At 44.9% G+C, this 142,396-nt stretch overlaps 3 protein-coding genes across 13 annotated transcripts; 2 read left to right on the forward strand and 1 right to left on the reverse strand.

Moving 5' to 3' along the window:
* The first annotated feature begins 404 nt into the window (after window positions 1-404).
* Window positions 405-54,564, forward strand: CEP170B (centrosomal protein 170B). Of its 10 annotated transcripts, none has more exons than XM_086895657.1 (21): window positions 410-499; window positions 1,729-1,864; window positions 13,677-13,766; window positions 16,744-16,822; window positions 19,479-19,537; window positions 20,847-20,985; window positions 29,365-29,466; window positions 30,011-30,487; window positions 32,730-32,792; window positions 33,682-34,433; window positions 36,430-36,615; window positions 36,805-36,913; window positions 38,314-40,089; window positions 43,295-43,544; window positions 45,778-45,937; window positions 49,710-49,748; window positions 50,291-50,434; window positions 51,916-52,004; window positions 52,549-52,642; window positions 53,565-53,616; window positions 54,324-54,564. In XM_086895657.1, exons 2-21 carry the CDS (start codon window positions 1,760-1,762, stop codon window positions 54,557-54,559), a joined length of 5,001 nt encoding a protein of 1,666 aa, XP_086751783.1. In that variant the 5' UTR covers window positions 410-499; window positions 1,729-1,759; the 3' UTR covers window positions 54,560-54,564. The 10 variants fall into 10 exon arrangements, with proteins under 10 accessions (XP_086751785.1, XP_086751786.1, XP_086751783.1 ...); XM_086895661.1 differs by having other exon boundaries at window positions 43,400-43,544; XM_023927434.2 differs by lacking the exon at window positions 410-499 and adding an exon at window positions 723-839.
* Window positions 54,565-63,180: 8,616 nt separating this feature from the next.
* Window positions 63,181-76,449, forward strand: PLD4 (phospholipase D family member 4). The gene is made up of 11 exons (XM_023927433.2): window positions 63,181-63,340; window positions 66,239-66,328; window positions 68,461-68,696; window positions 68,917-69,100; window positions 69,401-69,521; window positions 69,865-69,992; window positions 70,162-70,362; window positions 70,780-70,919; window positions 73,419-73,584; window positions 74,627-74,723; window positions 75,968-76,449. Exons 1-11 carry the CDS (start codon window positions 63,338-63,340, stop codon window positions 76,183-76,185), a joined length of 1,584 nt encoding a protein of 527 aa, XP_023783201.2. The 5' UTR covers window positions 63,181-63,337; the 3' UTR covers window positions 76,186-76,449.
* A 4,144-nt stretch (window positions 76,450-80,593) lies between these two features.
* Window positions 80,594-132,901, reverse strand: AHNAK2 (AHNAK nucleoprotein 2). 2 transcript variants are annotated; one of them, XM_086891984.1, is made up of 8 exons: window positions 132,435-132,565; window positions 121,374-121,605; window positions 107,678-107,754; window positions 106,800-106,889; window positions 105,994-106,050; window positions 105,248-105,389; window positions 104,746-104,921; window positions 80,594-103,979 (listed from the first exon to the last, which is right to left on the reverse strand). In XM_086891984.1, exons 6-8 carry the CDS (start codon window positions 105,381-105,383, stop codon window positions 81,588-81,590), a joined length of 22,704 nt encoding a protein of 7,567 aa, XP_086748110.1. In that variant the 5' UTR covers window positions 105,384-105,389; window positions 105,994-106,050; window positions 106,800-106,889; window positions 107,678-107,754; window positions 121,374-121,605; window positions 132,435-132,565; the 3' UTR covers window positions 80,594-81,587. The 2 variants fall into 2 exon arrangements, with proteins under 2 accessions (XP_086748110.1, XP_023783200.2); XM_023927432.2 differs by lacking the exon at window positions 121,374-121,605 and having other exon boundaries at window positions 132,435-132,901.
* Window positions 132,902-142,396: the final 9,495 nt, after the last annotated feature.

Genomic DNA, 142,396 nt, shown 5'->3' on the forward strand with positions numbered 1-142,396 from the left:
AGCCCCTCTGAGAGCCTGAAGTGAGGGATGCTGAACCAGGGCACGGCACAGGCACAGGCTTCCTGGAGAAGCTGTGGATGCCCCATCCCTGTGGGTATTCAAGGCCAGGCTGGAAACGCCTTTGAGCAACCTGCTCTGGTGGTTGGCATCCCTGCCCATGGCGGCAGGGTAGATGACCTTTAAGGCAGATGACCTTTAAGGCCCCTTCCAACCCAACCCATCCCACGGTCGCGTCCCTGCATCGATGTCACACGACCCCAAGGCAGGCCGGCACCTGCCGCTCAGGTGTCCCGCCAGCTCCGGCGAGCAGGGTGCGGGCCGGGCCACAGCACGGCCGCCTCCCCCGGCCGGGCCCGGCAGGGCTGGAGCCGCCTCCTGACGTCGGGAACCTGCGGCGCGGGGGCGGAGCGGGGCGGGCGCCGGGAGCGGCCCGCGGGGCAGGCAGAGCCGGCTGGCGGGGCGCGGTGCCCGGCTGCCACCGCGCCGAGGGCCGCAGCAGGTAGGGCGGGCGGCGGGCGGGGGGCTGCGGGGCCGCCACACAAAGGGCTGTGCCGGCTGCTCCCGGCTCCCTTTCCCGGGCGCTTTGTCGGGGCCGCGCTGTGTCGGGGCCGCTCTCTCGCATGTCGTGACACGGGCGCGGCAGCCCGGAGCGGCGGGGAGGCGGCGGGGGCGGGCGGGCTGTCCCCGTCCCCGGCCGAGGTCACTCATGCCCACCTGCGCGCACCGGGGCCGCCGGGGCCGCTGAGGCGGCGGTCGGGCCGGGCAGCGCCGCGCAGCTCCGGGAAAATGGAGATCTCCTTCCCCCGGTGCGCTGAGGAATGCAGCTGGGAGCCCGGGAGGTGGGTGAGGGGAAGGCGAGAGCCTGGCGTGTGCCGCTGGATCTTCCTTCCTTCGTGCGGGGAGAGGCGAATGGGATGTTGTGGGAGAGGCAGGCGGCGAGGCCGCAGGAACAGGCTGCCCGCAGCCGGGCTGTAGCAGCGACAACAAACAGGTGTGGCCGGGCGAGGGGCCGGTGAGTGCCTCACGCAGGTCACAGCTGCCGCCCCTCCGCCCGCCCAGCACCGGCAGCGCCGCTGGGAGCCGCAGCCTGCCTCTCCTGCCCTGCCTTGGCAGAGCCCTGTGGCGTTTGGACCAGCCGTGTAGCCAGGGAGGAAGGAAGGATTTGTGGGCTCCCAACTTGCATCAGTGTGGAAGTGGGATGAGCAATAGGAAGGTTGGTCCCCTCCCTCCCAGCGCTGGTGTAAGCGCTCCTGGGAATGCACTGTGAAAGGTTAGAGGAGCCACGTTATGTCACCTCACTGATGTGCTGGTCCGTATCTTTGATGATGGGGGAGGCTCAAGCTGTGTAGCACAGTGGTAGTGAGGAAATGTTCTGGAAAAGAGATCTTAGTTATTTTCTCTTTTTTCCCCTCCACCATATTTCATCATTTCATTGGATTGGAGTCAGCCGGATGCTTCAATTTTTAAAACAATCCTTTCTTCAGATCTTTACTCTTACTTTGCCGTGGGAATATTTCCAGGGCTGCAGAGCTCCTACACATGGACAGCAGGTTCTGGCAGACACTTCACAACTGCTTGTTGTCACCAGAGATTTCAGATAGGAACACAAGTGCATGAGGCAGCGTTGGGTCCCATGGTAGAGGGAAATTTGGCAACGGCGGCTACACACTGTTGTACTTGCACACTTCATTAATAGCTCACTGTGTCTGTGGGTTTTTTTGTGTTTAGGATGTATAAAGGTTAAGTGCCAAGCACCAAAATGAGCGTGACTTCGTGGTTCTTGGTGAGCAGCACTGGCATTCGCCATCGGCTCCCTCGGGAGATGATATTTGTTGGCAGAGATGACTGTGAACTGATGCTCCAGGTAATGTGGCTTTTTTTGGGTTTTTTTTTGTAATTACTTTTTCTGAAGATGCAGTAGATGTGTATGTAATACTGGGGATCTGTAGAGATGTTTGAAGCTTTCTTCAAGTGACATCTTTTAAAAGGAACTTTCTCTTTTTATCCTGAGTCTCTGTGTTTACCTTGAAGATTTCATTTTCGTGACAGCGCAAGTGAGGTTTTCAAATTGCCATGTCATCAGATGGATAGAATCCGTAGTGGTGGGAGATTAATCAAATAGATTAACTGTCTTGATGCTACTAGAAGCAATAAACAAAGACACACCATTCTGTCCTGATCTGTGATTATGCTGCTGGGTTTTTTTAGCTCTTAATACATGCACTGTTTACATGTGATTTGAATGCAGGCAGGGCTTTTTGTTTACCTGTTTTTCCCTTTAAGTTTGATTAAATTATTTATGCTGGTATTTCTCAGGTGTTTTTATCATGGTAGAAAATACTGATGTTTAGCAGAGGAAATCTGTTTTGGTGGGCTGAGTAGACTGGTGACCTCAAAGTAATTGTGTTACTTGGGCAAACTTTCAGCTTCTGTTACCACTTTCCATACCAGCATGTGTCTCTGCTGGACCTAATCCAGCATGTATGAAGTGTTGACTGTGGTCTGATGTTTGACAGCATAATGTAGTAGATGTCACTCCAGACAAACGGAGCTGGAATCTTGCAAAGAGCTTTTGACAGGAGCAGTTTAGCTCAGGAATTTGTAGAAGCTCAGAATTAAATTAGTACTTCTGCTAGATCCATGCCATGAGTACTTAAGTGCACAAAAAATGTTCCATTGCACCTGCCCATCCCCCCTTTGCCTCTTTGTGAAGGTGGCAAACGTTCCTGTTGGTGACAAAATTAGGAAGCTGCCTGCACAATAGAGACTCCCTCCTCATAATTTCCACTGCTGACCTGATCACAGGTATGTCCTAAATGCTGTGCTGATGATCTACTGAGGAGGCTGTGTTTGTAGTTGCTGCAGGGAAGTTGTATGATACGTTAGTAGGAGGTCTGTTTAGAGAGGTAGAAGTTCTTGTATGAAGTGTACTTGAAGGGCCAGGTGCTGCCTAGCTGTAATAAAATATTAGTGTCCACAAGAGGAGAGCTTGCAGTGTTTGTCCTGCTCTGCCTGCTGGCAGTGAGTGGCGTGCTGTGGTGGTGGAGTTGGGAGCTCCTGTTCCACAGCACATCTTTTGTTTGGGTTCTCCCATGAATCACACTACCTCTTATTTCATGTTTCTACATGTCTGGCTGGTGAGGCGTGTAAAGGTGAGACATTAAAAATATCCTGATATTTGCTGTACGTCTGCATCTGGATGCTCAGGAACCTGATTGCCATCTTCTCTCATGATTTGGAGGGAGAAAACACACAGTGGCCCTGGTTTCCAGAAATGGTCTGAGTTTTAGGCTGCCCATCTTGATATCTTGGGAAGCAACTTGAGGGTTGGTTTTTTTTTTTACTGTCGGCTTTCAGTACTCTGACAGTCACGTCTCAAGCTGTGCACTCTAAAATAAAAGTACCCAAATACCAGTTATGCTTAAAATGGACAGCTTGTTTCTCTGGTTACTTATGGGCATAACTGGATGTCGTGGATTGTGAGCCACTCCATATCAACCAGAGTATTTCATGCTTCTTTGCAAGTCTGAGCTGGCTTGTCAGTGTTGCTTGTGGAGTACCCAAACTTGTGATGCTCTTCATTTGCCATGTACTTTTCTACAAGGCAAATGAATTGAGATTGCTGGAGGAGCCAAGAATATCTGTGAAACAGTTGTATCTGGGGACTCATAGGTGGTGGGTGGTATTAAAAGAGGTTTCCATTATTTAACCAGAGTGAAGGCTCTGGATTGTCTATAAAAGCCAGCAGCTTGTGTTCATGGGGTGAGCTACATGTGACTCTTTATAAACATACTGGTCTGCTATCTCCAGTAATAAAGCATTTTCTAGGCTCACATGTAAGGTCTTGTTTTGAACAGCACAGCACATTCTTTTCCTAGCCATTTGCTTATAAAGATGTTTTCCAGAGCTACCTGAGGCTCCAAATGAGATGTTTGTAGTAAGACAGTGCAGAAGAGAAATTGTGAACAGAGAGACTTGATATCCAAGCAGAATTGTATGTGAGCAGATGGAGGATGAGATCTAAAAATAGACTTTTTCCCTACTGTGATTGTCCATGTCACAAAATCGTTGTGCAGACTGGCACAATCATTTGTCTTGGGGGAAGCTTAAGAAGCAGGGCAGTTATCAGAGCAGATGGACAGAGCTCTTGTGGCAGTTGTTTGCACCTTGTAGTATTTCTATGGTACTGACCCTGAAACTGTATATTCACTGCATGGTTATTTTTCATGTATATTTCAAGATATTGGCATTTAATCCTTTAAAGTGCACAGCTGGGAACAGACTGGCAGTGACTGAGTGACCTAGTCAGTGTTTTTTCATCTCTAAGGCTGTTACTGCTTATTGATTTCATCGTGATATGGTTTGTGGTTCCCTGTTGAGACCATGTGTAACATGGTACTCAAGCATACAACACGGAGATAATCCTTGTCCTGGAGACCTGCAGTCTTGCCTTTCTCATTTTACTGTTTTAGAAATGTCTTGTCTTTTGATGATTTTCTTGGAATGTGCTGTCTCAAGGTGTCAGATCTCTATCAGCAAAAAAGGATGGCTTTGTCACCAAGCAATCAAGTTTTAGTTTTGTCTGGTTTTCTTATTTTATAATACAAGCAGTGGATTTGCTTTCTGATTAACAAAGAGGTGAAGAAACCCAGAGTCTTTAATCTTAAAACTGAGTAGGTCTGATAATGGGGAAACGTAATATACCTTGATATCTTCTATACCTAAGAGGATTAGAAATATTTTAAATGTTTTTGCAGCCCTGTAAAGCTTCTAATACAAGTAAATGCGAGATTTACATTGGGTTTCTATGTTAATGCATGGGTGAAAATGCCATGAGGTGTAGCTGTAGGCCTTGGCATGCAGTGTTGCTTCCAGAGCCAGGGCTCAATTCTGCCTGTTTTCTAAGAAAAGTGCTTGATTTCTTCAACAGCCTTGCTGGTTCCTTCAGGTAATAGCCAACAAACTACAGGAGTGTGGAAATCTGGACCTTCACTAACTTACACTGGTGTGGGTTTTTAATGTTAAACTTGGCAGTGGTAGGAAATAATGCTCTGAAAAGATCTACTCCTTTTTTTTAAATCAAAAATAAAAGAAGTTTGGGATCATCTTGAAGAAAATATTTTTTCCCTCTCCCCAGCATCCTTCTTGGGAAATGTAGCTGCCCTTTTCTTCAGCTTTGATCACTTGCTTGATGTGATGGGTACTCAGGGGACAAACATTTTTGCAAACTCAAAAATTTCACTTAACCATTAAAACATTCCCCTCTGCTCCTAAACAGAACTTTTTTTTTTTTTGCACTTTTGCTAAATGTAAATATTTAATGGAATGGAAAGCAGCATCATGATTTCCATGTTTTTGTTTGAGAGTGATGTTTACTGGAAAATTTGGGGAATAGAAATGTTTAACCAATGCAATGAGTATTTCCCTCCCTTCAGAGTGGTGCTCTGGGTGTGTAATTGTCCTTCTCTGGGTGAGTTTGTACACGAGCGTGAGTTACAGCAGGAGTAGGTGCACGCAGCATAGTGCTTTCTGTTTTATGCCTTTATCATCCTGTATGCCTTTTGAGACAGTATGACATTTCCTATCAGGAGACACTGTTTGCAATTGCTTATAACTCTGCTAAACTTTGTAGCTGTTTGGGATGAGAGTTTATTTTCCAGGCGTCTTTTTTAGGCAGTGTGTTCTGGATGTGATCATTTATCTCCCTTCTTTGGTCTTTGCTGTGAGCAACTCTCAGAAAAATGTTGTTTTCTTCAGGTCAATTATTTAAAAGTATATTTAGCCTGTTCTTTGAAGTTCTGTCAATGTAGTAGAGCTGGGTCAGTGAAGCTTTTCAAGAGTGAATGACTAGGTTGGAGGTGGTGGTTTGTTGTTTTGTTTTGTTTTTTCCTTAATCAATAGTCTAAATGTGTTTGACCAAGTTCCAAACCTTTGAATAAAAGCTGGAGTTTGAATGTAGTCAGCAGGGACTTATTTGATAGCATTGCCTTAAGTAATTTCATCTGGGAGTGAGGTTGGCAGGGGGATGGAGTGGAGAAGTGTCAGAGGTTGGGCAAAGAGGAACTGGGTGCAGGTATCCACAAGGCTGGGATGTAGATGTAAGAGCAGCTGTGCTAGATTAGATCAGGGTATGCCTAACCTGGCATCCGGGCTCAGTGGTCAAAGCAGCTGTCGAGGAAAGGGCAAGGACAAGCCAAGAGTGTAATGATACTTCTAAAATGCTTGTTCAGCCTCTTCACCTGTGTTACAGGAAGCCACAGGTCAGATCTTTGCATCTAGTGGTTGGATTTCTGCTCTATAAAGCTTCACCAAGAGATGAAGATTTGGCCACGTGAGGAAGTACAACCAGGGTTCTGTTTGTGCAGAGTGAGAGGAGGAGCAGCAGGACTTGGAGAAGTGGAGAGGGTGGTGCACACAGGGCAGAAGCTGCTCAGTGTGGGCAAAGCAGGCATTACAGGATGTGGCTGCTGAGCAGCATCGCCCTTGGGGCCTGAGATGGGTCAAGACTTGCTATTATTCTGGTGTCAGGAGAGAGCTGTAAAAGCTCCTAGCCAAGCATCTGTCACTGGTCCAGATGGGACTTCACATGCTGCTTATGATACTAATTAGTCAGTTCGAGTGGCAGGGCCTTGTGAGCTAACATACAAGTTCCTTCTGGTGAAGCACATAAAGGTAACAATATTGCATTTTCATCTTTTTAGCTTGCTTTGTTAAAAAGACAGGGAACTACAAGCATTCTAGGCACTGAAGGAGTATTCTTATGGCTGCTAAGTCAAGTGTTTATAACTGCAGAGCAGTTACAACACACTAATGTGAAGGCTGCTGAAGGCTGCCTGTGTAATTCTGCCTCTGCCCCTGTGTACATAGGCATGAAGATGCAATCTGTTATTGTGTCCTTCCTGGGTATTTTTCCCCGCAGGATCTGTTCTGTGTCTGGTATGCAAGGTGCACGGCGTGCTCCACAAATAATAGAGTGTAAAGATGAACTCTGCCTGTGTGTGACATCTGGTCAAATTAAGGTTTCATTGACCTGATGTATCCTGCCTTCCCTGGGCCATACTTGATAATTCCATGTCTCTCCTATGTAGTTTAGTGAGTGCATACATAAACAAGTGAGAATAGGTGTGGTGTACGTTGTCTACAGTGTTATGCTGGGAAGAAGCAGATGGTGAGAACTTGGTAGATGATCTTTTTCCTGGTCCTTCTAGGTGGATTCACTACAGTGCAGAAATTGTATCCCTCCATTGCTCATGTATTTCCAGCACTGGGAGCTCCCAGAAGAAGCCATGAGGAATCTCTGCTGGTTTTTGTGTCTGGACCTCCTTCCCCATGGAAGTGCAGGGTTGCAGTGTGTAGCTGTAGTCAGGACAGGGAGATGCCCCACCCATGCTGTTTAGCTGCAGTTTGAGGGTGTGAACAAGCACCTCAGTTAGTCCCTGGGTGTTGGGAATTGCCAAGACTAATTCCTTAGGTGTTACAATGGAAGTGCCTTACGGAAGGCAATGGATCTAGCCTTGGGAACGTGCTGCTTTTTGACAAGTAGTGTTTCCAGGTGCTGGAACAGCAGCTGTGGGAGGAAGGATGCACATCCTGTGTTTCCAGGCCTTGAGGTTTTTTTTTGGCTCTTCTTTGTCCCATTCTGTTCTGTTAATGTGCAGTTGATGGGAGGAGGTTAGAGTCCTGATGGGATTTGGGTATAGGAGGCTGGAGGCAAGACTGGCAGACCTGGGAGGGGAGTTCATTGCTGGAGGCAGGGTAGGGAGGGAGAGAGGTGATGGTGGCACTGAGGGCAGGTGGTTATTAGGGTCGAGAGGGCAAGGTGCTGGAAGCCTGGACTGCCAAGGCGGGGTTTGTTCCACTCTGGAGTGAGCAGAGAAAAAAGGGAGATGTATCTTCCTTGTATGAGATCCTGATCCAGGCAGTAGCAGCTCAGCTGCACTATAAAAATTCAGGCTTGTGTCCCACCTAAAACAATGCTTTTCCATTCCTCCTGGGTGGCCATGTAAAACAAAGGGAAAGCCAGTGCATCTGTGGGCAGCATGCTCCCTGCCTGCGGTCAGAATCTGACCCTGGGTCACTTGAACCAGTTTGCTTTGGGAATTGGGAATCAGCAAGCAAAAACCCATTTTACCCCAAAATAACGGGTTAAGTTTCTGTGGGAACCGTGCCAGCCTCCAAATCCCTTTGCCAAGCTGTGGGGATTACAGTTTCATTTTCCTGGGGGATTTCTCTCTTTTGTTCAGTGCCTTATTTTTTGCCTGAATACTCAGGCCCTGGTTCAGCCACAGATCTGCAAAGTCCATGATTTTGGCTGCAGCAAAGCTGAAGGCAGGAGCCTCTGCAGCCTGGGAGCTGTAAAGTGAGTCCAGCCCCAGGATGAGGTGGCTACACTTGCTGAAGAGATTTGTCTGCTTAGGCAGAGTCATTAGAAGCTGGCAGCACCTGCCCCTGGGAGCGATCAGACTGCCACAGGGGTGACACACTTGCAACCAGCCTGGGGCAGGATGGAGCATTCACTGATATGCTGGAAAAGTACAGAAAGGGCCAAGGAACACAATGCTGTGAAATGCTTTGTGGTGAAAGAGAATGACCCAGTGTTCACATCTGTCATTTAATGTTACCCAGCTTTGTACTTTTGAGGAGTAAAATTCACATTTCAGGCCAGAATGAAACAGATTTTTTTTTTTTATTTTTGTTTTAATTTGGTTTTGTCTGTCTCCATTCTAAAGTGGGACACCAGCTTGTATTTCCTTACTGGGACACTTGTGCAGAGCACAGTACTGGCAGCAATGTAACCTGTTCACTATGGAAAGTATTTGAGCAACTGTTTTATTGCATGCTGCCACCAGAACACTGCAGTTATTTTGTGCCAGAAGTGCACAGCAGACTGCAGTGAGGAACAGGGAAACTGCTCATGTTTGTTTATTTTATCTCCAATACCACGATGCCTCGCGGCACTGGCAGGGCTGAGGTCCAAATCTCAGCCCCAACCGGTAGGTTTTCATCCATGGTAATTCTCCTGAGAAAAAAGTAGCATCTGTATCTACACAGGCAGCTGAGCTGTGTCTGCTCCCTGGCCCTGTGGGGAAACACAGGCTGTCTGGCTGTGTTTCTCCTCCTGCCTTCCTAAGCAGGTCTTTTTGCCTTTTGGATTTTGCTTAGCATCTCTGCAGCTTATGCTTTCATCCTGAGTGCCCTGTTCTCTGGATCAGACCCTTCACCAAACACAAAGCTGTAGGGTATGTGCAGCACATAGTGTTATTTGTGCCTCTGTGGAGATTTCTGCAAGCTTTTGCACCTGATTTTGCGGATTTGATGATGTGTGCCGTTTTGAGAATCACATGTGAGCTGCCTGGTTGTGTGGCTGATTGGAGACTGCTGATCCAAGGTGTTGGTACCACAATGGGACTGGCAGGCCTGCAGGTGCCATTCCTGTGTTTTGGACTGTCTGCTTAATATGATCTTGGAAGAAGGAAGAGCTATATATAAAGTACCTCCATCCTCAGCTATATGCTGTGTGTGCATTTTGTCTACTAGGTATTTAAAACATGATGCATGGTAGATAGTATGACAGAAAAGCAGCACAGCCTTGTACTAGGAAGTGATTTGAATGTCTGGAAATTCCAGCCCTGGATGAGGGCTGAGTGTAGTAACAAATCAGTGTACATGTTTTGCCTGAAGAGAAGAGTAAATATTCTTAATCAGAAAAGCACACGTGTTTTCCTGAGAATTGTTTTCATTTGATAACAGGTCCAGCGTTAGGACATGGTGAGAATGCTATGTTCTTCCTTCATTCCAGCCTCTCAGAATGTAGCCTTGTTTTTTGCCTGAATATCAGCACTGCTAAGAGGACACCTTCCTTCCTTCTTTTCCTCTTCTCAGCTTCCTCTGAGGTGCTCCAGCTCCAGTTTGGTAGTTTGGGTCTCTTACCCATACCTCACCCCATCACAAGTGCTTTTCTGGTGAAACAGATTAACTGCAAGGATGTACTGGTTATTTTTTGCTTTTGACAGCTGGATATAGGTAATTGAGGTTTCTTGTTAACGCTTTATTGGAAATTCTGTTGTTTTTTTAAAAAATTTTGGACCCCTGTGTCTACTTGTGATGGATCAGTCTTGCCTTTGGTAGTGGATGTTATGTCTGATCATCAAGCAAGACTCAGTATTTGGTGCATGCATGCATTTAGGCTAGAAGTCCTCTTATGTTAGTGATTCAGTCAGCTTAATTGCAGTTTTTCAATTTATAGATGCCTAAAATCTTTTCAGTGAAGTTGCAGATGGCTGGGAGCTCTGCACCCATGGGCAGCTCTGTAATGTGTTGACTCAGGTTCGTTGAATCACTTCCTGTGATACAGCAGGTCACTCCTTAGAAACCACTGGTCTGCTGGGCTGAAGTGGCTGTCCTTGGGCTCTCAGCTGTTACCAGCATGGAAACTGGTTAGTCTCTCCTCATGGGAAGTGGGATTGAGGGAGCCTGCTCCTCTCTGGATGAAAGCACCGTCAGTTGCTGGCTTGCTGCTGTCACTGCATACAAGAGCAGTTTATGTTAAATGTGACTGATGTTGAAACAAACCACACCTCAGTTCTCAACTGAGAGTGACCTTTGGCAAGTCTGCATCAAAATAAATAAGGTGTGATTTTAGTTATTTTGAGTTTCCTTGGAGACAGGCCCCTAGGAACTCCTGCTGCCAGTTCCTGTGATGTTTGATAGCTTAACATAAACAAAACTAAGAAAATTCCTCTCTTCTCCACAAAAGCATGGAATTTCACAGAAGTGCAATCTGTGTAACGGTTTGTCTTGTTCCTAATGTGCTCTTAAAGAGATGCTGAGAGGGTTGTATGGAGATTGTGGGTCAGATTTTGCATGTTGTTTTGACTCCTTTTGCCATGGGCTTTCTTGAACACAGCTGAAACTTCCTTGGAAAACAAGGTGACATAAATTGGTTCCTTTGGTGACCTCTTCCTGCATTTATGGAGGGAGATATCACGTTTCTAGAATACAAGTCTGCTCCCCTGAGATGACCCTCATCTGACTGGGGACCCCTGAGTGGCTGAAGTCAGCTGTTGTAGAACACAGCAGACCAAAGGCTGTGCTCACATACATCAGGGTCAGATGCAGGGCAAATTGAATTTTTCAGAGACAGCTGGTTCCCAGAAATAAACTTCTTTTTAAGTGACCTGTAATACATTTAAAATCAGATACCAGATCTGCCCCATTTTTTTGTCTGGGTTAACTTTATGGAGTGGAAACCTTTCTGCCCTTGGAAGAGGGCTAAATGGATTGTTCTGCCTTTAGAATCTGTTAATCTTTAAATGAGCCTCCATAATGTGCTGTAAAAAGGTAAAGCAAACACTCCTACAGCAGTTAATCAGCATTCCCTTGTATCTGGTTGGGAGCAGTGACATCCACAATTTTGAGTAGCAGAGGGATCACAGGGAAGACAGACCATGTCTGTGCTGCGCAGGCATGGTCCCCTGTGCGCGGTTGTGTTTGATTCCAGTGGCACAAAGCGTGGTACATAAATGCCCATGGATAGGGAGAGGGGCTGGTCACCCTCTCTGCTTTGTAGGTGAGGTGTGGTGAGCCCTCCAGGAGCCCCAGAGCAGTGCTCAAACAGACAGAATGTAGTGGGGACGGACTCTGGGCTCGCATCTCTCCAAAGGGTGTGAGGGACCATGTGACAGATCAGGAACAACCCCAGCTTGTGTAGCATCAGCTGCTGTCATACCTGAGGCTGTGCCTGGAGACATTCCTGTCCTCAGGACCATATGCTGAGGTGCAGGGCTTGGGCAACGTCCCTCAACTATCCTTACCTGGACCATCCTTACCTCACACTGCACACAGCTGCTACAGCAACTTGGGTCATTGCAAAATGGACTGAGGAGCTGCATCTGGTGTGGATAATAAGAGAGAAAATCAGTAGCTTCACTGCAGATGCTTAAGACCTGCCCTGCCTTGAGGTCAGGGGTCAGGCACCAAGTGTGGGGATGGCACGGTGGTGAGGGGTTTGTGTGTGCCCCTCCTGGGAGGGCATTGCTGTGTTGCTTCTCATGCTTAGTGCTCAGCATAGCAGGAGGCACAGGAGGGGTGTCCCCAGCCACATTGTCTCTGCCTGTCCCACCTCTGTTTGTGTCTCTGGGGGAGGTGATTGCTGTCTGAGCAGCATCAGTTGGGCAGCAAAGCATGAAGTGCTTCCTTTTAAGTCCAGCAGCATGTGGATAACTGCATTAGTGAGGGAGCTGGAGGCAGGGGGTCACTTGCCCCTGTCCTTGCTGCCTGTGCTTGGGGTGACATGTCATGAATAGTGTGAGGGACATTGCAAGGTGGAAGGGCAATCTTCTGGCCAGGTATATGCTTATTTCATATTGGTACTTCAGGGTTATTCTGGAGGATGTGTCTCCTGGGCTGATGGATGCTCTGCAGGGGAAGGACACTTTTTCAGGTGTTGTGATACTTCTTATGTGCTTGATACTGGCAGGGCCAGAAGAAATTCCTGCAAATAGTAGCAGCTTGTGTGAAAAAAAGCCTCTTTTGTTTTCACCAAGGAATTCTCTGAAACAATCTGCTTCTGCATGCTTGCAAGAAGCCAGATAATGGCTTGCTTAGAGTGGTGCTGTGGAAACCAGTGTGTCTATACTTGGCAAAAGGGAAGGACTTTCAGCAAGAACTTGTTGGTTGGTGCTCAGGAAGATGAGGATTAACTGACTTGGAGCCTGGCTAGTCTCCCTGCTCTGGTAGCGTGCCCTCCCCTCCCCTGAGATACCAGGGTGGGTCTCAGTGCTGTGTGTAAGTGCTGATAGAGTGACTGCTTCCATGAGCCTGAGGTCAACTGCAGTAAGGATTCGAGTTACAAGAGGCAGCAGGTCTAAATACAGACAGTCTGGTGTCTTTATAGCTGTAATACACCATATTTCAAAGTTATTCATAGGTCTTGTTCTAGCACGTCTTCAGAAGTCTGACACGATGCCTGCTCAAGTGTCACACTCTGTTTTGAAGATAAGGTGCATTACTTGTGCATTGTGACAAAGCCAGTCACTGTGGCACCACAATGCAGCTTACAATTTAAATTTTCCTGGAGTTGCTTTCTTTCTCATTCCAGGTTTACTAACCTCTCTCTAACTTGGAACCCATCCTGGAATTTAAATCAATTCCAGGACATAATCCTGGGAACAGTATAAATTTTTGGGAGCAAGTTTCATTTTTAACTCAAGAAAATGGGTTTTTTTTTTTTCTTTTTTGAAAAACAGGAGGAAATGATCCCACATAGGAGCATCCCTAGTGATGAGGCCATTGGCCTCAGCAGTTAAAAATGGAGCCCTTCTAGCTCTTGCTGGCTGAGATCCTGGTCCCTAGGCTTTCACTTTGACTGGATTTGTTCAGTGTGTATTGATATAATTTATTGAAGTTATGGTATAGTCTTGACAACCTTCAGCAATTTTTAAAAAACTTTTTATTTTCCCTTCTCCATGCAAATAGCGTATTGTCTTCAAAAGCTGTGGAAGCATTTTCTGCTTATCCTTCAATTATTTATAGTAGTAAATAGTATTTAATCCTTCTTGCTTTCCTGCTCTATCCCCCTACCCCATATCAAGCCAGTTTGATGTCTCAGTGTTGCTCTGATTAACAGTGTCTCTTATGCCTGACCAGTCTCACGCTCACTGTGCTTCCATTGCCAGTCCCGCAGTGTGGATAAGCAGCACGCTGTAATCAACTACGACAAGGAGAAGGATGAGCACTGGGTGAAGGATCTCGGGAGCTTAAATGGAGTAAGTACCAAACCTCCCAGCTGGCAGGGGCAGCCTCATGCTGTGCTGAGTCTGCAAGCACTCGTGTGCTTGCTGCATCCTGCTCCCAGACCCTTTTGGGTCACTGCAGCTGTTGGCATGAGTTAAACCAAACGTGCATAATTATTTGCAAGGCCCGAGGTGGAGGTCATGTAGCATCTCATCTTGGGAGGGAAAAGCTTTGGTGAATATTGTATTGCTTTTTCTCCCTCTCTACTGGTGTTCTTGCAGAATGCTTCAGGGCTCACAAAATCATAAAACCTCTTGCAAAAGGGGAGGAAATAAATTCAGTTTCATGGTTGGGATGTTAACTTTAAACTGGTGGAGATTCTGGAGCAGATGTTCAGCATGAGCAGCATGATCTTTTGGTGGCTTGATTTTCAGTGCATGGCATGATTTATGGGATGATGGGACATTTAATTTTGTTGGGGAGAAACTACTTAAAACTACCTATTTTTTAAATTATAAAAATTGCTTTTTTGCCTGCCTTGAGCCTGGTTTGTATGAAGATCAAGGAATAATGTGAGCACAGAAGAGGGAGCTGAGCCTGACTGAATCTTAACCCTTGCTGTGGTCTGACACACAGTTCAGTGTTAGAAACATGAATTTCATTATATTTAAATACACTATTGTTGTTTAAAATGTCCTAATGTCATAGAATGCCTCTGTTTTGGCAATTCCTTCATACAAGTGGAGCTATTCCTCTGCTGGAGCAGGCTTAAGCTAGATTCACATAATTGTCTTCCCAGTGGGAATTTTACTGGGACTTAGTAAAGCCCTCCACCATCACAACCACAAAACCACAAGATGAGCCCAGAAACTTGTATAAAAACAGTGGCTAAAGCAGCCCTCAACCATTCTTCCTCTTCTGGCATCTGAACACAGCAAGAGTGAGTGCTAATCCTTCTCAGCCTAATAGCTGAAGGCACAGAGCCCTGCTGAAATGGGAATATTTCCAGTAACTGGTCTGGACTCTAGCTGGGTCCCTGGTTCAAAAGCTATGGAATTTAACTCATGGTGGCAAAATAGCAGCTGAAGATTCTACTTGCAAGGGAGGGAAGGCTTGTACCACTAATTTTTTTCTATCTTCACATGCTAAAACATATGAATTTACAACATTTTAATAGCAGACTTATGCTTAGAGAGGCAATGGAGTAAAAGGGAGTTACAGCAGTGCCTGTCTTCTGCAGCTGATCAAACACTTCTGTTGAAAAAGACCAAATTTGTGGCCAAACCAAATTTTGCATGCAAGAAACATATCTTTATTTGAAAATTGTCACAAAAACTTGTTTTCCTACCTGAAATTAAGCAAATCACTTTTGAGTGATTTTAAATCCATTTTCAGAATTTAATTTTATTTTGTATTTGAGTAGTCAACAATGCATTATATGGCTTTTCTGGATAATCTGGTTCATATTAATTATGAGTGTTTTATATTGTTTTTATTATAGTGTTCAGGTAATTCTGCAGTCTTTATTCAGAGGTTTTTGTTTTTTAGGGTAGCATTTCTAGGCAGATTAAGTATTTTACTAAAGCTACTTTATCTGAAGTAAACATGGACAAATAGGTAACTATCAAAATGGTTTCTTGCGGACTTTTTTGAAGAAAATTAAGTAAACAATTATTCCCGTTCCAGATGTGACTGTTGTGGGTTTTTTAAATATTAAAAACTTTTATGCAAATTGGAATTCTGTGCCTTTTAACTAGCTCCACTGTTTTTATTCTGAAATTACAGGCCTGTTTCTCAGCTCTTCTGTAAATTGCCAGGAAACTGGGGGCTGTTGTCTGCTGAGGTTCTAGTTTCCTGCTCTAGCATTTATTTTTCCTCTGTGGTTAATACTAGGTCTTATCATGCATGTTTGGCTTGGCTGAGGTGAGAAGGCAGAAGGAAAAGACTGTGCTGCAGTCATGAAAACATGTAAATTCATTTTATAGCATAATTTTGCTTCCTCAGCTGCATTTGCATTAATGGCACAAAGCCTCAGCAGCTGGTTCCTGATCTGAGAGGCTGGGTGAATCCCACCTTGCCAAGCAGGGTAACTCCTGGTGTCTGACTGCCCCAAATACAGCTGTGGCAGTGGCTAATCCCCGTCAGCACTCTAGGGCTTCTTCAGCCCCTTCTTATTTTTATTTGGGCCAGGTCATTGCAAAAGTACATGGGTTTATTTATGAAAGAAGTCCGTGCATGCTTGGTTTGATCCTCGGTTGGTCTGGGGGAATTGTTTCATAGTGGGTCCCCTCAGGAAGCAGAGACATCAAAGACATTTATTCACAGCTGTGAAATACATGTCTTGCACCTTTAGAAGGATGTGAGTTTCTTTCAACCTCAATTAACTGCCTGGAGCATGGGAAAAAGGAGTGTGTGAATTTTTAGCACGAGGGGTTTGGTTATCTCGGACAGTGTGGCCTCAGGTGTCATGGTGATGCTGCTGCAAATTTTTTTTTTCCCATTTCCCTGTGCATTTTCATTTCCCCTTCCTCTGTGATAGGCTTTGCTTGTTAAATTATCAGGCCTTGGGGCTGACACCAGTCTTTTTTGCCATCCAGCAGAAAGCTGATTCCTAGCTCAGTAATTAAGAGCATGAGTTGCAACCGTTTGCTGGTTGAGACGGGTGTAGCAGAGCCGAGAGCATTTGAAGTTCCTGACTTCAGGCACCTCATTTACCTGTTCGAGGACTAAAATTGCATTTGCAGTTGGTGCAAAGGTAAACCTCCCTAGAGGTCCCTTCAGAGCACCGTGCTTTGAAGCATAATTGGGGTGCTCTGACTTGCCCATGGGAGCTACTTGCTGATGTTGATTTTTCCAGGGAACTTAGCTCCTGAGTTGGTGCTGGCACACTCTGAGTACATGCAGTGCCATCAGCAGATGGACGTGGGTCCCCTCCTGAAGCACCATCCATCTGAGATCCATCACCCTGATACCCTTAGTCAAAACCCATTCCTGTGTTCTTTCCTGCAGACGTTTGTCAATGATGTGAGGATTCCTGACCAGAAGTACATCACCCTGAAACTGAATGATGTCATTCGCTTTGGCTATGATATCCTTTCTGAAGAGGATTGGGACTCAGGTTTTGTGTGGGTTTTGTGCTGTTGGCTGCATGAAGAGGTACCAGGGCTAATTGTGAGTAAGGTGTTTGTTTTGCCTCTTGGAGCCTTTGGATGGCTCATAAGCTTGTGTTTCTCCACCATGAACCTGATTCAGAGCACATTGATCATGATGCCTGCTTTTTCATTGAACTTTGGATCAGGCCCTGCACTGGCAGTAGTGACTGGAAGTGCCTCTTCAGTCTCCTCTTAAGGAAGGGTTTCGTTTTTATCTTTTCATTTGGGTGGCAACTGTAGCTGGTACCAGCTGGGAGAAAACAGTTAATATGTTTTTGTATGAATTAACATCTCCCTATTTTTTTTTCATTCAATTTGCCTTGTTTTGTCAGTTATTTAACCCAGATGCTTTCTTTCAGACAATTTTCAGGCCTTCAGCCTTCAACATTTAGCTGGCAACATTGTGGCCAGACCCTTGACTCTATTGATTAAAGTTTGCCCATGCAAATTGCTGCTGCTACAAAATGCAAGAGTAAATCTCTCTTTAGCAATAGCACATTTCACCTCTATCAAGGGAAGCTAGGTTGCGGTTACTGCTTTATTTACAGACTGCAAATCCTGCCAATGTCTGCTAAAACACCTTGGTTTTCATCCCTTTCCTTTTTTATTTTGATGTGACAGTGTGACTGGCTATAAGCATAGATGCTGACATGCCTTTCTGAATCTGAAGAGCAATAGTGGTAAGTAGAGGTTCCTATTGCTGTCTTTTCATGTAATCGAATACTTTTTTCACTTTTTTTGAGTTGCTTCTATCTGCCAAACTTTGCCCACTCAAGCTGGATTTAGAAGTAGCAAGTGTCTTCTCCAGGTTTTTTTTTTTTTTTCTTTTCTGGGGAGATGTCAGTTAAAACAGTCCAGACATTTCTGAGAATAGAGGCAGAGACTAAGTTTTACCATTTGGTGGGGGAAAATGTTTGGCTGGAAAACTCTTGTGCATCCTTGACCCCAAGGCCACATTCTTCCACCTTTTGCTGGCCTCATGATAATCCATTTGTGCTTGGCCATGCTTTAGCCCTTGAAATACTCCAAACCTTGAGCCTTGCAGGTCTTCCAGGGATCTGTTACTTCAGCTCTCAGCAGTGATAGTGCAGGAGCACTCACTGTTGCAACCAGGATTGCTAAACTTACATGTGTGTGCCATCTTGGATCTGCAGGAAAAAAGGGTTTTCTGGGCCATGGATCATAACTTGGGTCTTGGTCACTGTCATCTGGGATCTTGTCATTAAAGGTGGTGTCTTGCTGCATATGCGATGAAATCTGTTACAGTCCCACAGGCAACCTCAGCTGAAGCTTTTCTTGACTTTGCAAATACTTTTTTTTTTATGTAGCTGCTTGTGTATGTTCTGGTCTCTTGGTGTGTGAGGAAATGCACAGAAGACTTGCTGTGAACACAAATCTTGGGAAGGCAAAAATCAGTGCCTGGAGCATGGGTGGGTTTTAATGGCTGCAATACAAGTTTAAGCTTTTTACAGAAAGCAGTTCTTAGCCATGAGCAGCTAAGTTGAAGTATTTAGTCCTGCAGCCCTTTCATGGATATTCAAGTGAAATGAATGATTATACTTATGACTTGTAGAATTGATTGCCTTCAACAGGAAAATTTTAAAGAATGTAGTTTTTAGAGTAATCTTTGTACTGTATACTATACCTGTGGCAGCTATAAGGTGTTCCTCTGCTTTGCTGTTTTAGTGCTATCTGTTTAGCAGAGCTTTCTGTGTACACTGCAGTCATCTTGGTGTGGATGGCAGCTCCTGAGGTCTTGGAGTAAGCTGTGTCCCGTTGCACAAAAGCATTTCTCTTTTCCATTTACAGTTTCTCTTACAGGCTGTGCAGAGTTTCCCTGCTAGGCCAGTATCACTTGGTTTATTTTTAGTCTAACATTTTCCTTTTTCCTCCTTTTTGCTTTCTGCTGTGCTGATTGGGTTGTTCATGATGACATTCCAGATTTCCAGATGCCAGCTTTTTTTTTTTTTTTTTTTTAATACAGCGTTGCTGAGGATTACTGCCTGGGCTCAACCATGTGAATGTCTCCCTTCCTAAGAGGTCACAGCAGCTCATGACCTGATTTACTTTTCATCTAGAAAACTACAGTGACTGAAAGGCCTTGCTGAGGCAAGAGAGCACCACAGTCCCAGGCATTTGAGCAAGGAGCTGAACTCTACTGCTCCTTTGTCCAGCGTGTGAGACTGGCCCACCTCGGCCAGGATAGTGAGGGGTCTGCCTGGAGCTATCAGCCAGGTGGAGAGGATCAGGGTGTGAGCTGAGCTGGGGCTCTGGCTGCTCCCCCAGGTCCTGCACAGAGTCGCTGGTGCTCCTCCAGGCTTGTCCTGCTCAGGTGCCCATGTGTGCTGCCCCTCAGCTGTCGTGGGTCTGGCCAGCAAACGTGACTGTGCACGACAAAGACTGTGCTGGGCTGCAGCACAGGCAACCTGTACTACCCTGCATATTTTAAGACTTGCTGGTTTTATGATCCTGTTTTCATTCTGTGACTAAATGCTAGGTTTCTCTGCCCACCCAATTCCTTTTCCTTAATGAATCTTTTATTTATTTAATTTATAATCTAATTTACTTTCTTTTCCTTAATGAATTCTGTACATTCGAATATGTATGTCCTGGAACAAATTCAACACAAAGTCCCAGAAGAAGCATTAAAGGTAAGAGTTGCTGGGTGCAGTGCATTTTTTAAAAAAAAAACAACTTTAAGTACTCTAGTGATGGTCAAGCAGAGTGAAATATTAAAATACTCTTGATGGCAGTGAAATGTTTCAAAATGTGAGGCTCTCCTTGGATTTGGACTTAATAAAATCCTCCTTTGAGGAGAGATACATTTCCCAGTTATCTCAACTCTGATCTCTCCTATCCCTGTGCCAACATGTAGATCAAGTTCTTTATGTTTCATGACTGCCAAGAAAAAAAAGGTTACTTAAAGCTGTAACATGTTAAAGAACAACCAGCACATGAACTTGTGCGTGAAGCACAGCAGAACTTACTCCCTTCCAGAAGTGGAGCACAGATGTTTTTTTCTGAGCATGGTGACTTATGCCAGCTCCACCACATTTCCTCAATCAGGCTGAAGTTTGCATAATTTATTCATATGTACCATCTCATTTTTGTCTTCAAGCTCCCAATTTTTACTTACTGAGCAGTCAGTCCTCTTATGAGTGAGGTGTTTTTAAAACACTGTTCAGTAGCAGGTAAGAAATATTCAAGCATCCCCTTACCTAAGGCAGGAAAGCAACCCCCTCTATATTATTATTATATTATAATGATATATGTATTATATTATTATATTAGCAAGAAAGCCATAATGTTCAGCTGTGGGACTGGGCTATCAATGCCATGCATCCACTCTTGGCTAGCAGATACTGCCTTTTTAGCCCTGGTTCTGTGTTTAGGACTTGGCAAGGATAGGAAATCTAACAGCTACAATTGGGCAAATGATTCATTGAAATTATTTCTCAGGGATAATCTGGATGGGCTCACCCTTTTATTAATTTACTTGTAATAAACCAGCTTCTGAATAGCTCATTTACTGTGTTAATATGGAACCTGTTTTAAGGTAGAATCACTGTCCTAGCTGGGGAGATGGTTTGGAAAAAATAATTAAAATAGATTCCAGTTGCCTTTGCTGAAAAACTGAGATAATGCAGATGAGTGCCCTGAAATAATAAGAACAAAGGGGATTTCAGGATTTAAATCCTGAGTGGAAAATGGCCTGAGTTCTGATTCTTCTCAGTTTATTCTTGAAAGGATTTTTCTAATTAGTTATTTTGCAGAGCTAAGTCACAGTGACCTTCTTGTGTACTGGAGCTGTCACTTAATGGCTTCCAAATGGGCTATTTCTCCTGTTGTGTAGCTTCTGTTCAGGTGTGCATGCTTCTTTCTGAGGGACACAGCTGCAGTAGAATTTTTGGTGATCTGTTGGTGGGGAAGAGGGGTTCACTGCTGCTTGTGTCTCTGCAGCATGAGAAGTACACCAGCCAACTCCAGATGAATTACAAAGGCACGGCCATGAAGAGGGCGGAGCAGCCCATGGAGCACAGTGTCTACACAGAGTCCCCACAAGCCAAGCTGGAGAAAGGAGAGAGGAAAGCAATTACAGGTACCTGCTTGGGAACCAGTTAATCTAGATTCTGAACAAAGTGCAGCTTGTGCTGGGTTATGATTCTGACAGTAGAGTCTTGTGGGTTGCATGTGGGAGCAGTTCTAGAAGGATCAGCTTTCTGAACTCATGGAGTATTCCAGACTCTGGGTTTTTGGAGATTCAGCCTCCGAAAAAAATCAGCTGGTGTGATGGCTCCTACATGCTTTGTCGCTGTGTGTGTTCTGGAAAACCTGTGGGCAGAGCAGGTTTGGTAAGTTCTCTGGCACCTGTCTGGTCTATTTTTAATTTCCTAATCGTGAGCTGGTGTTTGAACAGAGGGGGTGACTCAGAGTAGAAAATGTATAGCTGCTGTGGCTTGGTGCTGGCAGGCAGGCAAAGAAGCAGCAAGCCATTTCTTTCACAAGACCCTGGGTGGTTTTAAATGGCTGTATTTCCTAACGTGCCAATATGTGGGATTGAAACCAGCTGCCAGACTGGGAGATGTTTGCTTCAGGTTTGCTTTTCCCCAGCTTCAGACCTTTCCTGTTTGAGAAATTCCTTCTGTTCTCCATTTTGTTAGCAACTGCTGCCTTCATTTAAAGATCCTTTGTCAAACTTGGTTCCTCCATGTTCCCCGTTATGGTTTGCCAGGACCTCCCCAGCAGTCTTGTCTCACCCATTTCACCCAAATTCCTGCCTCTTGTGTGTGCTGTCCTGACAGCTCTCTCTCCCCAGTTCTAGTCAGGTATCAGTTCACGGTTTTCTGGAGCTTGCTGGTGCATGGGAGGAAGAAATATGGTTTTAAAGCATACTGGTGACATGACTGCCAGTGGTGGTCTTGTGGCTTCAGGATGGCAGAGCAGTTGGAAAGCTTTAGGGTTTAGCAGGGAGAGTTGCCCACTCCGTTGGAGGAAGAACCAGGAAGAATGGAGGAAAGGGGATGGGCAAGTAAAAGAGTGAGGTAAACATCTTGGGTAAGTTTACCTAGAGACAGGTATGGCAGCTTTCTAGAAAAGAGTACACCTTTGGTTAAATGTGTTAAGGCTTCATGATAACTAATTTGAGCGGGTTGATTGACCATGATCTCCCATGTATTGTCCTTATGAACATCCCCCTAAGCTGACACAGTGCACTAAAAGAGTGTAATGTGCCTCCCCTGGGCTCCTCTCTGTCTCCAGCTGTGTGGGGAAGCACATGTGCCCGTGTGCCCAACTCCCATTTTTTGCACCAGAAAACCTTTCTTCGTGTTGCTTTGGCTGTGGCTGTGTTTGGGACTGAGCCTGACAAGGGTGAACATAAAGGGATGGAATCGTGAAGGATTAAGTGTGACACTGGGGAGGGTGAGAAGAGGTGAACCCCACTAGGGGAAGAGCTCTGCCTGTCAAGGGGCAGGAGGTTCCTGGAAAGCTTTGCCAGTAACTGGAACCACTTTGTGTTTGCTACTGCCTGGTTCTGTGAACACTCAGTTTTTTATTCTTGCCATCTTCCAAAATACACTCTCATTGATTTTAACCTACATAGCGTAAGCAGGGGATATTTGGAACGCCTTCAAAGCCAGGACGTTGAGTGACTCTTGAGCAAGGTGACCTGTTTCTCTAGCCTGTGATTTGCAGACCTGCATTATGTTTCTGTCATTTTCAGTGGGCACACACCAGAGGTCTAAGGCAAAACGGGCTCTGTGTTCTTACTGGGGAGCAGCATTGAAGTATGTCACATGCAGTGGGACTGATGGGCAGAGCTAAAAAAATCTGTGAAGTGCTGCTAACCCCACTGAATGATAGAGGAAATCAGGACTTTTTGTTTGAAGTATTTTGCTGGATTGGACTGAAGCCTGTGGAAGCAGAAGCCTGAGTATTAAATCAGTCTCTCACTCTCCCAAAAGCATCTCTGTCATGTGAGCAGAATGCTCAGTGGATCCTTTTCTCATGTGCCATGTGACTAATTCACCTTGTCCTCAGCTGCACACATGCACTGTTTCTCCTCGGCTGCTGGGAGGAGTGGCAGCAATTTGAAATGATTAGTGAAAAGAATGTCGTGTTCTTATGGGGAGTGGGCTTGTTTAGTGGCAGCAGAAAGAGGCTTTAGGGAAAGAGCTGTTTTGCTAAGTCTGTAGGTATTTAGGAATTTGCATTGACTAATTAAAGCAAGGTCTGGGCTGACAAAAGCCTTTAGAAGGATCGGTTCCCAGGGCCTGGGTGGAAAAGAGGCAGAGGGAATGCAGGCTTTCAGGGAAGAGGTTTAACAAAACAATGTGAACAATTAGAGCTGCTTAGAAATGGGAGGAGGTGAGGGGCTGAGGATAAAGAGATCATGGGGAATGAATGGGAAACAGTCAGTTTAGTCTTTATGCTGTTGAACTTGCAGATTTTGGGTGTATGTTGCCTGCAAGCAGAAAAATCATCAGTCTGTGAAGTGTTTGAAGCAAGGAGCTTGGTTAATCCTATGGGTTGGAGGTGGATATGAATCAAAGTGTCCACAGTTCAGCTAGTTAATGCTAAAAATAGCTATTAGCTCTCATGTCTAAAGACTTAAGTGATTAGGAAGCCAGGTAGAGCCTTCAACTGAGTAAATTTCAAGACAGTCACAATCCCTGTTCCCATCTGTTGCTACCTGAGTTGAGGTACTCGATGGGATAAGCTACTTTGTGGTTTTCTGTTCTCAACACATAGTTAAATCCTCTGGCTGATCTTAATTTTTTGTTTTTTCAAAGCTGCCACAGCCTGATGGGACTGGGAATCCTGAATCTGATGACTAACCTCTGAATAACTGCTGCAGGCCTGAGTTTCCAGGGGTGGAGGCTGCTTGCAGCGTCCACTTTAAATGGGCATCATCATTTGCCAGGTGTAGGACCAGTTGCAGGAGCTTCTCCCGGGATCTGTGAAATAGGTTCATTCATCAGGTCAGCATCCATGTCATTAGTAAGTCCTCTCAGCAGAGTGGACGACTTGAAAGTCCTGCTCATGTCCAGGGCTGAGGTCAGCAGGCAGGATGGATGGAGGCAGTGGGAGCTGTGCCCAGTTGTGAAGTGGTTTCCATGGTCTTTGGCTGCTTTCCCCATGAGATCATGGCAACAGCTATTTAGACACACAGCTCTGCCCTAGCCTTTAATTTAAGGGAGTGGTGTTATATCTGCTTTTTTTACCTGAATTAGAGTGGTGGTAACTGCAGCATGTTTAAGGTTTGGCCATGTAATTGATACAAGTACATTTGTGATCGTCAGCCTCATTTGAAAGTCTCTGGGATCCTGGTACGTTCACAGCAGGTCCAAAAGACCAGGGCTTAGATTAACCATGCACATATGAAATAAATTGTGTGGCAAAGAATCAGAGAATTGCTTTATGATTATTTCTACTAGGTCTGAATTCTCTATTTTGGTGAGGAGTTAAAAAGCAGGGAATGTAAGGAATTCTTTTTAAAATGTTGTAGCTAGATCATCTTTTTTTTTTTTTCCCCAAGGCCTCTGCTGTAAGAAAGCTACTCTGCATCTTCTGGAGATGGGCATTATTGTTATTAATAATGAATCAAAAACAGTTTGACTTAAAGCAAGCTGGATTTCTCATGCTTTTGTTATGACTTGCAGGAGAGAGTTTCAAAGCTGTGTGTGCTTCTGTGAACAAAGAAATTTGCTGTTGCTGACTGTCTCTCTCTCATGATGGTATGAAGCTTTGTGAAGGTTTGGGCAAAGCATAGTCCTCAGTCCTGTCCTGACCACAGGGGACACCTTCAAGGGAAATCAGACCCCTCTGTTTAGTGGGAGCTGTGTGCTTGTCTTGAAAGCTTTTCCTCCTGCTTGATGATGGAAAGCAGCTTTAACACGATCTTTCTCCTTTGATTTTCATCACCTGGACTGTATTTCTGGTTGTGGCCTCGTTGTTCTGCGTGATTCACTTCCCTATAAATGCACCCTTTGTATTGACATGTCTCATTCTCTCTTTTGGTGCCTCTCCTTCAGATGATCAATAGTTCTGTATTAATTTAACAGGCCACGTTTTTGTCTGACTGTTAAGCAAATGGACTACCCTTTTTCTGTGCTAAAACACAGAAATTCATTTTTCCTTTTGAATGACTGCCCCAAAGACTGAAATCCAGGAGCAGAACATGTGTATGTCCGTGGTCTTCCCTGTATTACACCGTCACTGGTGGCTCAGTATTTATCTGGCTGAATGCTTGAGCTGACCTCAATTCAGTTATCTAAAAGGATGGTTTTCAGGCTGCCTGCCTGAATTGATGAGCTAAGAAATATGTCTAAATGAATTGGCACCATCTGGGCAGCCTGGCACGGAGTGGAGAGAGGTGGTAACGAGCTGCCATCAATTGGAGGAAGTCTCATGTCATTAAAATGACTGAGCAGTTCATTTTCATTGGTGTTCCTCCCTTCACTGCTGACTGGAGTGAGCCCCTAGTTTGTCTGCTCCTACAAGAGCATCCATCTTACACTAAAACAGAACAGACAGGAGGTGGCTTCAGGGTGCTTTGCATGTCTCAGGACACAGGAAAACGTGCTGCTCTGGATGCTGCAGGTCCAGGTTGAGGTTGCTACCCAAAATGGATCCCAGCTGGTGAAGAGCAAAGCCCGCTGGCACAGCTGCATGTGTAGCTGCTCCCTGGCCCACTTCTGTCACAGCCATCTGTTTTAGCTGCCTTCCTGTCGTGTTTCCCCCCCCACCCCCTTCCCTTTTTCTACAATATTGTTGTGTTAGAGCTGGAGCTGGGAGAGGTGTCAGTTGTGCTGGCAAATTAGAAGGGACAGAAACTTCTGACATGAGCAGGGCAGCAAATTCATGTAGCTCTTTGTGCTGGTTTTGGCTGGGGCAGAGTTAATTGTCTTCACAGTGGCTGGTATGGAGCAGTGTTGTGGATTTTTGCAGAACACAGAGTGGTTAATATAGAGATGTTTTTGTTACTGCTGAGCAGGCCTTACACAGGGCCAAGGCCTTTTCTGCTTTCTGTGCTGCTGAGGAGATTGAGGCTGCATGGAAGGCTGGGAGGAGGCACAGCCAGGACAGGTGACCCAAACTGACCAAAGGAATATTCCAGACCATATCACATGCTCAGTATGTAAGGCAGGGGGAAGAAGGAGGAAATGGGAGGGGATGTTTGGAGTGAGGTTGTTTTTCTATCCATGTCACTGTTATGTGTAATGGAGTCCTGATTTCCTGGAGATGACTGAACACCTGCCTGCCCATGGGAATGGTGAATGAGTTCCTTCTTTGGCTTTGCTTCTGTGCGTGGCTTTTGCAATCCTTACTAAACTTTCTATATCTCAACCCATGACTTTTCTGCTTTTTACCCTTCTGACTTTTTCCCTGATCCTGCTGGTAGGGGAGCAAGTGAGCAGCTGTGTGGAGCTTCGCTGCTGGCTGGGGTTAAACCACAACACACTTCTGAAGTCAGAGAAATTTTATTCTGGCTCAGGGTCTGTCTGCTTTCAGCAATAGCCAAGAGTGACGGTGACTATGTCACTTGACAATGTTATTCAAAATGCAAATTAATATGAATGCTTAGTGGAAATATTAATTACTCCTTAAATATTGAAACTGTCCCTGAATAGCAAGATACTCTCTCCTCAACTTTCCATCCGTGCTTTTTGCTGTTTTAAAATGAAGTTCCAGTTCATTGTGGAGGTTGGGAGAGGAAGGGAGCGAAACACCTTACACAGAAATGTGCAGCTTTGTCACAGATGCTGTAACAGGCATTGCAGGTGGGGCCATGGGGCATGAGGAGCCTTCTGCTGCTGTGCAGTGCAGTGTCTCCCACCCGGATGGTGGACTGGCCAACCTGATGCACTCTTTTTAGGTGCTCCTAGACCTGCCCTGGGGTTTTGACTTTGTGCTAGCTTTTGTCAGAAGGGCAGTTAGGGTAATTTCCTATTAGGGCTCAGAGAAATTTGAGACAGCAGAGGAGCTGGATCATTTTTCGTCATAAATCCTTCATTTTCCCCCTTCAGCTTCAATTGCAGTCCCAAAGTTCCTCATCAACAGGAGAGGTCTGACCAAAAGTCTGACTTACTCACCTGGCTGCCTTTTCCCTGTAGTAGAAAAGCTCCTGGCTGACAAAGGCAGAAGCTCCTGTGTTTGTACTCACAAATGGGACACAGATCTTTGAGTAATTTCTGGGAAAATTTCTGTCCTGCAGGATGGGTGTGAGCTCTCTTAGCTCTCTTCTGCCCTGCTGGACACAAAATTGTCTTGGAATGGATCACTGGCATCTTCTAGACTAGGGGTCCTTTGGGATCTTTGGGGCTGGGGTGTGCTGGATAGACGAGCTGTAATGAGGCAACTCCTTGCAAGATACAAGCAGTAACAGCACCCATCCTTGGGAGAGGTGCTGCTTGTGCAACAGCTGAGTGCAGGTGGTCTTTGAATTTCATCTGTAGGGTAGTTGATCCCTTTAGGCACAAATTGCCTCAGACATCATTGGCTCTTGCTAATGGATTTGTGTTAAAGTGTTGATGTCATTCCCTGGCTTCCCTCAGATAGCTGCCTCTTGGCCATCAACCCTAAGATCTGTACTGTAAGTCAGAGGGTAATAATCCATTGTGTGCCCAAAATGCCTGATGCTGATGGAGCAGATCCTGCATGGGTGGGGTGGGGTCTAGTGGGCGAGTTACAGCATGAAAAGAGGATGGTAGGTTTCTGCTCAGCCTAGGAGAAACCAAACCCTACACTGGAGTAGGGTTCACTGACAACCTTTTGAATAGATTTTTAAATTATTTTTTCCCCCTCTCCCATGAGTGGTTTACCCATCATCAGTTATGAAACATATTGCTTGGCAATTACAATTTATCTTGGTGAGAAATGCTTCCTCCTTTGAACTTTCAAAGGCCGCCTACATAATAGGAGCATGGTTTATCTTCCACACACTCTAGGCAGGGAGGAGAGTAATACTTTTAGCCTCTTTTGATCCTCAGTGTGAAGGGAAGCTGCATGGTTAACTTTGAAACATGAACAAGATCTCTTGAAAAGGGCCTGTGGGCTGCATCTGTAAAGCAAAAGTTTTGCCTGTGAACTGTCAGTGTATGAGCTTATATATCTGGAATGATCCTAGAACAAAAATATCTGAAGTAATGGCCACTGGGTCTGTGTAGCTTTAGAAACAACAGCATAAAATCAGGCTGCTTTTTTAATTTGAGTTACTTAATTCCCCTTCCTCTCCTGACTTCCCTTATGCTAACAACTGCTTTCTGTCATGTCCCTACTAAAGCAGGGAATGCAAAATAGCAGGGCTGTTTGAGAGCTGCTTTGTATAGAGCAGTGGTGTGTGGTTTGAAAACCACAAGTTGAGCAGCAGCTGGCAGTAGAAGCCCAGCTATGGCTCTGGAGCTGGAGCCAGGATTTAAGACGTGGCTAGTTATGGCTGCTATGAGCAGAGGCAGGAGCAGCCTAAAAAAAGCTGGATCTTAACCTCAGCCCCTGACCTATGCTGGTGTTTCTATCACCTCTAGATGAAGGAACAAAAAAATTCTACTTTATTTGCTTCTCTTGAACAATGAAAAAAATGTAATATTAATTGTACCACAGGCAAATTGGGTATTCTTTTTGTTTGTTGCATAAACAGCAGCAGCCCAAGGCACTGCCAAACACAACCTTGTTTTGTGGGATACTAAACGAGGAGCAGTGGATCAGCTCCAGTGAGTGGGTGCCAGTTGTTGCAGTGAAGCCCTGCTCTTTTCAGTGTGTGCTCACTGAACAGAGAAATAATGTAAGCCTGGCTCTTCTAGAGGAAATTCTTCATGAGAAAAACCTCTGTCCTGCAATGATTATGCAACTCACTTGGTTTACTATAAGCTTTAGAGAGCAAGAGTTTACTGCTTCTTTATGAAAGTGTAAGGAGATGGCTTCACCATTTTCCCTATGTTTGTAATGCTTTGAGAATTTCCTGTTGTGGAATGTGTGTCACTTACAGTGGGAGTGGTAAATAGTGAAAAAAGTCCCTAGCCTGGACACATCCCAAGGACATGGTGGGGCAAAAAAGGGTAGAGCAAAAGCCTTCCCAATTAAGGTGAGGAAGAAAGTCAGATTTTCACCTGAATTGCAGGTGAGTTGAAGACAGATTTGTGGTTAGTGTTTTAGTGGTTAGTCTGTCCTGACAAAAATCTTCCACTTTGTGTGTATAATAAGGCTAGAAAGGGACAAAAATCAGTATCTGGGAAATACAGCTGTGAAAGACAGTGAAGGGATGTGGAGTTGGTATCTTGCAATAGAATGTAAAAAGGAGAAGAGGGCAAAACAAAGAAAAGCCTGAACATATTATTATGTATAATTTGCTGTTGTTACAACTGTGGTATAACAGGTTCATGGTCTCATCTGGCCCTGATGTTTTTCCCATTTTGGCATGTGGTTGAACCTGGTAAATTGATATTTTCTGTGTTAAAGTATTTGCTTATCCTCTTCCTAGAAACGAATACTTACCGCACTCCGCTCTATGGGCAGCCCTCCTGGTGGGGGGAAGATGATGCAAATAACAAGGAGGAGAGAAGGCAAGAGGAACATTACTCAGGTAACAGAGGTGCTGTGGGGTGGGAGAAGATAGGGGACACAAAATTTTGGCAGACTTTTGATATTTACTGTTTGAAGCCATCCTGTTTCAATACTTTCAGTTACTACTTCTTTTTTGTGCTTGTATTTGTACATTCCTCTGTATAGGTTGGAAACTGGAATAAGGGAGAATTAAAATGTTTTCCCTAAAATATTTGACCCTTAGAAACAGCAGTTGTGGAGTAAATCACTAAGTTTGTTTTAGAGCTAGCTGTATCTGCTCTCACCTGATAATTCTTGGGAGCCATTTGGTCTTAACACTCCCTTTGTTGTCAATCTGTGCATATGGAAGAGGCATCTTGTTTTCACTTGTGCAGTAAACCTGAGGTTTCTATCAAGCATGTGCTCTACTGACCAAGGGAGTGTTTTATTTCAATGCACACATAGTGTATCTGTTCTCTAGCAGAGAGGGGTTGTGATTAGTGGCCCTTCCAAGAAGTTGAAACAAGTGAATTGTGTAGTACTGAAAAAACGTGATTTTATCATTTTTTTTTCTGCCTTTGTAGAGAGATCAAAAGAGATAACCCAACATGAAGAGGAACTGAATGGGAATATTTCTACTTATAGAGATGCCCAAGAACAATCTGTGTTTGCCTTCCGGAGAGAGCCAAGTTATTTTGAGATTCCAACTAAAGAATTTCAGCAGCCATCAAAATCTCCAGAAACACAGGTCCATGAGATCCCAACAAAGGATGTTGATGCTGTGGTAGCCCCTGTGGTACAGAGTCATGCCTCTTTCACCATTGAATTTGATGATGGTACCCCTGGTAAAATAAAGATAAAAGACCATGTAACTAAATTTTCACTCAGACAGAGAAGACCCTACAGCAAGGAACCGGCTCATACAGAAGTGATGTCAGCAGAGAGCAAAGTGGCTGACTGGCTTGTCCAGAATGACCCAAGCCTGATGAGAAGGCAGTCTGCAGGAGATGATGTTTACAGTACCAAGAGTGACCTGCCAGTTCATGTAAGGACGCTTAAAGGTGAGTGAATGTCTTGTCACGTGGACTTAGCTCTCTGTTGGCCATGCAAATGCAGCCTTTCTTAATATAATATGAAAGCCCTTCTCCTGTCAAGGAGAACTGGACTTAATTATCTCTTCTTCAAATTTGCAAGATGAAGAATATTACTTTAATGACTGTTAATATTTTGAATGCAGCTAGCATGCTCTTCACCTGGCCCTGAAGTCATGTGTGATGTTGGCTTAAGGACACTAATGTGACTCCTCTACATCTATAATGCCAGCTCAGCAGTAATTGGTTAAAAAAATATTTTGATTTTTGAATGTCTAAAATAATTTCCATATGGTCAGGCAGGGTTATAAATGCAGATATTTCAGTGAATTTGGTTCTCTTGGCTTCTCCTGGCTGATGGAATGAATTTCTTTTTAACTGTAGTCCAGAGGAGTCTAAGCATGATCATCCTGTTGTCTTAAGTCTTAAGTGTGATCATCTGGTAATGACCAGAGCCAGCTGCTTGGACGACAGAAAGTGCTGACACAGAGACTACTGGTACACTTGGGATACACATGATCCCCAGTAAAGGAAATCGTTGTGCCTGTAGGAAAAGATTTCTTCTCCTAACCTAAAGCTTCTCTGGAATCCTGCTCCGTTCAAAAACATCAGATTTTGTGGACCTGTGTCTTGTTAAGTGTGTCACTGTGAGGAATTCTTTGGGGATTTTCAAAGTTCTGAAGTGAAGTTTGGAGGCCAGTTCTTAGAGCAGCTGGTGAGACTTACATGATTCTGATGCAACTTTGAATACATTCTGCAAGATTTATGGTTGCTTGAGTATCTCTCTTGGGCCATTCACTGAACTGCTCAGAGGAGACCAGTGATTCCTCCATTCTTACTGCCTTGCCCTCTGGAAAAGCTATTGGTTTGAACTGCAGTTTGAGTTGATGAAGTCATATTGAAGGTTACCAGACCTACTTGCACTTGAAGTCCTACTTAATTAGAGCTATACCTTGTTTTCTCTTAAAGAAATACTTGCTTTGAGCTTTTTGGAAAAAATCCCCAAAACTCATCATAATATGAAGAGTTTTATGTATTACACTTCCTAATTGCTGTTTTGGGTACATGTTTTTTGGAACCCTGTATGGTCATAAAGGTGTTGTACTCAGCCATAGGGTTTGGCATGGCATGGAAATTCAACTACTTTGTTGGCCATTGCTTAGTTCTAGTCCTTCCCAATAAGGGACAGTGTTTAGGTGCCTGGTTTGGTTATTTAGGGTCTTATTTTCAGTGTACTGTGACTGTGTGATGAAAGGGTTTGTGCTGGGATTTTTTATGTTGCTATCATACTGGATTTTGTTGACTTACTGGAGAACATTGTCAGGGATAGAAATGTGCTTCAGTGGTTTTGCTTTTTCCTCTTGGAGAAGACTAGAGAGTTGGGCAGCTGTTGCAGTTGTGATGCACAGGAACACTAGAGACTGGCTGCATTTGCGTCTCTACAGTCCATAAGGCATGGAAAGAAGCTGAGGTAATTCACTGTGTAATTTGCATATCAAGAAATCAACGCTGGACATTTGATTAAAACATAGAGTGTTGATGGCCTGAGGAGCTGGTCCGCCTCTGCTTTAGCAGGTGTCATTTATCTACGATAGCTGTGTAACGTGTTCTTCTGGCAGGGCTAATTTTGAAGATGACTTGGAGACTACTGCTGGCTGCTTACCAGGTTTGGGTCTCCAGGATCAGAAATGCCCACCTTTGGGGCTATCTGACATTTGTTCACTTCCAGCAACAATGTGGTGAATGTAAAGCCTGGTATCAAGACTACAGGGTGCTCAGGTCTTAGCAGCTTGAAGGGATGTGCATGGTGTTCTGCTGGGGCATCTGTGAGCATGGTGCATGTTTTCCTTGTGTCCTCACCATTTTGCATTCATCAGACCTCTTAGTCAAGACCTTTAATTTAAGAACTTTCCCTTCCAAGGGTGAAGCTTATCAGCCCTCAGGGCACAATGCAAAGTTTGCTGGCTTTCTTCATGAGTGTATTAGGAAACTCTTCATAGAATTGACTCCTGGGTTGAATGGACCTTGCATTAAATCCTAATCTTTCACAGTTAACTTGATGTAATAAATGGTCTTCACCCATGAGTCTGGAGAACTTGCTAAGTAGGTTTGAGCAGTTTTCCTTCAAACACGTGGTGTTTTAGCCAGTATATCTTGCTACATATTACAGTCTAGAGCGCAGAGACCTCTTTCCCCGTTCTCCCGATGACAGGTTCCTGGTCGTTGACTGAATCGTGTTGTGTGCCTTCACACCCGTTTCCTTCTCCAAAAAAAGGTTTGTTTTTTGTTTTATTTTTAACTTTTTGTTTTAATTTTACCTTTTTGTTTTACTTAAACTTACTTTCTGAGAGTCCTGAGCTAAGGTACTGAGGGGCTGGCAGGCACTGATACATAGGGACAGTTGTAAAGATGGTTGTTGCTAAAATAAGTGAAAATAATTATAAACTTAGTTTAAGCTTAGTGAACTCTTCAGTAATGATTTAACCTTTGCTTGGCTGGTGATAGGCTGGTGTAACTCATGGGGGTGTCATGGTGTGGTTCTTAAATCTCCTGGAAGAGTAAAGAATTCTGCAAATTAACTTTTCTGTTAGCCTCTGGTTTATTTCCCCTTGTAGAAGATGGTGAGGTGACATGGGTGCTCAGATATGCATGTACTTGTAATGCTCTGATCTGGTTTCATTGTGGGTATTTGGTTTCATAGGATGCAGTGTGAGGGTTTTATTTCCTGATCCTGCAGAGATATTTCTGCTCTCAAAACCCAGTGAGGTTGGTCTTGGACTACAGTAATTGGATAGAATGGCAAAATAATCTCATAATTTTTATTTAAATTGAAAAAAAAAAAAGAAACAAAACATTAATTGTGTAAACCAGTCACCATTACAAAATCAGGAATCCATGAGGTTGAAAGTACTTCTTGAATTCTTTTTAAATAAATAATAACCTTGGTAGCCAACCAGTGGTGAAAAGTGGGGTCAGGAGACATCTGCCTTCTCTTTTATTTCTTATGATGGGGTGCCATCCCTGTACCACACAGATGTCTTTGGAGTTTTTTAATCTTCTAGAATGCTTTTCATGTAACTGAAATGATAAATATCAACTGTGAGGTCATGACAGGCCCACGGCAACTGAGAGTAGAAGGTCAAACCTACATACCTTGTTTCCAGGAAACAGGCACGAGGACGGAACGCAGAGCGACACCGAAGACCCCAAGGCGGAGAAGGAGACGACAACGACGGGTGGGGAACGTCCAACAGAGCAGACGAGGCTGCAGCGCCAGATGAGGCGTGACCCCCACGAGATGCTGCACAACAAGCAGGCCTTTGTCATCGAGTTCTTCGAGGACACACCGCGGAAGAAGAGGTCCCAGTCCTTCACGCACAGCGCTCACTCATCCCAGAGCGACACGGATCCGGGGCTGAAGAACAAGGTTGAGAAGCGCAAGAATACGTTGCCAGCGGAGAAGCTGGGAAATTCAGTGCCACCATCCCACCTCGCCGCCCAGGCGGGCAAACCCACCACCAACTCCTGCGGGACCCAAAGAACGAGCTCCTTCAAGAGGGAGAAGACAGAGGACCGGATCAACTCTTCATCCTCCTCTGCTCCCAGAGCCAAAAGTTACGGGAGCGTTGGGAGGAAGTCAAAAATGGCTCAGGATTTTATGGCTGAGTACTTGCGTGAAACTGCTCAGCCTGGGAAGCCAAACGCTGAGAAACCAGCCCCTGCGCCGGTGCCGGCAGCTCCACGCGTGGTTATATCCTCAGAGCCAGAGCCTGCCTCTGCTCCACCTCCAGAGGCAAAGTCTGCCCAGGGCAGGAGGAATGATGAGGAAGACAGTGTAAGTGAGACAGGCACGTACACCATTGAGACAGAGTCGCAGGACAAAGAGGTGGAGGAAGCACGAAAAATGATAGATCAGGTAAATGCTTTTCTGTGCTTGGGCAGTGAGCTGAGGGCTGAAGGCTTGGAGGGCCTAAATTAACTCTTGCCATGCAGGGATGCAGTTGGGTGCAGCAGGGCACTGTAGTTAGGGGTGGAAAATCAGCCTGGGTGACCTGTGCAAAGAATAGGCCCCAACAAATTGTGATGCTTGTCTTTAAAAAATCCCATCAAAACAACAAAACATCAAAACAAAAAAAACGCAGAGTAGAAGAAGGTAAAATGTGTCCATGGCAAAGAGCTGCTTGCTTAAAAAAAAATGGAATTTGGCAAAAGTGAAAGAGTGGATTTGCCATCTGTTCAGAGAAAGAGCAACACCTGAATAAAGATCAGATCCTGCTGACAGCTGTGGCTGGAACAGCTCTGCTCTCTAGGACTGCTCCCAAGCCTCTGCCTTGGCAGTGCCTCACCTCCCGCTGCTCTGGGGATGGGAGCTGCAGCCCATCACTGGTGCATCATCCCATGGTAGGCCACAGGAAATGCCAAGGGCTGGTGCTTACAAGCCTTAGTGGCAGATGTTTCTGTATTTGGCTGTGCATGATTTGAAAGGCAGTGCTTGCTGTCAGGGCAAGCAGCAGCTGGCTGAGATAGCCAAGGGTATGATCTAGGGCAGAGGCAATCCCAGATGGATCTGTACTTGTTTAGATTTTGCAGAGTGAATGATTGCCTAAAAACTAAGCTCCAGAGATGAGGGAGGCTTAAGAAGAACCCATCCAACTAACCAACCTCAGGGCAAACCAAAGGTTGGCTGATTTTCAGGTTTGACTCTTATCTGTGGTCAATTATGAAAACAAAACTGGCAAGTTGTTATGAAGATATAGTGAAATGCAGTCAGGAGGATGGCAAAGTTTAAAGGAAGCCTTAATTTAACGTGGTTTTAAAGCTTTGTATACAGTGTTTATGAGCCTGGATCTAGCTTCTCTCTTTTGTTTTTTATTACCTTTGTTCCTTACACCTTGTTTGAAATGTGATCGGAAGCTTTCAGGGCATGGTCACAGCAGGGTCCTAGTCCTGACATTAGATTGACTAATTGTTCTGGTGGGGAAATATGAGGGGAAATGCCACAAAAATACAAATATTTTTGGGGAGTAGTCTTGGCAGCCATGTGACACTGCAGACAAACTGTCCAGCTTCTGGTCCTGACTGTGGCGTAGACTTGGTGCAGTGCAGACCGGCCACTTGTGAAAGAGCTGATAACTGAACCTCAGTGTTTCTGTCCAGGAAGAAAGAAAATGAATTCTGGACTTGCTTAGGTTCTAAGGTGTGTCTGTTCTTTAGTCCTCCACCATTGCAAGCACATTTTTTTAACATTAGTGAGAGTGGAGATCTTTATGGCAGTCTCTGTGCAGCCAAGGCACCCTCTGTGGTCGTATCTTCCTCTGAACTTCTTGCAGTCAAGTGAGAGGAACAGGGCCTTCTGAGGCATGAGTCTTGGTCACTCCCCATAGGAAGGCCTGCTTATCTTCAGGGGGAGTCTATCCAATGAGCTCAAACACTCACCCATCTCAGAGGTGCATCCTTTCCCAGTTCCTTGTGGCTGTGCAAGGCTGCTTTGCTCAGCCCACTCACAGCTAGTCTATAAAAGGCACTGGGGATGGAGCTTTTCCATTTTCTCTGTCGAAATCTTCATGAATGAGCCAATAAATAGCTTTCCTGACACTCATCCTAAATTTCTCTGGGCTGAAAAGGGACTCCTGTTCAGTGAAAGTTACTGGTGCTAAAGGCAACACCCCTGAATAATGAGGGAGAGAGGAAAGGTGGGTGTGAGTGGAATTCTATGATTAAATACATTTAAAGCTGCTACTGTAGAGTACAGAAGAAAATTATTTACATAGTTTGCATGGAAGCCCTGGCAAGTGTTTCTGGGCCCTTGGGATCATAATTTGTGTGTGACTAATGTTTCACAGATTTGGATTTTTGGCTAATGTTTTTTTGTTTTGTTGCATTTTAATATTCCCATACAAACATCTTTTCAGGTTTTCGGTGTTCTTGAATCGCCTGAATTTTCCAGAATCTCTTCAGCTTTTAGACCAATAATTAAAGGTGAAAAAGATGACTCCAGTTCTCAGCATCTAATCAGTGAAAATGGCACTAGTCAGAAGTCATCCTTGCTCCAGGCATTTTCCTCAAAAGCTGTGAATGGGTCTCAGGCTGAAGCGCAGGTATGGGCAGTCCAGGAGGATTTCCTGGGATGGTGGAGGTGTAGATGGATTTTCTGTCTGAATGTAAATGTAATGTGTAGCTTGATTTCCATTTTGAACAGACTGAGTGATGTCAGTATGAGAGATTTTTTGGCTAGGATTTTGTGTACAAGCCCTCTTTCTGACCTCATCTTCCCCACCTTGTTGTAGATGTCTGCAGCATCTCAAGGGAATCAGAAGTGGGTGTCAAGGTGGGCGAGCCTTGCGGATAGTTACTCTGACTCTGGATCTGTCTCTGGGCAGGGTGATGGAAGTGCAGGTAAGTCTCATCTGACACTGTGGCTTGAGGGTATCTGAATCTAAACCAGGATGGTAGAAAAAGCAGAAATTAAGGGCGTTTGTGCATCTGGCTGTATCTTACTTTCTGCTTTAGATACAGTAGTTGGAGATGGGAAGCACAGAGTGAATAGTTCACGGTGGACTGAAGACAGGGAGAGCCTCTGGTTTGCATTTGGGAGTTATTCAAGAGGTTCTTAAATATTAGGTTTGACATGACTGAAGGGAACTGGGAAGGAGAAAGCTTTTAAGGGCTTTGGGTGTTAACTAGCCCCAAGCTGTGATTCCTTAGACTGCCTTATGATGCCAGACTCCTTTGCACATAGCCTTGGAGTTAGTTCCTGACTTGCATGTTTTTTGTGTGCTTCTCTTGTGTCTGGCTGTGCTGAGAATTTAGACTGTTCTGGGGTTTGCTGTCAATTGGCAGATTTAAAGGGTGGACATCATCATAGAGAGCTGGATATGGTGGAGAAAGGAAATTGGCAGATACCAGACTCTCATCGTAACTTGGAAGACACCTTATGGACTCTGTGATCCTCTTGGTGTATGAGAAAAGGAGAAGAGCACTTTGTTGGCTTTTGCAAATATTTTCAACTTTTTTTGGTTGGGATTACTTGTCATACCTTCTTGCCATTGACAGGTGTAGATAGATCAGTAAAAATCAGAAGAAAACTTTGTTTCAGAGATCATTGCCACTGTTTTCACACCATGTAGGATACCTAACTCCTGGAGTGCTTCTAATACTACCACAGCCAAATAACCAGTTATCCTGGTATTTAAAGGTGGTATCAGATATGGAGGCCTAGCCAGCAGCATGGGAGAAATAGGAACACTCTTTGTATGGAGTGTGTCCCTGCTGATAAGCCCACACATGCTGGGGCAGTGAGCTCTAATTCAGAACCTCTTGATTACTACAGGGTCTTTCTCCTGGGACTTTGCTCTGCGATGTGAGTGTAGGAGAGCCTGTACTGTGGAAAACACCATCTATTTAGTCAAATGGGCAATGTTGTTTAGAATGGTATTTAACACTGCATCACTGCTGTCTGATGGCTTTTCATCTCATTCCTGTGGCCTGACTGATGCTAGATGCCAGCAATGTCATTATGCTCCATAGTGCTTGTACTGAGAGGTATATTATGGGAGAATGAATCTGACATACAGTGTGATTCAGCAAAGGAATTAAGTTTAATGTCTGTATTGATAAAACCAAGGGAGCAGGGACCAGCCAGGGCTTGCTGATGTCCATATTACATAAAATCTTAGTTCTAAGCACATCTTGCGAGTGCTTTTGTGGTCTTGCACTTTGCAGGATCAAGCTCTTCATAAACAAATAAGTGGCACGGTTTTAGAGTAATTGATTCTTTTCCAATTAACTCCCTTCAGAAAGTGGGGCACCTCCAAAACCTGGGGAACCTGAAAACTCTGTGCCCTCAAGAACAAGGCGCCTTCTTCCCCAACTCCCACCAAGTGATAAATCAGACAGCCCCACTCCCACAGTCCTGGTGTGCCAGGAGTCCTATTCTGAGGTTACCAAGAGAACCATTGTGAAGGATCACTGTGTGGAAGCCTATGGTGATTCCAGCAGCCGCCTCTTCATCCAAGAAGACCTGGATCCAGATAGCCTCAGTGATGCCAGCAGATCTGATGATGGCTTCAGCACGGAAAAAGGCAAGAAATATAAAGAGAACAGCAAAATGCTAGAGCAGATGAGGGAAGACAGTAGATCAGAGAGCCAGCAGCCAGGAGCCTCCCGGATTTCTCATGTGAGAGCTGTGAGTGAGCCAGTTTCTACTTCGTTCTACATTGGTGATGACAGCAATGATGCAGGGGTTCCCTCCAAGCTCTCTCTGACTGTGTCCCACACTCAAGCAGACAAGGACAGCAAGGATCCAGAGTTTTCCTTCAAGTGTGCTGGCACACCAGTTCCTGGAAAGCCACCAGTCAAAGATGTTAGTGCTTATATAAATACAGCTGGAAAAGTTGTCATTTCCCTCCATCAGAGTCTTCCTCAAGATCAAGAAAACATGTCAGGAAAGGAAACAGTGTCTTTTGTTAGACAGGAAAGTTTTACCAAAGATAAATCAAGCAGTGGTGTTCCTCAAAATAAACTCCCACATATTTCAAGTCACCCTCTGCTTAAAGATTTAGAGGCTGTTCGGTCAACTCGTATGGACTTTAGTCAGGACACTCATCTTCTGCTTAAGGACACTGAAACTGCCTTGGCAGCACTGGAAGCCAAATTGCTTGGTCAAAGCCAACAGCTGGAGGCCTCGGAAGCTGCTGGTCAGCTGGAGGACTCCTTGTCAGGGGACTCAGATGTAGACACGGCTAGCACAGTCAGCTTGGTGAGTGGCAAAAACGTCCCAGCGAGTGCCCCGAAACGCAAAGCAGTCACGAGCTTGCAGAAGGAGAAATCTTCCTCCACGCCATCCATCCAGGACCAGTGTGGGCAGCCCAGCGCGCGGGACAGGCTGACGGAGAAGCGGAAAACACAAGCGCCAGAGGCACCAAACCGACCAGAGGCCACCAAACGCTTCCAGATGAAGCGGAGTTCTGGGACTCGAGGATCACTTGACTTCACAGATGACGAGAGAAGTTCAAACTCACCCTACCTTCCAGTCCCAGATGCGGTTGTGTCTGACCACGAGCACTCGGTAACCCGGCCTGTTCCCAGGAGGAAACCTTACACTCAGGCCACCAAGGAGGACCAGAGCAAAACGACCTCAAACGTGCAGAAAATCCAGCAGGTTCTCACCCGGTCCAACAGTTTATCCACCCCACGGCCCACAAGGGCCTCAAAGCTACGCCGTGCCCGGCTGGGAGATGCTTCAGACAACGAATGCGTGGATGCTGAGAAAACAGCCTCCAACTCGGACGCTGCTGCTCAGGGCACCAAGCAGCCCACGGAGACAAAGAAGCTCTCCCGGCTGGACATCCTGGCCATGCCCAGGAAACGGGCAGGTTCATTTACAGTGCCCAGTGACTCGGAGACGGCGCAGTCGAGGACGGGGTTTTCGGGCCGCAGCGCGGAGTCCTATCGGAAGACGGGCGTTTCGGAGGTGAGAGCTGCAGCCAGGAAAACAGCAGCTGCTGCCTCTGCCAAGCAGCCTTTCAGCAGGACGCGTTCAAGCAGTGTCAAGTATTCCTCCTCATCATCCTGTAAGTGCTCCTGCTTTATATTTCTCCCCTCTTCCCCTGTTTCTGACTTACAGGCTGCACATGGTTGCCAAGGATTAGTATCACAGTAGTAGAGGTGCTGCCTTGGTGAGTACAAAAGTCTGCAATAATGAGCAGCATGGATGTTGAGATTTCCTGTGGGTTTGGAGACAGCAGAGCACTCTCACACTCAGTGAGATGGTATTGTGGTGATGTCTGTGAGGACACTACAAATAGCTTTTTTTTTTTCTTTTCCCCAGTGATTTTGTTTTATGAACAACAAGTTGCCATTTGACAGTTGGCCATAGTCTCATTTGAAAATTATAATTTAATGCCTTTCTAGTGCTACAAGAAGTTCTGTTCTGTTTGTAAGATTCAAAGTTTTCTCCCAGAGAACTTACAATGGTATTGGTGACAGCTGAAGTCCAAGGTGGCAGGTTTGAAAGCATCTAAAATAGGAGAACAAGAAATAAATGTCCCTGTGTTGTCAAAGCTGTTCCCTTGTTCTTCCTGTAAATGTAAATACAGAGCCAGACACTGCATCTTGATTAGCCCAAGGGATTGATACTTTTGTGTATTTTGACTCACTTTTGCCATAACTAAGGCAGGTTCATAGTTGTGATTCCCATGAGGCAGAGGTGTGGGGACTACATTGCCCTGTAGTTGAGCACTCAACAGACACTTGAAATACCAGCATTTGTCATATCAAAATCAATTAAGAAGTAGGAAAATTCAGATGATAACTCTAGGATGGTTATTGGTAAGAGATTGTCCCTGAAACATTTGGTGTGAGTTCAGGTCTATGCCCGAGGTCCTTGACCTGCCATGGATGTGGCAAAGCAAATGTGTTTGCTTAGGATTTTAGGAATGATTGGTAGCCAAAGGGACAGGAAAAACCCTGTGGATGGATTTCTCAGTCCTGTTGAGAGGAATGCTATTTTCAGCAGCTTCATGATTTTGTAAGGGGTATTGGAGTTCTGGATGTCCGTTAATATATATCTTTGTACAGCTCAACTATTTATCCCTTTTGCAGTATTCATTTTTATTGCATGCTAAAAATGTTATTTGCTGCTTGTTTTGATTTGGATTGTTTCAGTTCATTCAGCTTCACCTTTAACTTTAGTGATTTTTTTTCTTACACACTTGTATATGCATGTAAATCAGAATGTGATCAAGCTAAAAGAGTATGTACAGTCTCTTCTCTTGCCTTTTTTTGAGATGATGCTACTATTAACTTCTTGTTAAACAATAACAAATTTAAGCAAGATAATGTGGTCAGAGTTTTCCAAACAGGAGGTGCACTTTGCACTTCCTCTGCCTTTGGACCACAGCTTCAGATCATTCGGAGAAAAATGATAAGTGTTGGCCAGTTCTTTATTCAAATGAATTGGTTTTTGATTTCCACAGCCCTGTAGCAGCATTCTAACACCTTTCCTTGTCCATAGTTGCAGCAGATGATGCTAATCCTTCCTCTGAATTAGTTGCTCTTAAAATACTAACCTCCTAATTCCATGATAGGATTGTGAACCCTGCGCAAGCTCTAAGTACATGCTGGTGTATTTCAAGCTTCATTGTGCTTGTTGTGATGCATGCTCCTGTACTAATGCTGTTATAGACATAGTAAATCAGCAGCTAGAACTCCCTTCCTGCAGCAAGAGTGACATGTTGTTAAACTGGACTATTGCACTGTGCCATCAAGACTTTTTTTAGCATGATACAGCAATCCTTGAAAGCTTTGAGTGTGAAGCCTAGGGGATAAGGATGTGGCTAAAATATTCCAGGAGTTCTTAGCATTTAGGTAACCACAGGAGTTCCCAACACTCCCAGTGGGAGAAAGTTAATCTCGCTAGTGGAGGAACAGCATAAACTGTCTGCCTGTGAGACAGGAAATGCCAGTATATTATTGGGCTATCTGAAGTAGCTTTCTGTGAAAAGTCACAGATAACATCAGAATAATCCAAGTTACCAGTTCTGAAATCTAAAGGCCTGTCTCCCCTGCTCCTCCCACAATTTGTTTACTCATGATAATTTAAATGATACTGAGGGAGATGATTCTGATTTCCCTTGGCGTACAGAGATGGAAAAAGAGTCACATCATTTTAAAATTGCTGTTCAGTGACAGGGTGACCTCTTGATTCTAAAACTGCATTTAAAAAAAAAAAAGAGATACAACTCTATGAATTGAATATGAGCAAATCTATTTTTATTATACACATATAAATCCTAAGCCAAGGCATTGTTGTAGCTATGGATGAGATAACAATGTCTAGGAATACTTCTTTCACTATACAGTAATTACCCATAGTTTTCTGCCTGCATCTTACATGCCAAATTAGTTGGTTTGGTTTGTATGATGTATGATGCTGGCTTAATTCACATGTAGTGTTTCAGTGTTAGGATTGTCTTGGTAACACAGTGAAGTTTTTCGGTGTTGTAATTCTAAATAACTCGTCTGGTTCTGTGTGTGGTGGGCCTTCATTCTCCAGGGATGGACAGAAGGGAATGAAGCAGTACCTGTAGAGAGTATAGTGAGGCAGCAAACATTGGGAGCCCAGTTTTCAAATAAAGACACCTTGACATTTCCCATGCAAGGAAGATCTGGGTGTCTACAGGTCTGCAGAACAAGTTGGGATAAGTGGGCAGCTTCCACTTGGCTCCAGGGCTTGGAGCCAGTCCTGACTGTGAACACTTTCTTGTAGAGTGTCATTAATGGTAAATTGCAAGGCAGGAGGTGAACACAGGGTGTGGACTCTTGCAAATAACACCAAGCACCGCAGTCTAATCCAAAGCCCCTCCTTCTGCTTGTACTTGAAACTAATTAGAACAGTATCTGCAGGCTTGAAAATTGGGCTCTCTTTAGAAAAGGACTTCTGTGGGACTATGAGGAGTGTGAAATGTGTGCTACTTATACACAGAGCTTCTGTGCATGGAAAGCCAAGTCTGTGGTAATAATTTACTACAGTGGAAGCATTAACACAGTCATTATGATTTTCCATTGGAATTTCCCACTCCAAATTTGTACAGTGAATGGGATCCATATAGGGGCTCAGCTTTGAAATAAGCTCAGAGAATGTGGTGTTTTAACTTAAGATGTGCACAGAAACTCTCTTTTCCTTGTGCTCTTGGGCTAGTTTTGTGTTACCTTTCAGCCTTTTGTAGTTACTCTTGACTACTGTCCTTGGTCTGAAACCAATTCATTTTTTATAAGCATCAAGGCGGAGACCACAGGGTTCAGATTACACTTCTACTTCGGAGGAGGAATATGGCTCAAATCACAGCTCCCCTAAACACAAACGCTCCCATACTTCAACAGCCACACAAACACCGCGGATACGTGGCTCTGGGCTGGGCAAGCAGAAGCTCAATGGCAGAGAAACGGATGATGATGAAGATTTTGATGACAACCCTGACCCCTACAACTTCATGGCACAGACAGCAGAGATAGCAGAAATAGCCAGGTGAGGTGGGGCTTTATCTGTTAACCTGTGTGTTGAAAATGGGTTGTTTTATCCTTGGTGTTCAAATCAAACCCAAGTGTTGGGGTAGAAGGAGAGGCTCTCTCCCATTGTTTGTGTGCCCACATCTCCTTTATTGAACATTGACTTGGATGGTTTTCATGAACCTTTACAGCCTGGATGTGCTGGTTTTACCTTGTATCTGCAAAAGGCCAAGGTGCAGGGCATTGTCTCTTGGTTTGTTTCTTGTTCAAGCTGTGGGAAGTCTAACTTTATACCTGCAGATCTGCTCTCTGCTGAAAGACACTATGTGTGCGTGGCATGGTTGGTGTGAACTCTCCTAATTCTCTGCAGAGGAAGTCAAATGGGTTAGCAAAGACTGAATATGTAAACTGTTGAAGCTGCTTTGCCTGAAGCTGGTGAAGGAGCAGTAAGAAATCACTTCAGGGCAGAAACCTCTTTGCTTGGCACAACCGAATCTGAACTTGTCTAGACCTTGTATATAAATGAATCGTTGCTTAGCTTGATGTCCCTGGATACGGTACTGCTGTGTACTGATGGTGGTCTGATGGTTGCCTGGAGGACCTCAGCAATAAAGCAAATAGATTCTTTTTTTAAACAGTGGCATTTGAGGTTTGTCATCTCTAATATGCAACTGTGTTATGCCAACTTTCCAGAAATACTGGTCTTCCATTGTACTGGCCATACTTGAAATACTTTTGCCTGAGGACGCTGCCTTGTGTCTGCTTTTGGCACATCGCCCTCGCCGCTCCGTGCTCACCTCGAAAGAGCTTTTCTTGCCTGAAAGTTGCTGTCAAGCTGCTAGAAAGTGTGTCAGCCTTCAAATCAGGCTGCTCTACCTGTGCTACACGAAGCCTGCATGTGTGAGATGCCGGCTTCCCTCCCAGCAGCATTCCCAGCAGCGGGGAGCGCTCCGGCTCTCGGCAGCTATAAATAAAGGGTAGCGTCAGACTCGTCTGGCGCTGCACTGTGCAGGGCTCTGCCCCAGACTCTGCCTGGTAATTGCAGTTCTGATTTCCCTGGCTGCTCCCAAATTAACTGGGAGGGGTTTAGAGGAGTCAGGGAGAGTTAAAAGGGAAAATGCCACTTGTTTAGAGTACTGAATCACATAATGGAAGTGTTTGGTGACAGCTCTGTCCAAACCAGCACAGAGAGGGGTTACCTTATGCAGGCAGCTCAAATTACATTTTATTAGTTCAACTATGCCTGTTCTTTCCAAGGAAATGTTTTGATGAACTGACAGTTTTATCGCATTGCTTGTTTTCCTTGTGGATCCCTTCCAGCTTGGAATATTCCATAATAATGTTGTTTTTGTTGTTGTTGGGTGGCGTGTTTTGGGGATTTTTTTGGTCGGTTGTTTTGTTTTTTTTCCATTAGAAGAAGACAGTTGTTTCAGATGAAGCCGACTACCTGTAAGATTATTTTTTCTCTTGGAAGTTTTCCTTTAAAATTACCACAACAGCTACTTTTGGTATAAATGGTTTTTTTTAAAGCTGTATTACCAACAATCCAGAGACTTAGGAGCTGTTTTTGAGCTCTAGAGCAGATAGAGCAAGGTGCTGCCAACACCAGGTGTTAACTGGACACCTGTCAAGGGGCTTGAAGTTTCAAGATCTGGTTTCTGAAAACCAGATCCCTCTAAGGATGTCATACTTATCCTCAAAATCCCTCAGCTCTTCTGGAGAATGTGGAGGCATATTGTGGTTTTCAGTCTACAGACCACAAGGAAAAGAGAAATTAAGTTTTTTTTCTTTAAGTAAAAAAAATAAAAATAAAAACAATAAATATATATTTCTCCTTTATGTACTTTTTAATGGGAAACGAAGAGGACCCAAGAAGAGAAATTAACTGTATTGTATTGAAAAAACTAACAAACAAGAGAAAGATGTAGAGTGGATGGGTGAGGGAGCAATAATGTAAAATTTCTTTGTGGATTGTCTCCAATACTTCCTGTCAGTGTGTAGTCACTAGAATTTGCTTTATATCAATTCTCCACTTTGAAGCTGGATTCAGGAAGGAAGGGAATTTATTTTGTATTCAGCCAGAATGTTCCTCAGCACCCTGCCAAGGCACCCCAAAAAGCCCCACTTGCCCTAGCCTCTGCAGAGGATACAGTTCCCACAAACATTTTGTGGCTTCTCTTTTTATATTTTATTAATATGAGGCATGTTGTATCCTGTGTCCTAATGGTTGTGCTTCATTGCCTGTGCTTTAGGCTCAGCCAAACCTTGGTGAAGGATGTGGCCATCCTTGCTCGAGAGATTCACGATGTTGCTGGAGATGGGGACTCACAGAGTTCCTCAGGGACGGGACCGAGCACCTCCTTCAGCTCTGTGCCCAACACTCCGGCTTCCACCATATCCGCGAGGGAAGAGGTAAGGAGTCACAGAAAGCTCTGCCTCTCTGTGCTAGTAAGTACATGGGACATGGTTGGGGTGGAAGACAAGGGTAGCATCCCCAGTTGCTGCAGCACTGAAGAAGTTTGATTCCTTGTCCTCCTAAAAAGCAGCACCAGAAGGACCAACTGCAGCCTGTTCAGGGTGCTCTTTATTTTGGCCTCTGTGCCACAGCCAGCCTTGCAAGGTATGGAAATCATATAATTTCCTAAGCTTCTCAAGGCTTCTATTTGGACACTGGCCCCTGAAATTTGCATCTGAGAACAGGATGGAGGGGATGTGTTCTGCTGCTGTGCCAGGGAGCCAGAGCCTTCCTCTTTGTTTCACACAGGGCACTGACCGTGTACGCTGGCTGCACTCTGTGTCAGCTGTGTGTTTTGCACCTCTGCTGTGTCCTTTCTGCCAGGACTGTTGAAATGCTGTGCAGGTGTTGCTTGAATCCCTTCCGTCCGTCCGAGTGCTGATAGAGAGGGGGCAAGGATCCTTGGAGATGGGCAGGGAGTCAGGCAGGTAGCTTGGGAAGTGCAGTTCCCAGCCCTTCAGTGAAGCTGTGGCTTCCTCCCAAACTGTATAGCACAGTTTGTCTGCACTAGGCTGGGAAGGAGGGAGGCAATTTCTTCATTTGGTTCACCAGTGCTGCAGCGCAGGCACCAGCTCAGCTCAAATTTAGCTGCAAGGTCACCAGGAGGCTTCAGCTGCTAAAGCAAAGTTGCCTTTGCTACTGTTTAAATCCAAATTGCCTCCTGTGTACCACCAGTGCTTAAAACATACACAGCTCTCTGCTGCTCAGGTTCCCCTGGCCCCCTGTTGTCTTTGACTGTTGTGAGAATTGCAGACCCGGGGCAGGGTTCAAAGCTGAGACCAAACTTGTTACTCTGCCAAGGGAGTCCTTGGAGGCCCCGTGACCCTGCTGTGATCAGCACTAGAGGTGCAAAGCAGAAGTTTAGGGAGATACGCAGAAGATGAGAGGAGTGTGGCTGTGGTTGTGCTAAACCAAGGTCAGCTGCAGCCTGCTCAGGGAGGGGTTTATTGGAGCCAAAGTGCACAAATGTTTCACAATAACTGCCAGCTCTGAGATAAAGTGGTTTATTGCTTTGTTTCCTTGCAAGTGCCACGCCTGTCAAGCTGCCTTTTGTATTTTAATTTCCAAGCAATAAAGGTGACTGCACTTCTGACTTGTAAGCAAAACATTTTACTCAGCTCCCACTTGCTTGCAGAAAAGTAGGGGAGGAGGAGGAGCAGTGTCTCTGCTGTTTTTTTGGAGTGCCACTGAAGGGTTCAACCATAAGTCAGTTGATACAGAGGGATGTTCCCAGCTGCTAGAGGAAGACACCTGCAATATGGTGTTTCTGCTCTGTGCAAAATGCCAGGCTCCAGAGCGCGACACTGAATGGCAGAATCTCACAAACCCAGGATTGCTCAGACCTGGGTGAGGGTTTCTCTGGCTTTGTAGTGCTGCTGTGTGGGACATGCCACAGTCCCACACAATAGTCAGGAGAGCAAATTCAGAACTGTCACACTGTTGGGAATACTCCTAGCAGTGCCCACTGCTAGAGCAGTTTTTGAGATCTTGCAGTAGTGTTAAGGACAAAGCACTGATGGGAGCCTGTGAGGACAGATCAGGAGCCATAGGCTTTGGTGTTTTCAGGTAGTGGCTGAAAACACTCTAAAGGCTTATAATGAGGCTTCCTCTGAACAGGAGTGGATATCAGCATGATTTCAGCAGGGCCAGCATCTGGCAGGCCACTTGAGTTGCACCCAAAATGCCACAGTGCATCAGTGTTGCTGCCTTACATTATCACAATAGCCAGGAACAGTTTCCATGAGCAGGGCTTTCTGCTGGCAGTGCTGAGATGTGGAGTGGGATCCTAAACAGTTCAGCCTGGGGGGCTTGTTATGAATGCCAGCAATATAAACTGATGTGAGTTCAGTGAACAGACACCTCATCTTTGGTAGTGGACCAGATTCAGCACTGCCACACCTGCCTCCCACAGTCAGAGTGTTGTTGAAACTGTGCTGAATTAATAACTTCAGTTTGATGCAAAGAAGCTTCTGGAAAATGCCTGAAAATCAGTGTAAATGATGCTAAGCACTCTGAATTTTGTGAGTGCTTACCAAACAACTTTATATTAAATATTCTAGGAAAGGACATAGTGATGAGAAATAGCTACCATGGCTATAATAGTAATATATTGAAACATCTGATAAAAGAGATTATGTGAATAAGAAAAGATTTCTCTGTGTGCCTGTCTCTTATGCTGCTCTGGCTTATGCAGTATTGTATGCCATTCTGCATTCTAATACTAAATATTTATATCTATTCCAAAAAAGTGGGGGAAAATGCAGGAAGAATAAGTACTGATACTGGAATCACTCTTGAGTGTTCAGTGCTGTACCAGAAGCATTGTTTGGGACCAGTGTATGGCACAGCATTTCTCAACAACCTTAAATGAACTGCTTTTTAAATTACTTTTATTAAGAAGCTTGGTTAAAGTTTAAATGAGGAGTATCCTCTTACAAGTTAAGGTGGAGCCTTCGATTTAAACCCTAATCTACATGCTCTGTCCTTTCAGGTTCAGTGCTGCCTTGGATGTTTGCCAGGGAGGCTTTCCATTTCCCCAGTGCATGTTTGGGGTGGTTTTGTTTTTCTAGCCTCAGCTGTATAGTTTATGATAAGATAGATTCTTGGCATACAGGGCTGAGTACTGCTACAAATTAAGCAAATTAAAAAAAACCCGAAAACAAACAGAACAAAGAAAGAGTTCAGCAAGGGTGAAACCTTCATGATTCCTGTTTACCGAAGCCTTGGGTTATTTGGGATGCCTTGTTTTGTGGGTTTGTAGGTTTTGCAGGACCTAGCTTTCTGCAGAGTTCATCCATCAAACTTAAACCTCAGCTGCTGCAAACACAGTCAGGTTGGGTCATCCACAATCACTGGCTACTTCTGAGAATTTTAGCCCTGCATATAAAATTCTTTTGGTGGGTGTTTTTAAGGAAATTTGATAAGGATGTAATAAAAACTAAAGAGCCTGATTAAGTTTGTTAAGTTGTTGTGTAACATACTCAGTGTGAATGTTGGTACACAAGAGGAAATGCTTACAGGTGTGATGGAATAGAAAATGTGAGAACAGAACAGGTCATGTACAAAAATCTCCAGTGATGGTGGAGCAGGTGCTATCCTTACCTTGTTTTCAGTTGGTTGTGCTGAGACCTGCTCACTGTAGGAACATCTCATTCCCTTCTGACACTTTCACTGCTGCAAGCAGCCTAACTTACTGTTTCTGCAATTGATGAAAGGAAGCTTATTAGCCAAACATTTTGGCTGTTGTGGCCCTGCACCATAATATCTCTCTCCTGCTGCCTATGTATAACCCAAGTGCTGCTGCATAGTGTGGGGAGCCTGGACTTTGGATGGCACATGGTTTCCTCACAAGGAGCTGTGTGCTTTGCCAACCAAAGAGCCTCTTGGGCTGGATGTTCAGCCCTTTCCCAGAGGCTCTGGATTTCACTCAGCACAGTCTGGTTTGGAGTAACTGAGGAGCTGCCCGAGGCCACCTCAGCAGAACTGGCTGGGGACCAGGATCTCCATGGGCTTCAGTGCATGATGGGAGGGTGGGCACTGAGTGCTGGTCCTCAGGAATGCGCTTTTGGGAATGCCAACCCCAAATAACCCCAAACCCCGTGTTCTCTTTGATACTTGCTGTCACAGTCATTCACTAGCATTGATCTCTTTGTTTCTGTTTTAACACAGATTGCTCGTAGATCTTTTCGGCTGGCATATCCATCTCAGGTGCACTTTCCATCCCATTATTTTTGTATCTCTGTCTTGTCATTGTTATTTTCTTCCCCTTCTTTTCAAGTTTTTGTCAGTAAACCCAACAGGAGTAATTGTCTTCTCATTTCTGTTCTTCCTGTTAATTAGGTGCATTTTTAGTGGTTTTGTATTGCTTTTTCATCTCCTTCATGTGTTACTAAATTGTTTCTGATTAATTTGAGTGTGTCTTTAATGTTGCATTGATATATTAAGACAGAAGATATGGGAAAACAGAGTCTTACCTAAATGCAAAGAATACAAAGATATACTTTTCCATACATGCTCAAGACTCAAAATTTTAAAGTAGAATAGCCCCACAGAGTTTTGTGGTATGACTCCAGCAGGTAGGCACTTGCAGGACTGGGGTCTAGTAATTTGCTTACGAGCCCATACCTGTCTGAACAAGACTTAAATGAATCAGTGTTCCTCTCAGGCTTGCCTGAAAATCTGCAATATCTGCAGTGAATGCCTGTGAGCTTAGTTTCCCTACTAATTTTTAATGACTCATTATTTCCAAGTTGGTGCAGCACATTCCAGAAGCAAGTCTGAACTACCAGAAAGTGCCTCCGGGATCAGTGGAACTGAAGGATTTTGACCAAAACATGAATGATAACAGAGAAGAGGATCCCTCAAGAAAAACAAGAACAAGAAACCGTGAGGAGGCAGGTCACCTTTTTCTTTACATTATATATGACATTGCTTTGAGCTGCTGTATGTATGCTTGTTCTTTATGAGCTGCCAAAGGAGTCTACTCCAAAAAAAACCTCCCACACTTCTCAACAGCCCTGATGTGTGGGTAAAGTAACAGTGTTTAAAAGGAAAAAAGAGGAACAGAACCACCCCTCTTGCCAGTAGTGACTGGAAATTCCTCTCTTGCATAAAATGCCAGTAAAACCTGAGGCTTGGTCACCTGTTTTTGGGAGGACACATTGAATGTCAGAGCCTTCTTTAGGCTATTTCACTGCTATCTTACAGAAGAACTCAAACATCTCCACTTGGAAATCTGAAGCACTGCTAGTTTAATGGCACCTTACTGTTCTGCAGCTGGCATCCTGGTTAGAGCTGCTGATGGAACAGCAGTGGCAGGATCTGGACCTTAGGAGAGGTGTGTGTGACTGGGCTTGGTGCTGTGGCACAGCTGGCTTGCTGTGCCCTGCAGTCTTGTGAGCATTGCTCCCTCCAGCGTTTGCAATTTGATGCCATTCTTCTGGGCTGAGAGAGCAGGGTAACCTGCAAATCACTGGGGTGATGCTGAAGGCTGAGAATGCCTGGCCTGCACTTGAGGCTGGGGATGGTGTTGGGATGAGGGGTGTAGTGGGGTGATGGTGCCAGGAGGAGGAGGAGAAAGCTGCTGATCCAGCACTGGCTGTCACTCCTGCTTGCCTTCTGCCTTCCAGCTGTGGTGGGAAGGAAGAGCTGGGGCAGAGGCTTCAGGGAGGCAGTGCAGGCAGGAGGGGACAGCTGGCTCCAGCACAGCCACTCTGGAGGTGGAGTGTGACTCACACAGGGGACCGTGGGCTGAGCCACTGGTACTGATCCTGTCCTGTGACTGCTTTGAAGCAATCCCTTCCTCTCCTGTAGAGAAGTGCCAAGGCTGGAAAAAAGGTGCAGCTTCAGAGGGCCCCCAGCTTGATGTGGGCTTTCCTGGCAGAAGCCTGCAGGCTCTGCTAAGCCACAGCACTTGAATATCTAGGGTTTGATAGTGTTTTGTTTTACTTTTAATAAAGCAGAATGTAACATGCTGGGATACCTGGCTGTGAGGGTGGTTTGAACTCATATGTGTCACATTAGGTAGTTTCAGTGAGACTGCTTCTTGGGCTTCTTGCATTGTGATTTGGCTTTTTGGGGGTTTTTTTGTGAAGTGTGGAAAGTCCTAAGTGCTGTTCTTTCAGAAATGCTTAAATGCTTATGTTTCTGCAAACAGCTGTGTCTGTGTCTCTAGAAAAAGTCTGAACAAGTTAGTATTGGCGTTTTTGCCAAAGTGCTGCAATAAAGCTGCACATCATCTTAATCTCCCTTGAACTTCAGCTATCATCCACACAAATGAAGATGTTTCAGTGAAGATCGTTTACTGTACTAAAAGTTCCTGTTTTGTAATATGCTGCTTTTGCTACAAGTTCTCCAATTTGTCCCCATATTTTAGGTAATCTTCGACAATTTGATGTTGAACCCAGTATCCCAGTTATCACATACAATCCGTGAAAACACGGAAAACCTCGCTGAAAAAATGAAGTAAGTAACTTCTTGTCCCCAGCCTGAAATACTGACCTGCTGGTGAGTTTGTTGACTTGTGACTTGTGGAAGATATTGTACTGTTGTCTTGGAAAGTTTTGTAATCAGGATGCAGGGAATGTAGATGTAGGAAATTGTGTGTGTAGTGAACCAGAGGTAATATGATTATTTGCTATCACTTTTCCTTGGTCTTTGGAATTTTAATGCTAGATTTGTAATGCCTGTTGATGCCGTGGCTTTGAAATTCTGCCAGTGCAGGAGATACAGCAGAAAATTAGTGGAGTGTCTCTTCTTTCCTTTCCTGTACCAAGGCTCCTGTAAATATGCAGGTTACCAAGCTTGTGAAATCTTTTCAAAGTTTGTTGTTGCTCTAGAGACATCAGCTAGGGAACGACTTTGGATTGTTCCTAAATCAGCTGAAAGGAGCTTTGTCCAGCTGCTAATCCACTAATCTCTTTTGTTGCCACATCTTGTGATAATTAAGCCTTTTAAACAAGCAGTTTTTTGATGGCAATTTTAAGATCTACTCTACTTTGTGTTTCAGGATTCTGTTTCAAAACTCAGAAAGGACCTGGGAGGAGATGGAGGCCAAAATCAATTCAGAAAATGAAGTGCCAATTCTGAAGACGTCAAACAAAGTAAGTCTATGCAAACAAGTGAAATACTAAAGACTTAGGTCCATGAAAGCTTTGTAAGAAACCAAACCAGCAATCTCAACACTTCTTAAATCCATTTCTGAAATTTCTGGTCCATTTTCATGTGTTGAACTCCTGGGTTTCATTGTTGTTTGAAGTGTGATGATGTGAGTTCCTTCCGTGGTTTTGTTTTGCCGAACTCTTTCCCAGTTCCTTTGCAATTGATCTTCAAAGACTGGGTCTCTTAACAGATGCTGAAGTTCAGGATCATTAGGCCTCATTTAAACATTTACTTAAGGGTCACCTACCATGTGGTTGCCACAGCTTCAGTTGCAGACAGGTGTTTGTCATGAAAGTTTGTTTTGTTCACCTGTAACTGTTTGATATTAGGGTAGTAAAAATCTTCCTCAGGGTGAATTCACTCAGGTGATTCAGCCTCAAGATGGTGATTGTGCTCTCATGACCTTCCATTGTCCTTGAAGGGGATTGTCAGTAAGGATTTAAGTACAGTAGTGAACCCAGCAAGTATGATTAATGCTAAAAAACCTTGTGCCAAGACCTGTGTAGCTTGATGCTGCAGCAGTGTAAATGTGGACAAGTGACTTCTCTGGTCTAGGAGCTGAGTTTACAAATATCTTTGTGTTTTTCATATTAAAGAGGAGTCTTTGTACAGATACAGCATTTCATGTCTAAAAGCCACAGTGGCTATGAATGGGTGGTGTAGTAGCACTTGGTGACAGGATGCAGAGCAGGCTCCCCATGCACTGACCAAATGCACCTCAATGCAACTTTTCTGTTAAATGAGAAAACTTGGGCCTGACTTTGCATCTTCTTGATCAGATAAGGCAGAAGCAGTAAGATTAGATTCCTGTGTCAGTTGAGTACTTTGTTGCTTAATTTTCTATTCTGATGCTTTTGTTTCTAGGAAATCAGTTCTATCCTGAAGGAGCTCAGGCGAGTTCAGAAACAGCTTGAAGGTTGGTCATCTGAAATACTCCTGTTGTCTCTCAAATACCAGTAAAACTGCACAAAATAAAGTGATATTGGCCTGATTTATCAATGAAAGCTGGGAAAGGATGCAGAAGTTCAGGTTGTTACCATAGTGCTCTCTGATGAGTGCATAGGGAATTAACAGTAGATCTATCTTATACTGCCAGGTTTTAGGCAAATTTTTGACTATTGAAATGTAGCAGCTGTTGCTGTGGAAATGCTTTGTTTGTGGTATTTAGCATATTCACATAAGATAAACTGGTGCAGGAGTGTTCTGATGAAATAATATTTAGCAGCTCTTCCAGCTGATAAGCTGTGCTATGCTTTTTTGACTTGAATTTTGCACATGATATCTGCATTAGGAAAATACAAGCTCTTACATCATCTAAAAGTGTAATAAAAGCATGTAAAAACATCCAGACATCATTTTGGGCACCAGCAAAAAGCTTGCCATTTGGCTGCTGTAGTTTGTCTTTTCCAATTTAACCAGAAAGTTTAGAGTCCACATCTCTGCTGTCTGGGAGTGATTTTGCTTGTTAAAACTCTTTAGACCTGAAGGTACTAATGTGGAAAATAACCTGACTAAAATGAACAACAGTACTGCTTACAATTCTACTGCCTTCAAAATGAGGGCAGCAAACTTCTGTTTAGAAAATTTGGTGCTAATGTGTTTTTATTTATTTATTTTTTCCAGTCATAAATGCTATCATTGACCCTACTGGAAACTTGGATATAGTTGCCAGCAACAAAGCATCTTCTGCTGCTAAACAATCTACAGCCACTAAAGTCAGGACTGCTAACAATTCTGGGTCCACACTGGAGACTTTGTCCCTAGCACAGATGAGAAACTACGCTCAGAAATCGAACTGTGGGTCTTCTAGCTTACAAGATTCGAATTTCATTCCAGATGGAGAGAAATATGTGATCTGATACAATATTTTGTATTGCTGTTATACTGTAATCTACTGTTGCATTAGTATTGTGTATGAGTGGTTTGTGGACAGTTTGTGTGGAGCAGTTGTTTAGATTGCTAACATGTTGCACAAAAAAGAAAAATCTATGCTGTGAGGGTGAATGGAAAGTCTGTGTATGCCTTTTAAACAAGACTAGCACTGTGGAGCAGCACATACTCAGCACAGAGGCAAACTGATTTTTACAAAATTACTCATTCTTCCAGTGTGCCATAAGAAAACAGGCTTTGCATATTTTCCATTCAGTATGCTGAGGCTAAAGTGTTCTTGCACTGGCCTGTTTATAACTATTCAGTTGTAATTCAGTTGTAATGAGGCTCAATTTGAAAAAATACCCCACACCTTTTTGGTACTATATTTGTTTGGGTTTTATTTGATTGAATTTTTTTGAAGTGTACAAGTGAAGCATTACAACTCTGTTGGAATCAACTTGCAAATCCAACAGAACAATAACAACAGAGGTTGTGCAATATCATGGGTTTCTGAGAGAAACCCTTACTGCAGTTGTGTAAAATTTCCTTTCAGCAGTCGTAAAAAGGCAACCACACTGAAGTTGTGCATCTGTTTTTCAGTACAGAAACCAAAACAAGACAGAATAAACCCTTCTGTTTTTTCTCCTGGGAAAGTGTAAAAGTTAATAATGGTATGAATGTAAAGACTACTGATCAGCTACTATTTTTGATAACATTTCAGATCCAAAGTTTGGGGTAGGTACAAAAAGTTCGATTTTACAATTTAGCTTGCCAAATTTTCATGATTTTGGTACAAATGCTGTCTTTAAGCTGCTTTTCTTTTTTAATTTAAATATACAGTCTTTTCATAATGAGCTACAAATGCTCTTGGCTGGGCCAAAGACTAAGATGTTTGTAATTACCCAATTGCAAAGAAAACCATCTGTTCCAATGGCTTATGGAATAAACTTAATTACACAGTTGCTGTGAACTAATGCAATCACTTGACAGCACTGAAAAAATAATGGCTTCAATGATGCTCCACCTTTATGGCTAGTTCTGTTATGAATTTTTTTTTTTCAATGCAAAAGTGCTTGCAAAGACCACCATTGTGGTGTTCTTCAGAAACTGTTCATCAGTATCAAGCACTTGGTACGTTTGGGATTTTTGTCTCTGGATTTAATTTTTGGTCTGTTCTAATCCTAGAAACACTGAGGGTTGTGTACAGTTGTTTGAGCAATTTCTTACTTAACAAAAGTTGGGGTTTATATTCTGTCTTTGTGTTAAACTGCAAAACACTAAGCAATTGTTGTTGCTTTAAGAGCGTAAATTTTGCTTTTGAGGGGATCTCTTTCAGATGTTTTTGCTCCCAGTTTTTTTTTTTTTTTTTGTCTTGTATCGATTCCTTTTTCATTCTTCCAGGTCAACAAATAGTAATCAAGTAAAGAAATTATTTTCTAGCTGTGGAGGATACATTTACTGGGAAAGGTGAGCAGATGAGTTCCACTTTGCCCTCATACAGTATGTAGTTTAAGCAGTGAAAATGGTTTCCCAAGCTTGACTGCTTCTTGTGTGCTGACTCTATATTTTGGGGTGAGTAGTGGATTCCTTAGTTAGCTTCAGTAGTTACCTGAGCTTTTCTGCTAGTATGTTGTAACAGTGGGAACCTGTTAAAATAATTTAAATAAATAGGGATGCTCACAAAATGTTTAACCTTACTAGTGAAGAAGGTGATTGCTTTCCTGGTGAAGCCAGCGAGAGCTTTCCATCAGTTTCAGCAGAGACAAGATCGGTCCCAAAATGGGAGTATGTCAACATGCCATTAGTTTATTTTTGAGCCTGCAAGATGCTGGCTGGTAAATAGTAGGTGCAGATATCCTTCAGAGATTTCCAGTAGACTATAAGCTCATCTGCTTGTGTGGAGATGCCCTTCCATGAAGAAATCTGCTGGACTTCACATAGATGAATGCAGAATAAAAAGAATTTGCCCTTGATGTTGTTCTGCCTGTAATATACGCACTATCTGAATGTGTTAATTCAGTCGTTGATTCTGATCTGTCTTTTCTTGAAATACCTGACTGTGTCCTTGGTGAATATCCTAAGTGGTGGTATCGTTCCTGACATATGAGACACAATTTTTCAAGCCCTTCTTAGTCGGGTTTGAACTGACCAGGTGCTACCCCAACTCACTAGGAGTTGAAGGACCTTCACAGATAAGGTGTTGCTGTTAGTTTCAGTTTTGCTGTAGAGACAAATGAATTACTAAGATGTACATCTGACTTCTCTGATTATTTGTTATTTCCACATCTTCATGGCTATGCGCAAGTGGATTCTGTTTCTCTCCAATGTGTCCTTGATGGGACTTCTGTTTACTTTCACTTGAAAATTGCTTGATTCTTCTTTGATTCTTGAACACATCAGGGAGGGATTTTCTCCCTTGGTTGCTCTGTTCTGAACTAGAGAGCGAGCCCACAGACACCTTGCATCAATTAAATCAACCTGCAAAATATGGTACCTCTTCAAGTGACTAATGAGGATGCAACAATCAGTGTCTCTTGATAATTTGGAAATGAGTGTGTGAAGGCAGGGAGGATGCACAGCTTGATTTGTTTTATTTGTGACTCAGCCAAACTGTAAAATGCTTCTGTGTCCTGACACAATGCTCATTCTTGGATCTTTGCATTTGAAAAGGTTTAGCTAGTCAACAATGAAACGCAACATTTTTTTTTTTTTGTATTCACTGCTTCTGAAGTACTGTGGTTTGCACTTGTCTGCTCCAGATAAGCCAAAGAGCTATCCACTCCTTTGCTGATTGTTGGTTCTTACAAGCAGTACTGTATGCAACCATGGAAACATGCCTGTGTGACTCCAATGTGAACCTGACCCATGTGTACCGGTGTATTTGGGAGGCCCAGGATCAGTGCACGAGATTCCTGCTGGCTTCCATGAGCTGTGGATGGGCCCTGCTTTCAGCTTGGCAGGGGTGATGCTGCCCTGTGTGTCACGCCCATGCCACCTTGCTTTCATGTGTTTTGTGTCTGACTAAAGCAATGTAACAAAGGGTGGGATTTTCCAAGTCTTGGGGAAGCAAGTGCTCAGGTCCTTTTGGGTTTTCCATATGCTTTGGGTGCCTGATGCCCTGAGCACCTTCCAAAAATCCCAGCCCTCAGCTCTTCCACTATACTTGAAAACTTTTCAGTTTGACGCTTTCAAATGTAAAATCCTGTTAATCTGTTCTGATGGCGTGAATGTAAATTCCTGTGAGGGTGTGTAGGAGCTTTGGGAGGGAGGACCCAGCTGGATCTGTGGTGGTGTCATGTTGTGGTCATGCTCCAGGAGGAAAGAACGTCTGCATCATCTTTGAGTGTTTTAGTAAAGGTACAATTAGTGGAATGTTTACATACAGCCTACTGACAAAAAAGGAGACAAAAAAAAAAAAAGATAAAAAAGTGTAAAGTATTTAAGTGCAAGATTCTACTAGATTTTTCTTGTTTTGCAGATCACACTAGCTATTTTTGAAGTTGGTAAATGTGTATAACTTTTGCAAAGACCAGACAGAACTACCTGTTCACTTTCAATGTGCCCCGTGCTGAATTGTGCCTATTTCACTCTCTGCTGTTGTTATGCTGCTGATTCTGCTGTTCTGAACTGTTCACTGGATCATTCCATTTGCATGCAACACAAATGCAAGCTGAGCTGTCTGAGAGTAAAGCTGAAACACGTTTGTATAACTTGAATCAATTAATGACTCTCTCTTTTCCACACCCTCTTTAAATGCTGTGTATAATTTTGATTTGTTTCTTCTGCCATGATTTCTTTCCACTTTTGGTTTGTTGTTTTGGTTTTTTTTTGAACAGTAATTTATTTTTGTTTGGATTATAGGCAGTATCTGTACATTTTGTTTTGAGGTGATATTGTGGATGTCTTTAAAAAACCAAATTGTTATTTTATATAATTTTATCATAAAGTTGCTCTAATAAATCATTCTTTTATCATGTGACAGTAATGCTGGATTTTGTGTGTTAATTTGGAGGAGGATGTGTGTTTGGTGGATGGATTGTTTCAACTGCCTGTTCTCACTGGTGTTAAGTGCAGTGCAATGACAGAATTGTCAGCAGCTCAAGACTCACAGCATGACTGCATCAGTCCTGCTGACACCTATGGCTGGGCACACCAAGGAACAGGAGTTCTCTTACTCCCCCAGAACTTCCTGGGCTGGAGTCCCAAAGTCCCTTTCACATCAGGGTGACACATCTGAATATGGTATTGATTTAATCTTTAGTGCTGTTTTGTTTCATTGTCACGATTAACATGGTGGTTGAATCCAGCCTGGAAGTGATCATTCCCCAGGAGGTATGTGATTGTAGATACATTATTAGGCTTATTTTTTTGCACTCACCTTTTAGATATATATTTAAAAAAAACATGAAAATATCAAAATGTTTTGATATTTGATATGAACACATAGTTTATGTGTTCACAGACATATATGCTAGACATATAAAAACCTATATATATAGTCCATGTGTCTGTGAAATCCTTTTTGATGTTTGCCTTCATTCCACCAGTGTCCTCCTTCCATCCTGCATTTCTGTCTGAGCTTTGCATCCTTCCTGGCACTTTAGAAATATTGTTAATTCCTCCTTCTCTGCACTGCCTTCAGCCTCCCCCACCCTGCCTGGTGCCACGTGGGACTGCATTAGCACAGCTCCTGCAGGAAGCAGAACACGTGCAGCTGATGAAAACATGGCATTGTTTGCCAGCAGTAACACACTGGCAAGAAGAAGGAAGAAGAGCAAGAAAATACTAGTCCCTAACTAGAAGCACTGGGAGATTTTCCATCCCTGCTTACCTTTCCATTAGGTACTTGAACATGGAAATCTTTTACACTTAAAAATTTTAGGGAGGGATTTTGTGTTTAAAAAAATAATAAATCTTAGCCTCTCTTAAGAAGCTTTCTGAAGCTTAGTTCATGTGCTGTGTCTGCAGAGGTTTTCTGTGTTGCCTACAGTGCAGGGCTGGATTACACACTAACAATATTGCCTCTCCCCAGGTTTCCCTGACAGGAGCAGTGTTTGAGTTGGGATGCTGTGCAAAGGGCCCTTCTGAAATCAATAGTGCACCCACTTCATTAATTTTTAACGGTTTGACTGAGTAAACATAAGAGGCGGTGGAACTGTAGCCAAAACTATTTGCAACATAATGAAAGCTGCTAGAATTGAAAAATAAAGGATAGATGGGAAAAGTAATGATCTCCTCTGTGCACCTTCCTGCTGAGCCTTCAGCTGCAAGTTTGGCTTCCAACATCCTCAGCTGCTTTGGGGAATAAAGCCTGGTTTTCCACATGTACATAGCAAGGAACATCAGAATGCTTTGCCTTGAGCAGGGTTTCAGGATCCCCTCTCAAAACAAAACTTTTAATTCTTTGGAGGAGACAGGTTCTCTTTTTTTGGATGTTGTGTGAAGATCCAGGGGTAGACCCTCATCTGCTGGGTTCTGCCCATGGGATGGTGGGAGGGCACCGTGTGTTTCTCAGCAAGGACATCCGTGGGCTGCTGCAGAGCCCTGCTGGTCTCAGCTGGTGAGATGGGGTTGGTGTGGAGCAGCAGTGAGCAGTTTGCCTGCAGGGGTGTTGCTTTCCCTAATGGAGCACAACCTTTTGGATGTAACCCTGCAAAGACTCTGAGCACCAGCACACGAGAGCTCACCTGTGCAGTTCCCTAGGAAAGGTGTTTTATTTTAGTGGATTGGCTGCTGAGCTCTGTGATTGATGTGGGCTGAGCAACCGAAGCCAAGAACAATGAATATAAGAAAGTAGCACTCTACCCTGATTTAGCCTTTTTTCCTCTAAACAGAAATATTGGAAATACTGTTCTTGCCAAAAGAGCTGGGTTTGTTCAACATTAAATGCTTCTGTCAACATTCAAATCAGAGGAAGGAAAAAAAACAGCAAAAATCTCAAAATATAGCATTCACCTGGCACTTCCCAGGCAAGAGGAGATCCAGAGGCATGGATGAAGTTTGGTTTCAGCAAAAGCAATACCACAGAGAGAAGAGAAGGAATAAAATTTTTATAATACAAAATACATTCAACACCAACACACACTGAAGTATTTTCCTAATACTTGCAAGTCATCTTTCCCAGGTGTGACTGGAGGGTGAGTGCTACAAAAGATGAGTGACAAGACAGAGACAGTGAAGAACTCTCTTGCACTATATTCATGGCTTTATTTATTTGTTTGCAATTGAAATATTTTTCCAAACAAAACATGGCTGGCAGGCTTTAGTATTTAATTTTAGGCTGAATAACATTATTCCAAGTGAGCTAAATATTTCAAGTTAAATGTTTCAAGTCCATGGTCAGATATCTTAGTGAATTTACTGAATATTTTAAAAAGTGGAAACTGAGTAAATCTTTAAAAATGCTTCCAAACAAATCACAATTTTATTCAGACTTTGAAATTTTCCCTAGGCTTGTCATCTGAATCACTTCCCAGTTCTAAACTTGAAATAACTTCTTTGGGTCCCCCCTCCCCAGCTAATTTAAGTATACAATCTTATGGCACAAAGTATAAATAGAGCATTTTTCTTCTCAAATGTACGGTCCTTGGCTGTTTCTGCCTCCCATCCTTCTGTCAACTGTTGGTATTTGGAGCCCAGCCTTGTTCTCATGAAACAGAAAGTGTAGTTTTGTAGTAATCTCTGCAGTGGTACTGATGTTTTTGTCTATAATTAGCTCGCAGAGATGAGAATGTGTTAAACTGGCAGTTTCTTCTTAGCAAACCTCCCACACAGGCAGAAAAAGCTCTTTCACTCTATCTTTTAATGCATCTATAACAAACTGGATGAGGCATGACTTTCAGAGGGAACATGTTAACCACAGAGTGCCACCCAGCCATACAGCGAGAGATGAATTTACTCTGCGTGTGGGATGGTGGCAAGTCAGCCAGAGCAACTGGTAGAAGGCGCCTTGTCTGAGAGACGGGGAAGAGGAAGAATAAAGAAAATTTCCTGTTTGCTCTAAACCTTGCTATTTTTTTGTTTCCTCCCCCCAGCTGCATGAATTGGTCAAATACAACCATATTCTACCCATAAATCCGCTTCCATCCTGAAACTGTCATAGCTACAGCACTGTTAGTAAGATCAGAAATGCAGAATTGTTGGGCTGGTATGTGAGATCAGATGAGCAGAAGGAAACCAGGATTTTGCAGGCTGGACTGGAGGAGGACAGTGGAATTTATCAGAGCTGCAAGTGGTTAGAGAGCTGATGAAGAGGAGGAGAAATACAGCTCTTTTTCCTGGAAGCTGCTTTTCCTCTGATACAACCCACTTGAACTGAACTTGTGATGTTGGAGAAATAATTGACAAATCCTGAAGTTTGTAGAAAGGTGCTGCTGCCTGTGTGGCTCGATCCCAAAGTCAGTGGGAGCTTTTGAGACTGAGGTTGACATAGTTCATGCCAGGATTTCAGTCCTGCACACAAGCAGGAGCTTAGCTGAAATATTTAGTTGGAATGCTCAGCCTCTGAAGTCATCTGAGGGCCAGGGACACTTCCTGGGGGTGATTTGGACCTTTAGCAGGGCTGGCTTTCCAGAGCTCTTTTCACTGTCTGCAGATCCTGCCTCCAGCTTTCTGGTAACCCAGATCTACAGGGACAGCAGCAGCCTTTGCTTTAAGTCCTGTTGTGACAGAGATTTGGGATGGCTCCCATGATAAGTGATCTGTGCACAGCAGTAATTCAGGAGTGAGGTAGCTGGGCAGAGATGTGTCCTATACGCTCCACTGCTTTTTGGGCTTCTTTGAGTTCATGCTTGTATTTTAGTCTTGAGGGAACCAGAAGACTCATGGCACTTGCAGCTTCCCAGGGAAAGGCCTCTTGCTGTTGTACCAGACCTATCCTCTGGCTCCTTATTTTCCCGTCTTCAGCAGCTTGATACAAGGTGTGCTAGAGCCTTGTGTGCCAAGCTGTCTCTCCACTGACTCCTTACAGCATCCTTCCTCTGGTACTGCACTAGGGAACTGCATCCTTGGGGTCAGTAGGAATAAGAGGCCACCTGGAGAACAACAGCAGCATTTCCAGAGTGAAACTTTCATGCTTTCATTTGTGTCAGCTGAAGTGCAGCCTTTGGATTTTTACAGAAGGCACAATTTCTTAGAAGCTGCCCCAAACTCAGTGTCAGCTATAACCCCTCAACAGCACCACTGCAAATTCCAACACCACGTGTTCAGCATGAGGGCTGCACTGTTTCAAAGGAGCTGGCTTGCTCCCTCGTGCTTGTCCAAGCATGACTGAGCAGGAAAGTGCTTTCAAGAAAAACTTTGTAGAGAGGTTGTTTTGGAGGGTTTGTTTGTCTGCTTAAAATGAAGCTTCTGGTCAAGAATAATGCAGTGAAAACAGAGCCAGGTTTTGGCTGCTAACCAAAGCTGAGCAGTCCTTCCAAACAGTGAGTATCCTCTCATGCTGATCTGGACTTTCCACCACTGAGTGGGAGCTTCCCCATCCAACCAAGTTATGGCTTGAGGATCATACATGATCCTCAACATGAGGATCAGGACCTGGAGTTTTAAGAATTGGGTCACAACAACTGTATGATAACTTAGCACCCAGTCAGTGCACATTGTAAAACTCAGTGTCTAGGAGGAAGTGATCCACAGAAGGAGGGGAAAAAAACCAGAAGAACCCTAAACAAATGTGCTGACAGAGCATGAGTACTAGCTCTTGTACATAAGGCTGGGAGTAACATCAGAGTGCAGTGGGACATCCACACAGGAGGAGACCTTCCAGGATGGTAAGTACATTTGTTATCATCTTGAAAGAGCTGGGGAGTGGCTGTGAGATGAATGTACCTTGTTCATCTGAGGAACTTCCAACAGCTCCTGGGGTGGATTTTGTATAGTGAAAAATCACATTCTTGTGTTTGAGAGTCAAAGTCTGACACAATTTGTTGCTGGTGGAGACATGAGGTACCAAGAGGTATTTCAGAGGCAAGGAGAAAGCAACCCTAATGTTATAAACATCACTGTCCTGTGGGTACTCACCAGACTGGCATTAGCTGGTGTCCCAGCCTGTGAAGCAGTGCTAAATAGTGCTTAAATTTATTGCTCTTGGATGAACTTCAGGCATTGACACTGGCAGCTGGTAGAGCCCTGAAAGCTTCCAGGGAGACGTAGTTAATTGCTGAGTAGCTACAATATTACTCTTAGGAATTCTGTTTGCCTCTGTGATGTTTCCCTTCTTGAAAACGAAACTGTTTTAAAGCAGTTCTCACAACTTCTGTACAGCAGGTGGGACTCATCACCAGTCAAAGACACGGAGAAGGGCTTTGTTTGCACAGAATGGTAGATGATTCTATCACAGCACACACCAAATCTGTTCACCTTTGTATTTTAAGAAAAACGCTGCTTTTGGAAGACATTTTGTAATTGTTGCTGAAAAAGAGAAGTGAAACAAGTTGTTTCTGGTAAACTCCATCCATCTGAGGCCGTCATGTGGCTCTAAAAGCACTGCCACCTGCAGTTTCTCACCAAGACACCGCCTGGGTCACTAGATGTGACTTTGGGAGCCAGAGGGACGAGGCAACTCCTTTCAGCTCCAGTTCTGTGATGAGAAGAACCCGTGGTGGTTGTTTGTTCTGGGCCAGCCCTGACAGGGACAGCTGTGTTAAAGCCACAACTCTGGAGCGTGACCTGCACCCTCAGTGGCTCTCCTGGCCCAGCCTGAAGGGCTGCTGCTATTTGTCAGATGACTTTCTCCTCCTCCTTTGAAATACCTTTGCCTCACTTTCCTACCCAAATCTTTCACATCTTCTCTCCTGCTCTCTCTTCCCTTTCTTCTCACTAAGATTTTGGGGTTGGAATGCGACCACTTCCTCTCATGTGTGTTGCTGTCACACACACCTTTCTCTGTGTGGTGGGTTATACCCCCAACTGCTTGGGCTATCAGCTCTTTGGGGTAAGACAGTGGGTCTTTATACTGTGCTAAAAACATGAACTGGGATTTCAGAGGTATGGGAATGGCCAACTGTCCTTCACTGCTGGCAGGCACTCCATTTCTCTGGAAGAATGGGTGTTTTCCTGCCAGCATTTGTAACTATTTCTAGTGTAAAAGCTTGCAGCTGAGCCTGGGGTAGAAAACAGAAGTGACAGCAAAAAGTGTGAGTAAAACTGCTTTGGGAAGTGGGCCCTGCTATGGTGATTACAGCTGATAAAACAAGCAGGTCCTGAAATGGAAACATGGCTTTCTTCTATGCAGCTCCAGTATGCTTTCAAAGCAGGAGTGTTTGTACCTTTTCTTCCCCTCCACCTTTTCCATCTTTGTCATTCTCTCTTGTCTGCTCTTTTACCACAGGCCCTCCCTTTCCACATCCCTCTCTGTGTTCCCCAAGTCACTGTTTCAGAGCCACCTCCCTTGTCCTCCAAGACATCCTCCACCTCTTTGGTCCAGCCCCACCAGTGCCTGGGAGTCGAGTCCCACAGGAAGCCTTTGTGGCTGTGTCTGGGCAGTGCCCAGCCCCTGCCTGTTCCATGCAGCCACAGCACCCATACAGAACGGTGGAGTGGGCAGGAAGCAGCAGGGAATGTGTATGGCCATGCTGCTTTGCTGCTGGGGGAGGCCAGGCACCATAAGCCCATCCAGTTCAGGTGACAACAGCTGTGAACACATGGGACAAGTCTGGCAGGATCTTTCCTACCTAAAACTTGAGTGTGGCCACCCACAGAGCAATTCCATATCCAAGGACACTGCAGCACGCTCATCCTCCAGGCTACAAATGCCCAGTGGCTCAGGGGGCAGAAGCAGTTGTTCAGGGACTGAACAACTGTTCAGGGCAGGTGGTGGTATCATCTGGTAGCACCTTCTGAGATCTGCTGTGCCCCAGGATCTGCTTCTTGCTTCTGAGAATGAAATGTGTCATCAGGTTCCTGTGGTGTAAATTCAACTCTGCCAATGCAGGGATGATTCATGACCCACTGGGCACGTGTCAAGTTTTTGAGAAGGTAAAACAGGCAAGTGCCCACTCCCCCTGTCTGGCCATCTGCTGTCATATTGGCATATTTTGGTTTTTGCTCTTATGGTTGCCTCTGCTGGTGGTAACACAAGATTGGAGAAATGCTGCCTGAGAAGGAAAAGAAGATAACTTATTTTCTAGAGTCATGACTGCAACAGAAGAGAAGGGGAGTTTTTATTTCAGCCTGGTTCCTGTGCCCTTAACAGAGTCACTTCTGGAAGAGACACTGGCATTGAAGACAGCTCACAGGCACAGGAAGAGAGAAGCCTGACACAGTCACACACAGAATGAGACTGATGCTGCACACTATCACACACTGCTTCTGCATTTAATTACTGCTTGTTGGCAAATACGTTCGCTTGCAATAGGACAAAAGTGGGTGTTGAAGGATGGCTGGAAGAGGCAGTGATGCAGTTGTTTACACATTAATTACTGCAGGGATTTTTGTTTGTAAACAGCACTGGGGAAAAACTGTGGCTACACGTCTCTCTGTCACTTTGGAATCTGTTAATGTCACTCAAGACCCATAACACAGGGAGGATGTTGCACAGATCCACACTCAAACCTCAGAGCACTGTGTAAAGCAGTGGCAGTAACCTGCACTTTTTGTCTGTAATTGGCTGTACACAAATGTTGTCATAAAGCTTTATTTTTCCCCTTGCATACATTTCTGTTTTGCAGATTGTGAAAAAGGCATTGAAAACATCCCTGATGTTTAATGAGTCCTCCAACATGAAATCAGGCGTGAACAATCAAAAAGACATCAAAACGGTAATTATTGGGATACACCACATTTGCTTACAGGAGCTGAGATTGTGTTGACATTTCTGAAAAGAAATAACAGGTTAAGAAGAATTGTTTTATTGGCCATTTTAGAAATCTGTGTAGGTTTCAATCCTATTTGTAAACAAGTGAGTGACAAAGCCCTCATTGATTTATCTGGTAGACTGATCAAACCTTGCCCAGAGGGAGTAATTTGGAGATAAATCCTGCAGCTCCGTCTGGCTCGGGACAAGGAAACCATGCTTGTACAAACAGCCTCACTGCCACCACTGGCACAGCATTTATTCATGTATTCATTTGTTCATTTATTCAGGTGCCCAGAGTGCCTGGACATCACAGTGAGTAGCATGGTGTCAGCCGTGATGTGACTTCACAATAGATTTCTTACCTTAGAAATGTCTTCTAAAACCTCTTTAAGTCCTGCTAATGTGTTCATGTGATGAAATGCAGAACTGTTAAAAAATGGGTGAGATTTTTTTTTTTTTTTTTTTTTTTTTGTGGTGAGGTGAACAAGCCAGAGGGCAAAAATTTAAGTAGATAGTTTAAAAATGATTATTTCATTCAAATCACTGCCTGAAATCGATATCAGCATGGTCGATTTTAAGAAAAACAGAGAAAATTAAAAGCAATAAACGTTATCCACATAGAAACTGAAACAGAAACTTTCAGAGGCAAGTGGTTTCTGTGTGGTTTTCCCATGTGCCCTTCTGGGAGCTCAGATTTATGGCTACAGCCTCATGACCACCTCAGACTCGGTTCTCCTGCCTGGAAGCTCAGAAGCTCAAGTGGGTGTTGCCTATCACGGGCTGGTGGATGGCTCCAGCTCCCAAGAACTGCCATGGGGAGCCAGACATGATAATGGGGGAAAATATATCTACATGTATGGCTGGCTGTCTTTTCCTGCTCAGTAAAGGGCAGCATTTAGAGCCTGGTGCTATAATTTTCAGCATGTGAGTGGCTGGACTCCAGATCTGAAGCCACCAGGTAACCAGGCTACTTTGGTTTTTTTTTTTCCATCTACATTCAGGAGAATAAATGAAAGTGCAGCAAAAGGGAAATGAAACTAACTTACCATTCTAGAACGACATGGGAAAACAGTTCACATGGACAAATGAGATTTGTGTAGTTTCAGTTAAGGGAGGTCTAAGACAAAACCAGAACACGTTCAGACACCACAAAGTATCTTTCTCCCTCTGACACTTTCTGAACCGTTTTTATAGCCCTGATAACACAGACTTCCTTTTTAATGGTAATGCTTGGCTTAATCCCACAGAGCTAATCTTGTGTTAGGAATTGCCTCATTTTCATTTTGGTAGAAATTTGGTTGAACATCCATTGGTCCTGTGCTAAAATAAAGCTAATCAATGTCAAATTAATCACAAAATTTGGGAAAAAAACAAGGGATTGATATGTTGGCACAAAAATATTAAATAGAAAAATGGAACTAAAATAATGGTATTCATATAAACCAACATATTTCCATTTCCAAATTTTCTTTTTTTTTTTTTTTTTTCCAAAATTCCAAACTTTATTTGATTATATTGCCTTTCAAAAGTGTTTGTTCCATTTGGTTCTCTGATTTCAAGACTTCATTCCCTTCCTTTCAGGAAAGGGAATGAAATCTTGACATTTCTATGAGGATCAATTGGGCAAGCTTTGGTCCATTTCCCTGCACGTCATGTCATCCCATTGGCTTTTATTGTTTTCACTTAGTTTCAGAATTTTCTCTGGTTTTAGTATTTCATTTCTTCAGTTTCTTCTCCTGTCTCTTTGTTCACTTTTCTTCCCTGATTTTGGGATTTCAGTGGGAATAATTTTGGCAAGTTTTGGTCCTTTTCTCTGCACCTCATTTAAGTTTAAAGGGACCCTTTAAAGGTCATCTAGTCCAACCTCCCTGCAGAGAGAAGGGACATATTCAGCTAGATCAGGTTTCTCTGCCCTGTCCAAGCAGACTTTGAACAGCTGTTCCTCACTTTCAGTGCTGCATCTGAGAACAATGTCTGGCAGTAGCTGCAAACAGATCTGCTATTCAAAGACTCTGATTTTTTCACAGGTAATCATCCATTAGCTGGTCATCTTGGTGATCACTTAAATCTTCTCCTCTGTGGGTTCTGTTGTAGTTTCAAATCTTAGGAGCAATTTTGACACTTGGTCTTGTCCTGATGGCTGTTTACTTCATGAGTGTGGACAGCACAGCTGATGCTAACGAAGAAGCAGCAGTTGTCAGCATTTACAGAAAGGTGGAGGAGGAAGAAGGACTCTACAGAGACCTCCCAGAGGAAGAAGGACTCTACAGAGCCCTCCTAAGAGCCACCATAACTGAGGAGGGCACCAAGAGGTCCAATGACTCCTGCAGGTGAGTCAGGTTAGAATGGCACATGGAAAAGCCATCACCGGATGGAGAAATAGTTACAGTAAAAATTAGGGGTAGAAAGCACTCCCAGCCTGTTTGTCCAGCTCATCTTGTTTGCTATGGAGGCTGACACCCAGCAAGGCCAGCTGTATGGCCTGACAGGTGCTTGGTGTCCTGTTGGGGTCACAGCCACTTGCTTCACAATACAAAATTGCCATTGCAGCTTTGAACTTGTGGAAAATGTTCCTTATGACTTACCCTTCGAGATAAACAGCACTGCGGCCAAACCCTTGTACCAAGCCTGGATGGGACTGCTTGATCTAGCCCAGGAAAAAGTTTATGTGGCTTCTTACTACTGGTCTCTTACTGGGAAGGATATCGGTGTCAACGACTCCTCTTCCAAGCGGGTAATGTAAAATCAACAAGCACAACTGTGTTTTTTTTCCTCATGTACATGTGGCAGAGGGCAGGTTGGCTGTGTGCTCTGTCTCCCAGAGACATTGCTTGACTCCTCCTGCAAATCCAGGAAGGTTTTCCATGCTGTTCTGAAGCAACACTCCAACTTTCCTCCTTCAGTCAAGTTAGGCTGAAATGGGTGAAATTTCTGATCTTCCTCGTGCTGGGATTCTCATTAGTAACACTGAATTTGCATGTATCTTACTACACTTTCTCTAACAAAATATAAAAAATACCAATGTGCCACACAGGGTGAAGATATTCTGCAGAGGTTTGAGAGGTTACTCGCAGAGAATGTCTCTTTGTATATTGCAGCAAGTTCACCAACTCTGGCTACAAAATCAACGGACCTTGAGATTTTAGAGAAAAAAGGTAATTATTTCTCTTCAGTGATCCATTCAGAGCTTCTGTATCGCAAAAAGGCATCTGGGGAAACTGTTTCTCCTGTTCTGGTGTGGTGCTTACATGGATTCACAGCACTGTCTGCTCACTAGTTCATGCTTTCTTTCTGTGTTTCCATGCTCTTTAGGATTTTCTGAAACTTCACATTTTGAATATTTTATTTCAAATTACTGTGTTCCCAGGAATGTGTGCTTGTGAATTTTGGTAGTTGTTACTGCCTGCAAGAGTCAGACATGCAGATGTGTTCTGGCTGTTGAGGAACCATCTCCATGCTACATCTAAACTCTTTTTTCCCCTCCCCATCTTTCTTCAGGGGCTCATGTGAAAAAGATTGATTTTGGACGTTTGACAGGAGGAGTGTTGCATAGCAAATTCTGGATAGTAGACATGAAACACATATATATTGGTAGTGCAAACATGGACTGGAGATCTTTATCTCAGGTAACCTCTGCTGCTACATATTCAAAAATCTGGGGGAAAATTCATGTTCTAGCAGATAACAGAGAAAAAATTGTAATGATGTAAAATATTGTCAAAGCGGAAGAAACAGCAAAGAAATCCCTGGAGGTGACTCATTCTGGGGCTGTGACACAGCTTGCTCTCTTTGCAGGTGAAAGAGTTTGGTGCTGTGATGTATAACTGCAGCTGTCTGGCCAAAGACCTCTGGAAAACATTTAGTACCTACTGGGATGTTGGATATCCTAACTCTACCATCCCATTCCCTTGGCCTCTTAATTATTCTACCCACATTAACAATCATCGGCCTCTGGAAGTAGAATTCAATGGAATCTTGACAGAAACCTATTTTTCTGTAAGTATGTTTGAAAACAACATGACAGATTGTAAACTGTTGAAGGATTGAGCAGGAAAGTTTCTTCAGCAGTCCTCCTCAGCTGCTTGTGTTCCAGAAGGATAAGATTTTGTTCCTTAGGTTTCTCTGGAACTATTCAAAGAATAGGGATAGAATAGGGATAAACCCAGCATTAGCTGTCAAATTATATGGCAGGAATAGTGTGCAGGTCTCTTCTAATCACCTGTAGGCTCAATATATCAGTAATTATCTGACCCAGAAGGGTATGGAAAGCATGAGGAAAGATGGTGGTCCATCTCAAGTGCTTTGTAATATTTTAATGAAAACTAGACAGATTTAAACATAAATGAATTTTCTGAGAGGAAAAAAAAAATAAAATTGCTTAGCTATGTGGTTGTTTTTTGGTTTTTTTTACAGGCTTCCCCTCCAGCATTTTGTCCAGAAGGTCGCACCCATGACCTCTATGCTATACTCAGTATTATCAGCCAGGCACAGAAGTTTGTCTATGTTTCTGTTATGGAATATTTCCCTACCAGCCGTTTTGTCCTTCCAAAAAGGTACAACTTTAATCCTGAGCAGATCAGTTACTTGTACTATTTAAAGAAAAAATATGTGATCCCCCTCCTTCTGCAATGAAAATATTCAGAATGGAGAGAATTGAGGCTTTGCTCTGCATTCACAACCATCCCCTAGACTGTGCCTCTCAGGTCCCAAGGGACAGGATGAGAGGAAATGGAAAAGTTGTGCCAGGGAGTTGTGCCTTTACTTCTGAAGAATCTTGACTTGCTGCTCTGTTTCCTGCTTGATGAACTTGACACATAGTTTAGAGGGTGGCTCTTGGCTGTCCTGACCTTTGCAGTGAGAGCTGGAACAGCCTCTAAAATAAACTTCTGGGTTTTTTTGTTTGGGTGTAGGTGTTTTTCTGCTTGTTGTTGGGGGTTTTTTGTTGTTGTTGTTTGGTGGTTTTGTTTTGTTTTTAATAATTCCATCTAAGTTCCGGCAACAGCTTCAGAAAAAAGTGGTGATCTGGAGTAATCACAGAGTCATAGAATGGTTTGGGTTTCAGACCACCTCATTCCTCCCCTCCTGTGCCATGGGCAGGGTCACCTTTCACTAGACCAGGCTGCTCAAACCCCATCCAGCCTGGCCTTGAGCCTGTGTGTGGTGAACCACTGCCATGGTCCCAGACACTGCCCAAGGTCACAGCAGAACTATGCACACCAACCCAACCCTGAGCAGCACAGAAAGTTAGTCAGTCATGGGGCAGCACGAAGACTCACAAATCCTCTTAGATATGCTCGAATTAGGATGTTTACATGCAACCAAGTGCTCTGAATTATCTGCTTAAAACATTTCTGAGTTTTCCAACCATCTAAATAATCTGAGAAAGCTCAAGTGAAAGAATTCTGTACAACATGGCTTGTTGAACAGTGTAAGCTGTAGGCTGTCATTTAGCCAGAATGATACCATGCCTTATGTCCTCTGTCACAAATGGGTAAAGCCTCTGTTGTTCAGCAGGGGCATAGGTGTGTTATGGGGAAGATTTTAGGATAATGGAGAGACACAGATAATTCTACTGTCCAAGAAACAAAATCTTGAGACTAGCTTCTACTTGGAGGATATATTTAATAAACAGCTCAGAGATTTTTTTTTGGTTTCTGTGTAGTATAGTTGAGTCTGGGTTTCTCATCTTCTGATTTTAGCCAAGAGTATATTCCCAGAAAGTCTCTTTTTCCCCTTAGGATTGAATGCATTAATACTCCTTATTCTTCATCTGAAAGCTTAATCCACAGTTTGTGACATCTAGGACTGATCAGATGCAAACAAGAGTTTGAAAGGCCCAGGGAAAGTGGTGCAGGGCCTCGGGCTATCTCCACAGCAACCAGCTGTAGTGCCATGAATTGAAGCTGATTAGTTCAGGTTAGGCTCCTCCAGCAGCTGAGGCAGAGGGAACAAAGCTGCTGCCTAATCCCTGAGTGTTAATCAACTAGAAACTGATATATTTAAAAAAATTAAACCATTCAAAAATTACATTTCAAATAGCATGATTTTCCAAGCTTTTCAGGATCTATAAGTCAAGCCTGAGCTACAGACCTGAGTCAGGCCATTGATTGCAATAGGATGATGCACAGGGGAGGATTAGAGAATTCAGGCCTTTGTACATAAAACCAAAAGGATTAAATTAGGCAAATTAATTCATCATTGCTCATGGGACTGTGAGCAAATGCTGGACCTCTCTCTGTATCAGCCCACCAAACTGTAGTAAACATGCTCATTTCCCTCTGTGCAGCATTTGTTAGTATCTGTGGAATGAAAATGCCGTGTGGGTGTTTGGAGTTACCAGCCCTGGGATGCACATTGTGCAGCTCTTAGTGTTGTGTAGCTGGGTGAAGGATGTTAAAAATGTTCCCCATAGGTACTGTCAACACAAGTGTCAGGAAAACAGATTTTCCCATGTTCAGGGAACACGCTCAGGGAACATAGAGAGCACAGCTGTGTCCATTACCTTGGACACACACAATGAGGACAGGGAGGGGTGGGGAGGGATAGAGTCTTCCCAGGATGGCTGATGGCACAAGACCACTGCAGACTCTTGAAAGAGTCTCCAGGGGCCGGAAAAAGCCATATTCTGAAAAATGGTTCTTAGACTTTTCTCTGGGCTCTGCATTGCCCTTTTAACTCTGTGCTGTATGAACCGGCTTTGCCCTGGAGTTGCTATTGTTTTCTTTGGTTCCCTAAGGAGATGAGTATGGTGGCACCATGCTCTGCATGTATCTGTGTATGTGCACTTTACTTAGCTTTAAACTTCTGGATGAATTTCACCCCAATTTGGCAGAGTCTAGAGGTCCCAAAACACATTCTGTGAAAAGAACGGACTTGGTAGAAGGCAGAAACCTTGTTTGTACCTCCAGGGAAGCCACAAGTGCTTCACTTACTAGACATCAGAAATCCCATCTGTGCACCATCATTCATAAGTCTCAGTTTAACATCACAGCTTCCTAGTGAACTGTTTAAATAACATATATCCCTTCTTGCACACACCTCCTTTCCTGCAGATACTGGCCGGCCATTGACAACGCCCTGAGACGCGCGGCTTTCAACCACAGAGTGCAAGTCCGGCTTCTGGTCAGCTGCTGGGCATACACTGACCCAGCCATGCTCCACTATCTGAGGTCCCTGCGTGCTCTCAACAACCCACATGTCCACATCAGTGTTGACGTGGTATGAATAAGAAAGCTGATTTTGGAAAGACAGCTTGAGGATAAAGCGCCACACTGATTTTTGAGACTTGGCTGCTGTTTGTGTGTACAGATATTAGCTTTTGGAGAAGTGGGTTGTCTGTTTTTGCAGTCACTGCTTCCCATTTTTGTGAAAATAAGGCTCAATAAATAATCTTTGAGGAAGCAGCTTTTTCAAGCTACTAGTGATATCAGGTATGTGCCTGGCTGTGGCACTTGAGACATTATCCTGGCAGTTGCTTTTGCCAAGCACTGTAACAGTTAACAATTCATATGATAACTTAGTGCTCCTCTCAGAGACTTTTTCCTGCATGGAATATGTTAAATCAGTCTAATTGCTATCAGTTTTTTAAAACTGAGAGCTCTGCTGTCTGCCTATACATATAGATCTATTCTTGAACACCAAATATTGCAGTCAGGCCAAAGGCATTAGGCTGGAATGCATCAAGTGGAGTGGGGATGGTGTGGATGCTCCCAACATGATCCAGTAATCACAACAGAGAGATATCACAGAAGGAGGAATGAGTTTCTGAAAAAAAAAATATAAAGGGAAATGTAGATTGTAGGAGAAGTGTACATGGTAGGAATTAACACAAAAAGTTAGGCATTACAGTTGCCTGCAGAACCCCTCGTGTCTGCGATCAGCCCATTCTCACACAAAATAAGAGCAGCAATCAGTGGGAAATGCAGATCTATTAAACAGCTGCCTAAAACTGCATTTAATTGTCTGCCCTGTAATGATAATAGCTGTGCCACTAATGGAACATTGTGAGGCAAACATTATCTGTATCTGATCTCAATTGCTTATCCAGTTTATGTATAGTGGAAGTATTATTTGCTAGTTTTCTTGGATAGGAATAAAATCTCTTCTATGGTCTATTCAATTACAGAGTGCAGTATGTTCTTCTCTGTCCTTCCCATGCTCTTCTATTCTTTGAAACTATAGAAAACATGCACTATCCTATCATGAAGTCTGTTCTTCACCCTAAGATTTGTGTTAATATTTTTAATTTTTCTCCCTCCAGAAACTCTTCATTGTTCCCGTTCTGAATCATACAAACATTCCTCATGGGAGAGTGAATCACAACAAATACATGGTCACTGATAAAGTAGCCTACATTGGTATGTATTCCATTATTCCAAATACTTTATCTCCAGATCTACTGGACTGAGACTGAGATAGGACCAGCTGCAATACCAAAAAATACCTCATTTTGCTATATAAAGCAAAGTCTGTCCTAGGTAAAGAGGTACAGATGTGAAGATGGTAATGTAGGTCAAGTTCAGTAAGAGATTATTTCATGTGATTGTGAACCATTAGAACAGAGCATGACAAGGCTGAGTGCACAGCCTGTGACAATTTCAAGCAGTGGGAATTTCACAGCCTGTGTGCTCAGAGCAACACAGCGATAGCTGGTGCTCCAGTACGTAACATTATCGTGCTTTAATAAAAAGGAACTGCTGGGAGGAATTAATTCTATGCACTGTTTGCTGAACAGAACTCTAGGAAATGAGAAAACAGTAATGTCAACTGTGTGCTGTTCCTGAAAGCCAGGATGGTGTTTACGTTTCACTCTCTTATTAGGAACCCTCAAAAAAGGGGATGCGAAAGTGCATCCTGCCAGCAATGCACACCAGCAAATAGCCTGATCTTCCAGCTGGCTGAGGGTTTACAGCTCCAATTGCCTTCAATACTTTAATAACTTGTTTTATACTTGAAAGCATATATGCAGATAATTTTTTTTTCATGCCTAAGCACCTTCTGGGAATTGACAGATTTTTCTGGCTAAGGGGATCACGAGGGGAAGTGCGTAAGTGATGAAATGTGTATTTTTCACAGTGCTTGATTTTCTGAATTGAGGTAGCTTTGGAGAGAGCCCTAGACAATGTCTGCAGCTGGATTCCCAGCTTTGCCTGGTTTAGAAGCAGGCTTTACATGTCAAGCTCAGAACAGCTCCCAAGGGTTTATTGATCAAGAGTCCAGTTTCTCCTTTTGTTTTCCTTTAACAAGTGAAAAGAATTAAGTCTATTAAAGACTTTCTTCTTTAAACACAGAAACCCATGTCAAACACTGGCTTTTACCCCTCTTAATACTCAAATATTGCACTTTATTACCATGTTTACAAGTAGATTTGTGCATTCTGTCACAGGCTGTAATGAATCAGAAGGTTATGAACCTTCAGGGTTGCAGTTAATACCAAGTTTTCAAAACCTGAGGTCTGTCATGAGAAGGAGGTGACCTGATTTTTGCTGCCTCTTTGGTCCTAATGAGATTTGCAGTCATAGAGCAAGCCAACAAAGCCCAGAGATCAAACAGAACACTGGGAAATGAACCTTTTCTAATCAGCTACTTTTCCATTGCACAGGGACTTCCAATTGGTCAGAAAACTATTTCACTGATACAGCTGGTGTGGGACTAATTATCAAACAGAATTCGACCAACCTGCAAAGTAGGCAACAACCTATCCAGGAGCAGCTGAAAGAGCTTTTTGATCGAGACTGGAATTCCAAATACGCGGTGGATCTGGAAGATGTGCAGGGACAGAAAGACTGTAACTGGGAGGCAGACCCTGAAGTGAACTGAAATGTACTTTTAAAATAAGAACAAAAAAAAAAAATTATTTGGATCTTGTTCATGTGCAAATCAAGGAACTCTCTTCTATTTGTCTTTGCCAGAGAAATCACTTTCTTGTGGCATCCACATTGAGGACATAAGAATTTCTGGTAGTTGACTCTACCTGCAAAACCATTAGTCAATGTATGATGTTTGATTTTTTTGTGTGCTTACCTCACTGCAGGTATGTTGTATGACAAGCTGTCTGGCATTAAAGCAAACATCAGAGACACAGATCATTATTGGTGTGATATTTTATCTTTGGAAACCATGTATTTCAACCTAAATGTTCCATTAACAGTGTTTGCTTACATGTGTTTAAACATTATTAATAAACTCCTGGCCACTTTAACATTTGAGCCATGCTACAATAGCAAGGGCAGATTTTTAAGAGCATTTAGAAATTAGAGATACAGGGAAATACCTAAGTGTTGAGGCTAGTTGGTAGAGATAAATGCGTGGGATTTAAACCTTGGGGCCAGTTTCCAACTTAGCTGCTTTGGAACCCCAAGTGCCTGGGGATGTTTGGATGTGTGGGTGTCTGTCTTGGGCATCAAGCAGGATGGGGGAGCAGGGCAAAGCTGCTACATGGGTGCTCTTGTGGCTAGGACATCCCACCTGCACTGAGGGCAGTGCTTGGAGAGCCTCCTCCCTCCTTCTGGGCTGCCCTGGTGCTGGCCCTGAGCAGTGCTGTGTCCCTGGGCTGCCTTTCCTCCTGCAGTCACTCAGGGACCACAGCTGAGTCACCTGGTGTCTGATATCTGTATTCACCACAGCTCTGCCCTGGAAGACTTTCTGAAGTGACAGGAAAGGAGAGCAGTGCTCCAGCTGTGAGTGCTGTGAGTGGCACTGGGCTGGAGCTCCATCAGCCTTGCCAGGGCTGTGCATACACAAAAATCCCCATACAAATAAGGACTTTTAGAGGTGACCCCCATCAATGTTCCACTTTTTGGTTTCCAGGCTGCTCCTTAGCTATCTCTTCAGACACTTCCAAGGTTCCTTGGAGTATCTTATCCATCATTACAAATCAATGTTTCTTGTTGCTGTGGCAGTTTTTAAAGACATGTAGTTACATGTACAGATATCACTGAAATTTTGGGTGTATTCACATACATGCCAAAATATGGAGGAACATGCAGGTGCTTTTCATGCTCTCATCCCCTATTTCCTTACTAGAGTTAGCTTGAAAATCTTGGTGAGACATTACATCTTCAACCAACAACAGTTTTCTGTAGAGGAGTGCATTCCTCTAGATGGCACTCCAAGCTGTGTTTTTCTCTTTTGGCCAGAACAGATATTGCAGGAAAAAGAAGAATATTTTCTCTTCTACTTGTGAGCTCAAATCTGACAGTGCTGGATTAGTTGTTCAGTGGGACAGAGTTTCTGGACAAGCTGTCAGAATTTTCTTATCACCATATAAACCTCAGATGGGTTAAGGTTTGGCTTATAAAAGAAAAATAGACACTTAGGAGAGTGCTCTTCTATTTTCTCTATTGACATCACTGTTGGTTTTCCTTTACATATGGCGAGGTGAGAGGGGAGTACATTGTTAATACAATGAACTGGATCTACGAGGAACTTGAGATTACTTCCCTGGTTTCTCGTGAGACTTTTGAAACCCATTCATACCTTGATTCTTATTTACTTGTTTTCTATTAGAAAGGTAGAATATCATCTAAGTTATAACCAGGCTTTGAGTCTTGATTATTTTCCATTTATGAAACAGTGTTAATAATAGTCCTTATCCATTCATGTCTTACTTATCTCTTTAATTTAGATTGTGATTTCTCCGAGTTAAGGACTGTATCAAATGTAAGCTGGGGCCTCCACTGGTATTTATTAGCATCATCCTTGGGCAGATTGGCTATTAGGAAAAGATTCTTTACCCAGAGGGTGGCTGGGCACTGCAAAGGCTCTCCAGGGAAGCTATCACATCAAGAAGCATTTGAACTACACTCTTGGACATGTGTTGTAATTCCTGGGGTTGTACTATGTAGTAGAGCCAGGAGTTGGACCTTGTGAGTCCCTTCTGACTCAGGATATTCTATCATTTTCTGGTCTGATGGCAGGCTGTTCAGATTTTTGTCAGTATTGGTTTATTTATGTCTAGAAAAAGGCTAAAAGCTGGTTTATCTCCTGAGCATGGATACTCTCCTCTGGCCAGCTCATCTCAGGTACCTGTGTAATGAGGGAGTACAAGGTGTGTGAATTAGCTCTGCTCTGCTGGAGTGGCTTTCAGGAGGAGCTGCTGCACTGCTCTCCCAGCAGGATCACCTCTGGAAGCTCTTGGTTTGGTGCAGTGCCTTGTGGCTACGGTGCTGCAGCAGCAATGCAGATGACAGCAAGACAGAACCTAGCTGGCTCCATGGGTTGTGAGTACTGCCAAGACCACAAAGTCACCTTAGACATCAGACACCAGCTTGTTCCAAAAGCTTTAGTACTATCTGTTTAAATTTTCTCCTGCTATTACCCAGGATTTTCATTTTCCAGTTGTTCCACATAAAACATTTGCTGCTTTCATCTAGGTACTGAAAAAACATTTCATCTACAATTTATGCTGTATCAGGATACACATAATTTCTTGGCAGTCATTAATATCTCCATAATTGCTAGAGGATAGCTCTTGGGTTGTGGGTGCTGACTCACAGACCTCTGCTCTCTGCACAGGCCCAGAAAAGTCAGCTTTGGTTGCAGGGTGGATTGTGGTGGTGCAGCTTCCTGAGGAGGGGAAGTGGAGAGGGAGGTGCCAGTTATTTCTTCCTGGTATCTAGTGACAGGGTGTGTGGGAATAGTCCAAAGTTGCAGCAGGGGAGGTTCATACTTGACACTAGGAAACATTTCCTTACCAAGGGAGTGGTCAAACACTAAACCAAACTTATCTTGAGAGGTGTTCAATGCCACAAGCCTATCAGTGTTCAAGAGGCATTTGGACAATGCCTTTACTAATCTTAATGTTCTTCCTATGTTTTGGTCATTCCTAAAGTGGTCAAGCAATTGGACTGAATTGTTATTGTGAGCCGCTTTCAATGAACTATTCTCTTCTATTCTGAATGTCTTTAAATTGAAACAGGATTAGGTCAGAGATAAGGAAAGAATCTTTACTGTGAGGTTGCTTAGGCCCTGGCACAGGTTTCCCAGAGCAGCTGTGGCTGCCCCATCCTTGGGAGAGTTTAAGGCCAGGCTGGATGGGGCTCTGAGCAAGCTGGGCCAGTGGAAGGTGTCCCTGCCCATGGCAGGGGGTTAGAGCTGGGTGATCTTTAAGGTTCTTTCCTTTCCCTTAATATTCTATGATTCTATGATGTAGAAATGAACATCCCAATCTACATGTGGTTAGACACCCAAGCACGCTTCACTTACAACCCATTTCCTCAGTGTTTTGCTGTGTCTGCTTTCCTGTACTAAGTAGAATAAGGAGAAATATGGGATGAGAAAACAATGAAGCACTTGTCATTCTGGAGAGAGGATCTTGTGAATGAAGTGGTGATTGCAGCCATCTTGGCCCCAGAGACCACAAAGAAATTGAGTTTAAAATCTCTGCTGACAGGAGGAAAAGGGACAACAAAACTTCAGCTCTGGACAGGAGGAGAGCTGACTTCAAGTTGCTCAGGGAACTAGTGAGTAAAGTCCTCTAGGAAAATGTTTTTTGTGTTTGAGGGGATTCTCCTGCTCCTCTCTGTGCTGGGGCAGCTTCACCTGGAATCCTGTGAGCAGTTTTGGGTGCCACAATAAAAAAAATACATTAGAGAGCATCCAAAAGAGGCCTCAAGGATGATGAAAGATCTGGAGAGGAAGCTGTATGAGGAGTGGCTGAAGTTGTTTGGTCTGTTCAGCCTGGAAGAGACTGAGGGGAGAGCTCATTGAGGTCTTCAACATCGTCATGAAGGGAAGCAGAGGGGCAGGTACCAATCCCTTCACTCTTGTGGCCAGTGACAGGACCTGAGGAAATAGCTGCAGCTGAGTCATGAGTGGTTTAGGATGGATGTTAGGAAAAGGATTTTCACCCAAACAGTGTTTGAGCACTGGAACAGACTCCCAAGGGCAGTGGTCACAGCACCAAGTCTGACAGAGTTCAAGAAGCCTTTGGACAGTGCTCTCAGGCAAGTACTGTGAGTCTTGGGGTGTCCTGTGCAGGGCCAGGAGTGGGATTCAAGAATCAATTCAATCCAACAACTCAAGAATTCAAGGTTCCTTTTGACTGAACATATTCTATGATTCAACTTGGGATTGTGATGAGTGAAAAGTCTCCATTACCCCTGTATTTAGGAACTGTGCTGTCATTAAGCATCCACCTCAGCAGACAGTGAAGTACATGTAAAGTTTTGCAAATTTAAGCTGGGATTTTCAGAATCAGAAATGTCAGTAAGTCATGCTACTCAAGTTATTATTTGTATGGTGAGTTTATTGTGAATGAAGAATACAGGCAGTGTTTTAATGGTACATGTGAAGGCTGTCACATATGCACTTTGGTTTTCATTGTGCACTTGAGAGAAGCATTAATATAAACAAAGGACAAATAATTATATACACCTCCTTTCCCAGAAAATCTCTGAAGCAATTCCACTTTTTTTTTGAAGCATTTAACTATCCCATAAGTATATACATTAAAATTTCTTTATCCACATTTGAGTAATATTCTTTGGAAGCATGTTTTATTCTGGTATCTTACAAACATGATTTAGTTCCATGTTTTATGGTCTTGAAATAATTCTGTTGGTTTTTGCTGTTTTTTTGGTTTTTTCAAATTATCATAAGGCTAAATAGGACCCACCACAATAATAAAAAAATGAGAAGAGAGGAAGAGGCAAAGCATTAGTCTCTTTACACTAGTATTTAATTTTTATTTTGTATTTTAAAGTGTTTGTGGAATATACATACTACCTTAGCTGAAACAAAGAAAAACATTTTAATAACAAAGCAAAAATAGATCAGAAAGTTCCAAAATCTAAACAGGTAAATACAGTTCTCATAGTACAGGTTTAGAACCCATTCTGGAAATAATCTGCAATCTAAATATAACTGGTGTGTTTTGAGAAGCCTCTTTAACAAGTCTTTTGCTATCATTGAGCCTTTCAATGATTTACTTTCATGGTTCTGGTATCTGCTCAGACTTCACTCAAACTATGGGCTCTGTCATAACAGCACCTGTCATAACTTTTGCCCTTGGGGTAGATATGAAGAAATCACTATTTTTATTAGTGTACAATCTAGTACATACATATACTTGAAAATCTGAATGTGGTAAATTCTGTTCAAGTGTTTTCATGAATACCAGCCTTGGGTTTAAATTTTCAGTTACTAGAAAATCAGGAAAACATTCTCTTCTGTACACACAGATGATTTTGTTTTCACTGAGGATTGAGAAAATACAACCTTCATTTGGTTGTATCTCCAACAATATTAGATTTACTATCTTTTTCTTCCTCCAGCAAGATTAGTTCAGTTCTTGCTAAAGATGTCACGATAGACGAGGCCCCATCAATTTCAGCTTTTTCACCTTCTCCTATCTCTTTAGGTGATAAGCTTTCTTGTGCATCAAAAAACACATCTGGTTTATCTGTTGGGCTATCTTCATCTGAGAGTCTCCCCTCTTTATGACCCACCTCTTCTTTGTCAACAAACTTAGCCTTTTTAGAAGGAGATGTGAAACCAAGCTTAGGAAATCTAAACCATCCAGTTTTTTCAGCCTGCTTAGCAGAATCATCTGATGTGTCAGCAGGTTTCACATCTTCTGGAACTGATTTTTTTATTTCTGGTTTTGCATCTGTGCTTGTTTCATCCCCAGAAGAAGAAAAGCCAATACTTGGAAGCCAAAATTTGAATCTTCCAGGAGATCTTTTACTATCAGTCTTTTCTTTCTCATTCGTTATGTCTTTTTCTTCACCTTCCACTGCTTCAACTACATCTTCATCTTCAGAGAGGGGAGCTGCAGTTATTTCCTGAGGTGATGTATCAGGAAAACTCTCTTCCAGTTTACTGGAACACTTTACTTCAGCAGCAGATGTTTTCAACTTTGTCAAAATTACTTTTCCTCTAGATTCTTCAGACTCACAGTGTGGTTTGTCAGATAGTTTAAGCTCAGCACTGCCAGTTCTCTTGGCTGCTACTCCAAAGCTTTCACCAGCACCTGTAGGTTTTTTCACTGATTCACCTCCCGTTGGAGATGGCTGCTGGACCACCACGTCTAAATCGCTGTGTGATTCAGGCAACTTTGCCTTAAGCAATGAGAATCCCAAAGCAGCAGTTTTGACTTCTGATGACAGAACCTCTGATTCTTTCAGTATTTCAGTAGTGTAAATCTCACACCGCTCAATAGCAACATGTTCAGGTTCTACTTTCTCACTTACTTCTTGGCCCTCTATATAAGACCAGTGAATGTCTCGCCCTGCATTTGAAAGGGAGGACTCTATGGTAGCTGTCATTTGTGCTGTTTTAATGTCAGGTTCAGTCAGCATTAAAATTTTGCTTTTTGCTTTTTGAATGCCCCCCTCTGGAGTTCGTGGTGTTTCTTCAGGGATAGCAGAGCTTGCTTGCAGTTGCACTATTTCAATGTCAGTACTAGATCCCTTTGGATCTGTTACTACTTTTGACAGTAAAACATCAGCTTCAATTGGAAGAGTTCTGAAAGTGAATCTTGGTATTTTTAGTTTGGGAATTCTTACACTTACTTCTGGGACACCTTGTGTTTGGTCCACTGTTTCCCCTGTTAATCTGGTGGCTGCTTCTATATCATCTAGAGCCAGACTTTTCAGGCCAGTTGATCCTTCTGGTTTTTTTAACTGCATTTCTGCTGTGCCTCTTTCACTTCTAGGTGCTGAATCAGCTTCTGACTTTGGCATATTGGTATCATCTTCAAACCCCTTGATTTCTGAATGCAATATTCCAAACTTTGGAATCTTAAACTTGTATGCTTTAATTTTACTTGTTTCTGTTCTGTCTTCTACTTGCACTTCCACTCCTGCAGACACATCTTTTTCAACACTTCTCACTTGAAATTTCATTTCAGGATCTACTGTAGTAATTTTAACATCCGTCTTCACTGTTGGAACTTCTACCTTTAGGTCTTCCAGCTTAGCAGTAACATAAGTACCATCTTCTGATCCTTTTGTTGTAGACCATTCACATATAGTCCTTTTTAATTGACTTTCTTCACCGTCTTTTCCTATGATTTTCACCTCGTCCTTTATCTTTCCTTTTTCAATTGCCATCTCTTTATTTTGAGTATCTAGCTCTTCCTTTGGAAGACTAACATCTGTTTTCTTCTGTGTTACATCCAGACTAATTTCAGCTGATGATGGTTTGCATCCTACCCCTGATGTCTCTAACTTCATGGAACTTTCTACCTTTGCCACTTCTATATCCCATGATTTGCCTTTATGCTCTGGAAACGTCAGAGTATGTGTAGGAAACCTATTTATTGAACTCTTCTCTTTGTCAGTTTCTGAAGCACTTGAGTATGATTTAGGCAATTCTGCTGCAGGCACGGTGATTTCTGAAGTATGTCCTTCAGCACTGCGCTTAACTACATCTGCATAAGTTTCAGTTTTTGGAATATTCACTCTACTGTCTGTTCTTTCTGTGGATAATGAAATATCTCCTTCCATCTTTGGCAAGCAATCATCAGAACTCTTCACAGAATCTCCTAATTTTTGAATCCCTTCTTTTCCAATAGTAATTTCAGCAATTGCTTGTGGTAATGAGAAGGTATTTTCAGGAATACTTGTTTCAGTTTGTACTTTAGCAGAAGGAATAGTTGCCTGAACTTTTTCCATACTTCTTTCAATATCAACATCACTTTTTTTTTCTTTTAAGGATGACCTCCCAAATGCAGGTATTCTGAATTTTGGCATTTTAAACCATCCCTGATATTCTTCAGTCTGAACTTCTTCAGCTTTTATTTCATTTTCTTTCAATTTGATTTCCTTCTCCTCAAGACTCTCAATAACTCCCTCTGTCTTTGGTTTAGACACTGACTGGGTGCTTATGTCTACCTTTGCATCTTCAATGCCACCCATCAGAGCTTGAGGTGTTTTTATCTTACCATCAACTACTCCAGGATCTGACATATCAGATGTAAGTTCTGATGCTGGAACTCCCACAGCAATGTCAACAATTTCTTTTGTTGTTCGTAGCTCAGTTTCTATTTTTGGGGAGCTGATCTCTGTGTCGGGGACTTTCCCTTTTGTTAGGGAGATTCCAAACTTTGTCTTCTGGAATTTGGGCATTTTAATCTTCCCTTCAGGACCTTCCAATTTCACTTTTCTTCCATCCACAACTGATGAGCTTTCTGTTAATATATCAGGGCTCTTCAAATCAACTGAAGCTTCTCCTTTGGGGAGCTTAATACCTGTTTTTTGAATGTTACATTCATTGGTGGAGCTTGAAATTAAGTTAACCTGTTGAAAACTCCCCTCTGAGGGAGTCAAAGAATCATCAATCTTTGCTGAGCTGACTGTTATTTCACTTTTAGAGGCTTCAGTTTCTACTCTGGAAAACTCCAGAGTGTGGACCATAGTGTCAGACAGTTTTATGCTTATTTGTGCCCCTTCTTCAGTACCTTCAGGATGACTTTTTTCTATATCAGGTATCTTAATTGAATCATCACCTTCTATTTCTGTTTTAGGAAGAGTAGCATCAGCTTCAACTTTTGGTGAATGAGACTGAGATTTTGGAACCTTGATCTTGGAGAGTGAAATTTTAGGCATGACAAACTGTGGCTTTTTAACTGGACTTTTTTGTTCAACTTTTCCTGCAGATATTTCCAGATCAAGGTCTGGCCCACTACCTTGATCATCAGTTGCAGTTCCTTTTACTTCTGTGTCTATTCTGCTTGACATGACAGCAAGCTTTTGATCTTCCAAATTTGCTCCAGAATCTGATTTAACACTTGCTTCCTTCTTTGGTGACCAGCTGAAGGATGGAAGTTTGAATTTGGGCATTTTGAAATGTCCTTCTTTCTCTTCTCCATCTCCATCTTGCTTTATTTCCTTCTTGATCTTTACTGCTGCATCTGAATCCTGAATATCACTGTCTGTTTTTGGAATGGAAATGCCAGCTGATGTGAGGTGAAAATCAGCCTCTGATGCCTTATTGTCAGGTTTAGTAATTTTGGCTTCAGGGCTGTAAATCTCTGTTTCTGTGCCACATTCCACCTCCAAGTCTGGTGCTTCAACAGCAATGTCAGATATTTCTACCATTGCTTTTAGCTGGGGAACCTTGACTTCTGATTTGGATTGGCCAACATCCTTTTGTGATCCTTTCCCTTTAGAAAGTTTAATTCCTACTTTTGGCATTTGGAATTTAGACATTTTTGTTTTCCCTTCAGAACCCTCAGCTTTTATCTCTACATCACCCACAGCAATTTCACTTGATGTTCTTTCAACGCTTATGTCAGGACTCTTCACCTCAAGCGAACCTTCAGGTATCATCTTAATATCTGTGGTGGAGAGGCTGGCACTAGCAGCAACTGATTTCAATCTTCTCAGCTCATCTTCTTCACAGGCAGGAACTGTGACCTCACCTGTAGGCATGCTAATATCCATCTCCATTTTGGGAGCTTTGGCTTCTGGTTTAGAAAATTCCAAAGTTGGGGCTGTAACTTCTGGCACTTTTATGCCCAGTCCTGCCCCTTCTCCACTACTCCCTTTCTCAGACTTCTGAACAGAAACACCTTCTTTTTCTTGTTTGAGTCCAGAAACATCAGTTTCCAGTACAGGCAAAGAGACCTGTACTTTCTGACCCTTCATTTTAGGGAATGAGATCTTTGGAATGGTAAATTGGGACTTCTTGGTTTTGGCCTTTTCACCATCTTTTTCTGTTGTATCAAATTCTTCATGGATGTATTGATTCTCAGGAGCAGGAAAAGTTAATTCAGATTCCATGTCTCCAGATAAAGTATACAAAGTGGGTCCTTCTAGATGCTCCTCAACATGAGAAGAAGCAACAGCTTCTTTCTTTGGTGACCACCTAAATGAAGGTAATTTGAATTTTGATGATTTAAATTTGTTTTCTTTCTCCTCAGTACCCCTCTCTTCTGTAATTACTTCCTGTTCTGCCTTGCACTTTAAATCTGGGCAATGCATTTCTGCTTCTAATTTTGGCAAGGTAACCTCCATGTGTAAGAGATTTGGATCCACTGTTGGTGCATCCAGAACAACTTCAAGTGAAGGCCTATGCAACTTTACACCAAGCTGGGCATCAGAGATTTGAGCTGGGTTTTCAATATCAGGATCAGTCATATCAGATGTTATCCTTCCCTTGCTAATTTCAGATTCCACACTAGAAGCCATGTCACTTTCAGATGCTTTTCCCTTAGATCGAATTCTGAATTTTGGTCTTCGGAATTTATGAATTTTAACTGTGACCTCTGTGTCAACCAGAGATGTTGCAGCAGATGTTGTTTTCCCCTCGACCTTTAAGCCACCCTGCTCCTCAAAACCATCGTCACTTAAAATTTCAAAATCTGAAAGATTTTCATCAGCAAGAGATGCTACTTTTGATTGAGATTCTGTTAGATTACTTTGATATTTAGTAAGAGTAATATCATCCCCCTTTTCTAATGAGGACTCCAGATCAATTTTCGATGAAGTCACTTCAGCTTTAGAGAAACCAATGCCATGTACTTTGAATTTGGTACCTTTAGATACACTCCCTCCCTTAATGTCAGCCAAACATTTATATCCATCATTCGCAGAAGAAACAGAAAAAGCTTCCTCTGCTAAAGAATGAGTTTTGGAAACAGAAACATCAAGGCCAGATTGCTTTTGTGCAGGAGGTTTGAAACTTTTAGAAAGGGAAATTTTAGGGATTCGAAATACAGGAGATTGAGATTTACCAAATTCCTCCTCTTTACAAGCAGAAGAGAGCAGTGAAACACCAGAAGTGGGAGACTGGACATCAGAGTCAGGCAATGATATATCCAATACCGGGACTGCCGAGGGCACTGTCACTTCAGGCTCCTTGAGACTGACGTCCACCTCGGCAGCCACAGTGCCCTTGGCCTCTCTGCTGCTGGACCAGCCAAAGGAAGGCATGCCGAACTTGGGCATCTTGAACTTGCCGTCCTTGGTCTTGGTGGCCTCCTTCTCTGGGACTTTGGCTTCTCCTTCCACGCTAAGGGTGGCCTCAGGCGCCTGCAGGTCAACGCTGGCCTGTGGAAGGGTGACGTCGACGGAGGGCAGGCTGACGTCCACCTTGGGAGCTTTGATGTCAGCTTTGGGCATCTTGAGGGAGGGCTTCTCCAGCTTCCAGCCGGCGCCTTCCGTCTTGGCACCGGGGACGTCGGCTTTGACACCCAGCCTTGGGCCCTCTCCCGCGGCTGTCACGGTGGCAGAGGGCAGGTCGACCTCTGCGCTGTGCACTCTGATCTCGGCTGCGGGCAACTCGGCCTTGGGGGAGGACACTGAGAATTTGGGCTTGTCAAATTTGGGCATCTTGAGTTTGCCTTTCAAGCCAGTACCTTCCAGCTCGAGCTTGCCTTCGGCGCAGGGCGCTTTGAGGTCTACATCGGGCGCCTGGAGCTCGAGGGAGCCTTGGACAGAGGGCAGCTTGATGTCGGGGGCCGCGATGCTGACGTCAGCATCGGTGGCCTTGAGCTCTGCCTGTGGGAGGCTGATGTCTGCATCCAGTTTGGGAGACTTGACAGTGGGCTTGGAGAAGACCACGCTGGGCACCTTGACTTTGGGCATGTGTATTTTCATGCCGCCTCCCTCAGCTTTGCCGGCAGCCACCTCCAGGCTGGCTTCGGCCTCGGGGCCTTGAAGGGTGACTTCACCCTCCTGGCCTTTGGGCAAGGAAACCTCAGCCTTGGGCAGGCTGATCTGCGCCTGGGGACCTTTGACTTTGGGCAGCTTGACACTGGGCATCTTGACGTCGGGCATCTTGAATCGGCCTTTCTCGCCCTCTGCTGCTACAGCCACCGTCTCGACCGTCGCCTCCACGCCGGGTGCTTGGATGTCCGCTGAGGGCAGCGTCACGTCCGCTTCGGCGGCTGCCGAGGGCACCGTCACTTCAGGCTCCTTGAGACTGACGTCCACCTCGGCGGCCACAGTGCCCTTGGCCTCTCTGCTGCTGGACCAGCCAAAGGAAGGCATGCCGAACTTGGGCATCTTGAACTTGCCGTCCTTGGTCTTGGTGGCCTCCTTCTCTGGGACTTTGGCTTCTCCTTCCACGCTAAGGGTGGCCTCAGGCGCCTGCAGGTCAACGCTGGCCTGTGGAAGGGTGACGTCGACGGAGGGCAGGCTGACGTCCACCTTGGGAGCTTTGATGTCAGCTTTGGGCATCTTGAGGGAGGGCTTCTCCAGCTTCCAGCCGGCGCCTTCCGTCTTGGCACCGGGGACGTCGGCTTTGACACCCAGCCCCGGGCCCTCTCCCGCGGCTGTCACGGTGGCAGAGGGCAGGTCGACCTCTGCGCTGTGCACACTGATCTCGGCTGCGGGCAACTCGGCCTTGGGGGAGGACACTGAGAATTTGGGCTTGTCAAATTTGGGCATCTTGAGTTTGCCTTTCAAGCCAGTACCTTCCATCTCGAGCTTGCCTTCGGCGCAGGGCGCTTTGAGGTCTACATCGGGCGCCTGGAGCTCGAGGGAGCCTTGGACAGAGGGCAGCTTGATGTCGGGGGCCGCGATGCTGACGTCAGCATCGGTGGCCTTGAGCTCTGCCTGTGGGAGGCTGATGTCTGCATCCAGTTTGGGAGACTTGACAGTGGGCTTGGAGAAGACCACGCTGGGCACCTTGACTTTGGGCATGTGTATTTTCATGCCGCCTCCCTCAGCTTTGCCGGCAGCCACCTCCAGGCTGGCTTCGGCCTCGGGGCCTTGAAGGGTGACTTCACCCTCCTGGCCTTTGGGCAAGGAAACCTCAGCCTTGGGCAGGCTGATCTGCGCCTGGGGACCTTTGACTTTGGGCAGCTTGACGCTGGGCATCTTGACGTCGGGCATCTTGAATCGGCCTTTCTCGCCCTCTGCTGCTACAGCCACCGTCTCGACCGTCGCCTCCACGCCGGGTGCTTGGATGTCCGCTGAGGGCAGCGTCACGTCCGCTTCGGCGGCTGCCGAGGGCACCGTCACTTCAGGCTCCTTGAGACTGACGTCCACCTCGGCGGCCACAGTGCCCTTGGCCTCTCTGCTGCTGGACCAGCCAAAGGAAGGCATGCCGAACTTGGGCATCTTGAACTTGCCGTCCTTGGTCTTGGTGGCCTCCTTCTCTGGGACTTTGGCTTCTCCTTCCACGCTAAGGGTGGCCTCAGGCGCCTGCAGGTCAACGCTGGCCTGTGGAAGGGTGACGTCGACGGAGGGCAGGCTGACGTCCACCTTGGGAGCTTTGATGTCAGCTTTGGGCATCTTGAGGGAGGGCTTCTCCAGCTTCCAGCCGGCGCCTTCCGTCTTGGCACCGGGGACGTCGGCTTTGACACCCAGCCCCGGGCCCTCTCCCGCGGCTTTCACGGTGGCAGAGGGCAGGTCGACCTCTGCGCTGGGCACACTGATCTCGGCTGCGGGCAACTCGGCCTTGGGGGAGGACACTGAGAATTTGGGCTTGTCAAATTTGGGCATCTTGAGTTTGCCTTTCAAGCCAGTACCTTCCATCTCGAGCTTGCCTTCGGCGCAGGGCGCTTTGAGGTCTACATCGGGCGCCTGGAGCTCGAGGGAGCCTTGGACAGAGGGCAGCTTGATGTCGGGGGCCGCGATGCTGACGTCAGCATCGGTGGCCTTGAGCTCTGCCTGTGGGAGGCTGATGTCTGCATCCAGTTTGGGAGACTTGACAGTGGGCTTGGAGAAGACCACGCTGGGCACCTTGACTTTGGGCATGTGTATTTTCATGCCGCCTCCCTCAGCTTTGCCGGCAGCCACCTCCAGGCTGGCTTCGGCCTCGGGGCCTTGAAGGGTGACTTCACCCTCCTGGCCTTTGGGCAAGGAAACCTCAGCCTTGGGCAGGCTGATCTGCGCCTGGGGACCTTTGACTTTGGGCAGCTTGACGCTGGGCATCTTGACGTCGGGCATCTTGAATCGGCCTTTCTCGCCCTCTGCTGCTACAGCCACCGTCTCGACCGTCGCCTCCACGCCGGGTGCTTGGATGTCCGCTGAGGGCAGCGTCACGTCCGCTTCGGCGGCTGCCGAGGGCACCGTCACTTCAGGCTCCTTGAGACTGACGTCCACCTCGGCGGCCACAGTGCCCTTGGCCTCTCTGCTGCTGGACCAGCCAAAGGAAGGCATGCCGAACTTGGGCATCTTGAACTTGCCGTCCTTGGTCTTGGTGGCCTCCTTCTCTGGGACTTTGGCTTCTCCTTCCACGCTAAGGGTGGCCTCAGGCGCCTGCAGGTCAACGCTGGCCTGTGGAAGGGTGACGTCGACGGAGGGCAGGCTGACGTCCACCTTGGGAGCTTTGATGTCAGCTTTGGGCATCTTGAGGGAGGGCTTCTCCAGCTTCCAGCCGGCGCCTTCCGTCTTGGCACCGGGGACGTCGGCTTTGACACCCAGCTCCGGGCCCTCTCCCGCGGCTGTCACGGTGGCAGAGGGCAGGTCGACCTCTGCGCTGGGCACGCTGATCTCGGCTGCGGGCAACTCGGCCTTGGGGGAGGACACTGAGAATTTGGGCTTGTCAAATTTGGGCATCTTGAGTTTGCCTTTCAAGCCAGAACCTTCCATCTCGAGCTTGCCTTCGGCGCAGGGCGCTTTGAGGTCTACATCGGGCGCCTGGAGCTCGAGGGAGCCTTGGACAGAGGGCAGCTTGATGTCGGGGGCCGCGATGCTGACGTCAGCATCGGTGGCCTTGAGCTCTGCCTGTGGGAGGCTGATGTCTGCATCCAGTTTGGGAGACTTGACAGTGGGCTTGGAGAAGACCACGCTGGGCACCTTGACTTTGGGCATGTGTATTTTCATGCCGCCTCCCTCAGCTTTGCCGGCAGCCACCTCCAGGCTGGCTTCGGCCTCGGGGCCTTGAAGGGTGACTTCACCCTCCTGGCCTTTGGGCAAGGAAACCTCAGCCTTGGGCAGGCTGATCTGCGCCTGGGGACCTTTGACTTTGGGCAGCTTGACGCTGGGCATCTTGACGTCAGGCATCTTGAATCGGCCTTTCTCGCCCTCTGCTGCTACAGCCACCGTCTCGACCGTCGCCTCCACGCCGGGTGCTTGGATGTCCGCTGAGGGCAGCGTCACGTCCGCTTCGGCGGCTGCCGAGGGCACCGTCACTTCAGGCTCCTTGAGACTGACGTCCACCTCGGCGGCCACAGTGCCCTTGGCCTCTCTGCTGCTGGACCAGCCAAAGGAAGGCATGCCGAACTTGGGCATCTTGAACTTGCCGTCCTTGGTCTTGGTGGCCTCCTTCTCTGGGACTTTGGCTTCTCCTTCCACGCTAAGGGTGGCCTCAGGCGCCTGCAGGTCAACGCTGGCCTGTGGAAGGGTGACGTCGACGGAGGGCAGGCTGACGTCCACCTTGGGAGCTTTGATGTCAGCTTTGGGCATCTTGAGGGAGGGCTTCTCCAGCTTCCAGCCGGCGCCTTCCGTCTTGGCACCGGGGACGTCGGCTTTGACACCCAGCCCCGGGCCCTCTCCCGCGGCTGTCACGGTGGCAGAGGGCAGGTCGACCTCTGCGCTGGGCACACTGATCTCGGCTGCGGGCAACTCGGCCTTGGGGGAGGACACTGAGAATTTGGGCTTGTCAAATTTGGGCATCTTGAGTTTGCCTTTCAAGCCAGTACCTTCCAGCTCGAGCTTGCCTTCGGCGCAGGGCGCTTTGAGGTCTACATCGGGCGCCTGGAGCTCGAGGGAGCCTTGGACAGAGGGCAGCTTGATGTCGGGGGCCGCGATGCTGACGTCAGCATCGGTGGCCTTGAGCTCTGCCTGTGGGAGGCTGATGTCTGCATCCAGTTTGGGAGACTTGACAGTGGGCTTGGAAAAGACCACGCTGGGCACCTTGACTTTGGGCATGTGTATTTTCATGCCGCCTCCCTCAGCTTTGCCGGCAGCCACCTCCAGGCTGGCTTCGGCCTCGGGGCCTTGAAGGGTGACTTCACCCTCCTGGCCTTTGGGCAAGGAAACCTCAGCCTTGGGCAGGCTGATCTGCGCCTGGGGACCTTTGACTTTGGGCAGCTTGACGCTGGGCATCTTGACGTCGGGCATCTTGAATCGGCCTTTCTCGCCCTCTGCTGCTACAGCCACCGTCTCGACCGTCGCCTCCACGCCGGGTGCTTGGATGTCCGCTGAGGGCAGCGTCACGTCCGCTTCGGCGGCTGCCGAGGGCACCGTCACTTCAGGCTCCTTGAGACTGACGTCCACCTCGGCGGCCACAGTGCCCTTGGCCTCTCTGCTGCTGGACCAGCCAAAGGAAGGCATGCCGAACTTGGGCATCTTGAACTTGCCGTCCTTGGTCTTGGTGGCCTCCTTCTCTGGGACTTTGGCTTCTCCTTCCACGCTAAGGGTGGCCTCAGGCGCCTGCAGGTCAACGCTGGCCTGTGGAAGGGTGACGTCGACGGAGGGCAGGCTGACGTCCACCTTGGGAGCTTTGATGTCAGCTTTGGGCATCTTGAGGGAGGGCTTCTCCAGCTTCCAGCCGGCGCCTTCCGTCTTGGCACCGGGGACGTCGGCTTTGACACCCAGCCCCGGGCCCTCTCCCGCGGCTTTCACGGTGGCAGAGGGCAGGTCGACCTCTGCGCTGGGCACACTGATCTCGGCTGCGGGCAACTCGGCCTTGGGGGAGGACACTGAGAATTTGGGCTTGTCAAATTTGGGCATCTTGAGTTTGCCTTTCAAGCCAGAACCTTCCATCTCGAGCTTGCCTTCGGCGCAGGGCGCTTTGAGGTCTACATCGGGCGCCTGGAGCTCGAGGGAGCCTTGGACAGAGGGCAGCTTGATGTCGGGGGCCGCGATGCTGACATCAGCATCGGTGGCCTTGAGCTCTGCCTGTGGGAGGCTGATGTCTGCATCCAGTTTGGGAGACTTGACAGTGGGCTTGGAGAAGACCACGCTGGGCACCTTGACTTTGGGCATGTGTATTTTCATGCCGCCTCCCTCAGCTTTGCCGGCAGCCACCTCCAGGCTGGCTTCGGCCTCGGGGCCTTGAAGGGTGACTTCACCCTCCTGGCCTTTGGGCAAGGAAACCTCAGCCTTGGGCAGGCTGATCTGCGCCTGGGGACCTTTGACTTTGGGCAGCTTGACGCTGGGCATCTTGACGTCGGGCATCTTGAATCGGCCTTTCTCGCCCTCTGCTGCTACAGCCACCGTCTCGACCGTCGCCTCCACGCCGGGTGCTTGGATGTCCGCTGAGGGCAGCGTCACGTCCGCTTCGGCGGCTGCCGAGGGCACCGTCACTTCAGGCTCCTTGAGACTGACGTCCACCTCGGCGGCCACAGTGCCCTTGGCCTCTCTGCTGCTGGACCAGCCAAAGGAAGGCATGCCGAACTTGGGCATCTTGAACTTGCCGTCCTTGGTCTTGGTGGCCTCCTTCTCTGGGACTTTGGCTTCTCCTTCCACGCTAAGGGTGGCCTCAGGCGCCTGCAGGTCAACGCTGGCCTGTGGAAGGGTGACGTCGACGGAGGGCAGGCTGACGTCCACCTTGGGAGCTTTGATGTCAGCTTTGGGCATCTTGAGGGAGGGCTTCTCCAGCTTCCAGCCGGCGCCTTCCGTCTTGGCACCGGGGACGTCGGCTTTGACACCCAGCCCCGGGCCCTCTCCCGCGGCTGTCACGGTGGCAGAGGGCAGGTCGACCTCTGCGCTGGGCACGCTGATCTCGGCTGCGGGCAACTCGGCCTTGGGGGAGGACACTGAGAATTTGGGCTTGTCAAATTTGGGCATCTTGAGTTTGCCTTTCAAGCCAGTACCTTCCAGCTCGAGCTTGCCTTCGGCACAGGGCGCTTTGAGGTCTACATCGGGCGCCTGGAGCTCGAGGGAGCCTTGGACAGAGGGCAGCTTGATGTCGGGGGCCGCGATGCTGACGTCAGCATCGGTGGCCTTGAGCTCTGCCTGTGGGAGGCTGATGTCTGCATCCAGTTTGGGAGACTTGACAGTGGGCTTGGAGAAGACCACGCTGGGCACCTTGACTTTGGGCATGTGTATTTTCATGCCGCCTCCCTCAGCTTTGCCGGCAGCCACCTCCAGGCTGGCTTCGGCCTCGGGGCCTTGAAGGGTGACTTCACCCTCCTGGCCTTTGGGCAAGGAAACCTCAGCCTTGGGCAGGCTGACCTGCGCCTGGGGACCTTTGACTTTGGGCAGCTTGACGCTGGGCATCTTGACGTCGGGCATCTTGAATCGGCCTTTCTCGCCCTCTGCTGCTACAGCCACCGTCTCGACCGTCGCCTCCACGCCGGGTGCTTGGATGTCCGCTGAGGGCAGCGTCACGTCCGCTTCGGCGGCTGCCGAGGGCACCGTCACTTCAGGCTCCTTGAGACTGACGTCCACCTCGGCGGCCACAGTGCCCTTGGCCTCTCTGCTGCTGGACCAGCCAAAGGAAGGCATGCCGAACTTGGGCATCTTGAACTTGCCGTCCTTGGTCTTGGTGGCCTCCTTCTCTGGGACTTTGGCTTCTCCTTCCACGCTAAGGGTGGCCTCAGGCGCCTGCAGGTCAACGCTGGCCTGTGGAAGGGTGACGTCGACGGAGGGCAGGCTGACGTCCACCTTGGGAGCTTTGATGTCAGCTTTGGGCATCTTGAGGGAGGGCTTCTCCAGCTTCCAGCCGGCGCCTTCCGTCTTGGCACCGGGGACGTCGGCTTTGACACCCAGCCCCGGGCCCTCTCCCGCGGCTGTCACGGTGGCAGAGGGCAGGTCGACCTCTGCGCTGGGCACGCTGATCTCGGCTGCGGGCAACTCGGCCTTGGGGGAGGACACTGAGAATTTGGGCTTGTCAAATTTGGGCATCTTGAGTTTGCCTTTCAAGCCAGAACCTTCCATCTCGAGCTTGCCTTCGGCGCAGGGCGCTTTGAGGTCTACATCGGGCGCCTGGAGCTCGAGGGAGCCTTGGACAGAGGGCAGCTTGATGTCGGGGGCCGCGATGCTGACGTCAGCATCGGTGGCCTTGAGCTCTGCCTGTGGGAGGCTGATGTCTGCATCCAGTTTGGGAGACTTGACAGTGGGCTTGGAGAAGACCACGCTGGGCACCTTGACTTTGGGCATGTGTATTTTCATGCCGCCTCCCTCAGCTTTGCCGGCAGCCACCTCCAGGCTGGCTTCGGCCTCGGGGCCTTGAAGGGTGACTTCACCCTCCTGGCCTTTGGGCAAGGAAACCTCAGCCTTGGGCAGGCTGATCTGCGCCTGGGGACCTTTGACTTTGGGCAGCTTGACGCTGGGCATCTTGACGTCGGGCATCTTGAATCGGCCTTTCTCGCCCTCTGCTGCTACAGCCACCGTCTCGACCGTCGCCTCCACGCCGGGTGCTTGGATGTCCGCTGAGGGCAGCGTCACGTCCGCTTCGGCGGCTGCCGAGGGCACCGTCACTTCAGGCTCCTTGAGACTGACGTCCACCTCGGCGGCCACAGTGCCCTTGGCCTCTCTGCTGCTGGACCAGCCAAAGGAAGGCATGCCGAACTTGGGCATCTTGAACTTGCCGTCCTTGGTCTTGGTGGCCTCCTTCTCTGGGACTTTGGCTTCTCCTTCCACGCTAAGGGTGGCCTCAGGCGCCTGCAGGTCAACGCTGGCCTGTGGAAGGGTGACGTCGACGGAGGGCAGGCTGACGTCCACCTTGGGAGCTTTGATGTCAGCTTTGGGCATCTTGAGGGAGGGCTTCTCCAGCTTCCAGCCGGCGCCTTCCGTCTTGGCACCGGGGACGTCGGCTTTGACACCCAGCCCCGGGCCCTCTCCCGCGGCTGTCACGGTGGCAGAGGGCAGGTCGACCTCTGCGCTGGGCACGCTGATCTCGGCTGCGGGCAACTCGGCCTTGGGGGAGGACACTGAGAATTTGGGCTTGTCAAATTTGGGCATCTTGAGTTTGCCTTTCAAGCCAGTACCTTCCAGCTCGAGCTTGCCTTCGGCGCAGGGCGCTTTGAGGTCTACATCGGGCGCCTGGAGCTCGAGGGAGCCTTGGACAGAGGGCAGCTTGATGTCGGGGGCCGCGATGCTGACGTCAGCATCGGTGGCCTTGAGCTCTGCCTGTGGGAGGCTGATGTCTGCATCCAGTTTGGGAGACTTGACAGTGGGCTTGGAGAAGACCACGCTGGGCACCTTGACTTTGGGCATGTGTATTTTCATGCCGCCTCCCTCAGCTTTGCCGGCAGCCACCTCCAGGCTGGCTTCGGCCTCGGGGCCTTGAAGGGTGACTTCACCCTCCTGGCCTTTGGGCAAGGAAACCTCAGCCTTGGGCAGGCTGATCTGCGCCTGGGGACCTTTGACTTTGGGCAGCTTGACGCTGGGCATCTTGACGTCGGGCATCTTGAATCGGCCTTTCTCGCCCTCTGCTGCTACAGCCACCGTCTCGACCGTCGCCTCCACGCCGGGTGCTTGGATGTCCGCTGAGGGCAGCGTCACGTCCGCTTCGGCGGCTGCCGAGGGCACCGTCACTTCAGGCTCCTTGAGACTGACGTCCACCTCGGCGGCCACAGTGCCCTTGGCCTCTCTGCTGCTGGACCAGCCAAAGGAAGGCATGCCGAACTTGGGCATCTTGAACTTGCCGTCCTTGGTCTTGGTGGCCTCCTTCTCTGGGACTTTGGCTTCTCCTTCCACGCTAAGGGTGGCCTCAGGCGCCTGCAGGTCAACGCTGGCCTGTGGAAGGGTGACGTCGACGGAGGGCAGGCTGACGTCCACCTTGGGAGCTTTGATGTCAGCTTTGGGCATCTTGAGGGAGGGCTTCTCCAGCTTCCAGCCGGCGCCTTCCGTCTTGGCACCGGGGACGTCGGCTTTGACACCCAGCCCCGGGCCCTCTCCCGCGGCTGTCACGGTGGCAGAGGGCAGGTCGACCTCTGCGCTGGGCACGCTGATCTCGGCTGCGGGCAACTCGGCCTTGGGGGAGGACACTGAGAATTTGGGCTTGTCAAATTTGGGCATCTTGAGTTTGCCTTTCAAGCCAGTACCTTCCAGCTCGAGCTTGCCTTCGGCACAGGGCGCTTTGAGGTCTACATCGGGCGCCTGGAGCTCGAGGGAGCCTTGGACAGAGGGCAGCTTGATGTCGGGGGCCGCGATGCTGACGTCAGCATCGGTGGCCTTGAGCTCTGCCTGTGGGAGGCTGATGTCTGCATCCAGTTTGGGAGACTTGACAGTGGGCTTGGAGAAGACCACGCTGGGCACCTTGACTTTGGGCATGTGTATTTTCATGCCGCCTCCCTCAGCTTTGCCGGCAGCCACCTCCAGGCTGGCTTCGGCCTCGGGGCCTTGAAGGGTGACTTCACCCTCCTGGCCTTTGGGCAAGGAAACCTCAGCCTTGGGCAGGCTGACCTGCGCCTGGGGACCTTTGACTTTGGGCAGCTTGACGCTGGGCATCTTGACGTCGGGCATCTTGAATCGGCCTTTCTCGCCCTCTGCTGCTACAGCCACCGTCTCGACCGTCGCCTCCACGCCGGGTGCTTGGATGTCCGCTGAGGGCAGCGTCACGTCCGCTTCGGCGGCTGCCGAGGGCACCGTCACTTCAGGCTCCTTGAGACTGACGTCCACCTCGGCGGCCACAGTGCCCTTGGCCTCTCTGCTGCTGGACCAGCCAAAGGAAGGCATGCCGAACTTGGGCATCTTGAACTTGCCGTCCTTGGTCTTGGTGGCCTCCTTCTCTGGGACTTTGGCTTCTCCTTCCACGCTAAGGGTGGCCTCAGGCGCCTGCAGGTCAACGCTGGCCTGTGGAAGGGTGACGTCGACGGAGGGCAGGCTGACGTCCACCTTGGGAGCTTTGATGTCAGCTTTGGGCATCTTGAGGGAGGGCTTCTCCAGCTTCCAGCCGGCGCCTTCCGTCTTGGCACCGGGGACGTCGGCTTTGACACCCAGCCCCGGGCCCTCTCCCGCGGCTGTCACGGTGGCAGAGGGCAGGTCGACCTCTGCGCTGGGCACGCTGATCTCGGCTGCGGGCAACTCGGCCTTGGGGGAGGACACTGAGAATTTGGGCTTGTCAAATTTGGGCATCTTGAGTTTGCCTTTCAAGCCAGAACCTTCCATCTCGAGCTTGCCTTCGGCGCAGGGCGCTTTGAGGTCTACATCGGGCGCCTGGAGCTCGAGGGAGCCTTGGACAGAGGGCAGCTTGATGTCGGGGGCCGCGATGCTGACGTCAGCATCGGTGGCCTTGAGCTCTGCCTGTGGGAGGCTGATGTCTGCATCCAGTTTGGGAGACTTGACAGTGGGCTTGGAGAAGACCACGCTGGGCACCTTGACTTTGGGCATGTGTATTTTCATGCCGCCTCCCTCAGCTTTGCCGGCAGCCACCTCCAGGCTGGCTTCGGCCTCGGGGCCTTGAAGGGTGACTTCACCCTCCTGGCCTTTGGGCAAGGAAACCTCAGCCTTGGGCAGGCTGATCTGCGCCTGGGGACCTTTGACTTTGGGCAGCTTGACGCTGGGCATCTTGACGTCGGGCATCTTGAATCGGCCTTTCTCGCCCTCTGCTGCTACAGCCACCGTCTCGACCGTCGCCTCCACGCCGGGTGCTTGGATGTCCGCTGAGGGCAGCGTCACGTCCGCTTCGGCGGCTGCCGAGGGCACCGTCACTTCAGGCTCCTTGAGACTGACGTCCACCTCGGCGGCCACAGTGCCCTTGGCCTCTCTGCTGCTGGACCAGCCAAAGGAAGGCATGCCGAACTTGGGCATCTTGAACTTGCCGTCCTTGGTCTTGGTGGCCTCCTTCTCTGGGACTTTGGCTTCTCCTTCCACGCTAAGGGTGGCCTCAGGCGCCTGCAGGTCAACGCTGGCCTGTGGAAGGGTGACGTCGACGGAGGGCAGGCTGACGTCCACCTTGGGAGCTTTGATGTCAGCTTTGGGCATCTTGAGGGAGGGCTTCTCCAGCTTCCAGCCGGCGCCTTCCGTCTTGGCACCGGGGACGTCGGCTTTGACACCCAGCCCCGGGCCCTCTCCCGCGGCTGTCACGGTGGCAGAGGGCAGGTCGACCTCTGCGCTGGGCACGCTGATCTCGGCTGCGGGCAACTCGGCCTTGGGGGAGGACACTGAGAATTTGGGCTTGTCAAATTTGGGCATCTTGAGTTTGCCTTTCAAGCCAGTACCTTCCAGCTCGAGCTTGCCTTCGGCGCAGGGCGCTTTGAGGTCTACATCGGGCGCCTGGAGCTCGAGGGAGCCTTGGACAGAGGGCAGCTTGATGTTGGGGGCCGCGATGCTGACGTCAGCATCGGTGGCCTTGAGCTCTGCCTGTGGGAGGCTGATGTCTGCATCCAGTTTGGGAGACTTGACAGTGGGCTTGGAGAAGACCACGCTGGGCACCTTGACTTTGGGCATGTGTATTTTCATGCCGCCTCCCTCAGCTTTGCCGGCAGCCACCTCCAGGCTGGCTTCGGCCTCGGGGCCTTGAAGGGTGACTTCACCCTCCTGGCCTTTGGGCAAGGAAACCTCAGCCTTGGGCAGGCTGATCTGCGCCTGGGGACCTTTGACTTTGGGCAGCTTGACGCTGGGCATCTTGACGTCGGGCATCTTGAATCGGCCTTTCTCGCCCTCTGCTGCTACAGCCACCGTCTCGACCGTCGCCTCCACGCCGGGTGCTTGGATGTCCGCTGAGGGCAGCGTCACGTCCGCTTCGGCGGCTGCCGAGGGCACCGTCACTTCAGGCTCCTTGAGACTGACGTCCACCTCGGCGGCCACAGTGCCCTTGGCCTCTCTGCTGCTGGACCAGCCAAAGGAAGGCATGCCGAACTTGGGCATCTTGAACTTGCCGTCCTTGGTCTTGGTGGCCTCCTTCTCTGGGACTTTGGCTTCTCCTTCCACGCTAAGGGTGGCCTCAGGCGCCTGCAGGTCAACGCTGGCCTGTGGAAGGGTGACGTCGACGGAGGGCAGGCTGACGTCCACCTTGGGAGCTTTGATGTCAGCTTTGGGCATCTTGAGGGAGGGCTTCTCCAGCTTCCAGCCGGCGCCTTCCGTCTTGGCACCGGGGACGTCGGCTTTGACACCCAGCCCCGGGCCCTCTCCCGCGGCTGTCACGGTGGCAGAGGGCAGGTCGACCTCTGCGCTGGGCACGCTGATCTCGGCTGCGGGCAACTCGGCCTTGGGGGAGGACACTGAGAATTTGGGCTTGTCAAATTTGGGCATCTTGAGTTTGCCTTTCAAGCCAGAACCTTCCATCTCGAGCTTGCCTTCGGCGCAGGGCGCTTTGAGGTCTACATCGGGCGCCTGGAGCTCGAGGGAGCCTTGGACAGAGGGCAGCTTGATGTCGGGGGCCGCGATGCTGACGTCAGCATCGGTGGCCTTGAGCTCTGCCTGTGGGAGGCTGATGTCTGCATCCAGTTTGGGAGACTTGACAGTGGGCTTGGAAAAGACCACGCTGGGCACCTTGACTTTGGGCATGTGTATTTTCATGCCGCCTCCCTCAGCTTTGCCGGCAGCCACCTCCAGGCTGGCTTCGGCCTCGGGGCCTTGAAGGGTGACTTCACCCTCCTGGCCTTTGGGCAAGGAAACCTCAGCCTTGGGCAGGCTGATCTGCGCCTGGGGACCTTTGACTTTGGGCAGCTTGACGCTGGGCATCTTGACGTCGGGCATCTTGAATCGGCCTTTCTCGCCCTCTGCTGCTACAGCCACCGTCTCGACCGTCGCCTCCACGCCGGGTGCTTGGATGTCCGCTGAGGGCAGCGTCACGTCCGCTTCGGCGGCTGCCGAGGGCACCGTCACTTCAGGCTCCTTGAGACTGACGTCCACCTCGGCGGCCACAGTGCCCTTGGCCTCTCTGCTGCTGGACCAGCCAAAGGAAGGCATGCCGAACTTGGGCATCTTGAACTTGCCGTCCTTGGTCTTGGTGGCCTCCTTCTCTGGGACTTTGGCTTCTCCTTCCACGCTAAGGGTGGCCTCAGGCGCCTGCAGGTCAACGCTGGCCTGTGGAAGGGTGACGTCGACGGAGGGCAGGCTGACGTCCACCTTGGGAGCTTTGATGTCAGCTTTGGGCATCTTGAGGGAGGGCTTCTCCAGCTTCCAGCCGGCGCCTTCCGTCTTGGCACCGGGGACGTCGGCTTTGACACCCAGCCCCGGGCCCTCTCCCGCGGCTTTCACGGTGGCAGAGGGCAGGTCGACCTCTGCGCTGGGCACGCTGATCTCGGCTGCGGGCAACTCGGCCTTGGGGGAGGACACTGAGAATTTGGGCTTGTCAAATTTGGGCATCTTGAGTTTGCCTTTCAAGCCAGTACCTTCCAGCTCGAGCTTGCCTTCGGCACAGGGCGCTTTGAGGTCTACATCGGGCGCCTGGAGCTCGAGGGAGCCTTGGACAGAGGGCAGCTTGATGTCGGGGGCCGCGATGCTGACGTCAGCATCGGTGGCCTTGAGCTCTGCCTGTGGGAGGCTGATGTCTGCATCCAGTTTGGGAGACTTGACAGTGGGCTTGGAGAAGACCACGCTGGGCACCTTGACTTTGGGCATGTGTATTTTCATGCCGCCTCCCTCAGCTTTGCCGGCAGCCACCTCCAGGCTGGCTTCGGCCTCGGGGCCTTGAAGGGTGACTTCACCCTCCTGGCCTTTGGGCAAGGAAACCTCAGCCTTGGGCAGGCTGATCTGCGCCTGGGGACCTTTGACTTTGGGCAGCTTGACGCTTGGCATCTTGACGTCGGGCATCCTGAATCGGCCTTTCTCGCCCTCTGCTGCTACAGCCACCGTCTCGACCGTCGCCTCCACGCCGGGTGCTTGGATGTCCGCTGAGGGCAGCGTCACGTCCGCTTCGGCGGCTGCCGAGGGCACCGTCACTTCAGGCTCCTTGAGACTGACGTCCACCTCGGCGGCCACAGTGCCCTTGGCCTCTCTGCTGCTGGACCAGCCAAAGGAAGGCATGCCGAACTTGGGCATCTTGAACTTGCTGTCCTTGGTCTTGGTGGCCTCCTTCTCTGGGACTTTGGCTTCTCCTTCCACGCTAAGGGTGGCCTCAGGCGCCTGCAGGTCAACGCTGGCCTGTGGAAGGGTGACGTCGACGGAGGGCAGGCTGATGTCCACCTTGCCAACTTGGATGTCGGATTTTGTAACTTCTGATATTTCATATATTGATTTTTTATTGAATTCTCTTTTCTGCATTTCTGTATCATTTTTTGTATTTAGTATTTTTCCCTTTGTGTCTTCAGTGTTAATTTTTATTGTGGAAGATTTCAGTGTTGTTTCTTTTGGACTCGTCAAGTTGCCTTTTTTCTTTTGGTTTATGTCGTCCTGGTCTAGTTTTCCTTTGTATATGCCTACTTGTATTTCAGCACTTGGAACTGTTATTTCTTCTGTTGTTCCACTGATCTGAAGCCCTTCTGCATATTCTAGGGTTTTCACTTTTACTTCCTTTTCACTTATCTGTGCTTCAGCTTGGGCTGTTTCTTCCTTTGTAGTTGACCAGGTAAATGTAGGGAATTTTAACTTTGGCAATCTGAATTTGCTTTCTTTCCCCTCTATATCTTTTTCTCCTGTCTTCATTCCAATTTCTACATTTAAAGCTTTATCATTTGTGGGCATGCCATCTTCCTCTATTCCTTCCCTTTTTACCCTATCTTCTCTGTCCTCTCTGCTTTCTTCTCTTGCTATTTTCATATCAGCTTTTGGTGTTTTGTCCACTTTGAATGATGGCATTTGTATTTTCCAAGTAGACACTTCTGAGTCTGCATCTGGCATAAGAGATTTCACACTGAAATTCTTGCTGTCCTCTGAAGCCATATCAGCTGTTTTGTCTGGTACTGACTGTGGATCATCACCTCCCTGTTTGGTGGCATCAGTCTCTGTGTCTTTTCTTTTGGGCATTGAAATTCCATAATTTATTTTCTGAATATTTACTATCTGTATGTCCTCTTCTGCTTGATTTTCTCTTGTTTCCAGTGCATCAGATGTCTGTAATTCTGCTTTAGCAGTACCTATTTCTAGGCCTTTTACCTGTACAGACCCTTTAGCTGTGTTACCCTTCAAGTCTGTGTTAATTCCACTTTCTTCGTCTTTTTTATCTGCTGTTCCTTTCTGTTTCTTTTTTCGGGATTTTGATGAGGCTTGTGGTGATTTTTTAGTTGGGCTTATTTTCAGATCAGCTGTTTCTAAGCTGGGCTTTGGTATCTCTGTTGTTATGTCTGGTACTTCAGGTACACTAAATTTTGATGTTGCTTCCTTGTCTTTTTCTTTTTTAATGCTTATTTCAACCTCAGGGCATTGTTTTACTTGAGATGGAATGCCATTTTTCATCTCTTTTAAGTCTTTTGTTAAAGTTTCATATCTCTCCCCTGTTTTCATTTCATAAGCAGAAGATGTGGTGTATTCAAGAGTTAAGATTTCAGGATTTTCCAGGCTTATATCATCTTTATGTATGTTTTCTCTTTCAGATATCAGTGTAGTTTTTATTTCTTTTTTTTGCTTCTCTTGGGGTTCTGGTTTGGATCTGTGCATTCTGAATCCAATGCTAGGGAACTTCAGCTTCCTTTGGCTTCCTTTCTTCTCTTTGGTATGTACTTCTTGTGGAAATTGAGACTCTGTGTCTGTGCTTGTAGGGGAAATATCCTGTATAGCAGGCTCATATGCATCTGATGTACTATGAGATCTTCTGTGCCTCAATATCTTTTTATTTTTGATTGTTTGAAATTTCGGCCATGATAATCTATCTTTTTTAGGTCTCTTACTTCTTCCCAGCCTTTGGCTTACAATTAATGTTTCCCTGTCTTCTTCTGAAATGTCTTTTCCTGAAACATGCGGTGTTTCTTCAGGAATGCTGTCACTGAGTTCTTTTTCCTAAAAGAATAGTAGTCAGAAGATTACAAGTAACCTAAACATAGGTGCAACAGAAAATAAAAAACATACTATAAAATAGTAGAAAAATGTGCTTCTTATTACTTGTATCTACTTGTTATATAAAAAAAATCCTGAAGATTATACAAATATGCAATGTCAAGCAGAAATTATGTAAAATAAATAGGCTATATTATATGGATTTCTGAAGATTTTGATTGCTTGCAAAACACTGCAGTAAACAGAGGTTTATATATATATATATATATATATATGTCTGTACAAATATATGTTATATATAGTATTTATATATATGTATATGAGGAATTTTTTTTTTTAAAATTGATGAAAACTTATGAAGAGATCATAGATCTATCAAAATATCAGTGGTTATATAAAATCTTATGAAGGACCTGTGGATAAAAGTATTTACTGATATTTTACATTTTTGAACATACTGAATGTAAGTATTACAGAGATTACCCAAGTCTGTTCCATCAGTGGACAACTAACAAAAAATGCTGACTCACTAAAGAATATTTTTATACCCTAATACAAGATTGTGTATTAATGTAAAATCTATAGTCTCTTAAAGATATTTAAAAAGCTGCAAATATTGTGTGGGATTTCTTTTAACCATGAATATTCATGATACTAACTTTAAATACTTACCTAAGTCTTAAGAAGACACAAGTGTTTTCTGATCTATTTCCACACCCCACGTTACTATAGTATGTTACCCAAACTTTGTAAATTAATCAGAATCTACCTGGCCTATCCTTTCCTTTTTGTGCTGAGCTGTAGAGTGTTCTAGATCTTCTTGCACAGCAATTTTTCTTTTGAGGCTGAATTGGACTCTGTATGGCTCAGAATATTGGAGAATCTTGAGTGCATCTTCATATTTGATATTATCAAAAAATATTGTGGCACTTAGAAGCTGATCACCTGCAAGTGGAATAATACATAATTGTAATTACTTTGTGTTTTTTTATAGTTTTTTCAAATTTTTTTTTTCATTTTAGCTTTTTTTTTTCACTGTTCCAGTGAAAACTGAGGTTTTTTATGGTATACAAAAAAAATCACATTTCATTATTGTTCAAGCAAGTGGTCTTAGAAATAATTAATATGGAGAGGTTAAGGTCACAGATAACATTAGTGGGTTTGAAATCTACTATTTCTGATACCTAAAGAGATGGCTATCACACAGCTAGACATCTCATTATTTAAAGATACAGAATAAAATCAAAACAAAATAAAAAATCAGACTGTACCTTCTCTAAGACTAAATATTTTTGAAGCAGGAGATTCCTTAAGTACTTTTTTAATAAATATTCCTTCATTTCCTCCACCTTTCACACTAAAACCACTAGCACCAGCTTCCACTTCTGTTTTCAGGGTCACTTCCATTGTCTCCTAGAGATAGAAAAATAATTGAATTTATAATTTTTATTCATTTGTATTAAAGGGTTCTAAGTTGTTCTACAGTAAAGACTTTAGTCTCCTCAGATATATCTTCAATAGCTCAAGAAAGATTATCCAAAATAGAGAATATACTTAGTCAGTGTGGTTTTGATTCTGTTCTAAATTAGAATTAAACACGTGTGTTAGGGTTATGTTGGATCAGAGCCATAGGGAAAATAGGTTATAATTTTAAAATGTGAAACATATGGGAACTATTAGGCCTGAAAGATTGTATTTTCTGTGAAGATGTTAACTACTCGCATTAAAGTCAATGGGCCAGAAAAGTCTGACTAGGAGCTAATGCTGTACTGCACTCAAATCAGAGAAGGGTGAAGAAAGAATTCTGAAAAGAATTATGGAAGAACCCCAAATAGGACAAATAAATGTTCCTGCCTTTGCCACAACTCAGCCATTCATGAAGCTCCTGGTCAAAACAAATCCAAAGTCTTTACCCATTTGTCCTTCCTTCTGTCCACCTATTCACATCTTTGTGTTATAACAAACTCTACTATTTACAAGGCTCATACCTGAAACTATGAAGTGCTTTTAGACTGACCTGTAGATGACTCTGTTTTGACTTGTCTGTAGAATGTTTTTTGTTTTCTTCTTGAAGCTGAAAAATATTTTTTAATTATTTAATGTTCAGAAGTCACAGTGTTCTTAAGTAAAATGAAAGTCAGTTAAAATTCCTGGTTTAGAATAAGAACTGAGGCTGACTTTAATGGCAACAGAACAGAATCAGGATCAAGTGCAATGTACAACATGAATGATTTAACTATACTATTCCCAGTAGTAAATTAGATGACAAGGCCTCCCTTCATTGTACCAAAATTTGCATTAAATGAATGTCAGAGACCAAACTTCTGAAGATATTGCTTTTTTGTGTTCTAATGTAGCACATTGTTCATGCTTTCAATTTTGTAAATGTACTTTTTTTTTCACTTACTCAACTTCAGCCTGAATTTCAAATTGTTGCCTACTTAATGTGGCTGTAGTAATTAAATCCCTAACTTTGAATAACCTAGAGGTATAGGTAATTTTGAAGTACTTACTAGTAAGATTCAAGCCAGTTATATTTTTTAACAGGAAAACCACTGTAGTTTCTTTATGCTCTCTACCTCGTATCCTTCACAGAATTAAGTCAAATGCATTTTCTTGCCAAGAAACAAGAACAGGGTTAGCAAGTCCATCAGAAAATAAAACTATCAATGGACATAGATGCAATTTTGGTGGGGACAGGGAGACAAAATGGCTGCAACAATGTCCCATTCTATGACATGTGACTCTCTGCTACTTGTGGGAGATAAAGCCTCTTGAATCAACTTGATAATGCCATGCCTACATGAAAATTCAATGTCTTGCCTTTAAATAGTCCTCTTCTATGGGATACTCATAAACTGGAGAGGACCCTTGTGGCCTTGGACGAATGTCTTCTACTGCCACTTCATTAACCTGTGGAAAAGACATGAGGGATGGTAAAGGAGCATCCACCATTAAACAGTGACTCATTTTTTTAGGAGTGTTTCTCTAGTTATGCATAGTGTCCCTCTGAGTAAAAATTGTTCATTAGTGATGGTGGGTAAAAAATAACCAATATCTCTCTTTTTTAGGTTGAGAACAAATACAGTTCTCATGTTAAAGCACTCAAAAACACAAGAGACAGAGTTCTGAGAGACGAAAACCAGTGGTATGCTTCTTTTGATTTTCTTTATGTATCATATGCATCTACAGACTGAACAGACTGAAAAGAGATCAATTAGCAATAATTGAAAAAGTTTAAAAAAAAAAAAAAGAAAAAAAATCCCTTTTCTGCTCTATTTGCACACCTAAATTTGCATCCAATGGCTTCAAACTTTATTGCCTTCTATAAGCAAGCAAACCATGGAAGAGTCCCAGCAGGAATTTCTGCTGACAAGCACTTGGCATTCTTCCTTCTGCAGTCAGACAATGGGGAACCTAAACTGTCTAAATCTTTAAAGAAAAGTTACTGTAGTTAACAGCCATGTAATAGTTTGCTAAGTCTTGGTAGTAAATTTATGCCAATGAACCATGGCAAAGAGCAGATGCCTTTACATGGAAACATCTTCCTGGTTTTTGAGCTGGCAGGACAATCCCAAGCTAAAATACAACGTTTTTAATGGGAAGGAAAACCACCAGCAAGACCCAGCTATAAACAAAATATTGAAGATCCCATTTTGCCAAATTGTCATCACAGAAAAATTCAACTCTGAAAAACTCACAGAATCTTCATCCTCTGCATCTGCATCGGCATCAACATCTCCCGGGGGCTCAGGCGGTCTCAGCTGTCGTCCAGAACCTGAAAGCAGGACACAGGTTGGTGCCTGCAGGATCCACACAGAGCATAGAGCAGTAAGCTAGAAAGCTGAAACCCTCTGGAACAGCATGGCAAGGGACATGCACAGGCCAGTGGGAAGGCCTGTCCCACATGAGATTCCTAGCATCACAGAATGGTTTGGGTTGGAAGGGACCTTAAAGATCATCCAGTTCTCCTACTAGCCATGGGCAAGGGTTATAATCTGACTAACTTCTAGTTCTGGATTTTCTCCAATCTGGGGATTCTTCTCCTTCACAAAAGTCTTTACGTTTCTGAATATTTCTATATATTTGGAAAAAGAAAAGTAGTGACCATCTTCTGACCCTGGTCTCCTGCACCAAGCCCCCACCTTTCCAAAGGGACTGAATGTAGCCCACAATGAAGGCTTGGAGGGACTGGAGAACAGAAAAAGGGAAGGAGAGGTGTACAGAGGGAATCTGAAGTATTTTTCCCTGAGCTGTTCTATTCTTTAAAATATCAGAATCAGTAATTAACAGCTTGCTAATTCACAATAAATTAAATTGATTGAAATTCCCTATATTGAAACTCTTCCTCACTTCTGACAAAGGTCTTAACAACAGGAAAGTAAACGTCATGAACCTTGATAGTCATAAAGACTCTGTTTTCTTAGTTTTTAAAAGTATTGAGGGCAAAATGAGAGAGATGAGGTGAAGGAGATGGGCTATCTGAAAGTGTGATTCTCTTGAAATGCTTTAAATTTAGCACCAAAGAATGAAAACAGCATGAATTAGAACATGTTTTCAGAGATCCAGGCTTAGCCAGTAGAGGACAGTGTGGCTGAACTACATATTCCCTAACTCACCAGCTGTTCACATGCACAAGTTCTTGTCCCAATAACTGTGTCTCTTTCCTGTCTCCATGCTTGTTTTTTCCAAGCCATCAGGCTGTCTAGCTCCCTGACACTCAGTTCTGCAACTGCCATTACTATACATAGTTTTGGCTCCCCTAAACAGATCCTCTGGCATAAAAATATGCTCAAAAACAATTGTCAAGTAGAACTGTGCAACTCATTGTCTGTTTTAAATGGAGAATCCTTGGGCTGGAACACAAGATTTCTGGACATTACACACTGAGTGTGCAGACAAGATGGCACGACTTAGTCATGTCTGCAATCACTGACTTTCACACGCTGCCAAGCGCTTGTTAAAGCAGCTGGGATTTTGTTGGTCTCTCCTCATAGTTTTCTGATCTCCTACATTTACTTTTTTCTTGATTTTTTTGAAGATGAAATTATATAGTACAGGCAAGGTTTTGAAAGAGTTATGCCCCAGTGATCAGTAATGGGCTACTTTGTTAAGATGAATGGAAACAGTGAGCTTCCAGTAGGAATATCCTGTAACAATCTCTGGGCCAAGCTTCCATACTTGATAAAATAGAAAGCAATCCTCATTAGCCATATGTACAGCATCATAATCAGCTCTCCTGCAGCACTCCAGCTCCAGGGAATTAAGATCAACCCAGAAAACATCAGGACTGCCAGACCATTCCTCCTTTAGCCTTTACAGCACTAGTCCTGGCACCTACAATGGACAATTCTAGCAAATTCTAGAAAATGGTTTTAATGCACATTTTAACTCAGATTAAAGACCTGCTTGAAATTTAGCTTGGTTTTTTTTTTCAAAAGCTCTAGCATTTGCAGTCTTCAGAAGCTCAAGAAAACTGAAAAGTCATCATAACTTCATTAAAAAATTTAGACATGTATTTATGAACCTGATTTTAAGCATTTCTGCTTGAAAATTCTGGAATCCATTCATGAAGCATTTCACCAAATATATTTTAATAAGCATCATATGAGGAGGAGAGCTGCTGGATTGATGCTTGATTGTTTAATTTGTCAAGTGCTTCTAAAGGTTCAGGTGCCAACAATAAATTTTATGGCTGTTACTAAAATTCCAAGAAATAGTAAGGACTTAGTCTTGTGGCATTGCCATATTTTTCACTTGGGAGAATCCCACCCACAAGTGCTGCAGTCCAGTAGAATGACTTAACAGAAAATTGCTTGGATTGCTGGAGTATTTGCTCTTCAGTGTAGCACTTGAGCATTAACTACAGCATTGATCCCTGGTGGTTGCCAATAATTTTCCTACTGGAAAAGAAACAGGAAAGAATCATCTGTGAGACTTCTTAGGCTGGTTCACTGCAGTTTCTCTTGTTTTACTCTGATGTAACTTCAGTGACACTTTAGTAGTCTGGAACTGGAGCAATACAAGTACAGTACCTCTCCTAAACTCTGATAGTAGCACCTTTTCCTAAAAGAATCAACTAACATATTACTGTCCCCAGGGCCAACAGAGACGTGTGTGAGATTGCAAGGAGGGGCATCAGACACACAGATGACCTTCCCTCCCAAAACTTCACACTGAGGCTTTTCCATCCACCCTAATTTCCCCAAACTCCACCTAGGCTGCCCCTCTACGACAGTTAACCCATGTCATAAAGGACTTGCTGTGACCTTGATTCCTACCGTAGACTAAGATTTGCTTCTGATTATTTCTTGATTCAGAATACTTTCAAAAGGAATCTATAAAAGAGGGGTATTACAGTACGTTTTCAGCAAAGCCTTCTTTCTGAGTAAAACAGCCTGTGCCAATAAACTGTGATTTATATGCATGTCATTCTCATGCCCTGAATAGTAGTGATGCCAACATTTTATAGATTTTAACTTTTTTTTATGGACCCTGGACAATCAATGCTTTGTTCAAAATGTTTTCATAAACAAGATGGAATTTACATCAGTGACTACTTCTAATATCCACTGGACTGACTTCAGAACAAGGGAATTTTTTGAAAGTAAGCAGTAGGAGTTATATAGGCTGGATCATTTTCATATCATATGACTGAAATGTGTATCTGCTTTTTGAAATGCAATTATTTAAAAATTATTTTATCTTTAGCCTAGCAACCTAGATGGACTGTTTGGGCAAAACCAGAAGAAAAACATAAAAACAGGTTATTTTTTTGGTATTTACATTCAATAGGCAACAGTCTCCAAAATCATATTTGATAAAATATAATGAATTCCAAGTATGTCAGTGCCATTGAATTTAAATCAAATGTGCTTTAATGTATTGTATAAAGAGAAACCTAGTTTTAATTGGAACACTGGCATATAAAATTCCTGTGATCTGTATACTTTAAAATAAAATAAAACAGTACAGGAGAATACCAGAGATGTTAATAAAGAAACAATGTCTTTTGCTGATCATCCTAGCCTCTCTGCTTCCAGACTATAGCCCTTTCTCTGCAATTCCTAGATTTGGGTTATTTGCTTTTTAAGATTTTGTACTAAAGTTATATTTGCATATGAATAGTGAATTTAAGTAATCTGCTCTTATCTTTAAGCATATTACTTTTCCTTGCATCAACTTCAATGTTACTGCAACAAATAGTTTCTCTTAATAGACAGAAACCTGATCCATTATCAATATCTGTCCACAGTGAAAAGTTTAATGTTTTGCTCACTCACTTATTGTTATATAAGGTCATAACCTGTGCCTTTTCTTTAGGAGGATTTTGGCATTTGCTAGTTACCATTTCTAAGCTGTGACAACAAACTAACAGTCCTGTTTGTGCAGTGTTGTGGAAATAACTCTGAGTCCATAGCCAGTTAGAAAACTTGTGCCTTGAAAAGTGGGCAAGGCTGGGACATCTTTAGATCTGACAGGTCTTCCCTGACAGTGCAAAGCACACTCTGGACCCACAATCTCATTTGTGTTATTAATAATAAGAAGAAGGAATGAATAATTGCAAGACAAACAACAGGAGCAATCATTTAACGTCATTGTAGTTGGCACTGTGTTTGAACCCCTAAAGAATTCCTACATATAGGTCAGGGGGTTTCATGGTGCTCCCTCATGGGCTTATGTCTTGTTGTAACCAAAGATGTGTATGGCTGCTGTCACGGACAGCTTCAGCTGGCTCCTGTGGCAGACCTGTCTTCCTGCAGCCATCAGTCCCTGTACCTGCAGGTCTGGCTGTCCCTCTGCCCTCAGGCACCCTGGCATGGGGCTGCTATTCCTCATGCATGAGTGGCTGGGAACTGCTAATGCATTTCTCCAGAATGTCCTTTTTTTTTTTAAAGCCCCATCCCTCTTCAGATGGATGGTGTGCCTGACCTTTCCCCCCACAGCTTGTTCTCCCTCTCCTGCAGGTATCGCAATTACTGGGATTCCTTTTCCTCCCTCAGAGCTCTCACGGCTGCCTGAGCAGCGCTGCCGTCAAGTCCCACAGCCCCTTCTGATTCACTTCTTATAGTTGAAATAGGGAATACTTAGAATAGTTAGAATATTTTAAATCGTGGGTCCCGGCTCAGGAAAGCACTTGATAACAGGAACACTATGTACGTGCCTGACATTCATCTTGGCCTCTCAAGAGCTCTTTTTCAGATAGGTAAGTTCACCTGACTTCCAAGCAAGCAATGCTGGAGAGAAATGATCCTGCAAGCATCAGCTACAAAGATAAGAATCTGGAAGTGTCTGCAAATAAACCTTGTTGTGCATGTGCTGTGTTCCTGAAGGAAGCTGCCGTGAGGTTTAAACCACGGTTTATAGCACAAGCTCTCGCACAGTCTGTGCAGGCCCGACCACCACCTCCAGAAGGTTTGTGGCATTTCCAGTAAACAGCTCCAATAATGCTGGGGAAAACCAGCAAAAAAAACCAAGAGGTTCATCTTCTACAGAGATTTCCTAGCGCATTCCAGAGACCTGGATTCATTCCACTGTCCTGCAAGCTCCCACGGACCGAGTTACAACAACTGCTGGGCAGGGCCCTGGGGCAGGGCCCTGGGGCACGGCCGGAGCGCGGCAGGAATGCCGCGGCTGTCACTGCAGCCGGGCGGGATCCATGGCCACGGGGAGATGCGGGCCCTGTGTCACGGACCGGGCTGCCTCACAGCCCTCCACCGCGGGAATGTCGTGTTACTTCACTTGAACCGCTGCCAGCGAGACAGCGGGGGCACCCAGCAGCTCCACCTAGAAGAACCAGCTTGTCAGCTCTGAAGAGAGCGGCTGCCGCGGTGGAAAAATCAGCCCTTCTGCCTCAGAAAAGGTGTTAAAGTGAGGACCAGCACCGCCCCTTTAGTGTTTCCCCTCTGCTTTCTGCTGAGAGCGAGACCCTCCCCACCAAGCCCTGAAATTTCTGTGGGATGAAGACAAAGGACTACTCTGTGGAATGAAGATAAAGATTTTGCTGCTGAAGGAGTTTAACAGGCCTTATTATCAGCGGGATGCTATCAGAACCAGCTGGGCCGGTGTTCAAGCCACACTCCTGCCTTTGTTTTGCACTGGTTTGGCAATGCCCCTTGGCTGCACTCTGTCCCTGGGCTGCATACTTGTGCTGTGATGAATGTAGCTCAGACCTGCGAGCCCAAAGCGGGGGCTTGTAGCACAGTCGTGCTAAAGGAGCAGCTACTCCCAAATAACCACCGTGAGTGAATAGTTTCCTTCCATTCAAGGCATGAACAAGATGTTTTGATTCATTGCCTTGGTATGTTAAGCTGCCCTTGTTGGCTGTTAGAGTACTTCATTAAAAGCCTTCAAATCATTTCATCTCAAAACCTTTTGAAGACATTATATATATGTGAGTTACAATCATGAGTCTCCTTGCCCAGCCAGAGGGCTGCCCATGAAGTTAACACTTACTTTTATCAAAAGGAACAGTACTCTGCTCTGCAAAGTACATCCAAGCAGGAAAATGTCTCGGGAATTAAGGTTCCTTGCAGGACATGCTGAGCTCTGTAGGATTTCATAGAGCATTTTCTACAGGTTGACTAATATCAGGGAAGATGTGTAAGAGCACTGGCAACTAAGAACTGATATAAACACTACCATGAAAACAGAAACTAACAGCCCCCAGATGAAAAGAAGAGTGAATGGCTTTCCCGTGAGTGTGTGTTTATTGATAAGCTCTGCCCACAGACTTAAGAATATTAAAAGCATTCCTGCTCACACTTCACAGTAGGAGCAAAACCTTTAGGAAGGCTGTTCAGAAAGAAGTTCTTGATTCTTACAGTGGTCCACCTTTCCTCTGATGGTAAAGATAAACTTAATAGAAACCACAGAACAATTCCGAGCATGAAAATAAATCACTCTGGTGGGGCTCTGCACAGACCTCCTCAGCTTGAGTCATATTTTAACATGAAAAGCACAGGGGACATTTTTTTTCCCCAGTTGTCAAACTGAAATTTCCCAGATCCTGAGTTAATGACTTTCATCCAGCTATCATCATTTATTGGTTACTTGGCTATATAGGAAATGTAGTTTGATCTACATAATTCTTCTGCTACAAGGATAAAATATTAACTAAAGTATTTCATTAGTCTGATATTTCAACTCTTACTGAAACAGAATAATGTTTCCTACAAGTAACAGAGTTTGAAAATAAGCTCTTAAGCAAAGTTCATTGCAAGAACATGAGTAGAACATGAGAACATGACATCCAAAAGAGACAGCAAAAGCAGACAGCAGTGGCTGATATCTGTATTTGGCTCTGCTGGTCCATCCCTCCTCTTCCTAGCTAAAAACACAGCTTAGAAGTGGCAGAGTAAAAAAGGTAGCTGGAGAAGTGCTCATGGTACCCAGCAGACAACCAGAGGTTTTGTGCTCTTTCTTCCCCTAGGCCATGGTTCTGTCTCAGAAGCACAAGTTTTGTACCATCTCTAGTTTTAGTCTGTTTGCATGGAGAGCAGGTGTAACTTACTGCCCTGTGTCTCTGTCTTGCATGTCTTAGGCAGAAATTTTCCTCTCTCTCAGGTTTTATGTGACAGAATGGGTTTCCAGTCTGTGCTTTACTCCCTGCATGTATACAGTGGTTTTTTTGCATAATATTGTGATAATGTAGTGAATCAGGACCCTCTCTGATAATTATCAATTATGATTTTTCCAGGATTGCTGGGGCTGTTCTTGGAAAAATGATAAGAGAAGGGAATCACTTTTTAGCAGGTGTTGCTATGCATGCCCGAACTCCTGGCCTAAACCAAAATTGCTTACCACCCTTTTGGACAGAAAGTGAGTTAGCAATTCATAGCCAAATAAAGCAATTAAGACTGGTCTAATCCACTCTGATCCTTAACAGTTTTATCTCCTGTGACTCTCAACAGTTTAATCTCTTGGGATATACTGGTTTTACTTGCAATTGATTCACTACTGTGCTGTAAACAGTTATATGGATACCCAAATAAAACTTTCTGGAGTGTCACTACCCATCTGGATGATCTGAGTTTTAAGAAGGGTTTCAGGAACATGTTGAAAATTAAGAGCTCTCAGTTGCTTACCAGCTTCAGAAATCCTAGAGGGAACTACTCTGCAGCTATTTGATTATCCAGTATATTGATTATCTTGCAATTTTTTCCCTTCTGAAAGAAACCCCTTCACCTATACAACTGGACTTGGGAACAAATGCACAGCACATCTGCCATCCTCTCAGAGCAAGGAGTTGATTCCTGCTGTCTGTTAGACAGCTGTGAACTCAGCTCTTACCGAGACTCGCCTAGAAGCACAGGCAGGTGGGTGCCTATTGCAGATAAGGCCCATAAAGGTGACAGAAATTAACTTTACCACGTTCCTTCTCCTCTCTGATTCACCCTTCCAAGAATTCAGGCTTCTACCAGAGCAGATTGCCTGTTCCACTGCCAAAGCACAGCCCTGCTCAGATTTATAAATGAAGCAAATGAATGCATTCATGGAAAATGATCTCTCTGCCTGCATAGGCTTGATTGGCAGCCCTGGAGACTCAACTTCTCTGGCCACAGAAGCAGTATTTCTTAAGAAGTGGTTGTAATCCCAAGCTGTCTCTTAAGGTAGCCCAGTACTGATACTCTGAAGAGACATGCTAATTCTCGGTGGTTTTGGTAGAAAGCACATTTGTTCTGTAAGAATAGGTCTCAAGATAAGAATAAGAATAGAGGAACTGCTGACATTTTGCAAAAAGCCTGAAGAAACTGATGCAGGCTTTGTATAAATGGCACTTAACAGTCCAAATTAGAAACAGACTTTTTAGCCCAAGCTGCTAAAAATGCTCTTCAAACCCTTTGCTTAAAAAAATTCTCATTAGAATCAATGCTCAGTAAAAATTTTTGTATTTAGAGATAAATATAAACACATACATACATATATAGAGAGAAAGAGTTCATATTATGATCTGCATGGTCTTAAGGTCCTTATGGCTTACAAGACTTTTATTTCCCCTTACCCCACTGATAAAATTCTGTGCACAATTAAGTGCCCAGATACAGCAATATTAATGGAATGATGCTACTTTGGCCATCTCTTTGGTATTCTGGGCACAGCCCCTCTCAAAACAGGAATGCTGAAAAAAACCTTGAAGTTTTCCCACAACCTTTTATGGGGGCTTTTATATAAATATCTGCCTTTGGAAACAGGTTTTCAGTTTGGGAGAAAATTCCCTGGGCAACTTGTTTGGATGTAAATCACCACAGAAGAAAATATTTTTTAAGCTTTTAAATTCCTTAATGTATATGTAATACAAGAGATATGGGATAAAGGTGACAGAAAATTATTATGGGAAAATATTTTACATCAAAGATAAAGTTAACAGTTCCCTCACTTTGTTAAGATAAAAATCTTTTCTGTCAATAAACACTGATAGTAGCAAAAGAGCATTTGGCACAGCTCACTTTTCCTTGTTTTTGTGTGGTAGGAGATTCTCTTTAAAATTAGAGAGAATTTCTGGATGCAGACTGTGGGTTTACAAAAGCGTAAAATCTCATTTACGGATAAACTAATCCATTGAGTCAGATAAATAAATAAATTAGTTTAGTTCTGCCCATATCAGTGTAATTCAAATCTGAACAAATGGACTATAAACTTGGGTTTTAGTCACAAAAAGGTCAGATTTCAAAATAATTGAATCAGTCACATGCCAAATTCTTTTTGAAAATGTTGTCTCTTGATTTCAGCCCATTGGTTTTTACCTCTTGTTTGAACACCTTTCCCTAATAGATGTGTACATTGCCCCTGCATTTTCTCCATGTGTCGTTTGACACGTCTTCTTTTACAAATTAAATCTGTTAACTTAATCTTCATTGTTTGAAATTAGAAATAATCATGTAAGTCTGAAAAGCAATGGAATTTTAAGTGCATATTAATTTACAGAAAGAAAAACTGATGCTGACGATCTTTTGTTGCATTATATTTTTGACAAAATAAAATGGAATCTTTGCATGTGGTTTTTAAATGGCTCAGCACTGCTTTTCCATTTCTGTACCTCCTAGCACCCAAAAATAACAAATCAAGATGCTTGCCTAATAGATTAGAGAAAAATACAGTTTAGTTAAGGAAACAGATTTCAGTTTTAGGTTTCACAGACACTAGTATAAACGATAGGGAGAAACCATTTCTTTAAAGACTCATTACTGCAGTTCTGGATTTCTTTCTGGTTAAAGACTAAAATAGCAAGAAAGTACTACACTGTGGTTCACCCATGTAGTAACTGGTGAATGAATTGAGATGGGTGGAGTTGTTTGAAAGCACTAAGAGGACTATTTCTTGGATTTGATTATGAACCCTGACGCTGGCTCATAACATTTCCAAACATCCAGAGCTTCTCTGTAATATGAAAATAATGATATCTAATGGAAATGAGTAACTTTATCATAATGGTCTGTTCACACTCAGGTTAAGTATTTTTTAACTCAGTTAAAAAATAGGATAAATAAAATAAAAAAATAAATAAATGAAAAGGATGCATTCTTTTTGGAGGTACATGGTAAGGTTTTTCTTGATGAACAGCTGTGTGAGATTCAAACCAATGCATAAGGGAGAGTAAACTGCATTTTGTTCTTCAGCCAGACAAAGTGCTCCAGTGAAATAAAGCATCTTTTTTATCAGTACAAAGTATAAGAAAAAGGAAAATCCTGGGGCTTCAGTTACAGTTTCTGAGATCTGCTGCAAGGTGGTTTCTTCAGTCATTTAAATCTGTGTAACAGGAGGACAATCCAGTCGCTTATCCCCACTCTGAAGAATAGCAATGATCATCTTGATTCATGGAACTGTGAAGAATTTGAGGAAAAGGAAAGAATGGGAGGCACCTGGAAATGCCCTTCAGTCCATCTGTAGGGTTTTCTGCACATCTTTGCAAAGAGTATTTTTAAACCAATGGTGTTTTACTACCTGTGCTCTCTTGCATGCTGTCTGATCCAATAGCCCCAGTGAGGACTCTGCTCTCTGAGCAGTGGCTCAGCTCTCTGTGAGCTCTGTGTGAGGCAGAGAGACCATTGCTGTCTCCTAAAGAAGGTGGATTTGCATTCCTTGCACTATGCACAGCTTACAGTCAATAACGCCAGAAAAGGAGAACGATTGCTACCATGAAATTATCCTGTCTAAAACAAAAGGCTCACCACCATCTTACTGTGACATTTTTAAATACTGCAGTCCCAAAGTCCTCCATGGACTGAGATGTTAATAGGGTTTTAGCAGAGACTGAAATATTTGCTTTATATAGTGGTGTTGGGGCAGTGTTGACAGAATTCTGCAACTACACTGAGAGCAAAATTTCTTTCTTTCTTCATTGCAAATACTTTGAACACTACTTAATCTCACTGTGAACACTTATGAAGATCTGCCTGCATTTGACCAAAAGAGAGAAAAAAGCACTCTGTTGATCTTAGAAGACAAATGCTCAGACCTCTTTTTCTTTTCATAGAAATCAAGTGCAGAGCTTGATGCAAAAGGAGACAGATGGGAAAAGGGCAAAGACAAACCCACATGTAAGCCCGAAGTAAGTCAAAGAATCACAGAATCACTGAATAGTTTAGAAAAGACCTTAAAGATCATCTCATCCCAACCCCCCTGCCATGGGCAGAGACACCTTTCACTAGACCTGCTTACTCAAAGCCTCCTGAAGTCCTGCTAACTGAAAACCAGGTTCTTCTACACTTCTGTGTCAGGGAAATCTACCGTGGAAACACCATCTCGAAAGGTTTTGAAAATACACCTGGGCCAGGGTCTCAAGTGTGAAGGACCCAAATTGAACAACACTAAGCAAAGCCCAGAGTGAGCGTTGAAATGTAGGATCTCCTGGGCCATGTCCTTCTGGTTCAGGAGAAGAGCTCTTTGTTTTTGGAACACAGCTTGGCCCATGCTAGATCTTGTTCCTGATCCCTGAAGTTCTAAAGACAATTCTCAGAGGGCTCAAGCACACATGTTCAAAGTACATGTTGCTGCAGGTTTATCCTCTTCAGCTGGAACCACTGGCCCTGTGAACAATTTCTAGACTGGTGGGTACAAGGAGGTTCTGATGGATCTGTGACTTCTATCACTTGGGCAGGTGTGGATATTACAGCTATGTTACCCTGCACACCTCTGCAGCAGGGAAGGTCATGACCACTTCCCACATACATGTTCAAAGAGAGGGATCTGAAAATGTATCTGAACAATTTATAGGGAAGTTTAAGTTCTCCTTGCAGAGAATTGCCAGCTCAGGGATACTGGAAAACACATTTTTCATGCATATGTTTTTTATTAAATGCAGCTGTCAAAACAGAGCAGGGCTCATGTTCCTGAAAAGGTGCAGGGAAGAGAAGACAAATGGTTGGAATAAAGCAGGAATGTGCCTACTCTGCCTAGGCAAAAATCACCACTTCTGTAGAGCCTTCAGGGCAACCTTTAAACTAGCTGGCTCAGGGACTGGTAGCTGTGTAGCTGTGGGATTTCAGTGAATGCCTTACAAGCCCAACCAGCTCCCCAGGGAAGCCAGTACTTGCTGCACAAGCCACTCCTGCCGTGTCCAGACCAGCTGGATAGACACCAGCTCTGCACAAACTGCACCTCCCCAGTGCTCTGGAGGCACAGCCAGACAGAGACTGTCCTTACCAACGCTCACCCTCCCTGCCATGCTGCAGATAAAGTGTTCCAAGTGTGCTGGCAGTGAACTTAAACCATCTACTGCAATCTGGTAACACCTACCTCTAATCGTTTTGCTGCCGTAGAATTATGGAGGTGAAAACAGCAAAGGCAAAGCAAAAGTTTTTTAAAAATTTTTAATGATAATTTTCCTCTTATTCCATAGATATAGATTCAGATTTTAGCCTCTGATCTAAATGTGTGTCCTGAAGGTGTTCAGCTGAATTTATAATGGTGCAATAGCAGAATTTGGCCATGATTTTCAGACGACATCAGTTAACAGACTTGCTTATTCCTCTATAATGTATTATTTGGGTTTTCTACGAGGTTCCTATTCAACCAGGATTATAGCCTAAATACAATGCAGTTGTGTGGCAACAGTGTACCAGATAAATTCAGCTAACTCTGGGTAATATCACAAAAAAATATGTGTTTATAGCTCCATGCCAGTTTCTGACTAATGCTTTTGTTTGTTGCTATAGCAAACCACACATGAATCTGATAGCCAAAAGCATGTTTATGACTAACCTTAGCTCTCTGGGGATTGAAAATTTGGAATAATAAAAAAAAAAAATCCCTAAACCACAACACACAATGTGAGGAGAACATGATAGGAAACACCTTTTTTGGCACGAGTTACTACAAACATTAAAAGAGAAGAACATTGTAAGTGGAAAACATTAGGAAATGGGAACTGTGGGAATAACTGCCTTTAACCCACGACAATTTAAATCAAGCTTTCACTGCACATCACAAAGTTGTGTGTGCAGGACTAGAGAACTTTGCAGGATGTCCTGGCTGTGTGCTAAGAGATGGATTTAAGCCTCTGAAATCTGGAGAAGCTTTGTATCACACTTTAAAGCACTCAGACCACTTTTCTGGAGGTAATTTTTACACCGTGCCTGGACACCTAGGACATGGGTATTCACTTAATTAATTTCTATTACCATTTATGCTTTAGTAGTTTCCAAGAGCCTGTCCCAAGACTGACACCTCATTATGCTGTACAAATACACAATGGAGAACAATGCTGGCCCAAAGGGCTTTCTGTTAAACTAACAGAGAGAGCCAAAGGGGGAGGAGGCTGGGCAGAGGGGGAGGCAGAGACAGAGAGGTGATGTGACTGCGTTACACACCCAGTCAGAACTCAGGTGTCTTGCACCCCAGTTCAATTGACTGATTCTAGTTGCCAAATATGTTACTTTGAGAAGAAGAATACATTCTGTACCCCACAGAGGACATAAAATCAATGCTGTTGAAGTGACACCTAAACCAGGACAGCTCACAACAAAGCTACAGGATGTCAGGCAAAATTTATACTCTTATTACCCTGTTATTCTTAATAACCTTTCTCCTTCATAGGCTAAAAAAAAAAATAAAGGGGAATATTACAGTAGAGTGTATAGATCAGATCAGTCTCCATCATGTTTTGTATTGATTTTAACTACCCTGTCTCTAGACTTAAATATTGCATCTTTATTCTCAGATTTGTACAGTGCATAAAGACACATTATTATCACTATTCCTGACAAGTTCTTCCATCATCTGTATGATACTCAACAGCATCTTGAGTTCATGTACAACTTTGTGGAGAGATAAGTCTTCCCAAGCTCTCGTGTTCCAGGTATTTCCAAAAGGTTTCATGAACGGCATCTTGACCCACCAGTAGGATCATCAGGACACAGCCATAAATGGAAGCTTACAAAAATCAGTAGGACTTACATGATACCTGCTGATCATTTAATGCCACAGGATCAAATCCTGAAGTACTGATATTTCATTCTGTGCCTCCTCAAGCAAGACATCACTTGGCCTCATTGCAAATGATACATGGTATGTTACATTGCATTCATCTTGTAATTCAGTCCATGATATGGGCTGAGGTCAGCTTTGATTTCATCTTGCAAAATCCAGCAGAGCACGCATCACTGCTCACAGCAATCATACCTGCAACCTTGTAACAGTAAATGCTTTGAGAAAAAAATGCAAGCATTTTGTAGATTAGCCATGAGCTCCATTGGTGGATACAGCAAGTAGCACTACGACATCAGTGTTGTATAAAGTGAGAAACAAAGACAAATAAAAGATAGGCAGAAATTTTCCAGCAATAGCCTGAGTATCAGTGCTGGACTACAGACATGGTGGCATGCAGAGTGCCATATATGACTCTCTCTTGGCTTTCACATGCTTTTTCAGTTCTTCACATTTGGCAGAAAATGCATCTTGCGAAAAAGAAAATAAAAGGAAGTTGCCAGGCTTCTTTCCTCCACACTGTGAACCTGAAAACAGCTTTGGGTCCAGGAAACACAAATAGAGACCATTTCAAACTAGCCACCTCATTCTCTGTGATTCAGCCCCAAAGCAATTGCTCATCTCTGGGAGTACTGTAGAAAATGAAATAGATTATTGGTAGAGATTGCCAACCCAACTTCAGCTCCAAATTACTTTGTGATGTAGGAGGCACTGGTTACTGGTACTCATGGACACATGTTTATGCAGGCATGGTGCTACTTGATGAACTTCTTTCTCTTTGGGCTCTCAAAAGGCACAGCTACCCCTTGCACCCTCTATCACACAGACAGCACTGCCTGGCACACCAATCTGCCAGCTTGGCAACTGCAGCATCTTGGTCATGGTCACCAAGGAAGTCCCTCCACCTGCCCAAAGCACCACGTGAAATTAGGTGAGCTCTCCCCATGCTGCAGAAAATAAGATAGCAAAGTGAAAAAAATTACTTGCTCAAAGTCACAAAGCAAGTTGGCAGGAGAGCCAGCAATAAATACAACCCAGATGTCCTGGATTCCACCTCCTCTCTGCACCATGCTGCCTCTCTTAGCTCAATGCTGGAAGGAAATGTTTTACATTTACTCATCCCTCCTTTTCCTTTGTCAATAGAAATTAAAGCAGGCATCTGACTGCCTAAGCCTTGAATACTCCAGTGGTTTCCAAGGCTTGCAGTAAAGTCAGCCAACATTTCTATTGAATCCAGCCCTAATGGACAACTAATAGTGATTTCTTTGCCAAGGAGCCTATCAGTGCAAAACTCATTTAAGCACATACTACTTTTATATAGATATGCATCGTGTATACACGTATATATTTCATGACTTTGCAAAGAACCACTAATTACAAAACCACAGTTTTTGTAACTGTGATGGTTTTGGCTGAGGCAGAGTTAATTTTTTTTTCATAGTAGCTGGTATGGGGCTGTGTTTTGGATTTGTGCTGGAAACAGTGTTGATAATTCAGGGATGTTTTTGTTATTGCTGAGCAGTGCTTCCACAGAGTCAAGGCTTTTTCTGCTCCTCACAGCAACCCCACCATTGAGCAGAGTGGGGGTGCAAAAGGAACTGGGAGGTGACACAGCTGGGACAGCTGACCCAAACTGACCCAAAGGATATCCCAGACCATATGGCATCTGCTCAGTATATATCTCAGTATAAAGCTGAGAGAAGAAGAAGGAGGGGTAGGACACATTCAGAGTCATGGCATTTGTCTTCCCCAGTGCCTGTGATGGAGTCCTGATTTCCTGGGTATGGCTGAATAACTGCCTGCCAATTAATTCCCTGTATTGCTTTGCTTTCGTGTGTGGATTTTGTTTTACCTATTAAACTGTTCTTATCTATTTTTATTTTGTTGAAAGGTAGGAAAGTCTGTCAGGATGTTTCTTTCATTGAACCCACTTGGGTCTGCCAAAAGACTGTTAGCTAAATAATGTTAGTTTCCCATCACTTTATTTTGTGAACAGAATGCCCAAATATTTAAAATTTGCTCATTAAGCTATCTATATTGTCTGTGTGGTAGGCCATGTTCATATATTTTCCAAAAGCAATGTAAATCTCATTTCCATCAAATACGTCATGTCCTGTCAGTAAAATATCCTTCCTGCTGTCAGCCCAAGGTAAGGCCATGTCTCTGAGCAGTTAAACACATTCTCACTTGCCTGTTTTCTCACCCTCAAGGTGAATGCCATTTCATTTTTCCTACTTGTCATCATACAAATCCAGCTGGGATGGTAGGTATTGTGCTGCTGGTGCTATAACTCCACTTCCAATATGCTGTTCTGCTTATTGAAGGTACTTCAGGGGAACTGGACAGAAGTTAAAAAGAAATGCAGCATTTCCTGTTTTATTCTCCTCTCACCCAAATAGTCAAGGGGCACGACAGTGGGAACAAAAAGTCTAGCAGCTGCAGGTTGCCTAAAACATTAAACTCCCTCATTTCTCTTCATGGGAAAACAAATGCCCTCCAGATTTTGCGTTCAGGTCTCCTGTCAGAGAGCAGCAGCCTCCTACTCCTCTGCAGAATAGCACCTGGAGATCCCACACAAGGCAAGGTCAAAGAGCTCGTGGTCTTCTTAGATGCTCTTGTATCAGGTGCCTCCACCATAAGCACTCTGCATGAACCCACATGATGGATAACTGCATCCACAGCTTTGCTCCAGCCAACAGGGCTTTGTTACGATTGACATTTTCTGAGATCTTCTAGACACTGAAACAGACAAAAATGCAGCCCAAAAAAGCCTTCCTTCTTTCTCTGTAGAACTGTTTCTGATATTTCCTCATAACTGTCACCTCAGATTTGTTCTACTTGCTTGACACAAACCTTCTCTGAGGCACACCTGGGCAGGAGACTGTGTATCACTTAACACAGTGGGGACCTTAACTTGCCCTCTGACTGCAGCAGCAATAAATGACAAGGACAGGTCTTGACAAACATGGCTGGGTTGTGCCATTTTTGTGCAACAACAGTCAGTTTTACAGATTTGAGCCTCTGCTCCTGCCAGAGACACTGGTGTCTGCAAACTCTCTGAGAAGCAGGAAGCTCTCACTCCTGCTCCTCAGAGCTATTGCAGCCAGGTCAAGGACATTGCTCCTTGCTGCAATCTGTCAGTGCTGATTTAGCAAGTCCCAGCTCCCTTCCCCTGAATGCACAGGCTCTGCCTGGCCTTCCCCATGGTTCCAAGTGTGTCTGAGAGCCAAAACCTTATCACAGTCCATCTCTGTCTCCTCACAAGAGCAGAGTTAGTGGAGGAGTTGGCGTGGTCTGTTTGTGCTGGTATGACAGCCAGCTCCTGTTTTGGATTAGAGGATGATGGTTTTCCCTCCCTCTACATCCCTTACTGGGCATTTGAAACAGGACGGTTTGTGGGGAGGGGAAACATTCATAATGGTCTTTTGTATTTATTTTGCTCTCCCTTGGCTCTGGTGCCAATGAAAGCCCCCGGCCCATGGGCTGTATCTGTGTGTGCTGTCATGGGGCCCAGACTTTGTCAGCCCAGGCCATGGTGTTGCAGTCTGATAGTGGAGAGGTGTTCATGCAGCACCTGAGCTCAGCTGCAGCTCCCTGCAGAGGACTGCTGGCAGAGGACCAGTTTTCAGTGCATGTCACAACTTGGGGGATCATTGCAAAAGCAATGCTTCCCTATCAAACACCAGGGATCTGCTGACTCCAATCCCCATCTTTCAGAGCAGGGCAGGGACTCAATGTGAGCCAGCAATAAGCTCCAGACACACAGGAGGGCAAATAAATTAATGAAGCACATCTGAGAATGATGGGGGCAGTAGTCAGCAGAAACACCCCAAACACATGGCAGTGTGTCTTGTTGCTGATGTGCAACACAGCTCTGTGGCACCAGCGTCTGATACAACTCCTACAAGGTGTTTCCCCTGGGCTGGAAAAGGCTGTGGTTGCCCACATGGGCAAGGAGGGGATTTTGCTGCATGAGGTTGTCTCACCCACATTGGTTTTCACTGGCCTGTGGCTGGATGTGTCTGTGTGTGGCCCTGCTGGCTGCTTGAAAGATAATCCAAAATCACTGGTTTTCTTTCCATGCCATCGGCTTCTGTCCCTGCTCCGGGGTTGTCTTTGACTCCACCACTGCATCCCAAGGGTTTGCAGGCACCTTTGGGCAGCCTTGCTGCAGCAGCAGGCTGTGTGTGGTAGGGGACTGTGCTGTGGGCTCCTCTGCTCTCATCCCTGTCTTTTTGCCAAAGTATTTTCCCTCAACACTGCTTGTGCCAAGCAGACTGATCCCAGAGGTACCACCTGCAAAGGACTTCAAGGTGGGCCTGTCACAATCTCCCTTCATGGGTGCTGTATGAACTTAAACTTTTCTTTGGGGAAAAAAAGCTCTATAGACTGAAAATAAGAAATCAGACTTTTTTCCACAGGTTTTCCTACCCAAGCCATGCCATCAACTATGGTCCACATCCAACAGGTTAATCTGACTCAGGTGCTTCACGCTCTCTGTTCCAGAGCACCTGCGGTGCCGAGTGCCGCGAATGCTCCTGCTAGCATTGTGCTGTTTGTCTGCCTGCAACACCCAACCTGCAGAACCACCACCCTTCTGCCCTGCCATCTGCCACAGCCCTCCCTGCCACTGCACCAGGCATTGCTCTCCTGGAAAAGCCACAGTTCTGTGCTGACAGAGAGGGACTGCAGCCTTTTCCTAATCAAGAGTTCTGAATTTGTGTGACAACATATTCTGGGGTCCATAGGTTGACTAGGACATAATTTACTGATGTGCAGTAAATGCTGCTGAGACATAAACCTGTTCATGATAGCCCCAGAATGACATAACACTGCTGCTCTCCAAATAACATTTCTGCTGCCAGGTTCTCCCTACCTAGTGCTGCTGAGATCCTGCCAGTCTGGGGTGCTGTACTTTCCAATACCCTCTGAGCAGCCTGACTTCTGAACAGGGATACCTCAGGCACCCCCACACCCTCCACACTCCTAGCGCTGCTGTGCTCAGCAGCAGCAGAAGGGAAATGATGATCCAGGTCTCTGGAAGGGGTCCCATGGCCTGGGGCTGGCCACACAGCTGGGATGTGAGCAGTTCTGCAGGACTGGGGCTGTTTATCCACTGTAGGAAAGCAGACAAAGTGAGAAAGGGAGAGAAGGAAGGAGAAACACTGGGCAGAGCTCCCAGGAAAATGTTGCTGTGGACAGTTTGCTTGGGCTCCTCAGGGACTTCTGATGACTGCTCTGATCTCCTCACCAAGAGACCCAGGGATGATTTGTTGTCACATGCACTGAGCACACTGTTTTCTTTCTAAGAAAAAAGCTGGTATATTAAGGAGAGATTACATTCATGCTTGAGCTTATCTGAAAGTGCTAGGCTTATTCTCTGGGCTTTAAGGTTTATTTAGACTAAATAAGGTTTATATATTTGGTTGGTGAAGCATGCAATGTATACATTATAATTATGTACTTAATGCACTAATCCCTATGATGAGCTTTCCTGGCATAACCCAGTACAGTTATCCAAAAGCTTCTTTTTAATCTCTGTGGAAGGATAATTTTAAGAAGAAAAACATGATTTCTCCTGCTATCTCTATCCAAACCCTTTAATTCACAGATTGCTTTTAGACTGACTGAAGCAGTGGTTAAATCCACTGTGAACATATAATCCAAATACAGATATAAGATCACAGTGTCATTACTAAATTTATTCCTTTCATAGCAGATCTGTGGGGGCCCTGCCTCCATCCAGCTCTGTTGATCACTGGAATGTCCCCTCATAAATACCTGTGTATGAAAAGTCTGTTTTACACCGCTTACATAGTCAATCATTTTCTAGTCTGTGACGTGCCCCCAAAAAAGGGCACTGATAGCAAAGCCTAAGAATATATTACCCACCACTCTTTGTGGGAAGCTTGAGTAGCAAGATGGCATCACCATGAACCTCCATGCAGTCATTCTCGTGTGAAAATGCTCAGTTTTCCTACAAACTGGGCTCTTACTCACTCTTTAGACACTGAGTTGGCTAAGCTATTCATTCTGCAAACAATTTTTTTCTCATAATCAAGCCCATTATGTGAAAAAGTCAGCCTTAAGGAGTGTGAGGACACAGTTCATATAAAAATCAATGCAACCTTTCACTGAAGCATAAATCAGATCAGCTCTGACATATATGAAAATATTTGGGGAATGTTTAATGACATTTTTGTGTTCTTGTAAATTATTTGCTTTCAGCTGATTTTAGAAGCAGGAATAGGGGAAGCTCAGCTAATATCAGGAAACATCAGCAATTGAAACCACCAACTTTCTCATGATAGTTTCACAGAGCTGCATCTTATAGACCTTCCAACAAGCTCACACACACAGAATCACAGAATCTTTAAATGTAGAAAAGACCTCCAAGATCATGAAGCCCAACCTTTGGCCTAATACCACCATGCTCAGTTTTCAAGCAAATTAAAAAAAAAAAAAAAAAATCCCAATCTTTTGTATGCTTATCTGATCTTTTGATCTGAGGGAGAGCTGCTAACTTCTTTGAGGTTCACCAAAAGCTGATCTCTAACTAATTTTCAAGATAACCATGCCTAGTCCCACTGAGCCATTTTTCCCCTTCAGAATACAATGCAAGCATCAGTTAAAGCCATTCCTGCTGTGTGGAAAAGTTACTATTCCATTTACTAACTTTAATAATTTTTGCTCCTGCATGCATGCCCTTTGAGTTTCTTCTATGTCCTGGAGTTTCTATGGCTAAAATTCCCATTTTGGAATTTGGTCCTCCAAGAAATAGTGCTAAGACAAATCCTTTGGATTAAAAAGAGTGGTGAGAGGCAAGGGAAAGAAAAACTCCTGCATGTGTTTACTTGAGGGAAAAGTAGAGCACTGTGCCTGGCTGACAGTCAAAGGTCCAGGAGCTGGAGCAAACCACACAGTAAGTAAATGAAGTGAGGACCTGTGGAAACCTGATGACATTTGCCCCCTATGGTATGGAGTATGGGAATCCTAGGAAGAGTGGGAATGACTGGACTAAAAAATATGTGAGCTTTCAGGATGCACCTTAGGCTGGAATATTTTATATCTGTAATAGTTTATTAGTTTATTTAGCTAGGACTTGTGGAAATGGGAAGAAATATGTGCCCCTCGAAACCTTTGTTTTTCAGTGCTGGCTGGCTGAGGCTGCAAACACACCACTGTTCAAGGGGAGAGAGCTGGGAGGTCAGTGGGCAGGTAAAAGGTATTTAAAATCAGAGGACTGCGTGGATAAGAGCTGCTCCTCTGACTCTATGAAAGCGAGGCACAGACCACTGCTATCAAAATCAAGTAGTGTTTGTTCTCTTAACTACAGAGAAGAAACAACATTTGCCCAGCAGTGAAGAGCAGTTACTGTGGCTTTGGAGTCTCCAGCATTTATCAGCGAGCTTGGAAATCATATAAACCTTATCTCCTTGTTTGTGTTTCTGAAAAACAGATAATTCTGCCCCCTGAAGACACTGCTATCTTTATTAGGCAGATGAAGTGGACTTGGTGCCTGCTCTTCTTCAGGCACTTGCATTCCTGCCCCATGGAATTTTGCTGGGATTTGGGCTGTTACCGTGGCCTGGGACTCTCCCTTGTAGACCTGCCGTCGCTTACTGATGGGTCCTCTACCAATTATCCTGGCCTATTTATTACTTACATACCATAGCACCCTTAACATATTTTGACTTGTTTCAGTCCCTCTGGACTACACATTTAGTCATTCTCCTCTTAGACAGAAAACTGCAGCCTTATTCTCTGCAATAAGTCAGCAGTTACTTTCAGATATTTGGCTACCTATAGACCCCTTTCAGGAATTAAACATGTTGGTAGGAAGTATTTAGTACGTGAAAGGTCCTCTCCTAGCCTGAGGTTTTGTTTTCCAATTTGAAATAATGAATTCCAGCCTCGACTCTGAAATCCAGAGCAAACACGTGGATTTAGCAAATTTGCCTTGGAGCATAACCCTCCCATACTGGGGTTAGGCACAGCTGTGGGTCATCCAAATGTCCTCTGCCACAAGGACATTGTCTCGATTCCTGCAGCATGTGGCGAGAAGGCAAACCAGTTCTGGTCAAGTTTAATCTTAGCTCCAGTGGGAGCTGAATCCCCTCCATCGCTCAGTGCTGCTCCACCACTTGGCTGTGGAGGGAAAAGCCTGCTGGGCAGACTGGAAGTTATACATGAGGGAAGCAGACAAGGCAGCAGTTGTTAGCTGGGGTTGTCAGGAAAACAGTTTGTTGGTGCACGGGGGGTCAGGGACGTGGCAAACTGCCTGAGAGCAAGTGCTTGCCCTTGCTGGGTCTGCCTGTGCCGGTGCAGAGGGCCAGGTCCCCTCCTCGCTCCCAACAAGGTTAATGGTGAGGCTTTTCTCAGCCTTACTGCTTCAGATTGTACCTGCAATACAGAGCCCACAAACACAGTGAGATGTTTCCCCAGAGGAGGAAATCCTGTTTTGTTGTTGTTGTTTTTTTTTTTCAGGGCATATTTTGCTGTTTCCAAACGTAAGCAACATTATGGAACACAAAAATAGCTAGATATAAAAAAATAGATTGACTCTATTTACTTAAATATTTACTCAGATTATAAGCTTTCACATCTTTCAAATACACTGCCTTATATTCTGATTATTTAGGTCTCTGAATGTGAGGAATCCTGGAAAAAACCTTATTGTAATCTCAGTGTTCTGCACTTGCATAGGATGAACTTACTTCTTTTCCCAAGTAGAAAACTTGAAGAATAAAAACAGCCCAAAGCTCTGAGTACATTTGGAGGTTCAAACCTTCAAATACACACTCCTGTGGCTTCATGTAGGGCATGACATCTCAGTAAGAGCCTGATGCTCCCTCCACTCAGAGGGACCATGTTAAGTGAACTGCCTGTGAGGTTCACGGTGTGGCTTCCTGGAGAAAGGTGTGTCCAAGCACAGGGCACTGAACCCCCTGAAGTCAACAGGAGGTTAACTCAGATTGCAGCTATTCCCAATAACCATGCACTGCAGACTGCTGGATTTTGTTTCAGTGATGATCTTCAAGTACAGCCAAAAGCGAATAGAGGCACGTTGACCTCATAGTTTTGTGAATACAGATTGAGCGTCCAAGACAATTAAAAGCAGGGAATACGTGCCATCTCCAAACCCCTGGCGAGCCACTGCCAGAAGTTACCGCTGCCCCATCCGAATGAAAAGACATTAACACCCGCTGCAGAGGAGGTTGGAAGGCAGCCATCCCCGATGGATTGCTTATGAGCACTGACTAGAGTCAAACTGACTTCAGTCAGAGATTTACACAAGCCTCATAATCTAATAGTAGAGTTTACTTTACGAGAGTGCCACACCAAAGATAGTAAAATGCAGTTTTAGCTAACAAATCTACATGCTTGAGCAGAAAAGCTACAGCCATCATGGAGCATGTCAGCACCGTAGAGCGCCTGGCGCAGATTTATAGTTTTCAGTTTATTGCTGAAGAGTTATTGTTAACTCCATTGTTACAGACTTTCTGCAATTAAAAGTTCCAGTCACACTTATCATTTTTAAACATAGCTAATAAAAACCAATAAATCCTGGGATGTTATAGGTTTTCCTGTACTGTTAAACATCTGAGACTTTTTTTATGCTGGATTTTTGACTTGTGTAAGGATAGACTTAGGAAGTAAATTGGCTGTTGTAAGCTTTTTTACTTCTGATTTGCTTAGATCTGCAAAATTTCTTGTAGTTTTTCTTCATTATTATAGTAAAATAAAGAGTGAGGCAACACTAAGACCTTTTCCCTCACACATGCAACAGGTGATCATAAGCTAAGTACTGTCTCTTACAAGTCATCTTCCAACCTTCTGTGTTTTTTGTGTCATAAATGATAAAGAATAATGGTTATTTTTGTTTTAGCAATGACTTTTGGTCTTTTCTCTCAAATGAGTAACGTTTTCTCTCTTTTCTATTGCAGCCTTGAGAGAACGGACTTTTCATTTTCTCTGCAAGTGGTTACAGTCATAAAATTCTACTTCTCACCATCTGTATTCACATGTTCAGAAAGATATCAGGGTACATGGATGAACCTAGACAGGTGTACAGAATAATTCTACCCTGTGTATTTCCCATCACTTTATGAACTAGCCTCAGCTGCCTTGCAGTGAGCACTTCCAGGATCCAGCTTCTACTGACAAGATTAAGGATCTGCTTTTTGAATGTTTCAAGGTTAATCATAGTCTCAAATTCCAGAAACATTCAGAGGTCCTAATGCCAAGTCAGTATATTATATAGCAAATAGTATCTAATGAGATATAATGTTCACACAAATAGTGTTCCCCTTATAGGAGCAGAGATACTGAAAAATCCAGAACATATCTAGGGGAAGAACAAATAACAAAAAACTCATATTCATCAGAAATCAGCCTCACTGTAAGAAAATTGCTCTTTGCACCCTGCAATTCATTGCAACAATTGGGATTGGCTCTTGGCACTACAAAAGAGTTTCACTATCTTTGAGATCGTCCCGATGGATTAAGTATACAGACAGAGGAAGTAAGGAAAACAACATACATGATCTAGAATAGAGATTACTGAATGGAGGGGTGTGTATACACTGAGAACCAATATCCCTCTGAGAGCTTTGGGAGGCTAAGAGGCTTGAAACCCGCTGCATAAAAACGTGGATCAGAAACTTTATCAGGGTGAACGCATTTGTTCATCCCTGATCTCACCTCTTCCCATACACAAGAAAGAGGCAAAGGTTTACACCAGGTGAGATGCAGCTTGGCTGAAGCTCTGGGCATACTTTTCCCCAGCAGTGTCATTTAACACACAACATCTCCAGGTTTCACTTATCAAGTACAGCAGCTGGGAACATTATGTCTTTACAATTGTAAAGTCCGGTTTCTGTATCAAAGGACGCAAAATGCTCACGCCCACATCTCTGCATTTTTTAAAGCCCATCATCTACTGGAAACTTTTGCAATCTGCTTCAGAGATTTCATAGAAAGAAAGAAAGAAAGAGAGAGAGACGCTTGGGTTTTAAGAAAAAAACTTACCAAAAATAACTGAAGTTCTCTAAAGTTGCCCTGAAGTTGAAATAGCCCAGAACACCAGTGCAGAGCCTGCCTTAAACTCTCTCTCTTTCTCACTCCCCCTCTCTCTCCAGCAATTGGAAGGAGGGCTGTGCAGAAATTCAGCAAACAATTTTCCTTCTATGTCGACCGGGGCGTTCCTGACGGGCAGAAAGGGGATGGCTGAGCCTGGGTGAGGCTCGTTGCTATCCCCAAGGCAGAGAGCACTGTCGCAGATTACACAGCCTGTGAAATCCAATCCCTTTCTCTGCTCGGGCAACAGCTGTACGGCTTCAGCTGAGGCGGGAGCAGGGGACAGAGCCTGGGCTTGCTGCTGCTCAGGCTTTCCATGCTGGGGACGCTGAGGAATGGGGGCACGGGGGTTTTTGGGAGCTCCGTGTCCTCTCGCAGCTCGCTGCCTACAGCTGCAGGCGCTCGCAGGGTGGAGATGCGGGGCAATTTCCGCGGGACTCAAAGTATATGGGATGTGGGCGCCCGCGCAAAACAAACATCTCTTTTCCTGAAATTCATTCCCAGCCTTGCTTCAGGACATAACTGGGTAATTAGCGTTGTATGTACTAATAAATTCTCATGCAAGCATGCACACACACAGGATGCAGTCTGTCCGCCTGTCACAGCAGCGCGGTTCAAACGGGCTTCAAGGCTGCCCCAGTGTCTTCTCCAAGTTATTTTTTCCTTGTCACTTTTAGTCAGCCGTCTGATGCTTTCCCTGAAAGCCCCCTGAATGCTGAGCTGACAGTCCTTCCACCCAGTCAAGCACTATGGTGGCTCGCAAGGTGGGAGTGCCAGTGCTTGGAGTTGTGTTCAGCGTGTCCTGATATTCTACACTTGAGCGAAGCTGCTTAATGCCAGCAAAAACGGATTTATGAAAATTCCCAGCCCCTCCTCTCACCTGTTTCTATTTCATCCCATGTAAAGGAAAGAAATTTCTAATACAGCTGATTCCTCCCTCTCCCAGGAATTCCACTGATCCTTTAACTCCTCCTCCCTGAAGCTTTAAAAAGTCACAGTAACAGATTTCGGGTTTCCATGTTTTACAGGCGCATCTGGCCGCAGGTTTGCGTTCTGTCAAACAGGGGTGAGGTGGGAGAGGATGCAAAATACAAACAACACATAAGCAGCCCTGGGAGTGTCCTGTAATTGCTCCAGCTGCTTTGCCAACACCCCAGAGCAGGTAAAAAACACTCCAGACAAAGGAGAAGGAAAACCCTGGTGTTTGCAGAGCAGCCTCATTTCGTGTCGAGGTAGATGCTGTGCTTGGGATTTTTATGCTGTTGGCTCTGAATAAGTTTTGATACCTGAAATTCTGCAGATGTTGGGTTTCTGGACCCAAGTTTGGAATGGGCACATATGGCTTCCACAGAGGGTATTTAAAAATCTGAGAGGGGAAAGTGAATGTCTATCTCTGATTCCATCCTATGTGGGTACTTAACAGGCATTTTATGAAAACCGTGTCACTCAACTACAGTATTTATATTAAAGCCAATTCTTTGACTTGTGCAATTAATGTATATCATTAAATCTAATTATACATTACTCATTAATTACAGATCTTATATATAACTTAATTTAGAAACACTATCTGTAATTTTATCTAATAAACATACACAGTTTTTCAGCACATGAACTGAATAACACTTCAATTGTCTCTTATGTGATTCTATTGTATGTCTATAAAAATAAATAATATATAATCACATATGTGTGATTGTATACTATATCTATAATCATAGAGAATTTATATATATTGTGAAGCAGTATATGCAGTTTATATGTAACCTCTGTCTTCTTGCCAGTGTGACATCCACATAAAGAGTTAAAAGCAGAGATTGGCTGTAGCCACTGCAAGGTGGTAAGGCTGTGAAGGAGGAAGATGAGGCAATGGGAAGTGTCAGCACACAAATGGCACCTGAAAGTGTTGAAGGCCAGGCTGGGTGGGGTTTAGAGTAACCTGATCTAGTGGAAGGTGTCCCTACCCATGGCAGGGGCTTGAAACTGGATGGTCTTTAAAAGTCCATTCCAAACCATTCTATGATTCTGTGTTTCAAGCACGATGTCCTGCAGCTGCTGCAAGGATGGAGGTGGCCAGAAGCAATAAAGGCCTCCTGAGGTGCAGTCCACAGCAGCAGAGTAAACTGAGATGGCTGAGAATGGGAAGAAGACATTGCTAAGAGCTGGCTCAGGCTTGCTCTGCTGCCATCCCTATTTCTGTGCACCATCTTTAGGACTATACCAAGGTCCAGCCTTTCTGAGCCATCTTACAACATCCTGACAAACAACATATATTTTTAGAAACAGACATGCAAAACAAGGAGTCCAACCTACATCATGGATTGATGTGGGGACAGTTCATTTGGGTGCAGAACTCTGGGTCCTGCCTCCAGAGCGAGGGGTGGCAGCAGCTGCAGTGTGCTCCATCCCCAGCCAGTGCTGCATTTCAGCTGTCTTTGCTGAATATATGGATGGGCGTTGTTTCGATCTTTTAAGAATTTTTAAAGCCCACATGAGACAAACTCCTGGCTAAGTTGAGAGAAGCCAACTGTTTTTCCATAAACCTGGAAGAAATGACTCTGTTCGTTTTCATGGTATTGGGAAATCTATGTTCACTGTCAGTGGCTTTTTTCCAGTTTCATCTCGGAGCTGAAGGTGTAAGCCCGGATGTCTGAGCACTGCCCTGCAGCTGTGGCTCCAGCGAAGACAATCTCTGCTGTGTCAGAGATTTATCCCCATGCAACTTCAATCCTAAAACCTCCTCTCTTTTCAGCCAATATGGTGCTGTTCTGTGATTGTCAAATTATTTCTACATTATTTGACTGACAGGAATTCATAATGCTCACTTGGTTTATTTTTAAATATTTATCAAAACCACTGTTTGTCTACTGAGCTATTGAAAAAATGCTATCAGACTGATAATTTCCCAATTCATCAAGTGATTCCAGCACGAGTTATTCAGTGAGAACACTCCAAAGAGCCCCTGTGTTTACTCTTCTTGACAGACATCTAAATATTAAAAGATAAAGCTCTTTGAGTTACGCTGCGGCAATATTAAAAAATATTCCTTTAGCTCAACTGCCTTTCCAGGAAGCACATTTTCCATTTCTGTGTTACAACGTTGTTTTCTCTACTCTGTTCACAGGTAAGGCTGCAAACACACAATGGAATGACACAAGCTTTCTTTTATTAGTGTTATTCACACCCTGACGTGTGCATGGACTCATGTCAGATTTACGCATAAGGGTGTGCTGCTTTAATAGTAATTGAGAAAGGAGATGGAAAACAACGGGAATGTTCCTGTGTTTTCTTTGACCCAAAGAGAGAGAGACAACATATTCCATGAGATTATAGTAAAGCATGCCCTGGAACACAGAGTCCTGCAGTTTAGTGTGGAGGATGCGAGGGTGATTGTTTCTATTATTTTTTCCTTTTTAGCAGTTACGAACCTTCAGATATTTGGGGGACAAATATGAAGGCACAAATTTCCACAAGTAGATAAGACTGGGTTCCTGAGATCATCTAAAGAAAGCAAACTTGTCTGCACAATTCAGAAAGGAGTCAAAAAATTGAGGACCTCCAGCTGAAAGAGAAATAGGCTGCTAAGAGAATGAACCACAGGAAAAAGAAAAAGGAAGGGAGAGACAAAATCAATGTGAATTCAAGATGTAGAAGAGTAGATGGAACTGAACATCAGACTGCCAATGACAGGAACGAATGGGTGGAAGCATCTGGCCACCAATTTTTAAGTTCTGACCCAGAGGAAGATAAATGTAACATTAATTACCAATTTACAGACATCTCCCATGCTTTGTCTCCCATGACTGCATTTTGTTACAACACAGAAATGTATATATTTATCTATTTCACAGGCAGTTAGATTGAACTAAAAAGGCATTTAAGCCAGCCACACAAACGTCCTCTGAATTTCTTCTCTTTTGCAATACATAAGCCACTAATTTGATTGATTTGCTTCAACATTTTTTGCATAAAACTCTTCCATTTTCAGGTAAACATGCAACTTCACAAACAGAGAGAGAGCCAGGTATGGAAATGAGGTTCCATCACTGCCTCTTCTAAGAAACCTCAGAGAGGTTTCTAAACCTCAAAGACCTCTTTCAATTCAGATGAGCTCCCCCCCACAAAAAGTGAATGGGTGTCATTCATGTATTTTGTGACTTAACTGAAATCTGTCCTCCAAACAGATTGGTCTTTTCATCTGAGAATTTACTCAAAAGAGGCTCCAGTGGCTACCTGCCTGTCACAAGTCCTACCAGCACTACCTGCTTCCTCCACTAACACCAGGATGCAACTGATAATATTTTGTAAGAAGGAGGTTTCTCCTTTGTGAAGATAAACAAATGTCAATTCCAGGTATCCAGGGCTGGAGTAGTATAATCCAAACTTATGGTAAAATAACCTAAACAAACCCAGTGAAGAGTTGTATATTTTCAGAAATTCAAATATTCTCTTCCAGATCCTACATACATACTTTTTTTTTTCACTTTAGTGGCTAATACTGTTGATGATAGGGGAAAAAAGAAAAAAAGCAGATCTACAACCAGCATAAACAAAAAACCCCAACAACAACAGAGAAAGCATTATTTAGAAATGAAACTAAATGAGATGTTTCCAAGAGAAATCCTTTCACTAACAGGAGGAGAAGAAAAAGGGAATTAATTCACTCTGCAGAGTTTCTTTTATTTTTGTCCTCGGGCATATGCTCCATCTCCCTTTGTCCCCCAAATGCATTTCCACTGGCCCTGACAGTGCTGGCATTGACCCTCTGCAGCCAAAATAGCTTGGACTGAACGAAACAGAAAAACAGGAGCCAGGCAGAGCAAGGGGCAAGGCAGCCATGGCCAGGGAGCTGGGGGAGCACTGCTATAATTAGCGAGGCTCCTACAAAACACACCGTACTCCTGGAGCTGCTGCCTTCCTGCCCTGCCAGTGCATTGTAGATCATTCCCAGCAGAGGGGAAAAAAGCCACCCCTGCAGAACTCTTCACACCCCTGGCCTGAGGAGTCACCATCAACACCCTCCTCCACTGCTGCTCACCCATCTCCAGACCGTGCTGTGGAGGGCTTTAATTAAAAATTAATTAAAAATTAGTATTTACTCCATGTTCCCCACAGCCATCTCGTTCCCTGCTCAACTGGGAATTCAGAGCTTGCTGACCGTGGACCTTTATTATTTTACTATTTCAAAACATGTGACACTGTATGAAAAGCAGACATGGGCTCCTCCCTGAAAAGTGAATATTAGTGACAAATAGCCGACAGGAGGAAAACAAAAGCAACTCTTCAAGCTGGAAAGATAGGTGTTAATTATCCGTGAATAACCTATTTGTACTAGGTGATAATGCTCAAGCACCTGGAAAAAAAAAAAAACTATCTGAAACTGACCATTTCTCTTTCTGCAATGTCATTCTGCAGCCTTAAGCACTTTTCTTCCCACAATTTTCGTACTTCTGGATATCACAAAGTCAGTAAGTTTTCTTGTTTCGAAATCCGGGGAAAAAAATGCCACAAGGACGGTAAAAGTATGAATACAACATTCACAAACTCTCCATTTTCAATCATTTACTGAGTTAGATATTTCTGAAGTACTTTTAAGCATCTGTGTAACATTTGTTATATTTGATCAAGACACTTCTTTCCTATCAAACTGAAAGTTGAAGGATATTGCCACCGATGTGGTGTCATATAAAATCATATAAAAATATCTCATATAAAAAGCAGACTTCAATAAATGCCAAATATAATTATTAAATGCAGTAGCTCAGATGCTATTGAAAAAAGCAGAAGTTTTCATCTACTATAGCAAAACTCATTTCAGATGCTTCACTGACTGTGGGGTTTTCTTCCCTTTTCCTTTTTACCTGTCCCTGTACGGAATGGCATAAACTCTTGCCTTTTCTGGGTGTTTGCATAGCTTATGACATTCCAGCTGTGGAAATGCTTCAGTGAACCCTCCCTTGTTGTTTTTCTCTCAAAGCCTTAGAACAGTCCTTAAACAAAGATCTTAAAATAAAAGAGTCCTGGCAGATGATCTCACTATGTGCTCTGGGTTTTCCATGGCATTTGGTGGTGGTTACCAGTGATTAGTACGTTTGTCTAAGGAGTATCTGGGATCTGCACTGAAATAATCCCTTTCTTCTGGCCCCGGGTCCCGATGAAACCTGCTCTGGGTGATGGAAGGGTGTAAATGCTCACCTGAGGAGCTGTTGTGCCCACACAGCCCCAGCCAGGAAAGGGCTGTTTGCTGGCACTGCCTCTGGGCACAGGGTGACATTTCTTACAGTTGTTTCGTTTTTACAGTGCTTTAACCCAAACCCTCACACACATCTGCAATACCACCTGTCACTGGATTGCTTGCACCTGTTTCTGTATCCTGCTTGGTGGGCAGGAGCTGGCAGATGCTGCCTTTGACAACAAGAAAGAAGCTCAGGTGAATGGGAAAAACAGGAGAAACTCCCTCAAACTGGGAACAAGCAGGCACCAGCTCCTGTCTTGCTAATAAAATAAACTGTTTTCCTGCAGATGATGAATGCTCACCCTGTTTTGCCCCTCTGTTGCAGGGGCACAGAGGAAGTCTGGGGATTAAGGGAGGGTATTTTACACACACAGGGGTTGCTGTGTGCCTGTGGCTGGCACACATCAGCATGGAAAAACAGGGTCAGTGCTGCTGCTGTGCCTGAGACTCGGTGTGCATCTTCAGGGCGTGGGCTGGGACAGAGAAAGGACTCAGCAGATGACAGTGGGGCTCAGTGTTTGCTGTAGGATGTCAGCAACACAGCAGGGTTTATTTCTTAATGAAGTGAGTCACTTGATTGGTATCAAGTATCTGTTGAGTGATGGGGTGGATCCAAATGTTAGAGGACCTCGTTTTAAATATACCATTCACCACTCTGGACTGGCTTGCACTGTGTAAACAACATCAGTGAGAGATGGAAATACATTAGGTTAATTCCATCTGGGGTTTCTAAGTCTCCTGCTTCCTCACAGAGCTGAGACTGATTTTCCAACAACACAAAATTCACCTCAAAGCCCTACATCCCATCACAAAAAAAGCCTTCCCGTGGAAAGGGGAAAGCCAGAAGTACAGGGCAAGTAAAATCAGGTAATCAGCACAGTTATCTGACTTCTGCACTTCAGCTTACTCAGCTGAACTGGCTCGCCAGTGCCCCAAAAAGGAAAACTCTGGGAAACAGCAGCCAAGAGGGAGTAAGGAAAGGAGTGCTTCCCTCCATAATGCATTTGTGATGCCATTGGCTTTGTCCTGTGCAGTTCCTATAGCTGGAATTAAATCTTTGGGCTTTAAGGGTCTTGGCATATGTATATTTTGGTTTCAGGCCTTTTCATCCCGTTTACTGTCCGTGAGGTCAGCTACAGTATTGCTTGTGACTTTTAATGGCAACAATGCTGAGCCCTTTAATGCTTCATCCCTGACTTTCTCCTCCTGAAGAGCAGAGGGAAAAACAGCAACCAACCTCAGTCAGGGGTGAGAAATACATCATGTCATCTTTTTCACCAGTCAGTGCCAGAGACAGTTAAAATATTACTGAAACTGCTGGACTCCTCAATACACATCCAGAAATTGAATTTAAACATTGATTGATGTTGCTGGCAGAGAAAATCAGGTTGGTAAGTATGAATAGGATTCCCTTGGGTTCTGCTGAAGCACTCAGCTGTGAGACAGTGTTTCTGTGTGGAGGAGAAAGCCCTGAAAGAGACCCTTCCCCACCACTGCACTGCCACTTGGATGGATGAAGAAACCCAGTGTGCAATAATTAATTCCTCCTAATTTTCAGTGATGCTAATGGTGAACAAGGTCACTGTTCAGTCTTGCACAGCACACAGTGCTATGTTGGTTCTGGCTGCAGTTGCCAATAGATAGGAATCAATGAAGTGAGAGAGAATAGCTCATATTTTTTTAAAGGGCGAAATTATATATATTGTGGAGTTTTGACAGCAGAAGTGCTCTCAGTTGCTGATGCAATCTCTGTAAATGTAGGCTGAGAAGAAAGAGCCCAAAATGGGTCAGGAGCAGAGAAAAGCATTTATTCTGAGATCACAGCAAACTGAACATTGCCAGCAGTGAGTCCTGTTCTTCCACAATCTGTTCTCTCACACAGTGCTTGTGTTTTCAGTCTTTGTTTGCTTATAAATAAAAGTATTTTAGTTTTATTTTTCCTTTAAAAAATGTATTGAATGTATTTGGGGAGTAGAAGGAGAACTGAATCTTAAAGATTTTTATATATCGTTCATGAAAGGATTTAAAAAGCTAAATAATTACTGATACTTTGGTTATTTGTCTTGTTTCAAATAAGAAGTTATGTTATTAATTAAAAGAATCCCAAGAATACCTGGATTGATCAATGACAAAACAGAACACCAAAAATGAAGGGAGAGGACATGGAGCTCTTCTCTTTTCTACCTCATGCTTGGTCAGCTTAATTATGTTAGCTTAGTTTAAACACCTTTTTTTTTAAAAACATGGAAAAATGTGTCCTTAGAAGTTCCTTTATTTGAAATGGGTATTCCTGTGGATGAATGGTTAGAACAGAAGTTAGTGGGGAATTTCTAAAATGTATTTTTTAGCCGCTGCTCAGTTCTTGCTCAAGGAACTCAAATGAAGCCTTGCAGTGCTCCTCATGGCATCACTTAGGTGATCCTCCCTGCTCACATGGTCCTGAGCTCCCTCCAAGCCCCTCTGGCAGGATCCTGCCTGGACTGGGCTCTTGCCTGGGCATACCCACGTGCCACATCCCAGCCCATGATCCTGAGTAATACGAGTGACTCAGGAAACAAACACATGACACCTCACAAGCAGCTCTGTGAAGGCTTCCAATTTCCCACTGCACAGCCACATGATTCATCACCTTCTTCTGCCAATGGCTTCCTATGTAGAGAGTGGTTCAGTTAAGCAGCACTGGCCCTGCGTATTTCCAAATTATTTCCAGTAATTCAAAAATCTCGGTTTCGGGAAACTATTCCTTTTGCAAATATTCAACAAATACATGACAGAGGAAAAGGTGTGATAGGGAAACAGAAAAGCAAAACTGCAAGCACCACCTGCTTGAGTGAGATTTGTTAGTCCTTAATGAAGGTTTTTGGATGAAAGAAGAGAAGAAAGTTATCCTTTAAGCAGCACCCATGAATGAGAAGGATGCTGAGTGTGATAGCACAGGTCCTGCTATGGGAAAACAGCATGGGGTCAGTCCTCTGGCTGACTTTTTATTTTATTTAGGGAAACGAAAGGGCTCAGAGTGTCTTGTGATAATCTAGTGCCTGGAGCTCATTTCCATCTGTAATTGTTGGCAGAGCTGAGTATTGTCCCTGTGTTAAAGGAATCTCCCATAACTCGGGGCTCCCTGCGTGACTCAGCTCCTGAGAGCTGCTTTGTGTGGCAGCAGGGAGGAGAAGCTGCCAGGCTGGCATCCCCTCCTGTTTCCCCTGTGGAAAGAGGATGTGGCTTTGCACGAACTGTCTGAAGGGATTACACGGAGCAGCCGCAGCCGTGTGCTCTGATATTGCTGATGTGTTAGAAATGATCCAATATTCACCCGCGTGGGGAAAGCCAGAGGAACGGAAAACTAAAACGTGAAACTGGTGAGAAGAAAAAGCAAGAAAGTGATTCATGCTGTGTGGAAAATGGGCCTCACTGGGTGTAGGCCTGTAGTTCTGTAGAATTAAGCACAGCTACAGGGGCTAATAATTTATTTCATTCACAACATTTGTCTTTCTCTTGGTCCTGAAAAATGCTTGGGCATGATGTACATAGGGTGAGCCTCCACCATGTCTGCTTCCCCAGGTGCTTTTCAGCTCCCACAGATAGCAGAGGGAGGTGGAATTCTGTTCTTCCATTGTGAGCAGGGGGATGAGGGGAAGAGCAGATTTTGCTTAGCAAGCAAACCCAATATAACAGCAGT

This window comes from Cyanistes caeruleus, chromosome 6 (assembly GCF_971803275.1).
Source record: "Cyanistes caeruleus chromosome 6, bCyaCae1.hap1.1, whole genome shotgun sequence".
NCBI lineage: Eukaryota > Metazoa > Chordata > Aves > Passeriformes > Paridae > Cyanistes > Cyanistes caeruleus.

Bases quoted from the DNA above. Each gene is read 5' to 3' on its own strand.
- CEP170B (XM_086895657.1), top strand. From the start codon at position 1,760: ATGAGCGTGACTTCGTGGTTCTTGGTGAGCAGCACTGGCATTCGCCAT. The intron at 30,488-32,729 runs GTGAGTGAATGT...TCCCGATGACAG, and splicing joins TCATGTAAGGACGCTTAAAG to GTTCCTGGTCGTTGACTGAA. The intron at 34,434-36,429 runs GTAAATGCTTTT...ACATCTTTTCAG, and splicing joins CACGAAAAATGATAGATCAG to GTTTTCGGTGTTCTTGAATC.
- PLD4 (XM_023927433.2), top strand. The intron at 69,522-69,864 runs GTAATTATTTCT...ATCTTTCTTCAG, and splicing joins TGAGATTTTAGAGAAAAAAG to GGGCTCATGTGAAAAAGATT. The intron at 69,993-70,161 runs GTAACCTCTGCT...CTCTCTTTGCAG, and splicing joins ACTGGAGATCTTTATCTCAG to GTGAAAGAGTTTGGTGCTGT.
- AHNAK2 (XM_023927432.2), bottom strand. From the start codon at position 105,383: ATGGAAGTGACCCTGAAAACAGAAGTGGAAGCTGGTGCTAGTGGTTTT. The intron at 104,922-105,247 runs GTACAGTCTGAT...TTCCACTTGCAG, and splicing joins AATATTTAGTCTTAGAGAAG to GTGATCAGCTTCTAAGTGCC. The intron at 103,980-104,745 runs GTAGATTCTGAT...CTATTCTTTTAG, and splicing joins AAAAGGAAAGGATAGGCCAG to GAAAAAGAACTCAGTGACAG.